At 42.3% G+C, this 118,596-nt stretch overlaps 2 protein-coding genes and 1 pseudogene across 5 annotated transcripts; 1 reads left to right on the forward strand and 2 right to left on the reverse strand.

Moving 5' to 3' along the window:
• Positions 1-671: 671 nt before the first annotated feature.
• LOC136172956 (5-hydroxytryptamine receptor 3C-like) lies at positions 672-4,841 on the reverse strand (annotated as a pseudogene).
• Positions 4,842-21,083: 16,242 nt separating this feature from the next.
• On the reverse strand, positions 21,084-38,365 carry LOC136173648 (5-hydroxytryptamine receptor 3C-like). Its single transcript, XM_065943408.1, has 10 exons — positions 38,292-38,365; positions 26,149-26,295; positions 24,634-24,800; positions 24,218-24,262; positions 23,642-23,751; positions 23,219-23,388; positions 22,878-23,035; positions 21,852-22,056; positions 21,443-21,646; positions 21,084-21,313 (listed from the first exon to the last, which is right to left on the reverse strand). Exons 2-10 carry the CDS (start codon positions 26,213-26,215, stop codon positions 21,084-21,086), a joined length of 1,356 nt encoding a protein of 451 aa, XP_065799480.1. The 5' UTR covers positions 26,216-26,295; positions 38,292-38,365.
• A 117-nt stretch (positions 38,366-38,482) lies between these two features.
• Positions 38,483-116,639, forward strand: ABCC5 (ATP binding cassette subfamily C member 5). Of its 4 annotated transcripts, none has more exons than XM_065943404.1 (30): positions 38,483-38,624; positions 41,524-41,700; positions 58,678-58,835; positions 59,638-59,793; positions 60,426-60,573; positions 65,417-65,650; positions 65,801-65,974; positions 66,762-66,909; positions 70,330-70,478; positions 70,879-70,986; positions 75,143-75,499; positions 79,846-79,917; positions 82,025-82,149; positions 82,270-82,342; positions 83,939-84,142; positions 84,993-85,136; positions 86,051-86,153; positions 89,533-89,717; positions 90,114-90,260; positions 90,532-90,661; positions 92,133-92,286; positions 92,378-92,506; positions 94,234-94,420; positions 96,109-96,198; positions 98,366-98,555; positions 103,451-103,610; positions 111,099-111,177; positions 112,239-112,352; positions 113,943-114,107; positions 115,180-116,639. In XM_065943404.1, the coding sequence occupies exons 2-30, from the start codon at positions 41,572-41,574 to the stop codon at positions 115,279-115,281; spliced, it is 4,314 nt and encodes a 1,437-aa protein (XP_065799476.1). In that variant the 5' UTR covers positions 38,483-38,624; positions 41,524-41,571; the 3' UTR covers positions 115,282-116,639. The 4 variants fall into 4 exon arrangements, with proteins under 4 accessions (XP_065799476.1, XP_065799479.1, XP_065799477.1 ...); XM_065943405.1 differs by lacking the exon at positions 38,483-38,624 and adding an exon at positions 40,511-40,647; XM_065943406.1 differs by lacking the exons at positions 38,483-38,624; positions 41,524-41,700; positions 58,678-58,835; ... (4 more) ...; positions 66,762-66,909; positions 70,330-70,478 and having other exon boundaries at positions 70,902-70,986; positions 75,028-75,499.
• The last annotated feature ends 1,957 nt before the right edge of the window (positions 116,640-118,596 follow it).

The raw sequence follows: 118,596 nt of genomic DNA on the forward strand, positions 1-118,596 counted from the left end.
CAAGAGTAATCATATTTTATTAGCTATAATATTTTTGTAAATTTAAGCCATGATATTCTTAAAAGCAAAAACTAAAATACAGCAAATAAAGGTATATGAGATCCAGAGGCATCACATCACAGATGTAAATGAATATATACAACTTGACAGTTATAAACTTAACAACAGCCTGTTTGTTGGCCAATGTCTGGCTCAGGTTTCTCTTTTCCCTAACATATCATGGATATTCATTTTGTGTGCAGAGTAACTTTTTTTTTTTAAACCTACTTGGTAGGGCTGTGTTGTTTTAGGAATTTAGAGGGGATATGGTAGTCACTGGGCTTCCCTGATGGCTCCAACGGTAAAGAACCTGCTCGCAATGCAGGAGATGCTGAAGACTTGGGTTTGATCCTGGGGTCAGGAAGATCGCCTGGAGGAGGAAATGGCAACCCACTCCAGTATTCTTGCCTGGAGAATCCCATGGACGGAGGAGCCTCGTGGGCTACAGTCCATGGTGTTGCAAAGAGTTGGATACGACTGAAGCGACTGAACATATGCATATGCATGGTAGTCATTGCAGGTAAGTGGTTAAGACTAGGAAGGGGCCTGTGTCTGGCTGGCCCTAAGACCGTGAGAAACTTCATGCTATGGTTCGTAGGGAGAAGTGGATATGGATGTCATGCCTTGGTGTTTCAGAGGACGATCACTGTAGTGATGGGGTGGCCATGAAGAGCAGGTAGAGACAAAAGAGCAGGGTGTCCATCATGTGGCTTAACTGCACCCACAGGCTGACCAAGTGCTGCTTCTGAGTCTTGTTTTCCTGCTAGGTCCTTGCTGACTGAGGCTACCCATTTAGCTCTCTCTCTGGGACCTGGCATCTTCCCCACAAACTCCATGGGCTCTTTCACACCTACGGAGAGACAGAGACTCAGCTGTGGGCCACCAAGGTCACCTGGGGGGTTGTGGGGAAGGAGGCAGGAGCAGAAAAGCAGAGGTGATAGAGGAGGAAGCGTGGGCAGTGCTGACTTCCCTCACCAGGCAGGTGGGCAAGGCCTGTGTTTCCCTTCTGGTGCACAGCGGGCCAGCATGTCCTTGGGCTAGTGCAGTGTAGAAGCAGGAAATGGAGCCAGCGAGGCATGGGTGGGGGCTGGGTGGTGGCCAGGTGCAGCAGGTAGGAGATGAAGATGGCCTCCAACAGGCTGAGCACCATCAGGGACAGACACAGGGCAAAGTAGACACCAGGAGGGAAGCTGGGCTTGCCTGAGGGCCAGAGGCACCAGCCAGGACTTCATTCCTCTCTTCCAATCCCACCCTGGGAAGCACAGCCTCTTTTGCCCAATATATTTCCCTTTCCTGGGCCAGTTCAGCCAGTCCCTCCCACCCCTCTCTGCTCAAGAGCTGAAGGGGCCATACTGATGAGGGGGGTGCCACTGGCGGGGAGTAAGTCTTTAATCATAAGCAGGAGGACGTTGTAACCCAGCAGAAGAGTTATCTTGAATGAGGCAAGGTTCTTATTTCCTGCTGTCAGGTAAAAGCTGAGGGCATCAATGGTGACCAGGAGCTACTGGACACCAGGAGGTTTAAGATGAAGAGGCTGGGCCTGCACCTGTTGGCCACCTGGTGGAAAGGAGTGTGGAGAATGTGACAAATAACTGACGCCAGAGGGCTCAACTCTCTATTGAGAGTTGATTATTCATTCTTTGCTGATGTCCAGTTAGGCTGGTCGTGGGTCGACCTCTCTGGGTAATAGATGCATTGACTTGTGCCCTCTTCAGAAGTGCCACCAATTTCATTGTCTAATTTCTCCTTATGTCCCACTTGCTCGGAACACAACTATAGACTTTTGTGGGCAAGTGGCCCTGTGGACCATCGGACAGGACCATCCATTTTTATAAAAGTCCAGCTGCTCCTCCTGTCTGCAGAGCAGATGCCTTGGGGATCCTTCTTGAGGGCAGTTAGGATAGAGAGTGGAAGAGGAGCAGGTGCTCAACTCCCTAGAACTATTTTTACATCCTAAAGGGCTTTAGCTTAAGAGGAAAATCAAGAGCAGCTCAGAAGTTAAATAGGGGCCCCTGGAGTTACGTAGGAAATGATTTGGTCATATAGGTTGCTATCCATCAACATCTTTGGGGTGGCCTTGGTGGTGTTCAGAAACCCCCACTCCACCTGGGTCTGAGTGACATTTCAAGGTATATCTGTTTTCACCCACAACTCCTTGTCCAGGAGCATGTTGTCCACTGCAAGTAGGCCAGGGTAGTTCAGTCCAGAGTGTCCTCAAGTCTCCTGCCCACAAGATTCAATTCCTCCCCTACTGATCTTCTTCCACAGATTCTCCTCTCTGTCCTTTTAAAGTAGGCATCTAGGTTTCCTCAGAAGTGGGTCATAGGACCAGCAATTCATATACATGTGGGTTGCAGCATTAAGAGGTTTTTTTTTTTTTTGGTTGTTAGAGTCAGAGTTATGGGAAGATTAGTTATGACTCAAACATGAGTCAAGAATTTTTGGGGGGACTTCCCTGGTGGTCCAGTGGTTAAGAATCTGCCTGCCAGTGCAGGGTACACAAGTTCGATCCCTGGTGTCCCCTGCATTGGCTAAGGGGAACTAAGATCCCACATGCCTTGGGGCAACTAAACCTGTACCACAACTACTGAAGCCCATGTACCCTAGAGCCCATGCTCCACAACTAGAGTAACCCCCACTCTGCCACTAGAGAGAGAGCCTGCATGCAGCAATGAAGACCCAGTGCAGCCAAAAATAAATTAATAGAATAAATAAATAAAAAGAATTTTTGGAGTCTTTCCTATTTTTCTTCTCAATTCCCCAATCTATATGTTGTTTCAGTGGAATAAATCTTGAATAGCTCAGTATTTTTATATTTACATGCATGCCCCCTTATAATGATTTATTTATCTGATTCTGCCATAGGACACCTGGTAGCTTCAGTTACATTAATTACTGGTTAAAGTGTATCGGCTGTTAATGTTAACAGGCTTGAGCTAAAAATTATACATGGCAGCATGTCAGGGTCAGGTTAGACTCATTTGGTGGAAGGGGTATCTAAGATAAAGCAGTAGTTTTTGTTTATTTTTTAAAACTTTATTGAGGAATTAAAGCAGTAGTTCTTAACCCTGTCTGCACATTAGCATCACCTGGGGAGATAGAAAGAAATCACAGTAGTAGTAGAACCCCATTTGGAACAACTAATTTGGAATTTCTGGGGTAATGCATAGTTATTGGTATTTTTTAAAAGCTTCAGTGGGCAGACAGAGTTGAGAAGCACTGATCTAAAACCTTCCTAAATAATATCTGCATCACTGAAATATCTTCCTCTGAACCTTAAATGGCTACCACAATGTGTCTCATTCACCTGTGTAGAGGAGGGAACTGAAGGTGAGCGTGAAGTTCTGTTGGTCAAAAGGAAAGTAGGGATGTCTGGGTTATAGGTGCTGGTCACCTTCATTGGCCTGTGGTACTATAATTTGACCTTGGCTGCTGACATATGTAGTGAGACCTGGAGGTACCTGATCCACATCCACACTGCTTGTGAGAGGCAGAGAGAGATAGGTGCTGTGGGTGCCTTCATCAGCTTTTGTCTCCCTCCCTTCCCAGGTCTTCTCCTACCATGATCACTGTTGGGGCTATTTCTCTAAGGTCACTCTCTCTTTTCACTTCTGCTCATAGTGTTTTGTGAGAGTCAACTCATTGAGACTGTGCTCTGATCTGAATCTGCTGGTGTCCCTGTGCCCTGCGCTGACCCTTAGTTGCTCTTTTCAGATGGGCTCCATGCTGGCTTTCCCTGACCCAGATATGCACAATTCCATGATGGTGATATCTGGAAGCCACAGGTTCTCAGCTGATACAGTGAGTCTATTGTTGCTGATGCACTCTACTGGGTTCTAGCTAATGAAAAACTTGTCCCGCATCTACAGCCAGGGCAGTAGAAGCAGAGGTGAGTGATGGTGGAGCCACTCCAGCCTCTTCCTTTCTTCTTCTCTTTCTTTTTGTCCATACTAAATGGCAGGTGAAACTTTCCCATACCAGGGATCAAATCCGTGTCCCCTGCAGTGGAAGCACAGTCTTAGCCACTGGATCACCAGGGAAGTGGTATTTAAACTCTGATCCTCTTATTCCCACTGGGGTCCCTAATGACCACACCCTATCTCCCCTACTTTATTAGCCAAGTATCATTGACAAAGTACCCCTTAATGGCCTTTTCTCTAGGCAGACATTAAATACAGCCTAAAACCACTTGGACCCAGGGTTGCACCAGTGCTTTGGTCTGCAAACCGCTTGACCATTTTCTTGGGTTACCAGTTCTACCTTTCCAAGCTGCCCAGTGAGATTTGTGTCCCCTGGACCAGTTCTGGATGGACTTATTTGGTCCAAGAAAAATTTGTACATTGGATAGAGGTCTGGAAAACCTTTAAGTCACTCCTCAAATTTAAACTTATAATTGGTAGTGGGAAAGGGGGGAGAGTTGATCTGCTTTACCATAGTAATCCACAGGATTGATGTCAGAAGCTGGAGCTCTGCATCCTGGTAAAGAAATTCCCATCCAGGCTTATTAGTGCAAAAAGATTTGACCTATGCCCACTACATATTCTTATAAATATTTACTAATTTATTGGAGCAGGCATCATTTTAGATGCTTATCTGTCTTTTCCTTATTGTCTCCCCTTGTATCTAGGAACAATTTATGTTTGTTGTTTTTTTTTTTAAAGAAAGTTCTTAATTTTTTTTTTTATTCTTTCAGTTGGAGGATAACTGCTTTACAATATTGTGTTAGTTTCTGCCATACATCAACATAACTCTTCCACATATGTCCCCTCCCTCTTGAACCTCCTTCTCACCTCCCGCCACATATCGCGCCTCTAGGTTGTCACAGAGCTTTGGGTTTGAGTCCCTGTATCATATAGCGTATTCCCACTGGCTATCTGTTTTACACATGGTAATGTATATGTTTCAGTATTACTCTCTCAATTCATCCTTTCCTGTCCTTTCCCCACTATGTCCAAAAGTCTGTTCTCTATGTCTGCTTCTCCTTTGCTGCTCTGCAAATAGTTTCATCAGTACCATCTTTCTAGATTCCATGTATATGTGTTAATATATTATATTTGTTTTTCTCTTTCTGACTTATTTCACTCTGTATAATAAGCTCTTGGTTTGTCTGCCTCATTAGAATGGACTCAAATGCATTCCTTTTTATGACTGAATAATATTCCATTGTATATATGTACAACAACTTCTTTATGCATTCATCTGTTGATGGACATCTATGTTGCTTCCATCTCCTAGCTATTGTAAATAGAGCTGCAATGAACATCAATTCAGGTTTTAATTGACATAGAGATCACTTCTTTCTGGAACCTTCCAGAAAGGTCAGGACTCAAGAATAAATCCTTCCTAAAAAAATGTCATTGCAGCCTTCTTCTCTGTGTTGCCCCATCCCATAGGAAAACCTTCTAATTGGTCCAGAATCTATTCAGAGTACCTATTGTTCACCACTAGACCAATACAATGCTGGGCTGAGAGGGCAGAGGATTCTTATCCCCTGTTAGAAGCAACAGAAAGTGGGGACCAGGTCTCACCATTTCCAGGATGGCAGACAGGTGAAAGAGATGTTGATGTGAGTGGGAATGCTGATATTGGTAGCTGGACAGAAGACCTTTAAGTCAAACAATGCTTGGAAGGCAGCAGGATCTACCCCATGCTGGTCAAATCCTGAGCAATTGATGGTGAAAATGTTGCCTCTTCCTGTAGCAAGCAGAAACCCTGTGAGAGAGAGCCTCTATTACTAGGATGGGAACCTCTCTGCAGAGAGAGAAAAAAGAGGACTCATGGGGAAGAATGGGTGAGCCCTCCTCCTTGTTGGGCCAAGACTTCTTAAGGCCAAAATCCTTCCTGCCAGGGCCGAGAGGATGGACTGGTCTGATAGGCAAATGGTGGAAATGGATGTGGTGAGCTGAGTCAGTACCTATTCTCATTCTCATCGTTCATCCTCATGCAAAATCTGCCCAAATCTGTATGCAAACTCATCCTTGATGTAATGGCAGTCACTTCAAGAAGGCCTGTGGTGCCTTCATTTAAGTCTTTTGGATCTACTTACTAGCACCACCCAGCACTGCCCTTGAACTTGTAGTCAAGGTCACTTATAAATGTGCTCTAATGATTTCTCATCCTCATTTTCAGGGACTTTGTTTACCTAAGACAGAGTTGATTTATCAAGAAGATAAGATAGATAAACAACTGCCCTACTTACTAGGCAGATATGAGAAACATGAAGTAGGTATTCTCAATGTGTGGTTATTTTGGTGCTTTAGCTTATTTTGCCCTTCTCAGATTTAGTGATCTCAGATAGCTTAGAACTTATTTCCAACACTAGGATCATTAGGCCATATCACTCAGCTCACCACATCACATAGTAAGCCCTATGTGGATCTTTGCTCTTGGCCATAGCCAGGGAGCTATTTGGGTAGTAGTACCTGAGCAGAATCTTTTCTCCATTTCCTTTTTTTTTTTTGGTCTTTTTTTCCTGCCTTCTCCTCTCTCTCTTCATCTCTTCCCATAATATTTAAGGTACGTACCCAGACTGGGAACAAATACATCCCCGCGGAGGCAAAGTATCTGCTTTCTTCTACCTCAGATTGATTCCTACCCTCCCTTGGTATTTTACTTTCTCTTTCAGGGCTACTCTTTTCATAGACATCACATCAAAGGAGGTAGGGAGGTTAGGATGAAAGTGTGGTGGAAAGGGCACTGGAGGACAAGAAAAGGCAGATTTGGAAAGTGGTGAAATGAGATCCCTATGCAGGCAGGAAGTGAGGAGAGCTCCGTATCCTGAACAGTGGAATGTCTTTCTGTCACCAAAAGGAAATCAAGACACTGACATTATGGAAGAAACACTTAACTTGTTAATTCTAATGTCCTTCACATGCTGGAAGAAAGTTCCTAGATAACCTTCAGAACCACACTCTGGTCTTCTCTGTTCTTGCCTCATCTTACCTTGAAGCAGAAGGCTGACAGTGAGACAGAGGAGTAATCCCCTGACAGTGGGTCACCCTCCTTCCATCCTCTTCTTTTGGACTCTTCTCTGGGTTCCTGATTTTAATACTGCTCATGACAGCTGACCACATCCTGGTGAAAGGCTATGGCCAGAGAGGTCACAGCAGTGTCCTGCTTTGCCCCTGTCCATGAATGCCTTCTGGGCTCCAGACAGGGAGGAAGTTGGGCCAAGACTAAGGGAAAATTATCCTGTTTGGCAGCTCTGTGCTGAGATCAATAACAAAATAACTCACTTTAATGAGAAAGTGTGGACTGGCAAAATAAGAATTATTACTTTTCTAAAGCCAGGGAATCTGCAGATTTGGAAAGGTGACAATATTTAGTGATTTGGTTACATATTAATTAAGAATAATTGCAAATACCAAATTATAAATCTTTATTCATAGCTTCATTATCTATTGTTTATATTTTTCCAACATCCCCTAGCTAGATTTCCTTTTTCCAGTCTTTCTGCCTCCCTGATGCGTTCTCCCCCACACTAATGTTTTCTATACAAGTTTTACTCTATGTATTGATTCCATGATAATAGATGTCACAAGACTAAGTTAACAGATCTGTTTTTAGCATTTTTGTGTTGTCAATAGTGATATACATTACCATAAGCTAGTAATCTCAGCTACCATCAATATTAATAGCCTGTGTCAATGTTATGTCTTATGTCACATCTCTATAAAAAACACAATCTAACCAAATGAGTGAATTGGAACATTGTTATATTAAGTATCTTAAGTCACATTTCCAGAAAGACTTGAAAATGTTTTGTTGCAGAAGGGATGAAGAGTCAGATCTAGAATACAAAAGAAATTTTGTTCAGTATGTAAGATCATGACAGCCCAAAATAGAAACCGCTAAGGAAGGCCTGAATGACTTGGGGGCCCAAAGCGGGAAAGTATAGAACTGAAGGCTGCAATGTCTTTTGTTTAAAGTTTGAAATGTCTGTAGTCTTTCAGCCCTACCAGTCTTAACAGAAGCAATAAGTCATTGCTTCCCTTCTTTGGAAGCTTGGCCAAGGGATTGGGCCATCATGTCATGTAGGACCAAGGTACTACTGTGTCTGTATTTACATGGACACACCTGTGGGGTGCTGGACTCCTGGACTGGCCAAGAGTGAAGGGCTGTCAAGGGACACTTGAGTTCCACAGGTAGGCTACACTCCCAGGCCCTGGATCTAGGAAAGGAGGGTTAAGGATCTAGGAAAGGAAGGTTAAGGATCTAGGAAAGGAGCAAGCCTTGCTGCAAATGGCTGAAGATAGTTGATATATACCTTGTTTTTAATAAAGTTGACTGAAAAATGGGACCTAAGTTCTTATTGGACTCAGAAGTAGACATAGCTGTCAGGAGATAGAGGTGATAGAGGCAGGAGAAATAAAGCACTGAGGCACAGGCTTGCTTCTGACCTAGAGAATCAGTTTCAACTCTGGGATCTGGAAATCTCAGGGGCTGTTATTGTTCCTGCTGCTGCTGTTGCTGCAGGTGATCATTAACATATTGAGTACTTTATTGTATGCCAGGCATTGTATTCAGTTCAGTTCAGTTCAGTTCAGTTCAGTTCAGTTCGGCTCTGCGACCCCATGAATCGCAGCACACCAGACCTCCCTGTCCATCACCAACTCCTGGAATTTACTCAACTCATGTCCATCGAGTCAGTGATGCCATCCAGCCATCTCATCCCCTGTCGTCCCCTTCTCCTCCTGCCCCCAATCCCTCCCAACATCAGGGTCTTTTCCAATGAATCAACTCTTTGCATGAGGTGGCCAAAGTATTGGAGTTTCAGCTTCAGCATCAGTCCTTCCAATGAACACCCAGGACTTATCTCCTTCAGGATGGACTGGTTGGATCTCATTGCAGTCCAAGGGACTCTCAAGAATCTTCTCCAACACCACAGTTCAAAAGCATCAATTTTTCGGCGCTCAGCTTTCTTCACAGTCCAACTCTCACATCCATACATGACCACTGGAAAAACCATAGCCTTGGCCAGACGGACCAGACTGCATTGTATTAGGTTGATGCAAATATAATGGTGGTTTTGGACCGTTAATTTTAAATCATTATAACTAGGCTCAAACACATCTTTATTAATCGTTAGGAACCATTACAATCAACACATTTTTGCCAATGAGAAATGTTTGCTTATTCCTGTAGAATAAAAATCCATGTTTCTGGATTTGACGAACTCTTGGAAAGCATTTTCTGCCTCCTACTGGCTATGGAAGTGTTTTCCTTGCAAAAAGTGGTCAAGATGCTTGAAGATGTGGTAATTGGTTGGCAAGAGGTCAGGTGAATATGGTGGATGAGGCAAAACTTTGTAGCCCAATTCACTCAACTTTTCAAATGTTGGTTGTGCAACGTGCAGTTGGGCATTATTGTGGAGAATTGGGCCCTTTCTGTTGACCAATGCTGGCTGCAGGTGTTGCAGTTTTCGGTGCATTTCATTGATTTGCTGAGCATACTTCTCAGATGTAATGGTTTCACCAGGATTCAGAAAGTTGTAGTGGATCAGACCAGCAGCAGACCACGAAACAGTGACCATGACCCTTTTGTTGGTGCAAGTTTGGCTTTGGGAATTGTTTTGGAGCTTCTTCTCAGTCCAGTCACTGAGTTCATCATTGCCAGCTGTCATGTAAAATCCACTTTTCATTGCATATCACAGTCCGATCGAGAAATGGTTCATTGTTGTTACGTACAATAAGAGAAGACAACACTTCAAAATGACAATTGTTTTGATTTTCAGTCAGCTCATGAGACACCCACTTATCAAGTTTTTTACCTTTCCAATTTGCTTCAAACGCCGAATGACCATAGAATGGTCAATGTGGAGTTTTTCGGCAACTTTTGTGTTTCATTTCTTTATGTGTAAGAGGATCAAGTTTGATGATCCTCTCAGTTGGTTGTTGTCAACCTCCAGTGGCCGGTCACTGTGCTCCTTGTCTTCAAGGCTCTGGTCTTCCTTGCAAAACTTCTTGAACCACCACTGCACTATATGTTCGTTAGCAGTTCCTGGGCCAAATGCATTGCTGATGTTGTAAGTTGTCTCTGTTGCTTCACAACCTGTTTTGAACTCAAATAAGAAAATCACTCAAATTTGCTTTTAGTCTAATGTCATTTCCCTAGTCTAAAATAAATATTAAATAAACAGTAAGTAATAAGTCATTAGCAAGAAACATAAAGTGAGAAATGCACATTAAAATGATGTATAACATAGCCACATATATTTAAGAATGTATTCCAGTATCAAACAGCAAAGTTCAACAATGCAAAACCGCAATTATTTTGCGCCAATATGTCTAATTTTATATCATCCCCCAACATTCCTACAGTGCAGATACTGGATAGGAGTATGTGAAAAAAAAGAAATGGAGTCAAGTAAATAGAGAGATGGCAATGGGATCTTGTATTTTCTGATCATATTTTAGAACATAATAAACACACTTGAAGAAAATCCATTGATCATCTTTTATAAAAATACCTAAAATTATGAACTAGAGAACATTTGCAAATAAAGCAATAAAAATGATAGTACTTAAAATAAACAGGGTTTCAGGTTTTCTAGTGCTTATGGTTTAAAACAAGCCATATAAGAATCACATAGTTTTTCATCATGAACATTGGGTCTCTTTCTACCTTCAGAATTTTTTATGTGTAAAATGTGCTTTTCCCATTGGCCAGTCCTCCATCTCAGACAAATTATTTAAGCACCTGGAATTCTTGTCTAGGAGGCATACTGGCTTAGGTTAGCTCTCAGAGTTCATGGTAGCACGGAGTTCCTTTTTACCAAGGTGGTTCAGATAACCCTTCTGCATATGCCTGCCTCCTCCTTCCCTTCTCCAGTAGACTCTCAGATGGGGGAAGGTAGCCATATTTAAACAGAACTTCAGTAGCTAGATTGTCATTTTCTGAGGCCATTAGAAATAGCTGTCTCCAACATTCTCTGGAATACCCTGGGAAGTCTCTAAGACTCCCATTTTAACTCTGATACATGTCTCTCCTAAGCCAAGCTGTGGGCTTTGATGGTCACTCATGACTAGGAGATGGTTCAGAAACTCTTAGCTAATTCAGGGGTCATTGTGGGAGGGTGAGGACTTCCTCCACTCTCAGCTTTCTCGGGCATCTTTGGAGTCTCCATTTTGGGTTCAGTATCTTTAGAATTCTTGGGCACTCAGCCATGGCCCCTAAAAAAAGAGGCCCTGAATTTGGGTGTTAGCTGCTTCCTTGGACAAGTCTGGGGCCAGTTAGGATTCCTGTTTAGGGTGTAGTTATGGATCTATTGGAGGATACCATCAACTTAAGGTGTGGGTGTTTCTAGAAATCCTTGTATTTACCTGGGGTTTCCTAAACTTGAGTTGCAGCTTAGCAATGGGCATCCTCACCTGGAAAAGCATTTTTGTCATCCTCTACCTGCCTCTTGTTTGGAGGATGGCCTCATGCAGCACAAGCCAGCCTTCAAGAGGATAGAATGCCAAGGTGAAGAATCTCTCTGGAAACTGTATGGTACCATCAAAGCCCCCAGGCTTCGCACCTAGTGGCATCACTCCTAGTTTGGCTTTTTCTAAATTATCCTTAACTGTGTAGGCTGTGTAATTTGAAATGCAGAACTGACCATATCTTTCTTATACTTGAAATCTTTCAGTGTCTCCCATTTTCTGTAGCAGTTATGTTAAGATTGCTGAGTCTGAAAATTTGTATTTTCAACAAGTTTCCCAGGTGCTGCTGCAGCTACTCCTCCTGGGAACACACTTAGAAAACTGACCTATAGGATGAAATCTCCCTCCTTAGCATGATGTAAAGAACTCCCTGACTTGGATCCCACCTATCTTTCCATCATGTTGCCTTGGATTTTATGTTACAAAAGACTTGTTCTTATCTTCAATATGTATCAGAATTACTTAATGTGCTTTACCCTTACCACTCTGGCCCTAAATCAGAATCATAGCCCCAAATCAGAGTTGCAGGTGGTAGTGCTCAGGAATTGACATTTTAAACTAGATCCACAACTGATTCTGATGCAGGTGGATCTTGGACTACACATGGAAAAACACTGCATCCTAAATAGCACCCCACCACTCAGTATGTGATTTTACTCTTCCACATTCCCTTGACCTAAAGTACACCTTCTACTATTGAACTCTGATCCTACTAATAAACTCTTAAAGATTCAGCTCAATTCAAGCATCCAGTCTTCAGTGAAGCCTGTCTCAATGTCTCTTCCTTTCTCTCTTCTTGTCAGTTAAACACACACATACAGATGCACACACACACATGTGTACATGTGCTCCTGAATACTGTTGTGACTCTTAAACTGGAAACATTTCCTTACATGTATGTCTCTCCTCCTGCTCTGTAACCTCATGGAGAGAAGGAAACATTGTTTTGGCCCCCCAGTATGTAACATGTAGTAGTAAGTAGTCAGTAAATGCTTTTTAAATTGAAATTTAGCTGATTTACAATATTATACTAGTTTCAGTTGTACAGCATAGTAATTCAATATTTTGACAGATTATACTCCATTTAAACATTATAAAATATTGACTATATTCCCTGTGCTGTGCAGTATATCCTTGTTGCTTATTTATTTTATACATGATAGTTTGTACTTCTGAACCCCCTACTCCTATCTGGCCCCTCCCCACTTTCCTCTCCCCACTGGCAACTACTAGTGTGTTTTCCACATCTGTGAGTCTGTTTCTGTTTTGTTACATTCATTTTTTTATTTTTTAGGTTTCACATGTAAACAATAACATGCAGTATTTGTCTTTGTCTATCTGATGTGTTTCACTAAATATAATGCCCTCTAGGTCCATTCATGTTGTTGCATATGGCATAATTTCATTCTTTTTTTTAGCTGAGTAGTATTCCATTACATATATTATTATATGGTATATTATATAGTATTATAGTAGTATTCCATCATATATCTATACCTATCTCACATCTTCTTTATTCATTCCTCTGTTGATGCACATTTACATTACTTTATGTCTTAGCTATTGTAAGTAACATTGCAGTGAACATTGGGGCTCATGAATAATTTCAAATTAATGTTTTCATTTTCTTCAGATATATACCTGGGAGTGGAATTTCTGGATCGTATGGTGGTACTATTCTTAATTTTTTGATGAATCTCCATACTGTCTTCCATAGTGTCTGCACCAATTTACATTCCCACAACAATGTAGGAGGGTTCTCTTTTCTCCACATCCTCACCAACATTCATTATTTGTAGACTTTTTGGTGATAGCCATTCTGATAGTGTGAGGTGATATTTCACTGTGGTTTTGATTTGCGTTTCTCTGATGATTAATGATAAAGGTTTAATATCCTAAATATTTAAACAACACATACAGTTCAGTTCAGTTACTCAGCTGTGTCTTTGCAACCCCCTGGACTGCAGCACATCAGGCCTCCCTGCCCATCACCAACTCCCTGAGTTTACTCAAACTCCTGTCCATTGAGTTGGTGATGCCATCCAACCATCTCATCCTCTGTTGTCCCCTTCTCCGCCTGCCTTCAATCTTTCCCAGCATCAGGGTCTTTTCCAGTAAGTCAGCTCTTTGCATCAGGTGGCCAAAGGATTGGAGTTTCAGCTTCAGCATCAGTCCTTCCAATGAATATTCAGGACTGATTTCCTTTAGAATGGACTGGTTGGATCTCCTTGCAGTCCAAGGGACTCTCAAGAGTCTTCTCCAACACCATAGTTCAAAAGCATCAATTCTTCAGCACTTAGCTTTCTTTATAGTCCAACTCTCACACTCATATGTGACCACTGGAAAAACCATAGCTTTGACTAGATGGACCTTTGTTGACAAAGTAATGTGTTTTAATGTGCTGTCTAGATTGGTCATAACTTTCCTTCCAAGGAGCAAGCATCTTTTAATTTCATGGCTGTAGTCACCATCTGCAGTGGTTTTTGGAGCCCCCCAAAATAAAGTCTGCCACAGTTTCCACTGTTTCTCCATCTATTTGCCATGAAGTGATGGGACCAGATGCTATGGTCTTAGTTTTCTGAATGCTGAGCTTTAAGGCAACTTTTTCACGCTCCTCTTTCACTTTCATCAACAGGCTCTTTCGTTCTTCTTCACTTTCTGCCATAAGGGTGGTGTCATCTGCATATCTGAGGTTATTGATATTTCACCTGGCAGTCTTGATTTCAGCTTGTGCTTCATCCAGCCCAGCATTTCTCATGATGTACTCTGCATATAAGTTAAATAAGCAGGGTGACGATATACAGCCTTGATGTACTCCTTTCCCAATTTGGAACCAGTCTGTTGTTCCATGTCCAGTTCTAACTGTTGCTTCCTGACCTGCATACAGATTTCTCAAGAGGCAGGTCAGGTGGTCTGGTATTCCCATCTTGTGAAGAATTTTCCACAGTTTGTTGTGATCCACACAGTCAAAGGCTTTGGCATAGTCAGTAAAGCAGAAGTAGATGTTTTTCTGGAACTCTCCTGCTTTTTTGATGATCCAGTGGGTGTTGGCAGTTTGATCTCTGGTAACTTTTCTAAAACCAACTTGAACATCTGGAAGTTCATGGTTCACATATTGTTGAAGCCTGACTTGGAGAATTTTGAGCATTACTTTGTTAGCCTGTGAGATGAATGCAATTGTGTGGTAGTTTGAGCATTCTTTGGTATTGCCTTTTGTTAGGAACTGGAATGAAAACTGGCCTTTTCCAGTCCTGTGGCCACTGCTGAATTTTCCAAATTTGCTGGCATAATGAATGCAGCACTTTCACAGCATCATCTTTTAGGATTTGAAATAGCTCAACTGGAATTCTGTCACCTCCACTAGCTTTGTTCGTAGTGATGCTTTCTAAGACCCGCTTGACTTCACATTCCAGGAAGTCTGGCTCTAGGTGAATGATCACACCATCATGATTATCTGGGTCGTGAAGATCTTTTTGTATAGTTCTTCTGTGTATTCTTGGCACCTCTTCTTAATATCGCCTGCTTCGGTTGGGTTCATACCATTTCTGTCCTTTATTGAGCCCATCTTTGCATGAAATGTTCCTTTGGTATCTCTAATTTTCTTGAAAATATCTCTATAGTCTTTCCAATTCTATTGTTTTCCTCTATTTCTTTGCACTGATCACTGAGGAAGGCTTTCTTATCTCTCCTTGCTATTCTTTGGAACTCAGAATTCAAATGGGTATATCAACTCATACAACTCAATAAAAAAAAAAAAAAAAAAAAAAAAACCCAAACAACCTGATTTAAAAATGGACAGAAGACCTGAATAGACATTTTTCCAAGGAAGATATACAGATGGCTAATAGGCATGAAAAGATATTCAATAAATGTGAGTTAACTATCTGGCCTGTCAGTGCCCAATGATTGGGGACAGAGACATAGGCACCTTTGGCAGATGTAAGAAAGGTGTTTGGGATCCTCATGGGAGTCCTGAGGCTATATCAGAGAAGTTACCTACTATTCCCATGATGTGGCTGAGGAGGGGGCCTCCACCTTGGGTGCAGTTTGGTGGAGCTGGGGGTTGGCAGAACACCCAAGGAGAAGGAAATCGCAGCAGTCTGCAGCAGGTAGGCTCCAACGGGCTGGAGCCAGGGCCTGGCCTTTTATTTCTGACTGCCCCCTCTAAGTTTCTAATGATAGCCACACTCAGAATGGCCTAGCTGGAGCTACCATTTATTGAGTTTGTGCTATGTGCCCTATAATGTGTTATGTACTTTACTTAGTGTTCATATCCTCACAACTGCTTTGAGAGTTTAGCACTATTGCTCCCAATTTTACAGATTAAAAAACTGAAATACAGAGAGGTAAAAAAGTCTAAATCTTGCTCAGTGTCCATCTAAGTGAAAATCAGTGGAATCCAGATTCACACCCAGATCAGTCTTGTTCCATTGTTCTTTCCTTATTCTTTTCGTTACTCCATAGCTGGGAAGTCTCATAGACTAGATTATTAGGCCCCTTGGTTTTCACATATGAAATCACTTGGCCTAGACAATGTTTGGCTCCAAAGGCAAACAGTAGGGACAGGAGCTGTCGTTTTGCAAGTCATATACCAACACCTTTGTTAGTCATTCAGTCATGTCCAACTCTTTGTGACACCATGGACTATAGCTCACCAGGCTCCTCTGTCCATGGAATTCTCCAGGCAAAAATACTGGAGTGACTAGCCATTTCCTTCTCCAGGGTATCTTCCCAACCCAGGGAATGAACCTGGGTCTCCTACATTACAGGCAGATTCTTTACTGTCTGTGCCACCAGGGAAGCCCTACCAGCATCTTTAACCTTAGCATATTCTAAGGGGGATCATGCTGCATGGCCCTCTGATGGCCCCATTCATCTGGGACCCTGAGAGACCAGATTTGGGATTATAACTATAACCTGGAAAGAGCAGAATTATCTGGTAGGAGGGGGAGTGTGGGCCATAGTTTTGCAGCCCGGATGGATGGTAATCACATATAGAGGCCATTGGCCAGGACTAAGGATCCAGGAGTATGGAGGCAAAACATCCAAACTGCAGGGTGAGTCACTAGCTGAAGTCAGGTTGGCTATGATGCCTGGAATAGAAAAAGGGAGGGTTCTGGGACTCCTCAGAGGCAACTGGGAAAAGAGCCCAGGAAGACTACTCACCTGTGGCTGCCACTTTACCGGCCTGAACTCTCTTGAAATGTGATAACCCATATTTATCACTTCATATTTCTCCACTTCATTTTTCTCATCTGAAAAATGCGGGAGTTGTGCTTGAAAGTCTACAATTCTTTTTGTCTAATGTCTCCTACCTTGAAGTTGATTTTGCACTCTAGGTGTCAGTCTGCAGGATGAAAGGATGCTCTCTAGTATCACATTAGACTTTATAGCTTCTATAAGCCTATACATGCTTTTTTTAAATCCATATTTTAAAAATAATTTAATCTGTTATTGGCTCAATTTCACAAATGAAGACATTTAAACTTGGAATACTAAGCCACTTGTGCACATAATGAAATCAGATTAGAACCCTGGGCTGCCAGATTCCAAAGTCTCTATGCTATATTATCTTTTTCCCTACTATATAGAAGAGCCGGTGCCAATGAATGATCAAATAAGAGAGTTTATCAAAGGGAGAATCACAAATTGGAGAGGAGGGAAAGGATAGGCTTGAAATGAAGTATGTGACTTCATATCCTAGAATGGGTCTTCAGGAAGAAGAGAGAGAGACAAAGACAGTAATGAGATAATACACTTGAATATTGGGTTAATATGGAACCAAAAAAATGTGGGAAACATGGTGAAATACTGCTTATAATGGTTTAGAGAAAAAGAAAGTGAAAAAAAATATGTGCATGACCCACAAGGTAGCAGATGTGTGGACAGGTGAGGAGTTGTTGGCAGAAATAGGCCTTCAAATGCAAGGTGACCCAGGCAGGATCAGTTGTCTGTCAGCAGGTTTTCCTATAGAGGTCATAAACTATCTTTCAAAGCCTTTCAGAGTTGCCCATAACAAGAGAAAAGTCATTAACCCAAAGTGTGCTTATCATATGATTCTGTTATTGATGGTACAGAGAAACAGCTACCACATTTGTTAATGTTCTGGGAGCTCTGTGATCTCAGAGGTTCTGTCTGATTATCCATTGTGTGTTAAGATCATGTGTTCAGATTTTGATTTTGAAAAAAATAAAATCACTATAATTACATCATACCTTCTCTTACTGAAAGGAGATATAACATCTTAATCCATATGTCAAAAAAGATAAAATGCATATTTTCTATTCAAATGGGACATAAAGTTATGTAAGGGAAAAATTGTGAAGAAAATAAGTAGAGGAATATGTACCATGAAGATAGGTGGAAAAAACAAAATGATACAAGTGGATCTGATGTAATTTCTGAATCTCTTGAAATCTGGGTAAGTGAGCTACTCTACAAAGCCAAGTATGAGTCTCTAGGTGAGGGCACTCTCTCAGGATAGGGCACAAGAGTGGAACATCCCAAAGTATCTGGTAATAGACATCAGCAGCAAAAAGCTAAATCTGTAGAGAATACAAAGGGAAGAGGGATTGCTCAGATCAGATTTGGGGAAATGTGTGCTCCAGAAAGTAGCAGAGGAAGTACAGATAGTTAACATAGATGTTATGTGGGTGGGGGAGGGAGGGGTAAGGAGTCGAAAAGACAGAGGGAGGGAGTAAAAGGAAATTGAAAAGCAAGTTTTTCTTAGGGACCCTTATCAGGGACTTCCTCTTCCTGGTTTTTAAAAATACTTATTTTATTCATTATTTATTTGGCTGCACCGGGTCTTCATTGAGGCACGTGGGATCTTTCAGTTGCATCATGTGAGTTCTTAGTCACTGGATCACAGGGAAGCCCCGCTCTTCCTATTTTAATTCTCCTACAGTGTTAGCTGATGAAGACTTTCAGTTGGTTGAAGTCTCAACACGAGACTCTTAGAGAACCTGTCTAGTTTCATCAGTCTGGAGGGCTGTGTGGCAGAGGCTCAATCCCAGGTCTCTAGCTAGCTGCCTCTGTTCACACTGCAGCTCTGTCACCTGCCTAGCCATGGGAACTTGGGAGATAGTGGCCATTACTGCACTTCTCTGTACTTCGTCTTCTCATTTATCTTATCTCATTTATTTGAATATATAAAATGGGGATAGTAATACAAAACTAGGTTTTAGTTTTAAAACCTAAAGAGTTTTGAAAACCAAATTATTTTTTATAAATCATTTGGTGGCAAAAGCTGACCTGAACTGATGTGGGGCTGTCCTTAATTTCATTTTTGCTACCAACTGTGAATAGTCATAAATTTCACTGCAGAAATATTGTGTTTGACTAGAGCTACTCCATACCTGACTTGGGGTGTTTGTTAGTAATTTATATAGTACATGCATAATTGTTACCTTTTAAAAGTCTGAAAAATTTCACACATGGCTCCAAGATATTTGTGGATCTATAGTTCCTACTTCACAGGTTTACTGTAAGGATTAAATGTGCTTCTTCATATAAAGCACCTAGAAAAAGTGCCTGTCACAAATTAATCTCAGTAACTGTTGGCTGTTATTACTATACTGTATACTTTTTAAAGCCCCACTTTGTTGAAAGCTGTGAGTTGAGAAACTGCCAAAATAATAACAGCCAAGCAAATTTATTTAGATGAATGTCAGGGCTCCTGATTTAAGCTTAGCTAGATCTTCCACATGCCTGGAGGGCTGGTAATGGTGAAGGGAGTGTTTGACAAGGTTCTAGAAACTGAAGAGTAAGGAAATGGTAGAGAAGGGGCCAAAATCTATTACAAGGAATTAAAATATGAACTAACCTCCTAAAACCAGTTATCCTGGATTTAAGCTTCTGCAATTAATAATGTGCCAGAACCAGGCAGCCCCTGAAAAAGACCTTCATGAAATTAAACAAAGAAACAAACAAACAAGGCAGAGAAAATTAAAAGCAGAGTTAAGAGACACAAATTTAACTGAAAGACCAGGAGTCTGAATGAAAGGAGCCATTCAGGGTATAGCAGGGTGTTTCTGCCTGCATACGCCCTGATTCCCATGAATTTCAACCTGAGTTCCAGCAGAAGGGGACTGCAGGGAAAGAGCATTTTATAGCTGCTCCTGGTGACTCAGTATCCAGTTGGGAACATCTGAACTGTGGATTCAGCCTTTCAGTGGCCTAGGCTCCAGAGGGCAGAAGCTCGTGCAGCGTACACTGGGGTAGGACCTTAGGCCCAAACCACCAGTAGTATTTCTGGTGGACACTGGCAGTTTTTGCCACCCTTTGGGCATCTACGGTGACCAAAGGAAGCCACAAGAGGCTTCCTGTTTGAGGAAGAGCAGTGGAGAGGAAGAATCAGGGAAATATAGTTTAGTGAACAATATTGTGACTCTCTTTTTTTCCCAGCCTATGACCTGGGAAATTTAGGGTTCAGATAGAAGGCAGTAGAATAAACTAAAGAAAAGAAATGCCTGCTAAAAATGAAAGATTGTGTTCAAGTTGTAATTAAGTTGCTCCCAAATCTGTGCTTTTCTGAACCTGCTGTTCAGCAAATCATACCACAGCTCTGGAGTACAGCGATACAGTGGGGTCTCCACTTCCCCTAAGAAACTATTGGAGGGGACTTCCCAGGTGATCCAGTGGCTGAGACTCTGCACTCCCTGGTCAGGGAACTAGATCCCACATACCATAACTAAGAGTTTGCATGCTGTAACTAAAAGGCCTGCCGCAGGCAAATAATAATGTTTCCAAAAAAAAAAAAAAAAAAAGCTATTGGAAATAATGGGCCAAGACACAAAGACTTTCAAAATGATAAGGCAAGTGCTTGGAAGGGAAATTTTCCAGTTCATTTGAGGTCATTTGTGTTACTCCCAAATAAAGCAGATGCCATTTTCAGATGTGCTCTCCTTGGCCCAGTGTTCTTTTCTTAGCATGATTAAGGACAGATCAACTCTAATTGCAATACCGGCGGTTAGCAGAATTTGGGATTATGTTAACACTCTTAGTCCTTAATGATGAATGAGTCATATGTCAGGCTGTGACAAAAGGCTTCGCTCTTTAAACAAGGGCTGCCTGGTTCTGGCACATTATTAATTGCAGAAGCTTAAATCCAGGATAACTGGTTTTAGGAGGTTAGTTCATATTTTAATTCCTTGTAATAGATTTTGGCCCCTTCTCTACCATTTCCTTGCTTTCATATGTTATCTAATAGAGTTGGGGGGAAAAAGATCCTTCTTTAGTAGTGAGAAGTTTCTACAAGAAGTCTCTCAACCTCACGGTTTTCAAACTATAATATAATGCAGAGAAGAGCCAACACTTTCTGCAAATGGGGTTTATTGGAGGAAATTCGATCAACGAAGTATTCTAAGAACTTGAATCCTAAGGAGCCAGAAAGGCAGGACTCACCGGAGGGCTGAGGGTAGCTGATGGCATGCCAGAGCAAGGACTTGACTTGGGAGAGCTTAGGAAACCATCCAGATCTGGTCTGAAACTGCAGAGGAACTGGGATGAAAACAAGGTGGTTGCCAGAGCTGTAAGGTGGGATTTGGGCAGGGATGAGAGCCTGGCTGGTTTCAGGGGGTGAGAGAAGCTCTGGCCTGGAACTTGCAGGTAGGTATCTGCCTAGGTGTTCCAGAGGATAATGACTGTGACAACGGAGGTGGCCATGAAGAGCAGGTAGAGACGGAAAAGCAGGGTGTCCATCATGTGGCTTAACCACACCCACAGGTGGACCAAGTGCTGCTTCTGAGCTTTGTCTTCCTGCTGGTTCCTTGCTGACGCAGGGCACCCATTTAGCTCTGTCTCTCTGGGACCTGGCACCTTCCCCACCAACTCCATGGACTCCTTCACACCTGTGGAGAGACAGACTCAGCTGTGGGCCACAAAGGTCAGCTGGGGAGTTATGTGGGGAGGGAAGGAGGTGGGAGCAGGGAAGCAGAGGTGATAGAAGAGGAAGCCTGGGCAGTGCTGACTTCCCTCACCAGGCAGGTGAGTAAGGTCCACATTTCCCTTCCAAGGCACAGCGGGGCAGCATGTCCTTGGACTGGTGCAGTGTAGAAGCAGGGAGTGGAGCCAACAAGGCATGGGTGGGGGCTGGGTGGTGGCCAGGTGCAGCAGGAAGGAGATGAAGATGGTCTCCAGCAGGCTGAGCACCATCAGGGACAGACACAGGGCAAAGTAGACACCTGGAGGGAAGTTGAGCCTGCTTGAGGGCCAGAGGCACCAGCCAGGACTTCTTTTTTTCTCTTTTCCCAGAAAAGAGGCCCTTTGCCACTGAAGAGGCCCTTTACCACTGAAGAGGCCTTTTCACTCTGACCTGTTTCGTTGGTCTGTTCCCCCATGCCATGCCCCACCCTACTTTTCTTCTCCTAAAGGTGGGAGGGGCCATACTTATGAGGGAGGTGCTACTGGAGGGGAGTAAGTCATTCATCATGAGCAGGAAGACGTTGTAGCCCAACAAGAGTGTCATCTTGAATGAGGCACGGTTCTTGCTTTCTGCTGGCAGGTAGAAGCTGAGGGCATCGATGGTGACCAGAAAGCTGCTGGGCACCAGGAGGTTTATGACGTAGAGGGTGGGCCTGCGCCTGATGGCCACCTGGTGGGAGGGGGAGAGGGAGGCAATTGAGGAGAAGGCTGGGAGGCTGCCAATCCAGGTAAGAGCAAGAATTTAGATTTGTCCCAGGGCAAACTTTCTAGTAAGGAAGCATTACCTCAAGTCTCTTTCTCTGTCCTCCCTCTCCAGTAAAGTCATCTTAATCACCAGTGTCTTTCCGTGGTTTAATTCTACCATGCTGCTTACCATTGAAACATATTTCATTCCTTCTTGGCCCATGTGTCAATTTTCTCTACCTAATTTTTTAATTCCTACCAATGTGCTCTCAGCAGAATTGAGGGACCAAATTCTTAGGTATTGTGTGCATTGTATTTCTGCTTGCTTTAGTCATCAAGGTATAATCTCTAGTGCCTTTGCTGGTGGACGTTTAAAACCAGTGGGAGAGAAAGCAAGACAGAGCAGTCATTTTGGGATCACCAGGATTTGGAATCATAATATCCCTAAGACAGCGTTTCATAACTTTTCCACCACCTCTTTTTAAAAATAGATATAAAAATTCCTGTCCTCCCAAAAGTTCTGATAGCCCTGGCAGCTGGTGAGGGAGTGGGGGACATGGAGTGGAGGTTCATGCTCACTGTAAATCACTGCTGTGGGAGCTTTGTTCCTTCCTCAGGGAGGATCCATTCAATCAACATTTCCTGAGTGCCAGGTACCGTTTTAGGTACGGAAGATTTTTCAGTGAAAAGAGTGATAGCAACCTCTGCCTCCATGGAGCATGTTTTCTTGTGGAAGGGCTTATATTCTGGTGGAGGACATGAGCTATACATCTAGAAGAAGATCGCACCCAGGGCCCTTGAACTCACAAAGAAGACGATTTGGTCATAGTCATTGGTGCCCACAGTCATCTTCGTCATTTGATGGATACCCTGAAGTACCCACTCCCCCTTGTTCCAAACGATGTTCTGTGATGTTTCCAAAATATCCCGCACATCCTGCTCCATGCCCAGGACCATCTTTTCCACTGCAAAGGAGACCCAGGCAATTCATCACCCCCTAAGCCTCCTAACCCCTTTGCCCAGACTGTTGGATTCCTTACCACTTAGCTTCCACACCCCTTCCAGTGAGATTCACTCACTGTTCCAAGCTTTCTGTCCTCTTCTTCTCAAACCCTTTCTTTCTCTTTCAGCATGTGATTCTCACTCACCTGTGTAGACGAAGGACCTGAAGGTGAGGGTGCAGTTCTGTTCATCGAAGGGGAAATAGAAGATGTCCAGGTTGCAGATGCTGGTTACCCGCATTGGCTTACTGTATTTGATGTGACCATTACTGTTGACATAAGCCATGAGACCTGGCGGGGTCTGATCTGTATCCATGCTGAGTGTGAAAAGGACAGAGAGGTAAAAGCTGTGGGCTTCGCATCAGACCTGGCCCTCATCCTCTCCCAGGTTGCCCATTTCTGTGCTCCAGCCCCACTCACCTGACCTCCCCCTTCTACCTATGTCTGTGTTCTGGGGGTTTCAGATGCCACTCCTTTCTGGTTGAATCTGTGCTTGGCCCCCATTGGTGACATCATGATCTTCCCTGGAAATATGGTCTCCTCCTTGCTCTTTTCAGCCCTGACACTCACAGCTCCTCAATGAAGATATCTGGAAGCCACAGGTTCTCAGTTGCCATGCCCAGCTTCCTGATGCCCCCACATTCCTCTGGGTTCCAGGTGATGAACGGATTGTACCAGATCTGGAGAACACCATGGTATGGGACAAACAGGGGATGGGAACTGGTTTTAGTTTTTCTCTGTCTCTTGCACTTTACATTCCTTTCTTAACTCATTTCTTTGCTCTCCCACTGCCCCTCTGATGACAACTGTCACACTGTCACTGACAAACTTGTACTGCTTTCACTTCTCCCTTAGTGCTCTCTGGGGAGACCTTGAGCTTGACTTTGGATTCCCTGGGATGGAGCCACTAAAATATTGGCTTCTGTGATCTTGGTTTATGCCACTTGCTTCCTGAGCCCTGTCTCTGCCCTCCTTTAAACTGGCAGAATAAATCAGAAAGTTTTATATTTTCATTATTGGTCTGGCTCTGTTTCACTTTTTTAATTTGTGGATATTCTCAGCTTTATCCATTTTAATCCTCAAAGTTGGACCTCACAGTAGAAAAAGGGAGGTACCATAGCAAAGGGGAAACTGAGTCTCTCATACCATATTTAGCCACAGGAATGATGTCATCAATTGAAGTTGTGCATCCTGGAAAAACAGTTTTCATCCGAGATCATTAACTTTATGAAGTGAAATCCAGTGACACCACCCACCTCTTAATCATTTCCAAGGCAGTTCTGTGTGGCAATTATGATTTTTAATCATAAACCACTAAAAAATGTAGGTCATATAATCCAGGGTACATGAGAAATGCAAGTGAAAACACCAGTATGAGAATAGTCCATTGGGATTATGTTTCTTGTGGTGTATCCCCCCAAAGGGAGAGCTTTTATCTGCATTATATCATTGTAGCATTCTCTGTCATGCCTCCCTATCCCATAGAGCTCTTAACTTACAAAATCCAGTCAGTGCACCCACTGCTCGTCACTAGACCATTACAGAGGTGGGTCAGGACTTACTACTTCCAGGATGGCAGACAGAGTGAAGGAGATGTTAACACGAATGGGGATGCTGACATTGGTGGCTGGACGGAAGGCCTTTCTGGCAAACGCTGCTTGGAAGGCAGCAGGATCCACCCCATGCTGGTCAAAGCCTGAGCAATTGATGGTGAATGTATCTCCTCTCCCTGGAGAGAGCACAGACTGTGAGAAGAGTGCCAGGGCTGGGGTTTGGGGAATGTCACTGCACAAAGAGACAACAGGGGTTATGGAAGAAGCAGGTAGACTCCTACTGCTTGGACCAGACAGTGTGGGCTAGGCTGGACTGGTAGGCAAATGGTGGAAGTTGATAAGGTGAGCTGAGTCAGAGCCCCATTCTCAATCCCATTCTCTCTCTCTCTCCATGCAAAACTTGTCTACATGTGTATGCAAACTCAGCCCTGAGCACCACTTTTTACTGTCCTGCTATGTTCTTAACAATCTCACCACAAACCTCTGTCCTTGAGCCATTTGTGTGAATGTCACTGACAAATTTTGCAATCACAGTTCTCCTCCTCACTATATGAACAGGGCATAGATGGTCATGAATTAATAGTGAGGAAAATAATCAGGTGGGTAATGAGAAATCCATCCTTGGGACCTTAAGGAAGGAACTCAGTTTTCAATTTAATGGTTATATGTCTTTGTGTTGTGCTATGATTGTTCTCTTCTAAAACTTAGGACTCATCACCACTGAGACTATCTTATAAACAGTTCCTTGATACACCTCTTATACCGAACCCTTTTCTAAACATACTTTGTGGGGCAGGAGCAGAGAATGTATGTGGTAGCATCTCCTAGTGGAGTCTGTTTTTGTCTCTCTCTAATTTTGTGCTATACCTCATTGCTTAATCTCAATAATGAACAAGAAATTACTCTAAGACTGGGAAGTTGTACTGAAAAGTCACAACAGAACTTTTTATCTACCTCAATTCCCTTGGCATCTTTCCTTTTCATTTGCTTAAGAGAAATAAGGCTTCCCCAGTGGCTCAGCAGTAAAGAATCTACCTGCCAATGCAGGAGATCTGGGCACTTAGGTCTGATCCCTGGGTCGGGAAGATCCCCTGGAGAAGTGAATGGCAACCCACTCCAGTATTCCTGCCTAGAGAATCCCACAGACGGAGAAACCTGGTGGGCTACAGCCCGTGGGGTCACAAAAGAGCTGAACACAACTGAGGGGCTAAACAACAACAGCAAAGAGAAATAAGAGAGAATTTTCTTCTTTCAACAACAGTTGATACCCAGAAACCGTGGGGGTAGATTATATGCCTGAAAAGAGAATGACATGGAGAAAGGAAAGAGGAGGGAAGTGGAGAAATAACCTAAGGGAAGAGTTAGGACCCTAGAAAGTGCTATACCAAACTGTCAGTGTCATGAATTTCCATTTTTTCCAAAATGAACACCCATTTGTTATCTAGAAATAAAAAGAATTAGCCTGGTTTCTCTGTTCCCCAGACTTTATATGGATGCTGTGCTCTTGTTCTTGTCCCATCTTACCTTGAAGCAGCAGGTAGAGGATGAGGCAGAGGAGGAATCCTTCCCCATGGAGCCAACCTTGTTCCATCTTCCTCTCCTTGGATCTTCTCTGGGGACTTAGTGATGATGTTGATCTTTAAAGACCATAGGCCACACCTCATGCCCTAGCTTTGAATAATTCAGGTGTCAGGTGTCAATAGCCATCTCTCTAACAAACACCCCCCTCCCCCACCTTGCCCAGTGACAACAGAATCTCATAGAGGACTACCCTACCCAGTACCCTAACTAGACCTGAACCTGGTCTCCAAAAGTCATCTGACAAACCAGTTTGGAGAGGAGGAAGAAAAAATATTTGGTCAGTGGAGCAGTGCTAATGGCCTCCTCATACTTTAGAATCCCTCTGGCATATAGGGCACCATAGGAAAGGCACAGAATGCCTGCTGTTTCCTTCAAGTAGCACATACACTTGTTTTAACCCTGCTGTCATCGTTGCAAAAAAAACGGCGGGGGGCATCTTCTTTTTTATAATCAACTTCAGACTCAGAGGTTTTATATATGACTTCTGTACTGGCAAGTCTTAACTTTTGACTTTTTGAGTGTGTCAAAAGCAGTTTGTACTGGAGGAGGAGTGGGTGGAGGGGAGATGGCAGGGTTTTCAGCAGAAGTTGATTTGTAAGGTCATGACCAATCTATCTGCAAATTCATGTTGCTTTTGGCCCCGCTGGGGTTTTTAGGAAATTTGTTAGTTGTCAACATTTTAAAAATTGGGAGATTTCATGTAAAAACTGTGATTCTGGCTTCATTTGAAAAATAAGATCAAGCAATACTGGGCTCACATTTTTACTTTATACAATGCTTTCTGCCAGAGTTGCGAAGTGGTTAACCCTTTGGATGAAGAATATTCTCTCTAGATCATCACTGTGTCTGTCACCAACTAGTGTCTTATTCCTGACCAGCTCCCCTCACTTATGTTACCTGCTTGGCCTCAATAGGTGTTCAAGTTTGCCTTTGAGTGTTAGGATTAATTTTCTGGTTTGATTCTTAAAGAGCCTTAGGAAGTAATTTCAAAATACCATGCCAAGCCAAGGTGATCACAGTCTTGTCAGATTGCTAAGTCACTTCAGTCGTGTCCGACTCTGTGTGACCCCATCCCTGGGATTCTCCAGGCAAGAACATTGGAGTGGGTTGCCATTTCCTTCTCCAATGCATAAAAGTGAAAAGTGACAGTGAAGTCGCTCAGTCATGTCTGACTCTTCGAAATCCCATGGACTGCAGCCTACCAGGCTCCTCTGTCCATGGGATTTTCCAGGCAAGAGTACTGGAGTGGGGTGCCATTGCCTTCTCCGCTTGTCAGATTAAGAATGCGCAAATATTTGGTTCCTGGTGGAAGCCAGACATATGGGTACATGGACCAAAGTCATCAGTGGTTTCACCTGTTTTATTCTAGAGTAATTTCTGCTAGGGAAGGCTCTAGGGAGTGTCTTCAGCAGCTAGGAGAACCAAGGGAGACATTGCTCGGGAAGAAACTTTTCAGGCTAGTTAGTGTGAGATAGTAAGAAAGGTCTAAGACCAAATACTATTAGAATCATGTCACCCTCCTGTCTACGGTTGAGAGGATAAAACCTGTCATGCAGGAGTTTTATGTGGCTGGAGATAATATGTGTACACTGCCTGTCCCATCCTAACCAGCTAATGAATTGGAGCAGCAATAAACAGTGAAAGTGGCAGTAAGAGCAGTTGTTATTATTATCCTCAACGTCTTAAGATTATTCAGGTTGCTTCAGCCTGCATGGAATTTTCTGGACTTAAAATGTCTGAGTTGACTGAATCAACCCCAGTTCCCATGAGCAGAAGAGTGTTTCCTCTCAGCTTCACTCAGCTGCATGCTGACAAGGACAATCCCTCCGTTCTCCTCAGCGTCACGCTTCATCTTTTGAGACTTCTTTCCCCTTTAGGAAGTTTATTTACTTGTTTTTTCTTTTTTTAAAAAGATGACTTTGGACCATCATTTCTCAAAGCATTTTCTGCAGAACTCTAGTTCTATGGGGTGTTCAATGCTTTTCTGAAAAATTATTTTTTATTGTTCAAATAACTCTGAATTAAACAAGGAGAATCAGGTCTTATTACTGTAGGATTTCTCAGAGTATTTAACTAAAATGTTAACGTGACTTGAAAATATCATGTATATGATTTCCCACATGTAGTTAACTTTTGGAAATTTCTTTTTCTCAGACTATCTTCAGGACTAGTACTCCATGAATATTTTTGGGAAACACTGCTTTAGGTAAATAGAGTAAATCTAGAAGAAAGAAAACTTGAAAAAAATTTGTCTTAGACTTCCTGAAAATAGAATGTAGAATGCTGCAGCATAGGTAAAAATCAAGAAATTAAAAAAACAAATGAGGTAAGTGGTTTTTTTTTTTTTTGGATAAGTATTTTAAACCTGAAGTTTGATTAGAACCATGAGAACCCATAAACAAATAGAAGATAAAAGAAGTATCAATTTCAAGCTGTTTCTGAATCCCTGAGCAATATAAACTTTGACTGCCTCAAGGAGGAATTTCATTTTCTTTCTTTTTCTTCAGATCAATGGCCTACCAGCCGGAAGCCATGTGTCATCCACCTAGATCTAATTTTAGGATGAGAATTTAAAAACATGCTTTGGTATTGTTACCTCTCAAATATACTCAGAAAAAAGCATTTTAGGAGCTGAAGGGCTGTGTTGGTTTTTCTCATTGGTTGTCTTGCAATCAATAATGTGTATAATTTATGCTTTAGGAGTACATATTTTCCCTTGTGGAATTCAATAAGTGAATTATTTTGAATGAAAAATAAACACAGCCTGCATCAGTTTAAAATTTTCCTGACATTCATGCCAGAAAGGTTATTACCAAGGTAGACCAAAGTTATTTATCACTTCGTCTGATCAAAAGCCCATATTTATAAAACATCACACCTGAGAAGCTTTTTGGAATGACTAGGAGTGACCATTCTTCCAGTCTGCCTAGGCCGGTCTTAGTAAGAAAGCTCCATTGTAGCTTTACTATTGGTTCTGGCTTCTCTGGCTTAGTGGGACCCTGTTGCCTCTCATTTGTGACCTAACGGGTTTCCAGTCCAATACTTCATGATGTAGGAGAATCCCTCATGCATATATTATGGTTAGAGATGTTAGATATACTGAATCCTTTTATTGACTTGAGTAAATAATCCTTACTTGTCATTCTGGGAGGAGTAAAATTCTAAGACCTGTAAAATCCTAAACTGTGATGTTGGTTATTTTAACTGTAGATTTATGTGGATGTTCTGGGTGGTGGCAACAGCTAGAGTAAAGACATGGAAGCTACAATGTTGACAGGACCTCAGATTTGAATAGAAGAGTGACGGGAAATGAAGCTGTGGTATTATGTGGCGTCAGATCACAGAAGGTCTAGTATACCAAGCTAAAGTTGGGTAAAATTCCATAGCCCAGGACTTCCCAAACTTGAATAAGGTTCAAATCTCTTTTAAGGGAAATAATTCTCTTAAACCCCTGATATTGACTTCAATTATTTATATTGTAATATTACTTAATATGTATGTTCATAAAACCATGTATAATGTCCTTATGCTCATAGTTCTTATACCACTATAAAATTAAAATAAATTTATAAATTACTACATACAAGACTACAGAATCAACACAACACTAATTTAATGAGGTAGGTAATATTGTTTTATTAATATTGGATAATTTCTATCATTTTTTCCCTCTTAATAATAAAGAGCTAGTTTTTAGAATACCTGTCTGTTATTTTGTTGAGCCAGTTTGATAATTCATCTCAGTATAGTAGTTCTTAAACCTTTTTTTTTAAAAGTAATCATTCATTTCATTCTAACTACTCCCCCTAATTGGGAAGTTATTACTGCAAAGGTGGGAAGTGTGTAATTCTTTCCTACATAAAGTGAATATGTGAGTTATCATAACATGCCTATACTGCTATATACTGTGTGAACACTCAGCTTCTCCCACGCAGTTCTCTATTAAAAATTCTGTGAAACCTTTGTCTGTAAAACATGTTATGATGTCATTTGGCTTTCATTCAGTATTGTTTACATTTTAAATCCTCTTCTCTTCTTTCCTAATTTGCCTGAGACCATTAAAGGCACATTAGTCTGTTGTACTGTATTGTCTCCATGATCATGATGTTAAATAAAAGATTCTGTTTATTAACTAATCTTTAAATATATTTATATTTGACTGCACCAGGTCTTATGTTAGTTGCAGGATGCAGCATCCTTGATCTTTGTTGTGGCATGTGGGATCTTTAGTTGTGACATGTAGGATCTAGTTCCCTGACCAAGGATTGAACCTGGGCTCCCTGCATTGGGAGTTCAGAGTCTTAGCCACTGGACCACCAGGGAAGTCCTAACTAATTTTTTTTAAATCTTACTCCATGAAAATTGCAAAATTGATCTGCAAATGAGAAATTTTGTTTTATAATTGGCAGAAGAATTCAACACGAGTGCCACAGCAGCTGTGAGGTGATCACTCTTGACATTAGCTCTCGACAAGCTAGCTAGAGGAGAGTGTCGCGGGATTGCTGCCATAGAGCATTCTGTGTCACTGAATGGCACTACCATCCATCAAGTTCTGCAACCAGAAACCGAGGTGTTACCCATGACACCTCTTTTTCTCATCCTACTGTATCTAATCCATCAAAAAGGTTTGTCAATTTTACCTCTTAAATTTTTCTCAAGAGTCTGTCCACTTCTCTCCATCTTTTCCACCACAATTCTAGTCCAAACCACCGTCCTGGATGAGAACAGCCACTCCTAGTTAGAAACTTATCTTCCATTCTAAGCTATCTCTAATTCTTCCTCCAGTTTGCTGGCCTCAGAGACATTTTCAAAATGTAAATTTGATTTCTCAACCCTTAACCTATTCACTTTTTAAAACCTTGCAATGGTTGGCTTCTGCTGTTACTCTAAAGACCTTTAGCATGGTCTACCTCTGGAGACCTTCCCTTCCTTCTCCCACCACCTGGCCTTTGTTAAAATTCCCTCTGCTTGGAGTGCTGTCTTCTCTGCCCCCTTCCATCATCTTCACTACTAGCTCCTACTACTTCACTAATAGCTCCCACTATCCTTCAGATGTAACATGAACCTTTCTTTTCCAGTACACAGCACAGTTACAGTTTAAATTTGGATTGATGTTTATCCGGGACTCTAAACCAATGAGGTCAGGAAGCTTGTCTATTTTGCTTCCATTGTATTTCCATCAAATATTGAATAAATAAGTAGACTGGGTACATTACATAATATAAATATATTTAAAGATGCATACAACTCTGCATTGCAACATAGATTCTCTAGCCCCTTGCATGAAGGTTGGAGAGTATCATTCCCTGAAACACTTCAAAACACAAATACACTTTGAGGAGGGGATGCTTTGCAATTAATACCATGTAAATAAGTTACGTTTTTGGCCCAGACTATCCTTGGACAAGCCGAGGTAGTTGGTACCTTAGTGTATTGAGGCTTTGATCCAGGGTTGAATAGTATTCATCTATGTGTTTTTTTTTTTAAACCTACGTAAACAAACCAACATATTAAAGTATTTCAGGGAGATTTTTTGAAGTTTTTTATTTTATATGAAGGTATCAGCTATGCACCTTTTGGGTACTACAATGTTTTAAGCAGGGTCAGAAGTATGAGTATGCCTTGGAGAGGTGGTTTGAGGTGTGTTGAGAAAAAAGTTTTCTTCTCTCACTGGATGGCCAGAGGTGCTTAAAGAATTCTCAATAGATATATGTTTATACATCTATAACTTTATCTATATTTATATATCTATACATATACAAACCCTCAATATTTTTCTGATAAACTGCATGTATCCTTATCGAGAGGAGAAATGATTTTTTCTATGATATTAAAACTTTTTATTATGACATACTTTACAGATTACCAAAAAGTACAGCAAATGACTTTTGCTGTACCTGTGTACCCACTGTGAAGCTTTGTTAAATTTTAACATTTATAAATCGTTTTTTAAAGTTGATACATAGTTGATTTACAATGTTGTGTTAGTTTCTGGTGTACAGCAAAGTGATTCAACCATATTTTATATATATATATTTACAAATATATATGTGTTCTTTTTCAGATTCCTTTCTATTATAGGTTATTATAAAATATTGAATATAGTTGCCTGGGCTTCCCTGGTGGCTCAGGGATAAGGAAGGAATCTTGGCTAGTAAGATTGGTTGGTAAGGAATCTGCCTGCAAGGCAGGAGACCCATTCAATCCCTGCACTGGGAAGATTCCCTGAAGAAGGGAATGGCTACCCACTCCAGTATTCTTGTCTGGAGAATCCATGAACTGAGGAACCTGGCGGGCTACAGTCCATAGAGTCACAAAGAGTCAGACATGACTGAAGTGATTGAGCAAGCAGTACTCATTGTTGCCTGTGCTATACAATAGGTCCTTATTGCTTACCTGTTTTATATATATTAATTTGTATCTGTTAATCTCAAACTCCTAATTGTTTAGGAGTTAATCCTTCCCCCAACCTTTCCCCTTTGGTAATCATAAATTTGTTTTCTATGTCTGTGAGGCTGATTCTGTTTTGTAAATAAGTTCATTTGTATCATTTTTTAAGATTCCACATATCAGTGATATCATATGGCATTGGTCTTTCTCTTACTTACTTCACTTAGTATGATAGTCTCTAGGTCCATCCAAGTCATTTCTTGAAGAAATAAAATATTACAGGACAGATGAAGCCCCTTGTATATCTACCCTCTCTGTTCTCTTCCCCCTCCCGCCAACACCAGACGTAATTGTACCTCGAATCTGTTGTTTTTCCTGCTGAAGCCTGGCTTTACATTTTTAAATACACATCTTCATCTATAAACAACATATATTTTTACATGTTTACAAAATTAATAGAAATTAATTAAATTAATTAAGGATGAGATGGTTAGTTAGCATCACTGACTCAATGGACTTGATTTCAAGCAAACTCCAGGAGATGATGGAGGACAGAGGAGCCTGGTGGAGAAGGAAATGGCAACCCACTCCAGTATTCTTGCCTGGAAAAGTCCATGAACAGAGGAGCCTGGCGGGCTGCAGTCCATGGGGTTTACATGACTGAGCATGTGTGCAAGAGGGTGGAGGGAGATGGGTTGGTAGCAATAAAGTGGTAGAACTAAAAAAAAAAAAAAGAAAAACAAAGAGGAGCCTGGTGTGCTGCAGCCCATGGGGTCACAAAGAGTTGGACACAACTTAGCAACTGAACAACACAACAGCGATGAATACAAATGAGGTCATACAATTTGAGTCTTTTTGTAACTTAATTTTGTTTATTCATTTCTGGCTGTGCTGGGTCTTTGTTGCTGCTCGGGCTTTTCTCTAGTTGTGGTGAGCGAGGGCTACTCTCCAGCTGTGGTGCATGGGCTTCTTGTTGCGGTAGCTTCTCCTGCTGTGGAGCACGGGCTCTAGGGTGTGTGAACTTCAGAAGTCCGTGGCAGGTGGGTCAGTACTTGTTGCTCCCGAGCTCTAGAGCACAGGCTCAATAGTTGTGGTACACTGACTTTGTTGCTCCACCTCATGTGGGATCTTCCCAGACCAATAACTGAACCTATGTCTTATGCATTGGCAGGCAGATTGTTTACCACTGAGCCATCAGGGAAACCCTTTGTAACTTATTTTTGCTTAACATTGTTTTTGAGGTCTATACATATTGATAACATTTTAACTATTGTTCTTTAACTGTTGTATAATAGCCTATTGTACAAATATCATAATCTTGTTCTCTTGTTAATGAAATTTAGATTCTTTTCTCTATTACAGAAAATGCACAAGGAACATACCTCCTTGTGCACATGTGTGAGAGACCCTTTAGGGCAGTTTTTCTCAGATGCTAGTATTAAGTCATAATGCCCTAAGGTATTCACTGTGTATAAGGAATTAACTTCTAGGCATTTAGAATGAGTGTGCTGTGCTGTGCATAGTTGCTCAGTTGTGTCCAACTCTTTGTGACCCCATGAACTGTAGCCCACCAGGCTCCTCCGTCCATGGAGATTCTCCAGGTAAGCATACTGGAGTGGGTTGCCATGGCCTCCTCCAGGGGAATCTTCCCAACCCAGGGATCCAACCCAGGTCTCCTACATTGCAAGAGGATTCTTTACCATTTGAGCCACCAGGGAAGCCCAGAATGAGTTTAACGCCCAGAATGAGTTTAACTATGTGTTATCCTTGGGAGAATTGAGAAAATAGTCACTCAAATAATTTTGTGTAAGGTTTGATTCATTTGCAGCAGCTCTGATTGAGAATGGCTACTGTAGAGTGTATATGTAGAAGTAGAATAGCTAGGTTCAGGACAGGCGTATGTGATAGAACATTAGCTTTCACCAACATCTGTTCTTTCCTTCTTCCATTGTGACAGAATTGTAGGTGGCTCCTAGCTGTCTCATTGAGAACTGCATTTTCTGGCTTCCTTCTCAGTTAGATGCAACCTTATGACTAAATTGTTACCAATAGACTGTGAGTGGAAATGTTGCTTCTTGGCTGATGCCTTAAGGCCAAGTCACACCTCCTCCACACTCCATTTTTCCTTCCCTCCACTTGGGTGACTGGTGGTGGCAATTAGAGCAACTTTGGAAGCCACATGTTGAACTTGACAGAGTTCGCCCTGGGTCTCCACCTGAGTGCCAAGACCACAACTACACTACTGATCTGGTATACTCACTCACCTGGGACTTTCATGCCGGAGCAAAATAAACTTCTTGACTACAAGACACTGAATTGTAGGGTTTACTTGGGATCTTTTTCATACTGTTCATGGGGTTCTCAAGGCAACAACACTGAAGTGGTTTGCCATTCCCTTCTCATTTCAGACGCTAGCAAAATAATGCTCAAAATTCCCCAAGCCAGGCTTCAGCAGTACACGAACTGTGAATTTCCAGATGTTCAAGCTGGATTTAGAAAAGGCAGAGGAGCCAGAGATCAAATTTCCAACATTGGTTGGATCATAGAAAAAGCAAGAGAGTTCCAGGAAAACAGCTGCCTCTGCTTTATTGACTATGCCAAAGCCTTTGACTGAGTGGATCACAACAAATTGTGGAAAATTCTTGAAGAGTTGGGAATACCAGACCACCTTACCTCCCTCCTGAGAAATCCGTATGCAGGTCAAGAAGCAATAACTAGAACCGGACATGGAACAACAGACTGGCTCCAAACTGGGGAAGGAGTACATAAGGCTGTACATTGTTACCCTGCTTATTTAACTTATATGCAGAGTATATCACACAAAATGCCGGGCTGGATGAAGCACAAGCTGGAATCAAGATTGCCGGGAGAAATATCAAAAGCCTCAGATATGCAGATGACACCACACTTATGGCAGAAAGCAAAGAAGAACTAAAGAGCCTTTCCATGAAAGTGAAAGAGAAGAGTGAAAAAACTGACTTAAAACTTAGTATTCGAAAAAATAAGATCATGGCATCTGGTCCCATCACTTCATGGCAAACAGATGGGGAAACAATGGAAACAGTGAGAGACTTTATTTTGGGGGGCTCCAAAATCACTGTAGATGGTGACTGCAGCCATGATATTAAAAGATGCTTGCTCCTTGGAAGAAAAGCTATGACCAATCTAGACAGCATATTAAAAAGCAGACATTACTTTACCATTACATAAAGGTCCATCTAGTCAAAGCTATGATTTTTCCAGTAGTCATGTATGGATGTGAGAGTTGGACCACAAGAAAGCTGAGCACTGAAGAACTGATGCTTTTGAACTGTGGCATTGGAGAAGACTCTTGAGAGTCCCTTGGACTGCAAGGAGATCCAACCAGTCCATCCGAAAGGAAATCAGTCCTGAATATTCATTGGAAAGACTGATGCTGAAACTGAAACTCCAATAATTTGGCCACCTGAGGTGAAGAACCGACTCATTGGAAAAGCCCCTGATGCTGGGGAAAGACTGAAGGCAGGAGGAGAAGGGGACAACAGAGGATAAGATGGTTGGATGGCATCACCGACTTGATGGACATAGGTTAGAGCAAGCTCTGGGAGTTGGTGATGGACAGGGAAACCTGGTGTGCTGCAGTCCTGGGGTCGCAAAGAGCCGGACCCAATTAGCGACTGAACTGAACTGACTTGGGGTCTAACAGTACAGTTCATTTCCAACCTATTAATTTGGCCAACTGTAATGTGGTTCTATCAGTCAATACTCTACCAGCAATGTGTGAAGCATCCTGTCTCTCTAGATCCTGAAAACACATTATTGTCAGATTTTTATGTTTCCCTATTAGGTGGGCATAAAATGGTATCTTGTTGCTAAGTTAATTTCCATTTCCCTGATTATTAGTAAGATTGGGTGTCTTTTCCCCTGGGCCCTGGTGTGCTCGAGACCTTGTATGTGCCCCCCAAGGGTGAAGTTTCTGTATTCCCCAGTCCTGTGGAATTCCTGCAATCAAACCCTGATGTTCTTCAAAGCCAGATTCTCTGGGGGTATCCTCCTCCTGTTGTCAGACCCTCTGGCTGGGAAGACTACGGTGGGGCTCAGAGCTCTCACTCCTGTGGCAAAACTTATGTGGTATAATTGTTTTCCAGTTTGTGGGTTGTCCACCCAGGAGGTATGGGATTTTATTTTATTGTGATTTTGTCCCTCCTACCATCTCTTTATGCTTTCTTCTTTGCCTTTGGATATTGGGTATCTTTTTTGGTAGGTTCCAGTGTTTTTTTGTTGATGGTTGTTCAGCAGTTGGTTGTAATTTTGGTGTTTACATAAGACAAGTGAGCTCAAGGCCTTGTACTCCACCATCTTGAGCTTATCTCCCTGGGTCTGTTTTCATATTTGAGTGACTGCTTGAGTTTCCTTTTCCGTGAACTGTCTATTCACATCATTTGCCGATTCTTCTATTCAGTTATTTAGCATTTCTTATTGAGTTGTAGGAATTATTTGTATTAAAAACTTTGTCAGTTATAACTTGTGGTTTATCTTTTTACTTTATGGCATCTGATATAGAAGCTGAAATTTTAATATGATAAAAATTAATCAAACTTTATTTTATTAATTTATTTTTGTATCTTATTTAAGAAGTTCACAAGGATATTTCACATTTTCTTCTAAATGTTTGAAGGTTTTCCCTTTCAGTTGGGACTTTGATCTATGTGGTATGAAGCTATAATCCCTGAGTTCTAAGAAATACAGATAACCAATTGTTACAGCATTATCCGTAGTCTTTTCTTTCTTTCTCTACTGATTTGTAATGTTTTCTTTGTTACAGATCAGGTTTACATGTATGCATGTGTCTATTTCTAGACTGTTTATTGCATTGGTTTATTAATCCATTTTTGGGCAAAACACTGTATTAATTACTTCAGCTTTATTGTACATTGGTGTGCATTTTGTTTGTTTTTTTGCTGTGGTTCAAGTCACTTGTTTGTTTGTTTTTTGCTGTGGTTTAAGTCACTTGGGATCTCAGATCTTAGTTCCCCCACCAGGGATTGAAGTTTCGTTGTGACCTTGTCAGTGAAAGTGGGGCATCCTAACAGCTGGACTGGTGTTTCAATCCCTACATTGGTGTTTCATACTAGCTAAAGGTATAAAGATAGAGGAGTCATTTTACCTTCCATTTAAAAGAAAATCTTTGAAATGGATAATCATAATACCTATACATTGGGTTGACACAGAGATTTAAAAAACAAGTATGTAAAACACAAGATACGAGGTAGGCACTAAACACTAGTTATTTATGTTATGATCATCTTGAAGGTACAGATGAACACAAAGAGAAATAAAGTGATCGATCTATTTGGAAACCTCAGTTTGATTTATAAAAAGAAAGGGATGAATTGGCATGTCGTTTATACAGCTCTTGCTACTCTAAAAACTGTCATCCTGGCGTTTATTTTCCAGAACGTGGGCAGCACAACAACATGTGATGGATAGTGGGATTAAAGTGAGAAAGGTGATAGAGCAGAGTCGTGAGCACGCAGTGGTAAAACGTTAAGGGCCACACAGATAAGATTAGGGGCCGGCTGGTCTCCTATAGGCTACGATGACCTTCACAGTGTTTTCCGGTGCATAAACGGCCAAGCATCGCCGTGACCGCCCTGCCTACAAACACTGGGCAGCCAGCCCATAGAGGGCTCCTGTCAACCCTCCCGACCACTCACTGGAACACAGGGCCTTGGAGAAGATTCCAGACAGGATCGCAGAAGCTCTGGGGAGGATGGTGCAGAGCCTGGAGCGCAATGGAAGGGAGGAGCGGCCTGCACCTCCTCCAGGGCTTCTACAGTGCTTCTGGGAAATATAGTTCTTAGCTGCGAAAGGAGCCTGGGGCTCCAGGAAGCGGGACTACAATTCCCTTCAGTCTTGGAAATTCTTTGTGCAGCACGCCTGCGCATTCTGGCGGCCAATGCCGCTATAAAGGCTTGTTTTGCTCCGGGGGCTAATGCTCCGGAGCGTGGTCGAGTGGCCGGCGCGGCCGTCCTGGAGCTGGGGCACAGGTAGGTGTCGGTGACTGCCGCACCCCTTCCTTCTCCCTCGGGTTGTCGCGGGGGCCATCCCCACTCAGTGTGTTTCGGCCCAGGGTGGGGGGCTGCGATCGAGGATGCGAGCTGTCCGCGGGAAGTCGGAGAACTGAGAAAAGCGGCCTGGCCTTCTTCTAGTCTCCCGCCGCCTCATTTTCGGGACGAGACCCGGAGGGTTGGCGGTGAGGTCTTCGGAAGGCAGGTAGGGTGGGATGAGCGATCGGGGTGCCGGCTACATTCCCGGCTAACGCCACCAGGTGGTGCTACGCCCGCGGCCCGTGGGTGTGGGTCGCTATCGCCTTTCCAGGCCAGAATTGGCCGTGGGAACGCCCTAAGGCCAGGGCATCCTAGGGGATGCTGGCCTGAGAGAAACACCCCCCTTCAAGGTTGTAGAGAGGCGATTTGGGGCACACCCGCTTAAGCCGCACAAAAAGGACTGAGCAGCCAGCGACCTCAGAAGTCATCGTCTCGTTTTGGCTACTGGGTAGATGGAGGTTCGTGACAGAAGCACGCACAGGAAACCCTTGGCAGAGTCCGGAATGGAATCCAGATCTCTTGACAGTCATTAGTGCCCTTTCCGTTTCCACCGAGCAGAGCTGCGTGGGGCTTTGTATTTATCACATAGGGGTCATTCGGTTTCTGCACAGACATGGGGGAGGCAGGAGGCAGTGGACACAGAAAGGACTGGCAAAGTTTCAGAAGGTTTTGAAGGAGAAGATGGATAGGTCATTCTGGAGTCTCCAGGGTGAGTCAGTGAAAGGTGCGGTATGCTGGAGACAAGAAGTAGATTTCAGGGAGGTGGTAAGTACATACCCGTCTAGCTTCAGGTATTTTTGTGTGGCTGCAGGGCCTGGAACCACATTCCTGAGGTGCTGGAAACCTAAGGAATATTGCAATGAAGGCAGTTTGGGAACACCAGTCTGGCTGCTTCCAGTCCTTGTAATCCTATGCAAGCTCCTCCCCCCAGGCAGTTTTGACTGCATCATTGTGCAGAAGGTCTACACTTAGCACTGAAGGGGAGTCTTGGTTAAAAAAAAAGTTGCTGACCAAGAGACCTCTGTGTGGAGCAACTCGATGGGTTCTCTCCCTTTGATTATTCTGCTAAGTGTCATTGTACAGCTCTGACTCAGAAATAAATGAAAATCCCTTCCCTTTCTTCTCTCTTAGAAAAGACTTTTAAATAACTTTTGGGGGGAACAGATAGAAGAAAAGAGAGAAATACAAATAGTACCCTCCCCTCCACCCCCAAACTCTGGCCTAGTGATCTTTCCTTAATTGTTTTCTTCAGATTTGGGCCTTGTTTGTTTCTCAGATCTATTGGACTTCCTAGCTCTTGGCTGGCCTTCCTGATACACGGAAGATGGAATTCTCCTTATGTTCAAGGCCAGGAGATAGTAGCTTTGTTCCTGCACAAGGCCTGCCTACTTTCATTGCTCTACCTCTTGGCCCAGGAAATGAAAGCAGCAGGAGTGTTAGAGGGAATGGAAAATTGCTCCCCACACCTTTCCAACCTAGAATAGCCTGGGACAAAGTGATCGAAAGAAGCTGAGGTTACATGAATTCTTAGGCAATTGAAGTGATCCTTGTGGTCTTCCTGATGTGGCATTTGGCATTCTTAGTGAGTTTCTATGGCCTCCTTCCTTTCAAACTTGCTCCCCTCCTCTTGCCTTTTTTCAAAGCAGGACTGATCTTTTCTGCTTTCCAGATAATTGGCTAGGTTGAGGAAACTTTGGTGGGGAGGGTTGGACTTCAGTGATCCCTGTAACAAGCAGGATTATTCTGATCTGCAGCTGCATCCTGACACTGGGGACACTGGCAGATGCCAGGTCTGTTTATAGTTTAGGCTTAATGAGGTCTCAGTGACGTGATTGCTGCGCTCCTGGTTGTAAGCCGGTGTTCTTTATGGTGCAGTTTGTCATTGGACAAGGTGACTTTTTTCTTTGAAAGATAAGTAGTTTAGCAATATCAACTCAGGGTACTGGAGCCAGACCTCTGAAAGGTAAGAAGTCAAGCTTTCTTTTGTGCTGGAAACAAGTCTCTATGGTAGAGATTTAGTCCTTTTTATTTAGAGGATTTGTAAGTGTTCTTGTTTTCTGATACCTTAAAAAATGAATTGTAGCTGTCAGAATTATGTCCGCAATGTTGTACTTTTCATTCTCAGTGATAGATAGGAATTTATGGAATTCAAAAGGCAACACAGCTACAATTTAATTTCTAGTGAGGCTGTTATAAAAAGTGTTTTCCCAGCTTGTATCTGGGAACCTTTGACCAGCTTAGGGTGGAGGAAATGTTTTAGAGAGGGTATGTATGTGTTTTACTTTTTCTAAAGTAATCAGAATTGATACCGGGTATTGATTAGAGTTAATCAGGCTAACTGGGGTTTAGAACAGTGTTTCAGGTAGATACTAGATAAGACTTAGTAGAACAGGGTGGGAAATTTGTTTTTGCTATTGTTTTTTTATAACAGCTTTGTTGAGATATTTGTATACTATGAAATTCACCTGAGTGTAGAGCTTGGTGTTTGGTTAGTATATTAACAGAATTGTGCAATCATCACCACTAGCTAATTTTAGGACACTGTCTGTAATCCAAGGGGAATTTGTTTTTAAAATTCAGGTGTAAAATTTTTTTGGAACAAACTTAAATTGTTTCTGGAAAACCTTTTTTTAAAGACTTATCTAAATGCTCTATGCATTGCAATTGAACTTAGTTGAGAAAAAGAAAATAGTACTTGAAAGATGTTTGAGAATTTATTTTTATAGATATAATGACAGAAAACTTTAATGCTTTTGTCTCTTTCTCCCTGTTTTAAAGTACGTTTACTTATTAAGTGCAATTTAGGAAATACCTGTCCTTGATGCATTTTTAATTCCAGGAATTCTCAAGTGGAACCAAGAGTCTGTAAGCCCTCCATTCAGAGAAGATGAAGGACATTGACATAGGAAAAGAATACATCATCCCCAGCCCTGGTTATAGAAATGTGCGGGAAAGAACCAGCAATTCAGGGCAGCACCGAGACCGTGAGGACTCCAAGTACAAGAGAACTCAACCGGTCAGTGTTGCCCTGCTCGATTCCCTCTCCTTCTCTGCTTGCTGTGCTAGACCGTACCTTCTTTCTTCACACAATGCATAACTGAAAAGAAGTTTCTTTTTCTTTACTGACTTTAGGTCACTGTTAAAAATTTATGGTTATTTGTGAAAGAGAAGAGGTTGGCTCTCAACCTGTCATCTGTTTTTCCCCGTTGAGTTCTCCCCTGAAAAGGTGTTGCTTGAGAGAAGACAGTTTATGCAGGGTTGGGGAGGGGAAGGGCTGGGCAGGGAGCAGTGGGAATAGGAACCATTACACTTCATTCTTGTACTTATAATTGTTTCCTCCCTCTGCCTCTGTTGTCTGCTTTTAAAAGGTGACTGGAGATTCTCATTCAGATTTCAGAGCGTAAGTGGAACAATTTTAGATTGATGGAGGATAGTCAGTTGAAATTTTCAAGAAAACCTATGAGTGTAAAGGAGTCTTTAGTGAATAATTTCCTCCAAGGGGAATAATGAATATGCATTTTAATCTGGAAGAAACATCTTCGTCTGGGGAAAAATTCTTGAATTGCAGAAGTGATAAGAAAGAATGGGTAGGAAGTTGAGGTTTGTGTTCATGTATTTGTTCTGTGAAAATTGGAGCAAGATATGGCTCTACAGATGACACTGGAGTTTCATTAGCCTGACCTTACTTGTCCCTCTTGGCTACGTGAGAGCTGTTGCCTTATTAATCAACATTTTCTCACTGATGGGTATTTTCTGTTTTGATGGTCTGTGATACAATTCTTTCCTTTTCAAGCTTAACTTTGGAGAAACATAGATTCACTGTTCAGTTCAGTTCAGTCTAATTGCTCAGTCGTGTCCGACTCTTTGTGACCCCATGAATCGCAGCATGCCAGGCCTCCCTGTGCATCACAAACTCCCAGAGTTTACTCAAACTCATGTCCATCGAGTTAATGATGCCATCCAGCCATCTCATCCTCTGTCGTCCCCTTCTCTTCCTGCCCTCAATCCCTCCCAACATCAGGGTCTTTTCCAATGAGTCAACTCTTCACATGAGGTGACCAAAGTATTGGAGTTTCAGCTTCAGCATCAGTCCTTCCAATGAACACCCAGGACTGATCTCCTTTAGGATAGACTGGTTGGATCTCCTTGCAGTCCAAGGGACTCTCAAGAGTCTTCTCCAACACCATGGTTCAAAAACATCAATTCTTCGGCGCTCAGCTTTCTTCAGAGTCCAACTCTCACATCCATACATGACCACTGGAAAAACCATAGCCTTGACTAGACAGATCTTTAGATTCACTGTAATTAGTGTCAAATCCTTAAGGTCCCAGTTCTGTACTGTTTCTGTGTCCTTTTGTCCAGAATTTATGTTAAAACAATTACTGACTATCTTTTGAATGCTTGACATTTAGTACAGCACTTATACTGGAAAAAGTCACAGGGGTACATTGGAGCAGGGCTTTGAAGGATGATGAAGTGGGGATGCTGTCAAGCTGTTAAGTCATCTGTGCCTTAGTGGCTTAGGAATTAAAATAGTATCAATGGTAGAACCTAACTCATGAGATGCCTTGAGTATTAAATGAGGTAATGCATATAAAATGCTTAGAATGGTGCCTGCCACATTGCCTGTGCTCAAAGAATATTAGCTCTTAGAGCTAGTAGTCTAGGGCATAAGCGGTATGTGAGAAAGTTCTACATGCCATGCTAAGGAATCTTTTACTATGGGCATAGGGGAACTACTGGAAATTATTGAAAGGGTTTTTTTCTCTTAACTTTTTTATTTGGAGATGACTCCAAACAACAACTCCACATGCAGTTGTAAAAATAATACAGAGAGATCCCATACATACTTTATCTGGCTTCTCCCAGTGGTAACTTTTTGCTCCCTTTAGTATAAAATCACGACAGGATATTGATTGACATGGATAACATGCAACCACTTTTTTAAGACTTTACCAGTTTCATGCGTACTTATTTGTGTGTGTTCTATGCAGTTTTCTCACAAGTAGATTCATATGACCACCATCACAGTCAAGATACAAATCAGCTCCACCAAAAGGATGTCTTGTGCTCCCCTTTTAGAGCCGAAACCTCCTCCCTTGCCCTCTCCCCCAGTCTTTGGCAACCACTCATCTGTTTTCCATCTCTGTAATTTTGTCATTTTAAGAAAGCTGTACCTATGGGACTATATAGTATGTAACCTTTTGACATTGAATTTTCTCACTCGGTGTTATTCCCTTGAGATCCATCTAATTTGTTGTGTATCAATTATATTTTCCATGTTATAGATAGACTACAGTTTGTTTAACCATTCATCTGTTAAAGGAAATGTGGGTTATTTCTAGTTCGTAGCTATTATAAACAAAGCTGCTCTGAACATTTGTGTATAGGATTTTTTGTGAATAAACCTCCCATTTCTCTGGGTAAATTCCAGGAATGTAATTGCTGGGTCATATGGTAAGTGCGTGTTTAGTTTTATCAGAAACATCAATACTCTTTTTCCAGAGTGACTGTTTAATTTTACATTCCCACCAGCAGTGTGTGAGTCATCCAGTTTCTCTGCATTCTTGCCAGTATTTGATGTTATTAATTTAATTTTAGCCATTCTGATAGGTATGTCTGATATCTCATTGTAATTTTACTTTGCATGACCTAATAGCTAATGCAGTTGCGCTGAAATTTTTAAGACTTTGTTTTTATCTTAGGAAGATTAATTTTGAGGCAGTATATGAAAAATGTGTATGAGTTCACCTGTGCCAGCCCAGGTGAAAGAGGCCAGGGGTCTGGATCCAAGTCTAATAGTGAAGATGGAGGAGAGGGGAGAGACTTAGGGGTATTTCTGGAAGGAGGGAGGGAGACATTGGAGTTCCTGTGGTAAGGATTTAAAACTATTGATGGGCTTATGGGGAGAGAAAGAAGGAGAAGGAGGTGAGCATGAGTTTACTTTTGAACATGTGGAATCTGAGGTACATCCAGATGAGGTGATCAGTAGATAGCGTAGAGATAAGGAATGGAGCTGGGACAGGTTTTGGAATCATTAGTGCATCCATGTAGATGAAGCCTTAGTGAGCAAGCTTGCCCATGCCTCGCTTGCCCATGCCTCAAACAGGAAGAGATGGAACCTGGAAAGATAGAGCGTGGTCCTGTGAAATTTCTGAGGACAGAGGCCCTGTTCATTTGGTTAGAGCAGAACTGACATTAGGGTGTGCAGTGGCAACAGCAAACTTTTCCTCTGCGGGTAGAGAAGAGTTGGAGGTAGAGTCACTGTTGTGCCTTTTGTCCTCTAAATTATTAAGTCAGGCACCAGACAGAAAGTTTCATTCATGTGACTGAGCCTCATTTTGAAGAAACAGGAGGCTGATACCAACCACTTTTGTGAGATCTCAGGAGTCCACATGAATTTAATTTTCATTATCCTTTGATGCTTCCTAAACTTTTAAATATGAGTACTGTTTTCCTGTTTGTTTGTTTGTTTTTTTTACCATATCCTGTAGCCTCTGAACTTTTTTTTAACTTCAACTATTTCTTTTAATCAACTTTTTTCTTTTTGCTCAGCCTTGACCTAAGGAATAGAATTATAGGTTTATATAACGTATTTTTTATACATGTTAAAAGGCATATATAATGATCAAGTGTTTTTAAAAATTCACATATCACCTAGAATGTTCTTACATATTATCTATCAAAACTCCAGATTTCATAGATGCAAATACATCTTGAACTTGTCTCGTATGTTAGCAGTTTGCTAATAGGAAAAAAGCAAAATGACAAATTTCTGGCTCGGCGATGGTATAAAAATGGACAATTTAAGTATCTGGGAAGTGGAATGACTGTAAAAGCATACCATTTACCTTTTTAAAGAATGTAAGTAGATAATTGGGTAGAGATTACAGTTTTGTGTCTTATGATCATAGCCATTGTTTCTGTATTAGTTGGTAGAGATGAAATCTGGGACAAGACCTCCCAGATGCCAGCTCTGCCTGTTATCCTTCAGAAATGAAAAACGGTACCTCCCAAAGTAACAAAAGATAAGGATACATTTGTGGCTTTTAATTGGAAAACAAGGTTTTATCCACCATCATTAGCCTTTGATAGGTTTAGTTTAACATGGACACATGAAACTGTCAGAAGTCAGAAGTAAAGCACCAAGTATTAAATGCATTTTAAACAAGTTGGTGATTTTTTTTTTTTTTCCTGTCAGCAAAGTTGCAGGGTATGTAGTTTGCCCCTTTCCTAATATTGTGACCAAATCTTTTGGAATACTCTTTGGGAAAATTGCTCTAATCATTCACACCTTCAGATATTTGTATCACATCTGCTTAGAGCTAGTTAAAATAATGCATTTTCACACCTTCCTTTTGTTCAAGACTATTGAGGTAAAGCTTGTGGCCACACACAACTTGATGATTTGCAGATATCCTTTAATCCTGAAGTGCTAATAGGGGTGCCTTCTGGTGCTGTTAGTTCTTTGAGCCTAAGTACTAATCTTGGCTGGTGTTAGGCTGGCGTTATTTCAACTAACGTGAAGATTTATGTCCAGACCACTCCTTAATTAACACTGTTCCCGTGTCTGAGGCGTGACTGTCTGAGCATAGCTCCTTTTCTTATAATTGCATTCAGATGGGTACATATTATCAGCATATGTTGATCACATAACTCTACCAACTCTGGTTGGTTTGTTTTAAGAAGTGATGTATATTCTTTTTTTTTAAATTTAGCAAACATATGAGCATTCTCCAAAATGTACAAATGTACACACAGCCCTGAATGAAGTGTTCTGGTGCACATGATGATAAATTGAGGCTGGCCCTGCCTGCCCTCCCTAGAAGCTTCAACTCATGGTCATGTATGTAGATTACTAAAATTTAGATGCTGTGGAAATTAACAAGAAGAGAAGAATTCTTCAGTCTCTGAGATCAGGGAAGACTTCAGGAGGAGGTAGCATTTGGTTGGAGACTTGAAGAATAGGTAGAATTTGGAGAAATGAAGAACATGCCTGGTGGAAGAAAGAGCTATGGGTAGGTCAACCAAAGAAACTGTTGGCTTTGAGCATGAAGTGTGAAGAATAGATATAAAAGGCTAGATCATGAGTTTCAGATCATGTGTGTGTGTGTGTGTGTGTGTGTGTGTGTGTGTTTGCTAAATCTGCAGTTTATTTTGATAGGTTTTTTTTTTCTCATTTTAAAAAAGGCAAGTGGGGTTTTTTGTTTGTTTTTCAAACTTTTAATTTTATATTGGAGCATAGCTGATTAATAATGTTATGATAGTTTCAGGTGGACAGCAAGATGATGGTGTGTGTTCTTGAATAACAGGCCAAGGGGTTGGTATTTTAGTTGCTTTAAATTAAAATTGAAGCAAAAACAAGACAAAGCTCTGTGATGCTTTTATAAGCTTTTTGTGTGTGTATGTGTGTGTGATGGTTCTTTGTTTTCTTGCTGTGCTCAGGCTAAAGCCATGGGTGACTGTTTTTTCCCTAGCATGTCTAATCTAACTAAGAAAAGAGGAAACATGCAAAATAAGGAGAAGTCAACTAAAGTTCATGTGCCTTTACTACCCCTTACTCTTTTTGTTCCTTCTCTCAAGTGTACCACTAGTGGAATTTGCTTTCTACCCAGGTTAGAATATTCTGCCTCTAGGCAAAGTAACAGAGCAAGTATTCACAGAGTCCAGTGACCTTTACCAAGTGTCTCCTTTAGTTCTGTGTCCGGCTGACACTTTAGCCTTGGTTGGAGTATTTGTGATTAGTGAGTGGAAGAAATATTTGGGTGAGCTCAAGTTATATGCTAGAGACAAGGATGTGAATAATAATCTCTTACCAAGAAATAGGATTCTAGGATCTGTTATTATGAAAGAATTGTGGTCTCTTAAAATGTGCAAATTATGGAAGATTACAGGAAAAAATAAAATCACCCTTAACACCTCTCCCTAGGGACAACTATTGTTGCCATAAAATAGTTTTGTTTAGTACTTTAACAGAATTTGACTCTGAAAGCTCTTCTTTATGGATGAAGGGTATGTGAATTTTTCTATGCCCTTGTGTTTTCAGCATCAAAAATATTACCTGAGTCTCCTTGTTGTTAGGAAGGAGAGCGGGGTGAAGGAGATTAGTATTTGCAGTCTCTGCATTATTTTTCTCTTGATTGGCACTCAGTGACTCAGCACATTTTCTGGACAGTCAGTAATAGGATGAGTAAGAACACCTGCCTCCCTGCCCCCCTTTCCCTGAAGGCATCTATAAAGCTTTATAGAGCTTAGTACGGTATGATATGGTCTCTGGCCTGGTGCCAGATGTTGGTCTCCAATAGCAGCCTGGAGCTCTCTGGTGGAGATGACAACAGCGCTGCCATTGGTGCAGAGCCCAGGTGGCTTTCCTGCATGGTGACTGAGTCTAGAGCCCACAGGTCTGAGGTTGGCCTGCTGCCTTGATCATGAGCTCTTTTATGCCATCTGCAGCACGGCTGCTGCTTCTTAGCTAGGAAATGCTGCTTAAGGGAAATAAATATAGCTTGTTGGCACGAGTTAAAGGAGCTTTCTGTCAAAAGAGAAGAAAAGTATTGGAACTACCAACGTATTTTTCAAGCAATTTTAAATACTCAAGCCTTTATTTTGTTAAAATCTATAACTTGTAAGTGACAAATGGTTAATGAAAAATTTTTCAATGAAACCTGGGTTTTGCTTTGAGGTAGCCTTGTACTGGGGCTTCCCAGGTGATGTGTTGGTAAAGAAACTCGCCTGCCAGTGAAGGAGATGCAAGAGACATGCGTTCGATCCCTGGTTTGGGAAGATACCCTGGAGAAAGAAATGGCAACCTGCTCCAGTGTTATTGCCTGGAAAATTCCATGGACAGAAGAGCCTAACAGGCTACAGTCCATGGGGTCACAAAGAGTCAAATGCAACTGAGCATGCATACGTAGGCTTGTGCTAATGCTTTCTAAAATGTCTCACCATTCTGTCCCTCACTTTCTCTTAATCAAAAATAAAAAAGGCCCATGCCAGGAACAGGGAACAGGGCCTCTGTAAGTCTCTGCAATAGTTGAACTTCTCAGTATCAAAGTTACAGACTAATGTGAAGTTAATTTGGTGCACAGAAGTCCACTAATTAGTAGAATTAATCTTATTAAGTCTACCCCTTCCCTCCTTACCCCCCTTTTCGTGAGTTAACCTATTTAGATAATTAGATGCCATATTTTTTTAATTATTTAAGATTATTTTCTGAATTAGCTGTTCAAAGAATCAACTGTTATTAGATATCAAATGACAACTTCTGTTGACTAAAGCAGGTATGATGTTAAGCAGTTACTTAGTTTCCTTAAATGTTGTAGTCTCTCAGTGGAAAAATGGGCAAACTGCCCAAATATTCACCTTTACTTTTGTCAACGCTTCCAGCCTGCTCTGCAGTACAGGTCACATAATGGACCCACTAATGTCTTATTTTAGGCATTTAACACAGTCACACACAGTACTGGGAGCTGAAGGGAGTTTCATTGACAAATTATATTTTGACTTTTTTTTTTTTTTTAAGCTAAAGCCTGAAAGTCTTCAAGGGATTTTGTCAAATGTAAAATACCAACATTTTACTATCTACATTGGTGGTTCTCAGTTGAGGCTGCATGTTAAAATCACTTGAAGAATGTTAAAAAAAAAAAAAAAGATACTAACACTCCAGACAAATTAAACCAGTCTGGGGTCATGCTCAGGCAATCAGTGCTTTTCAAAGCTGCCCTGGTGATCCTGTGTCACCAGCGCCGAGAACCTCTTCCCTAGATCTCATGCGCTCGTCTCTTCTATCCCCATCAACCAGTGAGGCTCCAAGTGTTTCCCTTTTCTTCTCCTTCCAAGATTTATTTTCAGTTTATCCTTTGAAACCTTATCATTGTAATACCAAAGTTAATCTCATCCCCTGATGTAATAGGAACTTGGGAAAAGTTTCTTGGAATTTAGCTTATGAAACAATTGAAAACCCTCTAGTTTTTCTCCTGATTCTGGGGTAATGCTAGATTATGAGGTGTGGGAAAATACCTGTTTTACCGTGATGGTAATAAGGTATATCCACTGGCTTTACGTGTTTACACTTGCAGGTTGTATTAATAGCAGATCTTGGACATTAGGGTAACGCAGCCTAGTTACAAATGAGTGAGCTGGGGTACAAATTAATCCATAGCCACTGAGCAATAAGGCTGAGGTTAGCAGGTTCCCCAACTCTGACTAGTGAGGCATTTCTACTATATTTTGCTTCCTGTGAAGGGTACGTTCTGAAATTTTGCTGTCTCTCTAGGCTGAAGTGGCCACTGTCTGGAATGTCTTAAGGGAAATGCTTGAGATGATCAGGATCTTGTTAGTAATGCATTGGAATAAGAAAGTGCTGAGAATTGGGGGAATTGTCCTTTGCAGTGTTAACTTATTGAGGAGAGGGAGGATGGGGAAGCCTGAAGTCAGGTGTTCTTGGAAGGGCATCAACTTTTTTCATTTCTTTTTAAATTTAAAATAAAATGTAATTTTCTCTTTAATTTTTAACATTTTGAGTCTCTTTGAAAACTGTATCTTTGTAACAGCTTCCCTTAAAAGTTTGTCTTTCTAAATGTTTATGGTAAAGGCAGCTGCAGGAGTGGGACACCTACAGTAAAGCTTTTACTTGAGCCAGAAGAGTTTGTAAGAAGAGGCTATCCATTCTGTAATTTTGTTAATATCTTGTGAATTGAGGAGAAGAAGAATATGCTCTAGGCTGTTGAGGCAAGTCCATTCTGATTGTGCCCTGAGGGTGACTTTTTTTGTGGGGCAGGTCAGACAGGTGTATTGTAACCTTTAATCTCCTTGGAAGCTGAGAGGTGCACCTAGTTGGTTCCTCAGTCCCTGGGCTTTGGAAGGATACCCTGCTGTTGTCTGCTGTCAGGAAGGGATTGTTCAGCCTGAGGAATGATCATCGGGCCCATGGTGTCTTGTCCCAGGGGCCTCCAGGCAGGCGGAAGCCCCAGGTTGCCCTGTCAGCAGACATTCCACTCTGGCAGCCTGTTAAAATGAGATGGACAAACTAGATTAGCAGAAGCCCTGTGGTGTGACAGTGAGCCTGTTATCACAGCCCTGGGGATGGTCTTGGAGCACAGAGGAGGAGAGCCCCTGTGCAAGTATCTCTGTTTGCTTATGGATCAATCGAAAGTTCCTTGCTTTCCTCACCAGATGGGCATATGAATGGCTCTGTTTCCCTGACCTTTATTCGAACGGTGGCTGAATCTAAATTTCACTGTCCCCTTTCGGTTCCCCAGCGTCCTTACCCTGCTTCACCTCAGAGTCTCCTAGCCAAAGTCCTCAGGAAGATAAAAACAGCAGCAGTAATTTCTTTGTTGAATGTTTTCTCAACTCCTGGATCAAGCTGTATTTTTTCCCTTTGGAATGAATCAGCTGCTGTGGACACCTTCTGTAGCCGCATCCTCTGTCCATGGAGAGCCCTTCAATCTGCAGAGCTCCTTAGGAGAAATACAGAAAAATGAGTGCATCTCGGGAGAAGCCTTAAGAAATTACTTCTAAAATTGACTTAAAGCATTGTAATGTAAAAAACAAATAGCCCCATAAAACACATTTCCCTAGGTCAGCATACACCAAATACTAGCATGTGAGCTAAATTTAGCTCTCTTGGACTACCTTAGCACTACTGACATTTGGGAGCTAAATCCTTTGTTGTGGGAGCCTGTCCTGTGCATGGTTGGCTGTTTGGCAGCATCCCTGGCCTCTACTCACGGAATGCACAGTTGTGACCAAAATGTCTGCAAACATTACCAGATGTCTCCCAGGCAAGCAAAAATTATCTTCAGTTGAAGGCTACTAGGCTATGCTATCCAACACTGTAGCCACCAGCCACAGGTAGCTGTTGAGCCTTGGAAATGTGGAAAGTCCGAATTGAGATCTGCCATATAGAACAGACGCACCAGGTGTCAAAGACTTAGAACCAAAAAAGAATATAAAATATCTCATAATTTTTTATCGATTACATGTTTAAAAAATAATGTTTCGTATATTTTCGGTTAAAGTATATTCTTATGGTTAATTTCACCTGTTTCTTTTCCCTTTTTAGTGTGGCTACTAAAAGCATTTAAATTACATTTATTAAATGTAATTATAAAATTATTAAATTACAATATTGTAATTATTGTAATTTATTGTACAATATTGTAATTATTAAATTACAATATATTGTGTCATATTTTTTTCTGTTGGACAACATTGCACTGGAGTGTCAAATCTACCGTGGTTTAACCATTAATCTTCTATTAGGCATATAGTTCCCTGTATACCATTGGTTTTAAATTATGTCTTTTCTTGGGAAGAATTTCCTATCTACAGTAATATTATGGAGACAAAGCATGTATAAGGTGTTGCATATGACCAGTTAGTTTTCCTGACTACCTGCCAGCCACACACTAAAAATCCAGTCAAGGCTCAAATGTGTGTTTTTCTTATGTTTCCTTCTTTGTTCACTTGGATTTTATCTCTATTTCTACTGATATTAAGGTATATATAATTGTATCTTAAATTTTAATTTTAATTTCTTACTTGGTGACATTGAATTTAGAGGCTGAGAGATGGACACTTTTGAATCAATTTAGTAGATTATTCTGGATTTTGAACTTTTATGAATACTAGACTATAACCTGCATGAAAGCAGTGATTTTGAGGTGTGAGTCTATTTTTTCACTCCTGTTTCCCCTGCACCCAGAGCTGTGCCTGGTATGTTGTAGGTCCCTCAATAAATACTGAATGAATGGGTAAAACATGTTTTTCAGTAAAAGCTGGCTGTTCAAAATATTATGGTAGTTACCTGGTCACTTTTTTAGCTGTATTCTCCTTTTTCTTGATGCTAATTTCATTACACAGAAAGTTTTCCTTTTTATATTCAAACCATCCATTTTGCCTTCGGTAAGTTTCTGACTTTGGAGGAAGATGGAGACTATTTTCCTTCCTTCATTGTGCTAAAATGATATTTAATTCTCTTCTGTTTATCTCACCATTTTAATGTAACTTTGAGGGCTAATCCCAGATGAATTAATGTATGATATGAAACATGAATCTCAGTTCATCTCCAGTCTGTTTTTTATTTGCCCCAGTGATATCCACTGAATCACATTTCCCTACCCTGTCATATTATTTATGTCTTCATATAGCAAGCCTATATAGCTTGAATATATTGAGTCATTTTTCTTGGTTCATTTCCATTTTTAATCCAGTCAGTCTCAGAATGTTGATAACTTGCTTTACAGAATGTTAATATAGTAGAATATATTTGTTTTTACTTTAAATAGACATTATTTTCCCCTCAACTTGCTTGGCCAGGTAAACTTCTTGGGAAGCCTGGAAAGAAAGAGAAGTTAGGCATCCAGCCAGACACAATTAGACATTGGTGACATCTTTGCAGTTACTAGCAGGGTGATATAAATATGCTTTTACTTTATTTTAAAATATCAGTCTGTAATGTATTCATCTGTTAGCATCTACTCATCTTTGGTTGAAAAATAACCAGGAAGTGCACTTCTGCAATTAAGTAAATTCATCTGTTTATAGTCTAGTGTTCTATTGTGTATTTGTGACTTTGACTTTGGAAACTACCATTTGCTTATAATGAGGTTAGTTTGGAGGGTCAGAGTTTATTTTAATCTGATACTCACCCTGGGGAAGAAAGGAGAGCTGGCAAAAAAAAAAAAAAGAAAGGAGAGCTGGCTGTCTGTAAAGACACATCTGAGGTCATCTTGTACAGTAATGATTTATTTGCTTGTTTTTTCTTTGAAAGGCACATAGCTTAGTAATTAAGAGCCTTAACTCTAGAACCTGGATTCAATCTCTGCTTTTTAAAGATCTCTTAAAAAAAAAATAATAATAATAAATAAATAAATAAAGATCTCTTCAAGTCTCTGCTGTTACTTCACAGTTTCCTCAGCTGTAAGACAGGGGAATAAGAGTGTCTACCCCAAAGGGTAATTGTGAGAATTATAAGAAGTTAGCATCTGTAAAACATTTAAAACAGTGCCTGGCACACAGTAAATGCTATATTGGTTTGTTATAAGTTCTTTTGTCCACATTTTCCCATCACCTTCAAGTAAGAGGTTTTCTTTTGCAGATATATGCTAATCATGAGCTCTGACTGCAAAGAAGATTGTCCTAACTTCCTTTATTTCTTGCTAATGTCCCAGAGTAGGTGGGACAGAGGCAGCCTTGGATCAACAAAATAGAACTGAAAGTACTAAAGCTAATAGAAGTTCTCTTTTGCAGTAACACTGGAATACACATTTTATAATGAGTAATGAAGCAAACTGGATATACGTCTAGTTGCTAGGAGCTATACTTTTTAATCCTGTAATCCCACTGGTGGAATTTATCCTAAATAATCCAGAAAGAGAAAAATAAACTATAATTGTTTATTACACTCTTAATAATATGCAAAACAGTAGAGAAACTAAACAGAAGTGGATTGGTTAAGAAGATGTCTTCGTGGTATATCACGTAGCTTTAAATGATGATAATGCAGACTGCGGAGCAATATTGAGATATTCTAGTTGACATTTGAATAATAGATGCCAGGCCCTATATCGAGTCAGGGTCCAGGGATGCAAACAAGAGTTAGTCAGCTTGCCCTCCAGGAGCTCTTCTCCTGCCAGACGCATCCCACTGCAGTGGTGCAGTACAGAGAAGACATAAGAAGGAGGAAATGAATTCCCTAATCTTGAAACAATTAGGGAAAGCTAAAGGAAAGAGCAATGGTTGAGATAGTCTGTAAGATTTATCAGGTGGATCGGTTGGTGTGTAATTAATATATATTAAATGTTTGTTTAATACTTACACCCAGTATTTTGCTAAACACTTTTCATTATCCCATTCATTCTTCTCATCACCTTGTGGTCTTCCCTGGTGCCTCAGCTGGTTGCAATGCGGAAGACCTGTGCTCAGTCACTGAGTTGGGAAGATCCCGTGGAGAAGGGGAAGTATACCCACTCCAGTATTCTGGCCTGGAGAATTCCATGGACTGTATAGTCCGTGGGGTTGCAGAGTCAGACACGACTAAGTGTCTTTCACTTTAATTCATTCTTCTCAACACTTTGTGGTAGGTGCATGTACCATTGTAAAAATGAGTAAGTTGTAGCTTAAAGTGACTAGGTAATATGCAGAAAGTTGGTGGCAGAATCAGCCTGTGAGCCGATATCCTATCTTCTAAAATCCATGTACAGGGCCTTCTCTGGTGGCACAGTGGATAAGAATCCACCTGCCAATGCAGGGGGCATGGGTTCAGTCCCTGGTTCAAGAAGAGTCCCATGCCATGGAACAACTAAGCCCACGCGCTCTAGGCCCCTCAAGCCACAACTCCTGAGCCTGTGTGCTGCAACTACTGAAGCTTGCACGCCCTAGAGTCTCTACTCCGCAACAGGAGAAGCCACCGCAATGAGAAGCCCTTGTACTGCAATGGAGAGTAGCCCCTGCTCACAGCAACTAGAGTAGCCCCCGCATGCAGCAGTGAAGACCCAGCATAGCCAAAAATAAATATATAAAGTATAAAAATAATAAAATCCATATGCAAAACCAGTATACTTCACAGAGGCCTCCAACTATGGGAAAATTCCACAGTGGCCTAAGGAGTATAAATACTTTAAGATCATAGAGAGTATAGCTTTATTGGAGTAAGGAGGTTTCCCTTGATTTTCTTGATAGTGTTATTTTATCATTCAAGAGTTCTTGCCAGGAGCTAAACACCTGCTGCTTTAGAGAGTCCTGTCTTTGAAGGAGCTGGGGGCAAGTATGGAGCAGGACTTAAAACAGGATTCTGCATGGATCCTATTATCTCCAACAAATACTTCACTGTTGTCATTTAGGCAGTGAGTAGGATATGGCAACAAGATTGACAGTTTGAGAAGCAGTTTAGGAAAGAATAGCAAAAATATGATGTGACTTATTAAGTGGGTTGCTTAGAATGAAAACTTTTAATTGTCTTAGATCAACAATATAGACTTTTCCATACCCTTACGGTGGCCTTCCCTACTCCATGGGTTATTATTATATGAAAATATGAGAATTAATCCAGCCACTTTTTCAACTACTTTTATGGGAGTTTTTCTTTGTCAGGATAAAATTATACCGAATGCCTTGTTCGAAGATCAAAAACAGTACGAGAGCCCTCAGTCTCTGATATGTCACAGCCTTTTTCTCATGCTGGTATAGCACTCATGATATGCCTGGGGGAGTGAAACCTTGCCTGCCTGCTCTATCTGAGTCCTTTTAGAGAACCTTTGAATTTCGCATTCTCCACTGTGGGAAGTAACTACCCAGAAGGTGGTAGAACATTACATCATGCATATAGTCAAAGGAACAAAACTCATGCATTAAGATTGATTTTGTTTGTTGTTGTCATTAAGTCCATTCACTTTTCTATTCATAGGTTTTGATGAAACCAGGCATTTTAGAAATAAATAAAATGAAATCAGTATACACTAAAGATAGAAATTGGAATACTTGTATTCCCAGTATCTGGGACAGCTTTGTGTATAGGTGCTCTGTAAGTTATTTGTTGAAAGAATAAATGAAATAAGATGTGAAGATTTTAGTTTTCTCTTAATGCTACTATGCCACTCTTACATAAGAATGCTAATGGATGGCATATCAAGTTTTCATTTTTTAAAAAAACATAAGCTTTGATACTTCTTTCTTTCTTTATTTATTGGTCATGCCATGTGGCATGCAGGATCTTAGTTCCGCCACCAGGGACCAAACTTGTGCCCCCTGCAGTGGAAGCTCAGAGTCCTAACCACTGGACAGCCAGGAAATTCCTCCCAAGTTTTCCTTTTCTGATGCCATACTATCCAAAGATGTTTATAAAACTCTCCTAACTCTTGAACTTGGTTCTCCTGGAAAGACAAAAGATCTAGAACAGCTAAACCAGTTCTGTAAAGGAAGAATAATAAAGTTGGAGATTGCACACTGTGCTATTTTAAGACTTACTAAATAGCTGCCTCTTAATATTTGAGTTGCTTCTCTTCTGTGTGTGAAAGAGGTAGTGTGTGAAAATAGAGACTCCACTTTGTGTAAGCCCCAGTGTGTCCGGTGCTACACCACTTAACTTTTTCTTGATCTGGGAGTCTATTCTTTCTTGCTAGTTCATAATAATTGCTAGAAATATTTGTGAGAGTGTCAGAAAAGGATAAGGTTCTTATAATCCTTTCATGAGGAAAAGAATGGTTCTGCTTCTGTAACAGTAACTGCGGAAGTTACTTTGAGTTGATAAACAACAAGGTCCTATGGTATAGGACAGGGAACTATATTCAATATCCTGTGATAAACCATAATGGAAAAGAATATGAGGAAGAATATGTGTGTGTGACCCTGTGATCCCACTGTGTATGGGGATCTGTGACTCTATGATCCATGGCATATATCTGGGGAACAACATGATTGCAAAAGATACATGCACCCCAGTGTTCATTGTAGCACTGTTTACAAAAGCTAAGATATGAAAGCAACCTAAATGTCCATTGACAGGGGAATGGATAAAGAAAATGTGGTACATATATACAATAAAATATTACTCAGCCATTGAAAAGAATAAAATAGTGCCATTTGCAGCAACATGGATGGACCTAGAGTTTATCATACTGAATGAATTAAGTCAGACTGAGAAGGAGAAATATCATATGACATCCCTTATATGTGGAATTTAAAAAGGAATGATACAAATGAACTTATGAAACGGAAACAGACTCACAGACCTCCAGAATGAGCTTATGGTTGCTGGTGGGGGAAGAGGTAGTTAGGGAGTTTGAGATAGACATGTACACGCTGCTAAATGAATAATGAATGGGGACCTTCTGTATAGCACATGGAACTCTGCTCAATGTTTAATGTGGCAGCCTGGATGGGAGAGGAGCTTGGGGGAGAATGGATACATGTATATATATGTCTGAGTCCCTTCTCTACTCACCTGAAATGATCACAACATTGTTTGTTAATCAGCTATATACCCCAATACTAAAGTTCTTAAAAAAGAATGTGTATGCATAACTGAATCATTTTGCTCTAGTGTAAAAACCAATGCAATATTATAAACCAACTACACTTCAATAAAATAAAAATTTTTAAAAAGTAATTTTGGGTTACTTTTAGAATAAACGGGCATAGGAGTATCCAGATTTTTGGCGCACCCTCTTCTGCCATAGTCAGACTTTGAATTACGTGCATTTTTATTAACATGATTAATTGGTATTTGTAAACTTTGTAGTAAATATGTGTAACTTTGTATTTCTACCCATGAGACCCTCTGCTTGTGGAAGTCTGGATAGGAGCTCTTTAGCTGGGCAGCCAGGGTGAGAGCCCCAGTTCTGCACTCCTTGTTGCTAACAAGAGAGAGAAGGGGGAGGGATGTGTGCGTTCTGGCTTTTTCTGCCTGACAGAGCTGTTAATGGCAGGAGGTGTTGATTTTAAGTTTCTGTCATAGAAAATAGGCAATAGAATTTGCAGTTAGTAGTGAAGTAATTGACTCTCAGTCTATATTGGGAAATGAAAGATAAAACATTTTGGTGATAAAGATATAACTTTTAAGACATACAACACAATGAGTGAATCCTAATATAAACTGTGGATTTCAGTTAGTGATAACATATTGGTATTGAGCCATCACTTGTGACAAATGTAATGCACTCATGCAAGATGTTAATTATGGAGGAGAAGGAGGTAGGTGAGGAGGTCTATGGGAGCTCTATACTTTCTGCTCAGTTTTTCTGAAAGTGCTAAAAAAATAAATAATAATAAATGAAGTCTCTTAGTGTAGAAGTTTTAAGTATCCAGTTGAATGTTCCTTAGTGAGTTTGTATCACACAAGTGAGTGTTTAACCTCCTGATCCTTGGGATTTCCTGGGTGAGATGAATCAGCTTTGCAGTTTGAGCTGTTGTGTCAAGTAGATTTGGCCCTCTCTATCTCTCTCATGTTCATTAACTGTGCTTTGCTTTTTCTCCCTCTCTGTTGAAACAGTTGGATTGCCAGGATGCCTTGGAAACAGCAGCCCGAGCGGAAGGCCTTTCCCTGGACCCCTCCATGCATTCTCAGCTCAGAATCCTGGATGAGGAACATCCCAAGGGAAAGTACCATCATAGCTTAAGTGTTCTGAAGCCCATCCGGACCACTTCCAAGTAAGAGGTTCTGCTAGTTAATGGCTTGTCTGTGAAGCACCAGAAAAATTTGGGCTAAGATTATTTGGGGACACTTGAGTTTAGTCATCAGTTTCAGTTCAGTCGCTCAGTCATGTCCAACCTTTTGTGACCCCATGGACTGCAGCACGCCAGGCTTCCCTGTCCATCACCAACTCCCAGAGCTTATTTAAACTCATGTCCATCGAGTCAGTGATGCCATCTAACCATCTCATCATCTGTTGCCCCTTCTCCTCCTGCCTTCAGTCTTTCCCAGCCTCAGGATCTTTTCCAGTGAGTCAGTTCTTTACATCAGGTGGCCAAAGTATCGGAGCTTCAGCTTCAGCATCAGTCCTTCTAATGAATATTGAGGGTTAATTTCCTTTAGGATTGAGTGGTTGGATCTCCTTGCAGTCCAAGGGACTCTCAAGAGTCTTCTCCAACACCACAGTTCAAAACCATCAGTTCTTCGGTGCTCAGCTTTCTTTATATTCCAACTCTCATATCCATACATGACTACTGGAAAAACCAAAGCTTTGACTAGACGGACCTTTGTTGGCAAAGTAATGTCTCTACTTTTTAATATGCTACCTAGATTGATCATAGCTTTTCTTCCAAGGAGCAAGCATCCTTTAATTTCATGGCTGCAGTCACCAACTGCAGTGATTTTGGAACCCCAAAAATAAAATCTCTCACTGTTTCCATTGTCAAGAGTGCTGTATACTAACTAAACAGCATATTTTAAGTGTTGGTTAGCCTCTCCATGTGTGTTAACAATTTTGTGCTTTGGGTTTTCTCTCCTCAGACACCAGCACCCAGTGGACAATGCTGGGCTCTTCTCCTGTATGACTTTTTCTTGGCTTTCTCCTCTGGCTCGCAAAGCCCACAAGAAGGGGGAGCTCTTGATGGAGGATGTGTGGTCTTTGTCCAAGTATGAGTCTTCCGAGGTGAATTGCAGAAGGTAGGCGTCTCTGGTCCACCCTTGTCTCCCACAGACTGGATATGTAGGGCCTGAGCTAGGAGTGTGGGTCTGGCAGTTCCAAGTTCAGAACTCTGAGTCCTTTTAGGATTTGAGCCGTGCTAAAGAAGGGGGGTAGCCTGGGGGTGACTTTCTCTTTGCTCTTCTGCTTTATCTCCTATTTTACCTTGAATCCTGTTTTAACTACGGGCTTTCTCTCTCTCTCTCAGCCCCGCTTCTCTTCCTGAGTCTGCAGGGAGATTATGTTGCTGCCTTGTGACAGAGTACATTTTTGTGGTAGCCGATTGTCATGATTAAAATCTAGTTTACAACTTTATACTTTACCAGAGGATCCTTCAGCAAGGGTTGGGGACCCTTGAGAAAGACAGATTCTATTCAGGGATAATTTTTGTGGGTGGAAGGAAAGACTTTGGTTCTCAACATTTTCTGAATCCTGAGAGGCTGCCTATACAGGGTAAATATGTGGTTATCAGGAAGGGTCTTTTTTCCCCAGAAGGTGAAGACTCTGTACATAACTTTAAAGGAGAGACTGGTGTGAGTGATGGCAGCAGGGAGGCTGGGGTGTGCATATTCCCTGGGAAGATGTGTAACGGAGGACATGTGCCCTTGTTAAGACTAGAGAGACTGTGGCAAGAAGAGCTGAATGAAGTTGGGCCCGACGCTGCTTCCCTCCGGAGGGTTGTGTGGACCTTCTGCCGTACCAGGCTCATCCTCTCCATCGTGTGCCTGATGATCACGCAGCTGGCAGGCTTCAGTGGACCAGTAAGTCCTAACCATCCTTTCTGACAGTCTCCAGGGGCCCGGCCATGGCCAGCTCTAACATTCTTATTCTGTTTCAGGGATTGTGCTCACCTTTGGGCTAGTTAGCAACCTTAGAGATGCCTCCAGTTCTGTTGCAACAGGGAATGACTGATATTGGGTGAATAGTGGTTTGTGACAACTGGAAGGATGAGGGGGCTGTGTTACCACAGAAGAAGTGGAACTGGCTTGCTTCCCTGGGGTGGGGGTGAAGCTGAGTGATTCCATTTTTGCACAGGACCACGCTGCCGTGCTGCGTGTTGACGTGAAACAATAGTCCTGGTTTGGGCAGTGTGTCTTGCTGTGCTGTGAGTGGCATTGTGTGGTGTAGGCTGTTGAGTTGGTGCTGGTGACACAGTGAAGATCTGGGGGCAGAGTTGTCACATGTTTGCCGGTTCTGTGGCAAAGGAGCCCTCAAGAAGCTGGAGGACTGTTGAGATTTTTAAAGTCTAACCTGAAGTCCATTTTCAGTTTTGGTTTATAGTGTAAACTGTGTGGCAGGTGTTGGGGTGGCAGCCCTGGTTTTCCTAGTGTTGCTGAAGCAGAGTAGGGGAGAAGAGTGACCATCACACTGTTTTCTGGACACTGTTTCTTACACCCACTGTGCTGCCCTTACACTTGAGACTTTGATTAAATCTATTTTCTACATATTTGCCTTGAGGCATCGGAGCAGTAGTACTCCTTATTCTGTGCATTTTCCGTGTGTGGGTAAGCTGGAGGTTCATGGTTTTGGTAAGTATGGGCCTAAGATGCATGGTAATTAGGTAAAACTAATTTGCAGTTTTTCTGTTATGTTCTTTTTTTGTTGTTGTTTGTTCATTTGTTTTTGTTTTTAATGTTTGATGCCTTTAAAAAGTTTTTGATCTCTTTTCTGAAGCAGAGAACACTTCTTTTCTGGTATTGGGTTTCTTATTAATTGACCTTAAACTAACACACTTTGGTATAAGTTTTTAAGTAAGAGGGACCATGTAACTGAATATCATGTCACTGACCAAAATGGCAAACGTTTTCATAGGACCAGCTTCCCCCAAGAAGAGCTTCTGTCATTGTTTCACTACAGGGCTGGTGGCTGCTCTGATCTTTCGAAGAATTCTTTCAGCTGGGTAGCATGGTATACAGGCTTCCTTGATTCTGTTTGGTCAATGCTAGAATTTCATTGGCTCTCCCACCTCCCCCCCAAAATTCCATATTGTTGGGATTTTAATTTTTCACTTGGGATAAAAAGTTACTTACGCTTGTTCAGCTTGGGGGCCTTACAGTCACTCCCTTGAGCACCTGCGTATTCTTTCACCTCTCTTTTAAGGCACCGTGCACTGGATTACTAATCTAATTACTAAGCGTCTTCAATGCCAGGGAGAGCTGAGAGCCTTCCTTTAATAGGAAAACAGCAGCACGCTTTTCCTTTTCTTCACTCTCTTTAAGAAGAGCCCCTTAAGGCCTGTGTTATTTCAGAAGACTTTTCCCCTGGAATGATCAAGAAAGCAGTGGTTCCATCCATAGTCTCTCACTGACAAAAAAAGATTTCAGATTGTAAGCAATGGAAACTTCTGTTTTTTAGAGCTCCAGTTCCAACAAATTTCTTTTTAATTGGAAATTGAAGAATTGGGTTTGAGATTACTATTAGCAGTGAGCATACCTTCCATCTGTGGATTTAAATCCTCTGGAAGAATATCCATTTTAGATTTTTTGTACATTTTCTAATATGGCAGGACTTTCAAACTGTCTTCATCTGTTCTTACAGAAATCTATGTAAGAACTGAGTCCCCAGATACCCTATATATATATATATTTTTTTTTTTTTCTTTTTTCTTTTTTAAATCTCCCCTCCAGCCTCACTAAACCTTGGTAGCCATATGCAGAGCTAATGAAACACAATCAAGTGACTGTGTGTTGTTTCATTTTTTTAACTGCTGGCTGGCCAGGGCTGGACATTAATAATCAAGAGGGGTTTCAGTCACACCAGTGGACCAGCACTCTGCACATGGCATCTAAGGGTCACCATAGTGTTAATGGGGAACCAAAATCTATAAGGGTATGATCCTGACCTCTGATGAGTGGCCAAATTGCTAAACTTGCAAGATGATTTGTGGCCTTCTTGGATTAAAAGTTTTAAAAGACCAGGCCTGACTTATGATTTGTATGTAAAGAATTAGCATCCGCCCTGTAGATCTGCAAGAGAAGGCTTCCTCCTGCAGTGCAATCTCTTGGTGAATGCTAACTCTGCTCATGGGCCTTTGCGGGAAAGGACAGTGAAAAGCCTCTAGAGAGGTAAGTTTCCCGCCCTTCCAGCCTCTCTCCAGCTGCAGCTTGCTTGGTGCTGTCAGGATCTGGATTTGGGGGGAGTGTCTCTGTAGTGGAACCAGTGACAGAAGCTGTTCTTTAGAATTTTCAGGATGGCTGTATTCTGCGGTCAGAATGAGAGAGTCAAGCTGGGCAGAATCTCTCGCCAAGAGTTCAGGTAAGGTAATGTTTATTCACTGGGAATGGACAGCCAGATAGCTATGCTGACAATCTCGAGTTTTCTCCCAGTTTGTTTAAATTTAAATGATAAATTTGTAAGCTTTTAAGATGAAATTTTGGTTGGTTTTTTCATGAGAACCTTTTTATTTCCTTTGTTCCATACAAAATGGTTTGAAATGTAATTGTTTTTTAAAAACGCTGTGTGTGTTGAAAATTCTTTAATCTGCTGTTTCCTCTTTTCCCTCCCCTTTGAAAGTTTTATATAGTGTAAGCATTCATTTTGTCTTTTACCTTCCCCCTTCTCCTCCCCTCTGGGAGGTCCTAATGCTATTGCCTGGTGCTGAAAAGCGGCACAATAAAGGTTTGGGAAGGAAGGAACCCCAAACTACAACCTGCTGTCCTTTCACGCCTTCCTTTGGAGACGGCTCCGTCAGTGCCGAGGTGTGTGAGAAAATGCTCTACCGCACCGCCATCTTACTGAGTTGCTTCACGTGAGGAAAATGGGGTTCTGACCCTGCCACTCAGTGACTCAGTTCCACATTTCGGATTGCATACTGGAAAAAGAAGCCAACCTTCTTGCTAGTAAACCAGCAAACCAGCTGTGTGCAGTGGTGACCCAAGCAGTGGATATAAAACCTAAAAATTCAAGGGAGGGGAGAGATGGGATACACAGTTCTTGGCATCTGAAATCTCCTATTTACTTGATCAGGTTGTTTACTGAGACTTGACGGAAATCTGATTGGTGGGGATCTCTTAGGATCTAGTCAACGTCTGGTATTAATTTCCTCTTAGGAAAAAAAAAAAGAAATACCGATTCATCCAGAGAAAGTCTGGGTTCTGGAATTCAGCATTAGCTGCTTCAGGACGATTGCGTCTGGCCTCCATTTTTGGTCTGTCCGCCAAGCGCTGGTTTCCAGCTTCAGTACTCTTTAAAGGCTATAAGGATTGGGGTAGATGGTGGATGGGTTTCTCCTTAATTTTGTTTTCTTCCTTTAGGGAGGGGGATTGGTTTGGCTTTCCTTTTGCTATGGTTTGTTTTGTTTCATTTTTGGCAAGATCGACTTTAGCTTTAAGGACTCGAAAAGACTCTGAAGGATGCCACCCGTTTTTCCTTGAGGCCTAGATTTTTGTATTCCGTCCTGAGCAGAGGTCACTCATCACGGCCTAGTGACCCAATACGCCAGTGATTTTAAGCAAGAGTCACCCCTTTGGGGAGTTTTCAGTTTTGTTTTGTTTTTTAACTCTCTTTCCTTAGCAGCGAGGTCTTTATTCCTGGAGAATCTCCTCTATTGCAAACTCACTGCAACTTCAGGAGCCCTAACCAATTAAGTGCTGTCAGCTTGATGCGCTCCTCCGGACTCTGGAAACAGATCTCGGTTCAATGCTGTATTTCCACTGTGTGTAGTTAAAAAGCAACAGTCGCAGCCAGATGACCTGTTGGCTGGCTAGCCCTGTATAACTCAACTCTGTATGTTCCCATGTATGTTACCGCAATGCTCCTCCTGTTGTACAGTGTCTGTGAGATGCTCTTTGAAGATGGTACTTTTTTTTTTTTCATTTTCAATAAAAGTACATGACCTCCCACTTCCTGGTATTTAATCCTGTTGCTGAATGTGCCTTGTGTGAGTGTGTGCTCCGGCGTTGCAGGACCTCAGAGCTGGAGGTGGCACTCGGTGGTTCTGGGGGCTGCTGCCTTCCCTCCCTGCAGGTGGTGTTAGACATGTGCTACCTGAGGTAACATGTTTTTGTTTTTGGGAGGGAGTGGGGCATGGGGGAGGGCCCGTGGGAGGGGCTCTGGATTGTGGCTAGTCTGCTTTATTTGCTCTCTTCTGTACTATTAAACTGCTGATGTTTATTTTCAGGAATGTTTTGCAAATGCACTTCTCACTCTTCCCCAGTCCAACTGTAGGTACACTGTTCCTTTTTATCAAATAAGCACGTTTGAAACGATCCAAAAAAAAAGAAAGGTCTTAATTTCATGTAAAGAAATGTATCATTGTGTGGAGATACTGGAATAAGGTCAACTATATACTTTTTAATGACCAGTGTGTTGAGAATGAATTTCAGCTCATGGACAGGTTTATGTTACATTAGAAAGAGTATCAGTTTTGATGGTATCCTAAAGGAAGAAAAGTTTCAAATTAGACCTGCCTCCTGCAAAATGCCCTGCATAAATTGCCGAGGGTGGGCCGTCAGTAGTAATTGGTCCTCCAAGAAGGTCTTTCTCCGCTTAGGCACTTGTCACTGTACAGTGAAGATGCCTTCTCTTTCTAACTTAACATAAAACTGTGCTGTGGTGTGTGGGTGCGGTGGAGATGCTGACGGCGGTGTGTGTTTCTCCCTGTAGGCCTTCGTGGTGAAACACCTCCTGGAGTACACCCAGGACACAGAGTCTAACCTCCAGTACAGCTTGCTGCTAGTCCTGGGCCTCCTCCTAACAGAAACCGTGCGTTCTTGGTCACTTGCACTGACGTGGGCGTTGAATTACCGAACTGGGGTACGCTTGCGGGGAGCCATCCTAACCATGGCATTTAAGAAGATCCTTAAGCTGAAGAACATTAAGGAGAAGTCTGTGGGTGAGGTAAGTGAGGGGTGGTGGCTTCAGGGCAGAGAGAGAGCTCGAAACCTGGGCTTTTACCTTCCCTTGAGTCCCTGCTCTGTCCTTTACCTTCCTGCTGAGCCAGCATCTGTGTCCTTGCAGTGTCCACTCACTGCTGTTTGTATCTCGTAGCTCATCAACCTGTGCTCAAACGACGGACAGAGGATGTTCGAGGCAGCTGCTGTTGGCAGCTTGCTGGCTGGAGGACCTGTTATTGCCATCTTGGGCATGGTTTATAATGTAATTATTCTGGGACCAACAGGCTTCCTGGGATCAGCTGTTTTTATCCTCTTTTATCCTGCAATGGTGAGTAAGCCTTTTTACTGTATTTTGGCAGCTTCTCCTCAGATGAATTACTTCTGTTGGGCTTTATATAGTTGATACCACTGAGGTATCACATCTTTGATTGGAAAGTTCCTTTAAGCAGGTACCTGGTTTGGAAGTGTCTGGAAAGAGTTAAACAGTGTACACTCCATACAGGCAGAATTTTGACTTCAGAGGAAGTCAGACATCATTAGAATAAAGGCAGTAGCTCCTACCTGAGATTTAAAAAGAGAGTGTGAGTGAGGAGAAGGTCAGCAGGTGAACTCTGCCCCCAGGTAATACAGGAATAGTTGAGTCACTCCATTTCAAGCTGATGCTAACTGATATAGCTCTCCTGCTTTCTTTTGGTTTCATTGATAGCCGTGATTGCTCTGAGAGCAAATATTTGCCTTAACTTTCTTCCAAAGGGATGAGTCAAGTACTATTATCATTTAAGAGACCATTTTTATTAAAACACAGTACAGAGACTCCCCTGGTGATCCAGTAGCTAAGACTCTGTGCTCCCAGTGCAGGGGGCCCAGGTTCAATTCCTGGTTAGGGCACTTGATCCCACATGCCACAACTAAGGATTCCACATGCCACAAGTAAGACTCAGTGCAGCCAAATAAGTAAATAAACAGTAAAAATATTAAATTTTTTTAAAAAGGCAGTATAACTACAGGATGCTCACTTTTATAATAATCTTAAGTGGGTTTACTTCCCAGAAAGAGTAGACAGTTCTTAATTCTGAATAAGCTCAGATTTGGCATGACGTTGCTTTTCCTTTCAGATGTTTGTATCACGGATCACTGCATATTTCAGGAGAAAATGTGTGACCATCACGGATGACCGTGTCCAGAAGATGAATGAAGTCCTCACCTACATTAAATTTATTAAAATGTATGCCTGGGTCAAAGCATTCTCTCAGAGTGTACAAAGTGAGTTTAAAGACTTGATATATGTATATTGGCTTCTTTGCTTTCTGAGCACATTAGCTACTGGGAATTCTAGTCTCATAGGATCAAAATATCGTATGTTCTTAAAATATCCTATGAGCATTATGTTGATAGGGATCTTAGAGACTGGCACTCATGATCTCTCCTCATAAATGAGGAAACTGAGACCTGACTTGTCCCAAGATAACTCATCTGGTTATGAGTTTTTGATTCAGTTTCAAAGCCCCCTATCTATACTGTCACCCTGCCTGTGATTTTCAGGTCTGGCCATGAGGCTGTCCCAGAAAACAATAGCAAGTGTCTGCTGAGAGCTCTACTTCTACCCCCCGCCTCCCTACTCTGGGAATGTGTGTAATACGAGTAGGCAGGTGTAAGAACCTGGGGGTGGTGCTGGGAGAGGAGCTGGGCCGGTCTTCAGGAGAGCTGGACTCTGGGCCTCACTCTTCCACTCACTCACAGTAGTTTTTAAGTTTGGTTTCTTTTCAAATAATTGATTTGTGTTGAGTCACAAGGTTTTCAGTGCCTGACCCTACTCTGATCCATAAATTCAGTGCAGACGTAAGCATGTTGTATGTAAATGCCACAAAGTTTGGAGGAATAATTAACACCTTAGCTGGGCATTCCTAAAGATCTTAACAAAAGTTGAAATCTTGGGCCTTAAAAAGTGAAATTTAAGAAAAAATATATTTAAAGGCACTTTAGAGTTCAAATGAGAAAACATAGTTACAGTTAAACTTAATTTAAATATAATAGAAATGCCTGTTCGTCAACCATAATCTCATAGTGAGCTAACCTGAATATGTTCCAATTAAAAAGCTGGTGCAATTTTGGGTTCAATAGAAGAAATACAGCATTCAGATTAAGGAAACTGTTTTATTTTCAGTGCTTGATTTGTTGAGTGAACCTTCAGGGACACTCCATAAACTTTAATTATGAGTGGTCATCAGAAGGAAGTGACCACTCAGAAGTTCCAGCAATGGATTGGGCCCCTTCTTTAACTAGTGAGTTTGTTGGCAATAGAATGTAACAATTGGATGCTAACAAGATGTCTGCCAAGCCTGTTGTTGGCAGGGTCACCACTGATGTTCCCTTCTGGCTCTCAAATTCTGATTTTCTCAGTTTTCTAATCTTCTTTCTGAGATTCCACTCATCCTTCAGCTCCTGACTTTGGTATCTTTACCTGTGTGTATTAGCTTGAAACGGAGAAGGCAATGGCACCCCACTCCAGTACTCTTGCCTGGAAAATCCCATGGACGGAGGAGCCTGGTAGGCTGCAGTCCATGGGATCACAGAGTCAGACATGACTGAGTGACTTCACTTTCACTTTTCACTTTTATGCATTGGAGAAGGAAATGGCAACCCACTCCAGTGTTCTTGCCTGGAGAATCCCAGGGATGGTGTCGCACAGAGTTGGACACGACTGAAGTGACTTAGTAGTAGCAGTAGCATTAGCTTGAAAAGAGCATTCTTGCTCATTACTGACTTGGGTAAGTTTTGTGATAAATGTTAAAGCAATGAAATGAAATCTTTAATAGTATGGCTTGAGAGCTGGCTCTTAATATATTTCTTAGTGTTTGGGACAGTGGTAATACTTTTAAGGTCAGTGTGTAGCCTCTCACAAGAATTGCTTTTGTGTTTGAAAATGTTTTGAAAATACTTCACTGCTTAATTGTCATACTTCCTACTCTGTGTTCTTTTGTACTCCATGATTCAGTTCAGTTCAGTTCAGTCGCTCAGTCGTGTCCAACTCTTTGTGACCCCATGAACCGCAGCACACCCGGCCTCCCTGTCCATCACCAACTCCCGGAGTCAACCCAAACCCATGTCCATTGAGTTTATGATGCCATCCAACCATCTCATCCTCTGTCGTCCCCTTCTCCTCCTGCACTCAATCCCTCCCAGCATCAGGGTCTTTTCCAGTGAATCAGCTCTTCGCATCAGGTGGCCAAAGTATTGGAGTTTCAGCTTCAGCATTAGTCCTTCCAATGAACAGTCAGGACTGATCTCCTTTAGGATGGACTGATTGGATCTCCTTGCAGTCCAAGGGACTCTCAAGAGTCTTCTCCAACACCATAGTTCAAAAGCATCAATTCTTCTGCGCTCAGCCCTCTTTATAGTCCAACTCTCACATCCATGCATGACCACTGGAAAAACCATAGCCTTAACTAGACGGACCTTTGTTGGCAAAGTAATGTCTCTGCTTTTTAATATGCTGTCTAGGTTGGTCATAACTTTCCTTCCAAAGAGTAAGCGTCTTTTAATTTCATGGCTGCAATCACCATCTGCAGTGATTTTGGAGCCCAGAAAAATAAAGTCAGCCACTGTTTCCACTGTTTCCCCGTCTATCTGCCTTGAAGTGATGGGACCAGATGCATGATCTTAGTTTTCTGAATGTTGAGCTTTAAGCCAACTTTTTCACTCTCCTCTTTCACTTTAATCAAGAGGCTCTTTAGTTTTTCTTCACTTTCTGCCATAAGGGTAGTGTCATCTGCATATCTGAGGTTATTGATATTTCTCCCGGCAATCTTGATTCCGGCTTGTGCTTCCTCCAGCCCAGCGTGTCTCATGATGTACTGCATATAAGTTAAATAAGCAGGGTGACAATATACAGCCTTGACATACTCCTATTCCTATTTGGAAGCAGTCTGTTGTTCCATGTCCAGTTTTAACTGTTGCTTCCTGACCTGCATACAGGTTTCTCAAGAGGCAGGTCAGGTGATCTGGTACGCCCATCTCTTTCAGAATTTTCCACAGTTTATTGTGATCCACACAGTCAAAGGCTTTGGCATAGTTACTCTGTTAATAAAGTTATTAGTTTTGTAGATATTTAAGAAAAGTCATTCTGCTTACAAAAATTGTATTTTATCTCATTAATCTTCTTTCAGTCATCCTTACTGCTTTTTTTGTGTGAAAGCCTCTTTCCTAACCCCAATATACAGTAGGCACCCTAGTAAATCTTAGTTCCTTTTTAATTCTCCATTATTGTTGTATAGTCTTTGCTATAAGTACTTAAGCTAGAAATAATCAACAACCAGGTAAGCAAACAAAAATGCCAATAACAAACATGATTAATGTGTTCATTCCTTCTAAACATAAGAAATTTGCAAAAGGAATCAGAGTAAGGCAGAAAATGATTATTGTACTGAGAAGTAATGACTTTTCTGTTAGACTCATTCCTATGACTTGATCCATTTCAAACCTCAGGCTTGCATACCAGCTTTCATGATCAAATTATAATTGATGGTCATATTGACCTAGTTTTTTGCATCATAAATGTTACAGAGTCATTTTAAAACCCATGGTGGCCAAAGACCTACCAAGTCGTGTTTGGTGACAGATAAGCGGTATCCCATGGTTTCTTTCGACTTGCTTTTTAGAAACTGGCTTGCTTTTTTTCCTTAGAAATCCGAGAGGATGAACGTCGGATGTTGGAAAAAGCTGGGTACTTTCAGAGCATCACTGTCGGTGTGGCTCCTATTGTGATGGTGATTGCCAGCGTGGTGACCTTTTCTGTTCACATGACCCTTGGCTTTGATCTAACAGCAGCACAGGTCAGTAAGCTCGGAGACATTTTAGAAACACCACACGTAGAGATGCTCTGGTCCTCTTATTGCTAGATTTAGATTTTTCACTCATGCATTTAATCCAAGTGGAAGAATGGAGGTTTAGCCCCAGTGCACAGATAGTGTACGGCTTGTTTTTAGTCAACTCAGCTTTGGGTTTATTTCTGAAATACAGATCATCAATTGATTTAGATTCACTGAGAATTTTAACTGGAGGTTGCATAAAATTTCTATCTTTAAAAAAATATATTGGAAATATATCTGACTCATACCAACATTTGTCAGTCAAGCTGTAGCCCTCTTTAAACATGAGGGGAAATTGATGATGTTGTGTTATTTAGCCACAGAGCCTCATCAGGCTCAATTTCTCCTCTTTTCCTATTTTCAGGCTTTCACAGTAGTAACTGTCTTCAATTCTATGACTTTTGCTTTGAAAGTTACACCGTTTTCAGTAAAGTCCCTCTCAGAAGCATCTGTGGCTGTTGACAGATTTAAGGTAAGTGGCTCCCTTTACCCCTCCATGTCAGGAGCTGTCCATTGCAAAACTAACTGCTGCCTTTATTCCAGTGGGCCACATGGGCTGGCTACACTTGACGTTTTTCACCTTTAGCCTTTTGGCAAGTTGCTAAGAAAGAAGTCAGTGAAAAACTCAGAGGGCCTGTCCATAGAAATACAACTTTTTACCTTTTATAGACAGCCTGTGTAGTTCTCGGCTCCCAAAATTTTGGTGTTCCCCTTCAGAGCTAGTTCCTTTTGCCTGCACTTAACATGGATATTTGTTATAATTTACTGGGCCTTTAAGTGATTCAAACCTAGGCAATTAGAATGATAAGGAGACTGTCAGCTTTTTCTCACCTTGATCTACATCTACCTTTACCAAAATGCTGCTGGTCATAAACTCTTTTTAATTCTTTTCTCTGTCCTGTATATTGGTCATTCATGGTACAGGAAATGCAATGACATGGGAATAGTATAAAGCTAGACCATACTGAGAAGTGAAGTAAGGATTTTTTTTTCCTTGCAAAGGATTAGTTGATCATGCCTTGGCTGTGTTCTTTGTGCTTTCAGAATAACACAAGTACATGATACAAGAAGTAGATCTATTTGGGAGGGTGGAGGGAGGTAGATATTTGGAAGTGGTTAATCATTAAAAAAACGAAAACAAAAAGAAACAGCACCTGTGTGGCTGGACTCCCAGCTGTTGGCAAAGTGGCTGTTGACAAAGCCACTGCTGAGAGTAGCTCTGCTAATTCTTCTTGGCTGCTGAGAGCAATACAAAAGTAAGGTTCTCAGGCTTGTTGGTCAAGAAAGGTAGTCCTCAAGAATGTGCCCCCTAGGCCCAACCCTCCATCACCCCAACGTGTTTGCTAGAAGGCCAAATTCCAGAGCCACATGAAAAGAAATGACTTAATCGTAATCAGAGCTTTATTTTGCAGAACCCACAATATCTAGCTTTGACGAAGGCAGATTTTTTTTAATTGAAAAAAATCTTAATTGGATTTATTCAGTGATTCATGAATTGGGCAGCATGCAATCTAGTAAAGAGAAAGAGCTCTGAGGAGCTATACAGAATGAAAGGATTTACAGGCTGAAGGGACCAGGAACAAGGATGTTATCCTAGGCAGAAAACTGCATTGGTTATTGCAAGGTTACTTTTCTTTAGGGGATAATAGGGGTCTCTCAGGCAGGTTTCCTAGCTAGTGCTGATCAGGTGATTCCTGATTGACTTGTTTAATATTCCATTCCTGGGAGAGCTGAAACTGTAGTTAAGTCCTAGCTTGGGGCTTAACATCAGTGACTCTATTTGAGGCCTGTTGTTTTTAACAGCCCATAGGAAGCAGACCAGAATTGATCCTAAATGGATCAATTTCTTCCTAAAACAACACAGCACTTTTTATAGGATTCAAAACCAGGACCTAGAGTCTCATAATGTAATATTCAAAATACCCAGGATACAATCCAAAATTTCTCTATATACAAAGAACCAAGAAAGTTGAAAACACCGAGATGACCCAAATGTTGTAATTATCAGAAAAAGACCTTAGAAATGAAAAGATAGTCTCAGCAGGGAAATAGAAGAGCTAGAAACTAACCAAATAAAAACTTTTACACTAAGAAAATATATTAATCAAGATTTGAAAATATATTGAATGGCCTTAACTTAAAGATAAATCAGTTGAAATGATCTGTAATAATCAGAGTGTTAACCTCTAAGGCAGATGTTTTGACTATTAATTAGTCCCCTGTTTGTTTCTCAGTCTTCGTTAGTGAATGGCTTTGGTGACATTTTGGATGAAGGGATGGGAATTTATAGTGTAGATTTGTTCACTCCTATTGGAGAAGGAAATGGCAACCCACTCCGTATTCTTGCCTGGAGAATCCCATGGACAGAGGAGCCTGGTAGGCTACAGTCCACGGGGTCACAAAGAGTCGGACACAACTGAGCGACTTCACTTTCAATTGTTTCTCGAGACCTCTCTATTCACTTACTAGTGAGAACTTGTATTAGCAGATGGCTTTTCACGCTATAGATCATTCCTTTACACAGGAAGTTTCAGAGTTAATAATAGAAGCAAAACCACCCACAGCTCTCCTACATACCCCCTGAGAATGAGTCGCATTCTGGCTAGTTCCTTTTGTCAATCTTCTCCTCCTCCCCCGCCTCTACTTCTAAGAGTATGATAACTTATAGAAAGGCAATGAGAAGCCAGCTTATAACTTTTCTGATAAGACAGTCACCACTATAGTGTTGCCAGGTTTAGCTAATAAAAACACTAGACACCCAGTTAACAACTGCATGAGATGTACTTAGACTAGAAGATTAGTCATTGTTTATCCTGAATCAGAATTTAGCTAGGTGTCCTGTATTTTATCTGGGAACTCTATGAGTAGTCCCCTCTTCTGCTCAACAGATACATTCCAATTTGATTGTTTCAGTGACTGAGAATAGTGTTTGGATGGTTGTTGTCGTCCTCTGGTGAAGCTAAGGTTTATGGTTTATGTACCTCTAAGATTCTTGGCTGGCAGGTGCAAATCCACGTAGATATGAATTCAGGTGCGTGAGGCTCTTGTGTGCCTCAGTGTGTCGGGACAGAGTGACTGAGGCTGAAGTCCTCCTGGGAGGAGTACGCGGCTGTGGGGAGCTTGTGGGAAGGGAAAATGTGGAAAACTTGCACACACAAGCTGTGCAAGTCAGAGGCACTCGCCTAGTTTTTATAGTACATGAGCCCTAAGAGATCCTTTTAGTAACTCTTGAGGTGAGAGAAATGACGGGAATTCTGTCAGCATGTGGTTCAGTCTGTGAAGGTGGACAGAATATTTGGCATGTTATTCTCAGTGCAGTCTTCTCAGGAAGGCTCTGAACAAATGAAACCAATGACTTCAGAAAACTAAACTTTAAACTACTTTTTTTTTAAAGGTTGACCAGGAGCGAAGATTATCCAGATTTAGAAACATGACCCTTCTAGGAAGATGGAGGATTAGGAGTAGGTAGGGGATGTGGCAGTTTAGGAGTGAAAAGACCAAGTTTAGGAGTTTAGGATTTAGGAAAAGGGGCTTGCTCTCAGGCAAGGGAATTATGTTGTACACTTAATAGCACCTGCAAACTTTAAAGGGCTTTTAAAGTAGTTAGGGATTCTTGGTAACGAAGTGACTAAGGAAAGAGTCCTGCCACTAAAAGTTATCTTTTTTCTAAAGACTTTCTAATGTTTAAAAAAAAATTGTTTAATCATATTGGGAATCCAACTGGTATAGCATCCTATAGAGAGGACCACTTAGTTAAGTGAGGTGTCAGAAGTGGGTTCAAAGTCATGGGCACATGTTGGTTCTGGGCAGAGGTTTATTATGGTCAGTGTTTCCAATGTAATTTCCAAAACATTTAGCTTTTCAAGCATTCCTCTTTTCTTCCCCTGACATGCTTCAGTGGGGTTGGGGAATGGGTGGGAGGGAAGAGTCTTGCTTTCTTCTCAATGATGTGTCTGAGGGAGATATCCTTCCCTTTCATGCAAGCCCTTTGTTTGAATTCTCACAAGTTCCAACGTAGGACTTGTTGGTGAGAAGATGTACTCTGTTGTCGATCAAACCTTAGGTGCTCCTTTCTAACTGGAGAGAGCTAGGCCTGGCCATCAGCTCAGTTCAGCCTATCCTTATGCCATATGCCATGTGAGGCATAGGTGCCTCATATGTACGTGAGGAAAGTGCCCAGGCTTGGGGGCCCTGCAGGAGTGGTCTGGATGGCAGAGTGATGAGGGTCAGGGCAGGAGAGCAGTGTGCCCTTTGGTTTTCCTGCTTACATTTTACTACCTACTACTCAGCAGCTCCTGAATGAGAACAGAGGGCTGCAGACCAGTTAGTTAAATATCCCCTGGTCCTCTTGAGAGTGGTGGAAAAGGAAAGAAGAGTTTAGCGTGTAGCTGGTAGCATAGAGTGTGGGCCGACTGAGGAGGCCCCTGTCCCTCCTGAGGGTGTCCCCACATTCCCGTGACTCTCCATGGGCCTGAGGCTGGGCTACACTAATGAGCTACCTTTTGCCCTTCAGCTTCCTTCCACTGTATAGCCTGATGTGTTTTGCTACGTGAGTGTACGCCCTAGGCTTGTCTCCCTGGTCTTGATCCAGTGTCTCATCTTTGCACCTCTCTCACAACTCCTATCAGAGTTTGTTTCTAATGGAAGAGGTTCACATGATAAAGAAAAAACCAGCCAGCCCTCACCTCACGATAGAGATGAAAAATGCCACCTTGGCATGGGACTCCTCCCACTCCAGTATCCAGAACTCACCCAAGCTGACCCCCAAAACGAAAAAAGACAAGAGGGCTGCCAGGGGCAAGAAAGAGAAGGTGAGGCAGCTGCAGCGCACTGAGCACCAGGCGGTGCTGGCCGAGCAGAAGGGCCACCTCCTCCTGGACAGTGACGAGCGGCCCAGCCCTGAGGAGGACGAGGGCAAGCACATCCACCTGGGGAGCCTCCGCCTGCAGAGGACGCTCTACAACATCGACCTGGAGATCGAAGAGGTAACCGCCTCCCGGGTGTCCTCCGGGGAGGGGGGCTGCTGCCGGTCCTCTCAGCAAAGTGCTTCGTGGCTGGGAGTGATGGCTGGGAGTGGCTCTTTGCACCAAAGAGCCAACCTGGCCAGGTCTACGCTAGAAGGGATTCTTAGGAATTTAACAATAGAAATGAATAACAATAGAAATAAATTATAGAAATGCTCTCATGAGATACTCATTTTGTAAACAAGGAAATGAAGCATTCAGGCGGGTTTTCCACAGTCTTGCCCTGAGGAAATTTGGTTGTTATAGTTGTATATGAGCTATAATAATGATTTCTGATTATAACTCTGTGTGAGCTGCTCATTAGTACTGGGCTATGCATAGCACAGAACCTGGCATATAATAGGTACTCCCAGTGATGCTGTCATCAGCAATTCTATTGTAACTTTATTTTTTAATGAAAGTAAAGGCCATTATGGTATATGATGTTACAGCCCAGGACTAGAGTGGCTCAGAAGTCTCCCTATAGGGAGTGACTACGAGACACTCCAGCTTCAAGGCTTAACCTACAGAATATGACTGGGGGCCAGCAGCGTGTTGAGGGCTGCAGCATCCAGAAAATCCCAGGGGTATATATATCTGCTCACTCCACAGTCATTTGTCATTAAACTTTTTATTTTGTATTGGGGTACAGCCAATTAACAATGTTGTGATAGTTTCAGGTGAACAGCAAAGGGACTCAGCCATACATATACATGTATCCATTCTCCCCCAAACTCCCCTCCTATCCAAGCTGCCACATAACATTGAGCAGAGTTCCTTGGGCTATACAGTAGGTCCTTGTTGGTTATCCATTTTAAGTACAGCAGTGTGTACATGTCCATCCCAAACTCCTAACTATCCTTTCCCCCCACCCTTTCCCCGGGGTGATCATAAATTTGTTCTCTAAGTCTCTGTAGCCATTTTGAGTGCCATCTGTCTGTCAGGCACTGTTTTAGAGCAACAGAAACCAAAATCCCTGCCCTCTTGGATTTTGTCTTCTTCTGAGCAAAGGCAGATGGTAAACAGGTAAAGGGGCTACAAAGAAAAGGGGATGAAGGACTTGATGGACAGAGAGCAGGTGTCACTGCAGTTTAAATAGACTACTTAAGGGAAGGCCTCAAACTAAGATTCTGCATGCCTCAGGATACAGCCAAAAAGAAAGTAATAACAGGCATGATGCTTTTTTTTTTTAAACAAATTGAAGGCTTCTGGCAACCCTGTATCAAGTAAGCCTGTAGACATTTTTTTCCAACAGCATTTGCTTACTTCATATTTCTATTATGTTTTGGTAATTCTAGAAATATTTCAAACCCTCCATCAGAGAAGATTACGACTCATTGAAGACTCAGATGATAGTTAGCATTCTTTAGCAATAAAGTGTTTTTAAATTAAAATAGATACCATGTTGTTTCTTAGACATAATGTAATTGCACACTATATAGGCTAAAGTATAAAGTAAACATAACTAATACAAACACTGGGAAACCAAAACACTTGTGTGAATGACTTTATTGCAATATTTGCTTTACTGCAGTAGTCTGGAACCAGACCTGCAGTATGTGCAAGGTATGCCTGTGTTTGAGCAAAGACTTGAAGGAATGAGCCATGAGAATACATGGGGGAAGAAGAGCACTCAGGCAGCGGGAACAGAGCACAAAATCCCCGAGTGTGTTAATTGTGCTTTTCACAGGAGCAGAGTGAGCGTGGGAGAGAGGGGAGGGTGCTGAAAGCAGAGAGGATTGGTGTGCCAGAGCCTTCGTCATGACTTCTACTTTACTCTGAATGGATAGAAAAGCCACTAGAGGGACTGGAGAAGAAGAGTGATGTGATCTGACTTACAGATGCAGAGAATCATTCTAGCTTCTGGATTCAGAAGAGTGTAAGAGAACAGGGAGTGAAGCCAGGAGAACCAAGGAAAAGCATTAGAGTTTTCTGGACCAAGGTGGAGGCGACAGAGGTGGTAAAGAATGTTCATCTGCCTTACTGGGAGTGGTCTTCAGGGATTCTGATGTGGTGTGAGGCATGTTGTTGTTGTCCAGTCTCCCAGTTGTGTCTGACTCTTTGCGACCCTGTGGACTGCAGCACGCCAGGCCTTCCTGTCCCTCACCATCTCCCGGGGTTTGCCCAAGTTCATGTTCATCGCATTGGTGATGCCATCCAGCCATCTCATTCTCTGACACCCTCTTCTTCTGTCTGCAATCTTTCCCAGCATCAGGGACTTTTCCAGTGAGTCATCTGTTTGCTTCAGATGACCAAAATACTGGAGTTTCAGCTTCAGTCCTTCCAGTGAATATTCAGGGTTGATCTCCTTTAAGACTGATCTGGTTTGTTCTCCTTGCTATCCAAGGGACTTTCAGGAGTCTTCTGCAGCACCATAGTTCGAAGGCATCAGTTCTTTGGCATTCTGCCTTCTTTACAGTTATAAGCTGGAATCAAAACAGGCAGGAGAAACATCAACAACCTCAGATATGCAGATGATACCACTCTAATGGCAGAAAGCGAAGAGGAACTAAAGAACCTCTTGGTAAGGGTGAAGGAGGAGAGTTAAAGAGCCTGCTTAACACTAAATATTAAAAAAACTAAGATCATAGCATCCACCCCCATTACCGCATGGCAAATAGAAGCGGAAAAGGTGAAAGTAGTGACCAATTTCTTCTTCTTGGGCTCCAAAATCATTGTGGAAGGTGACTGCAGCCATCAAATCAGAAGACAATTGCTTCTTGGCAGGAAAGCAATGACAAACCTAGACAGTGTGTTGAAAAACTGAGACATCACGCTGTCGATAAAGGTATAGTCAAGGCTATGGTCGTCCCAGTGGTCACATACAGTTGTGAGAGCTGGACTGTATAGTGAGGCATGTTACACAGATCCAGAGCTGTACTAAAGGGAAACAAAAAGCTCCTAGCTGTTGGAAGTTACAGGCAAGAGGGAGATGGATGAGACCACATGAAACAACTAGCATGGCTCATCATTGGAGGGCGTGCAAGTCAGTTTTTTTTACTTCAGTTAACTTTTAACAGCAGGCTTCTTATTTAATAACAGTTAACTTGAGACAACTCTATTACATTGCTAATCAACTCTATTAGAGGATTATTTCTTGTAATCAGATAAATTTTACTCTTTTCCTTTCTATCTGTTGACCCTCCTTCTGCCCTTTACAGTCCACGTTCACATGACAGACCTTTAGCTATTATTCCCCCAGCCCCTCTCTTTAGGGAAGAGGAGGGAAGTTAACAGTTGCCTAATGTTTTCTGTGTCCCGGGCACTTGCTTCACTGTTGACCTCTTCTTTAGCCACCATTTAGTCATCAGAACAGAGTTTTCTTTGTGTTAACCTGACTGACCAGAGCAGAGTCTAAGCCTGTGACTTGGTCTCTTTATAACCACTGGTTAGTAATCTCTCAGCCCCCTGGACCATGTCAAAAACTTTGTCAAGAATACTTTTATAAGACCTGTCTGCCTCCAGAATCCGTGTTCTTTCCACAACACCACTCTCCATCCCCTTCCTCCATGCCAGGCTTAAGGCGATAGAGTGTTGCTTAACAAGTGGCCCTGTTAAAATCATCTGTCTGTTCTTGAAAACAGTCAATACTGCTCATGGAGAACTCATCATTTTGCCTGGGGATATTCAGTTAATCACAGGCTTGGTTTTCTACTTTCATGTGGGATTGATGGTAAAAGTATGCCCTCAGATTCTTGGAAATATTTGTAGAAAAATGGAAACAGGGACTTCTCTGGTGGTCTGGTGGCTAAGCCTCTGTGCTCCCAATGCACAGGTTCGACCCCTGGCCAGGGAACTAGATCCCACATACTGCAACTAAGACCCAGTGCAGCCAAATAAAAATAATTATTTAAAAAATAAAAATGGAAACAATAGTGCACATTGCACATAGTTTTTATTCAAAATGATTTTAGACCCTGAGGAAAAAAATCATATAAAATGAAAATAAAATGATTTTTAAGAGTCCTGTCCTCTCTTTCAAAGCCATCAATAAAAACAAACAAGTTATCAAAAAGCATGGGTTGCCAACAAAGTGGAAAAGGTTTAGCCCTTTCTAAAAGTTACGTGGGACACCTTAATGCCTGTGGCATATATAAATTTTCTAAAAGACTTACACATCTATTACCTCAGTGCATCCCCACAGAAACCCTATGACGTGGGTGGCTGATGAGGGAGAAAAGAGGTAAGTGACTTGCTAGATCCTCAGGATGACAATCCCCATAGTGATGGACTGTCACTAATGTTTTTGTTCTCAAAGAAATCCAAAGTCCTTGACATGAATGGTCAGTATCCTTTAGTGACCTTCCTCTCTCATGTGCTTTGTCCAGGGTAAACTGGTTGGAATCTGTGGCAGTGTGGGAAGTGGAAAAACTTCTCTCATTTCATCCATTTTAGGCCAGGTAAGATTTTGTTGTTGTCTTGGGCATTTTCTGCTTCTTTCTCTGGATTCTGCTTAGCAAGAGTCTCAGGAAAAATAGGCTTATTTCCTGAAGAGAGTCAGGAAATGTGGAAACAAAAGGACCCTTGGTCTGTTATCATGCTCCTGCCACTCCCGGCCTCCACCCCCCACCCACTCCTACCCCTTAACAACAGCATTGTATCTGGGATGTGGTTCAGTGGACGCCTGGACCCATTGATACCCAGCTGGAGTCACTTGTTCCTTGTGCCTTCTTTTATTCAGCACGTATTTACTGAGTGCCACAGGTGTGCCAGACAGTGTGTTGGGGAATGTCAGAGGTCAGAGACTGACAAACTGCAGACTGCCAACAAATGGACCAGCCTCACCAACCTCCCTGTCAGAAAGAGGGCCTTCAGGATTTGATCTAGAAACAAAGACCTACTCCATTTTCAAGCTAACCATTGAAAGAATTATGCCCTCAAGGAGTTCATGGTTTGGTTGGGGTGCTAGGCCTTCTAGACATACTAGCACAGTCCAAGGCAGTGAGTGAATAGTGCTCAGAGGGCCCAGAAGAGGGCTGTCAGCATTTCGAGTGGGGATCATCCAGCTAAGACAGATTATCTTCTACTATGTTTTAGAAACCAAATAATCAGAAGAATAAAGCAAAACCCCATATGCTTCTATACTTGGGTTAAATGAGCTCGGCTTAGGTGGTTGAGATGAGGATAAAGGTAAGATTATTCCTGCTGATGGATAAGGTCCTCTGAGTCATTTATCCATGTTGAGGAAATTAATAGGAGAAGGGATTGGGGAAGATTTTCATGTAGCATCCAGTCTATGGGTTATTTTGTCTTGTTTGGCGTCATTGTCACAGTTGGTGGAGCAAAGGTGTTCAGGGTGGTCTGAGGAAAGCTGCATCTAAATCATCGGGAGGGACAGCTCCCCACCCCTACCCCTTCTGCCTTGTGAGACTGTGCAGTGGTTGGGCTCAGCCACTGGTGTTTGCTAAGAGCCAAAAACCTCCTACATAATTTCTGATCATCAGCCAGATTTCAGAGCCAGTGATGAGAGACACAGGTGGACTGAAAGGGAGGGCTGGTGGGCAGCAGTTAAATTGAAAACTGAGTGGGTCTTTGCTTCTGGATCAAATCCTGACAGAGAGGCAGGGGCTACTTGTCAACCCTGCTTCTTTAGAGTTTAACTCCTTATGGGTGGTCTGCATTGTGGCGTGTTTGTACTGTAGCAGCTGGAAGAGCTGGATTTCCACAGAAGACCCTCCAGGTTTCTGAACACTCTGAATGCATTATCTGTGACAGTGCTTACCTGTTTGTGGGCAGTTGGCAGTATGTTACAGTCTTATGTGTGTCCGCTGTGCGTTACTGTGTTTGAGAGGACAAGCTTGTATGTGCAGATTGGTTAATGAAACCGTTTCAAGCTATAGCATTCGTAATCCAAGATAAGCATCTACTGTTAGTCCCTTCGAAAGGAAACCTGAAAGAGTAAAATGAGTAAATTGATTCATGTCAATCTCTGCAACTAAAAACATAATTCAAAGCACACAACTTATCGTGTAATCTCTTCACATTGGAGTGGAGGGTCTGTCACCATTATGTGAATACTCTATAATGCTAATTGATGTCTAACTGGAATTTTTTTCCGCCTCTGGTCCTCATTTTACAAAAGCAGCTGAACTAGCCAACAGGCTGGATTAATTCTGTAGATGAGTTGGCCTGCCCTCATCTTGAGGCAGGGACTAGCTCTAAATCTTTGCAGCATCCTCCCCAGGGGAATTCTGTAAGGGCCTTCTGCTTGAGTTCCTTTAATTAGAACAGTTTGCAGTTAGGAAGAAAGGATGATAAAGTAGCTTATGAGTTGCTGAATGAAATATTCATTCATTCAAGTCATGGGTTATGCTGGGCTCCCATCACACATAAGCAAGGAGAACTTTGATTTTCTTGACTGCTGTGGAACAAAGGTGAGAGCTGGATTTGGGTTCCAAAAGCATCCAAGGAAACTGACTAGACTTTCAACTCCCTTGTGGAACGTGGTGGGTTCTGTTGACTCAGGCTTTGTATTGTGATGCCATTGGATGGTGTCTGTTTCCCTAGATGACACTTCTAGAGGGCAGCATTGCAGTCAATGGAACGTTCGCTTACGTGGCCCAGCAGGCCTGGATCCTCAATGCCACTCTGAGAGACAACATCCTCTTTGGGAAGGAATTTGATGAAGAAAGGCAAGGAATGTTTGGTTTCTGTCATGCTTTCCTCTTGGCCGTGTGAGACGCAAGGCAGCCCACGTCAGCAGGCTCTACCCCAACCATGCCCCTGACTCTGGGTCTTCTTGTGTCCCTCAGATACAACTCTGTGCTGAACTGCTGCTGCCTGAGGCCTGACCTGGCCATCCTTCCCCACAGTGACCTGACAGAGGTACAGGCCTTCTGCCCCTGGTGGGCCAGGGTATTTAGCGGAGAGGATTCTGGTATTTGGGGGGCAGAGCTGTACCAGAACTGCCTCCTAGGCATGCAACTTAAATTGTGGGAGAAGAACTTTCACAGGAGTTTTGCTTTCATTGGGACTTTATGTTAGGGACACATTTGTTCCTTAGGGCAGGGATTGCAACATTGCCTGTTTTAAGCACATAAATTTCATGTGTTGTGAATTTTAAACAAAATCCCATTGTTGGTTCACAGTTCATATTTTCTGCACTATTCATATTTAAAACCATTACTCAATCATATGCCTGTTGAGATTCCTTGAACTTTCTTCTGCCAACCTCTTTTTACTCATGTAACTCTCTAGAGAGCTGACTCCCTCTAGAAAGAAAGAGGCCTTAACATAAAGCTGCCTTTCTTTGCTTCTCTGCCCTTGAGTAGTTCCCTGAGGCTTGTCTTTGGAACTGGCTCTCCATGTTAATGCTCATCTTCCATGACCTGCCCTTGAGGTCTCTGGGGCTGACTTTTATTCAGTTGACTTCTGTTTAAGCCCTCAAACCAGATTGGAGTGGTTTGATTAATTTATTGGCTCTCAGATCCCGGTCCCCTGATTAGCAGCACATCAACAACATCACTGCAGACTCTCAGCCCCACCAGAGACCTACTGAATCATGACTCGAGAGATGGGGCCCCCTCAGTCCATTTTAACAAGCCCTGCAGATAATTCTTATATATGCTCTTATTTGAAAACCTCTGAATTGAATTTTTTTTAAGGACAAGATTAAAAAAAAAAAAGAACCAGTTACTGTTTGACAATCGATTTTTTTTCACTTAGTAACATTTATTAAGTGCTTGTTATATGCCAGCTGCCTGTGCAGAAGCTTCTGGGGGCACTGGGAATATAAAAGAAAAGGACAATAATCTGTATCCTCAGCAAGCTTACAATTGGGAAAGACATACTGACAAATAGGCACAAACTAAGGTGATTGAAAGAGTTGCCTTTCTTTTGGGTGTTAGTGGAGAAGGGGAGGGTAGGCTTCACAGAGGAGAGGATGCCAGAACTGAGCAGACAAGTACAGGAGAAGGCATGACAGTAGTCAGGCGTGTTCATAATAGACACACAGTTTAACTGAGCTGACACACCTGCTCAGATCCCAGGGTACAGAAGGGGCATTGACAGTGGAGGCTAAGAGTTGCTGGAAAGCCAGTTGGTAAAGGGCCTGCTTTGTCTGCCGTATCTGGGGGCTTAGATTCTGTCCTTTAGGACTAAGCAAGATGGTCAGCTTTGTGTTTTGGAAAAGTCATTCTGCCCATGGAGAATGGATTGTAATGGGGCATCCAGAGGATGTGGTAAGGCTCAGACACAGGGTTGGTTAGTAACCAGATAGTTGTGGGAGAGGAGGAGGCAATTTGGGCTGATACCCCCAGTTCTGGTGTGGGCCCTAGAAGATGCAGTGGCATTCCATCCAGGTGGGGAAACGAAGAGAAGGAGCTGGTTTGGGTAGAAGAGAGGAGAAGTGACTGAGGCAACCAGTGAGTGTCGTTCTGGACTTGAACTGGAGACTTTCTTGTGCTTTCTGGACTCCTGTAGATTGGTGAGCGAGGAGCCAACCTCAGTGGCGGGCAACGCCAGAGGATCAGCCTTGCCCGGGCCTTGTATAGTGACCGAGACATCTATATCCTGGACGACCCCCTCAGTGCCTTAGATGCCCATGTGGGCAATCACATCTTCAACAGTGCTATCCAGAAGCATCTCAAGTCCAAGACGGTTCTGTTCATTACCCACCAGTTACAGGTATGTGCTTCCTTCCCCAGGCTACCCACCTTGACTTGGGCAGTCAGAAACAGGGAGGCGGGCTTGGTCCAGGTACCTTCATGGGGTTCCTTGAAGTCCCTGGAATCATGGTGTTCCCTTCCTCAGCAAATAGCCTCCTGGCTCATTGTACCAATAAAGCTTGTTGTACCAGATGGCCATCTGAATCAGAGATCCTTGGAGCAGGTTAGCTTCTGCATATAAACCAGTAAGTAAAAGGGCTAAGAGGAATAGGCTGAAAATGGAGTCTGGGTAAGAGATAGTTTGGAAAGCATTGTGTTAACATCTTTATGTGAGTGGGTACTGTTTAGGGAAAACAAGCTCTTCTCCCTCTGCCATTCCATAACAAGCAGCCACTTCAGAGAGCAGCTCAAGGAGGTTGCCATGTGCTTTGCATATGTTGTCAAGTTTAGGGGGCTAACCCCCCATTCTGCCACAGAAAGTCTAATTATGTGTACTTCTGCGTGTAGTAAAGGGATATAAAGTTTAATATAAGACTGTGTGGCTTCATCAGCAGATTTATATCAAAAACTGGAGAACCTGCTTTTTGAACTACATCATGAGACAGGATAAACTAAAGCAGGAGTTCTCAGTCTTAGCTTTCTGTTGTGGGGGCCTGTCCTGTGCATCCCTGGCATCTATCCAACAGATGGCAGTAGTACCCCTCAACCCCCAGCCCTCAAATTGTAACAATCAAAAATGTCTCCAGATATTGCCAAGTGTCCCCTAGGGGGACATCTCCAGGTGAGACCTGCTGAAGTAAGGTGTAGGCGTTTGGATGTATTTGCACAAATAATCAACCACACTACATTGTCCCTGTCTTTGTCTCCAGTACCTGGCTGACTGTGATGAAGTGATCTTCATGAAAGAGGGCTGTATTACAGAAAGAGGCACTCATGAGGAATTGATGAATCTGAATGGTGATTATGCTACTATTTTTAATAACCTGTTGCTTGGAGAGACACCCCCAGTTGAGGTAAGATTCGCGTGGTGTGTGTGTGTGTCTTTCTAGTGAGATACAGTTATTACCATAGTGAATGATGGAGAAATCTCTGCCGAACTCATTGTCTGTGTCTTGCTGGCAGGGGCCCTGTTTTCCAATGACCAGACTATTATGCTTTAGTCCACACACTGGTTCTGTTCTAGGAGGGCAGGACTGTGGGACTAGAGAACCAAGGTCTTCTGTCGCTGAGAATTCACCAGTAAGGCAATGACAAGAAGGGTGTGGGCTCATTGTGTGCTATTGCTCAGTCATATCTTAATTTCTTAAACTCCATTAAATCCTAACCAGAGTATTGTGAAAGCCCCTTTCTTAATAATCAGATGATGGGAGGGGGGATCGGGATGGGGAATACATGTAACTCCATGGCTGATTCATGTCAATGTATGACAAAACCCACTGCAATGTTGTGAGGTAATTAGCCTCCAACTAATAAAAATAAATGGAAAAAAAATCAGATGAATAACATGGCAGGGAAGAGACTTTAAATCCTGCATACATTTGAAAATTATCCATGGTGTCTTGGCTGCCAACTCGGCACTCATTAACTAGCACTGACTGTGTCCCAATTACTGGTTTACGCACTTTATAGATGTCATCCAGTGATACTTTGCACAAGTTAGAGTGGATAAGAATAGCATAAAGTCTGCTGTGTTTGGAATTTAGGTCTTTAGTGACTTTGGGGAGAGCAGGGTCTATGGAATGGTCAGAACCCAGACCTCAAAGATATCAGGACTTGGGGAAGTACATAAGTTAACTTTTAAGAAGTTGGACGTGTCTCTCTTCAGTAAGAGCAGCAACTCCATGGTTGATTTGCTAATGTGTCCTTTGGACATTTATCTGAATGGCCATATCATGATAACCAGAGACACTTTTTTTTTTTTCATTAGATTAATTCAAAAAAGGAAACCAGTGGTTCACAGAAGAAAACACAAGAGAAGGGTCCTAAAACAGGATCAGTAAAGAAGGAGAAAGCAGTGAAGCCAGAGGAAGGTAATGAACCTTTTTGAGAATTGACATTAACATTTTTGCTTTTGTTTTGTTTTGGCATTTTATTTGCATATATGTACTACATCCCTAGAAAAAGGATCTCATGGTTTTCCCTCTAGTGTGTTTTCACACACTTGCTTTTTCATGGTCTGTAATGCCAGATGAGATTGTCAGTACGATGAAAATGATGGGATGGGGGCTCCCGTTTTACCACATATTTGAGTTGCCTATCATATCTGGGGCTGATCCCTCCTCACTTGTTTAACCTGCCCATGAGGTTCACAGCAATTTTCCCAGCCCTGTGATCATCAGTTAAATTTGCCATTATAATCACACTTCACCATCAAGTCAAAACCCTGATGATGACTGTGGCACATGGACTATTAAGACCCTGGTGCTTGCCTCTCTTTTTGGCTTTGATGATGCTCTTGAGGTCATCAGCCAGCCAGGGCGTTCGTGAGGGCCAGCATGGCAGTGCAGAAAGATGATGTAAAGTGTGTCATTAAAGTTTATCAGAAATTATGCAATGTAGCAATTCATCCTGCCTGATAATCATTGTCTGTTGTGGAACACCTGGCCTTATATTTCTAGAATAACGAGATTCTTATATGGTTATTGGGAGACCATGAGGCAACTTCTGTTTGCTCAAACAGACCAAGGCAATAAAAATGACCTTTACTCCTATGCCTTTTTTTGCTATGCAGAGTGGAGTGAGGTGTAGGTAGTCATAGCTGAGTCATCTTGACTAAGCAAAAATTGAATCATGGGTAGAAGTATACCTTTCTTTCCCGTGATTCATCTCTGCTCTTTAAAAGTCATGCCAACCAAAGCAAAGGCATGCCAGCTCTAAGAATGCCCACATCCTCAGTTAACCCCCCTCTGCCCCCTCCTTTGATACAACGATCACTCCTTGGCTTGTCCCAAGCAGGCAGCAGCAGAGCTATGGTGAAGAGTTAACAGCCAAGATTTTTCCTACTTGATTTTCCTACCCAGACTCCTTGGTCCTATTTTTTAAACTCTTCATTTTATCAACCAAAACAAATCTTGAGAGTTGGAGAAGCTGTTTGCAATACCTTAGGCATTATCACTTTTGTAAATAATAAATAGAAATGCATTCCTGTTTTAAAGTTATTTCTTTTATCTTCTCACCTGACATGTTGAATTCAGGACTTTTTTTCTGGTTTGCCATGTTGTTTTCATTTCCTTGGTCTTAAAACTGCAGCAGACATTGGGTGTTAGGAGTTCACCATACTGATTCTTTTCTTTCTTTCAATAAGCCCTGTATGAGCTCTTGAATTCAGGTGTAACTGGAGATACCTTAACTCTCACAAAGCAAACACAGCACAGAAGGCTGAGACATCTGTCAATTCCTGCCACAGGCAGTAGGAAAAAACAGAATGTCTTTAGGGGACATGTGACCTAGAGACTGTTTAGGTAAAGTGCTGAGGCCTGTGTGGCTTGTTCCAAGATAATTACATAGCATGTGTGATAAAGAGGCAGAGGCTTCCCATGGGGCTTTCTCTGTATTCTCTTGTCAACATCAATCTCCCAGGAGTCCCTAGGAAATGTCCTTAAATGTTTTTTCTCCTCCAATAGCCAATCACCCCATCCATCTGAATTTACTTCCTGAATACTCCATCCGCATGGCCACAACCCTGGTTTTCAGTCAGTCAGTTCAGTCACTCAGTGATGTCCGACTCTTTGTGATCCCATGGTCTGCAGCACGCCAGGGATCCCTGTCCATCACCAACTCCTGGAACTTGCTCAAACTCATGTCCATCGAGTTAGTGATGCCACCCAACTATCTCATCCTCTGTCATCTCCTTCTCCTCCTGCCTTCAGTCTTTCCCAGTGTCAGGGTCTTTTCCAATGAGTCCGTTCTTCACATCAGGTGCCAAAGTATTGGAGCTTCAGCTTTAGCATCAGTCCTTCCAATGAGTATTCAGGACTGATTTCCTTTAGGATTGAGTGGTTTGATCTCCTTACTGTCCAGGGGACTCTCAAGAGTCTTCTCCAATACCACAGTTCAAAGGCATCAATTCTTCGGCGCTCAACTTTCTTTATGGTCCAACTGTCATGTTCATACATGACTGCTAGAAAAACTGTAGCTTTGACTAGACAGACCTTTGTCAGCAGAGTAATGTCTCTGCTTTTTAATATGCTGTCTAGGTTGGTCATAGCTTTGCTTTCAAAGAGCAAGCATCTTAATTTCAGGGCTGCAGTCACCGTCTGCAGTGATTTTGGAGCCCAAGAAAACAGCCCTGGTTCTGGCCTTTATCATCTCCCACTGAGACTGTTACAGTTGCCTCCTTTTAAATCTGTCCTCCACGTGAACAACTAGGAGATCTAGTTAAAAACAGGAGACCAGCCAACTGCCTGGGGCCTGAGGCCTTTCAGTGGCTTCCTAGTTTCAAAGCAGCATTTTTAAAATCTTTTTCCTGATGTGGCACACATAGAAAATCCATTCTTTGTCTGAGATGCTGGGACACATGAAAGAGACTGTATGAGGTGGCTGATCTGGCCATCCCAGGCCCATCTCCTGCAGTAGGGCTGGGAGTTAAATCTCTACACCCCCTGTAGCCCATTCCCTTGAGAATTTCTTGCCTGAAGGATAATGTTCAAATGCCTTTATCCTCTGACAATAGCCTGCTTAATCAGCCTTATCTCCTGCCACTCCTTAGGCACTCAGAATGTTCTAGCCTGCTGAATTGGATATCTGTGTGTATTCAGATTTCTTGTTTCCTCATAACTACACCCATCATTTACCTACACCCATCATTTCCCCACCTGGCTGATTCTGACTTACCTTTCAATATGGGGATTTTCCCTAGCAGTCCAGTGGGTAGGACTCCACGCTTTCATTGAGGAGGGTGCAGGTTCAATCCCTGATCAGGGAACTAAAATCCGAGTCATGCTGTGCAGCTAGAGAAAAAAAAAAAAAGACACAATATGGACTACATAGAAAGTCTCACTTGGAACTTCCCTACTAAACCCCTCACAGCTCCCCCAAGTGGGTTAGGTACACTTCCTGAATGTTTCCATGCTGCCTTGCAAGTATTCCAGCACTGGAGTTAGCACATTTTATTATAATTTTGTACTTATTTACCTATTTGTGGATAGTCTGAGCCAGATCTCCTGGCAGGGACCAGGTCTTAATCCTCTTTGCCTCTCCAGGGCTTATTCCTGGGCCTGGTTCATAGTAGGTGCCTAATAGATAGATTATTAAATGGATAAATGAATGCTCCTTGAAAGGGGGAAATAATTCCAACCTAGAACTCTGTGAAACTGTAGGCTCTCTTTGGTTCTACTCTTCTACAGGTGACTTCATTTTAGAGAAGCAGCTTTTACTTTCTGAATTCATGTTTCTCTTTTCCTCACCTAGGGCAGCTCGTGCAAATGGAAGAGAAGGGGCAGGGTTCTGTGCCCTGGTCAGTGTATGGTGTCTACATCCAGGCTGCTGGGGGCCCTTTGGCGTTCCTGGTCATTCTGTCCCTTTTCATGCTGAATGTGGGCAGCACCGCTTTCAGCAACTGGTGGTTGAGTTACTGGATCAAGCAAGGAAGTGGGGTAAGAGTCCTCATTGATGGGAAAATTATACGTCTAATAATATGGCCATCTCTCCATATTTCCTGGCTCTTCTTAGGGAAAGTGCTCTAGATTTCTGTTAAAGGAGGTAATTAACAAAGATTACCCAGGATTAAAGAGATGAGTCCCTAATGTAACCTCACCAGGTAGTTGCTCCCTGACCAACTCACGGAGCAGTAGCGCTTACCAGGTGCACACCTATAGGCTGTCTGTTGTCATTAGAGAAGAGAGGGGGAACAGGCAAAGCCTGCCTTGCGTTTGTCTCCACCAGCTCCCAGAGTTTGTATCCTGTACCCTGCCTGAGCCAAGAGTGGCCCTGACAAGGGCTTCTTGGATGTCCCTGAGGGTCTTGCCTCACAGAACCTTGCTTCCAAACAGAACACCACGGTGACTCAAGAAAACAGGACGTCTGTGAGCAACAGCATGAAGGACAATCCTCTCATGCACTACTATGCCAGCATCTACGCCCTCTCCATGGCAGTCATGCTGATCCTGAAAGCCATTCGCGGAGTGGTCTTCGTCAAGGTATGCACTGGGGCCTCTGCTCCTCTTCTCGCCGGTGACTATGTGGTCAGGCTTCTGCCTGGCACCTCTTGGGTTTATTCTGAGTTGGGGAGCTCCTCTGAAGCAGGATGCCTCTTGCCAAAGTGACCTGCATCCTGTCAGCCTCAGCCCTTTCCGGTTAGCCACCTCCTTCCTCCACAGCCACTTGCCCTTCTCTGGCTTTAGACCTGTGGAATAGTTACTGAGCCTGCTGAGTCCTGGGTCTCTGATCGCTCTGTACTTTGCTCCTCAGGGCACATTGCGAGCCTCCTCCCGGCTCCATGATGAGCTTTTCCGAAGAATCCTTCGAAGCCCTATGAAGTTTTTTGACACTACCCCCACGGGAAGAATTCTCAACAGGTTTTCCAAAGACATGGATGAAGGTATTTCTCACTGCTTCTCTCTGTGGTACTCCAGAGCATGAACCACCCAGCACAGTGGCTGCAGTATTTGCATCAGGAACATGTTAGCTTGGGTATTTTCTCCATGTTGCAGTTTCTCTTTAGGCTAAGGACCTATCTAATTTTTCATCTTTCATGTGAGCTCTTATTTGATCTTATTTAACCTTAAAACCAGTTCAGAGGGCTGAGCATAAAGGCTTTGGACAGGGTATCTGAGAGTCCAAAAGGCATATTTACCTGTGGGTGGTGTGTAGGTTCCTGGACACCTACAATCTCTTGACGAGTTTGTCAGATACTGATTGCTTCTTGGGCTGTGCCAGCACCAGAACTTAAATACACTTGACCCTTGAACAACAAGTTGGTTGAGTCTGAGGATATGAAACTGTGGATGAGGAACCACATCTATGGAGAGCCGACTGTAGATTACATGCAGATTTTTGACTGCATGGGGGGTCTGTGTCTCTAACCCCCATGGTCAGCTGTACTCCCATAGCCCATATTAATAGTGATGCTACCTGACATTTTTTGAGGGCTTACTGTGTTACGAGCAGTTTTACATGCACTATCCTAGCCATCATAGCAGCCCTGTGAGGTATGGGTATCATTTTACCCACTGAGCATGGGAAAGCTGATGTCTAGAAAGGTTGACTTGCTCAAGATTGCACAACTATTAAATAGCAAGCTGGGAATTGAGCTCAGATCTTTTTGACCCCAGAATGAATATTGTTAACTACTTACTATGCTGCCTCCATAGAAGGAGTTTGTTTCCGGTGTTGATAGGCCAATGTATAGCTATGGCCAGAGGTAACAAGAGATCAAAACCATCACTGATACACAAAACAATGATACATATGTGTGTGACATGATCACATTTGTATTAAACTCACATATGCACAGATGAATAGAAAAGAGACTGAAGAAAATCAGTGGTATCAACATGTCTCAGATTTGTATGAAAATAGGTGGGGGGAGATGTCCTAAATAGGCGAAGAAAATGTTTACTCTTAGAGGTTCTATACTCTCAGTTTTTGTGTATGTTTAAAATTTTTGTGTATGTTTAAAATTTTCCATGAAAATTTTCTTAAATGTTAGCAGCAGTTCATTCATATTGGTAAGAATAAGACTATGTTTATTTAACTTTTTACATATTTATTTTCCAAATATTTTATAGCAAACATATATTACTTTGCAAAATGGAAGAAATGTTTAAGGGGGTTGGGCAGCACAGTGATCCAAAAAGAGGGCACAGGTGAGAAAGATCGCTTAAATGCTCTTGGGACAAGAAAAATTAGAGCAACTACATTACCAGATTTTTCTTTGATCAGACTGTTTAAAAGACAAAAAAATCACAAATTTCAGGTATGGCTTTTTGGGAGCCTCTTTTTGTTTTTTAAAAATTCTGGCTGTTTGTGGATCCCAGCATCTGACACGTGTTCCTTTACCATTTCCCCAGTCGACGTGCGCCTGCCGTTCCAGGCCGAGATGTTCATTCAGAACGTCATCTTGGTGTTCTTCTGTGTTGGAATGATTGCGGGAGTTTTCCCGTGGTTCCTCGTGGCAGTGGGGCCCCTTGTCATCCTCTTTTCAATTCTGCACATTGTCTCCAGGTAAACAGGAAGTCTTTGTGTCTTTCAGTACAAAGGGTGAAGCCAGAGTTGCCTGTCCACCCCTCTGACACAGAACTCTTTCTATCTCCAGGGTCCTGATCCGAGAACTAAAGCGTCTGGATAATATCACACAGTCACCTTTCCTTTCCCACATCACATCCAGCATACAGGGCCTTGCCACCATCCACGCCTACAACAAAGGGCAGGAATTTCTACACAGGTTAGTTCTGTGGGGGCCAGAGAGCTCATCAGGGAGCCAGCATCTCAGCATTTAATGAGAGTTTAAGAAGCCTTTCAAAGTCAGAATTGGGGATTATAAAGCTCATTACTAACAGTATTAGTGATTTAATGATCTCTGCTGATTAAGATTCACTTGCTTGGTGGAACTCCCTTCTGAGAAAATGGGAAGACAAAAACAGATTTGAAGTCTTTATTAGCTTTCGGTTCTGGATGGCTATATTTGATAGAGTTTTGCTCCTTTTTTTTTTCTTGAAAAAGTAAGATATTCATAGACAATAGATTGACATTTTATTTAGCTGTTAATATTGTTTGTGTGAGAAATTTCTGTACTTATATAGTCATTGTGGAGATTTATGTTAACTAGAGGTTGAACTAGACTAAATGTCCTTCAGTAGAAGACTGGTTAAATAGGCTGTGGTGTCCCCGTATAATGGAATATTGTGTGACCCCTAAAAAGAATGAGACTGCTTCCTAGGTACTGATGTGGAATGATTTCCAAGTTAAATTAGATGAAAGAGCAAGATACAGATGTGCATGTATAGTTTGCTCCCTTTAAATATGTGTCTGTAACATTTAAAATATCTGAAAGAACACACAGGAAACTAATAGCTGCCACTGGACAGTAGAAGTGAATAGCTGGAGGAGGGCAGGAGAAAGACTGACTTTTCGTGGTAAAACCTTTTGTACCTTGTGAATGTTCTGTCTTATAGAGTATGTAGTTCATTCTAAAAATTAAGTAATTAACATTAAAAAGTAACTCTAGCATAGGAAGGTTTGGTTAAATAATTCTGAAAAATGTATCCTAACCTCAAGCAAAAATAAAGGAAAATATGTTGACTGTGTACATGTGTAGGTATGTACCCACATAAACAGGAGGGCATTGGAAAAAATACTGGGAGGAAATGCAGCAGAATATGGATTCTAGTTTTAGCTGAGTGGTGAGAGTACTGGAATTTTACATTTCCTTTTTTTTTTATTGTGTTTCCTAAATTTTCTCTAAAGTGCACATATCTTCTTATAAGGAGGAAAGAGATTTTCTTTAAGACAAAGTATCTTTGCCTACCCAGGCCTCCCACTCTGGAGTTCTAGTTTTGTGTGACCCCAGACCCTCAGGTGGGGTGAGAGCTGCTCTCTAGGACCCCGGATGACAGAGGGTCTCCCTCCTGCAGTGACAAAGGTTGTCTCAGTCCTTCTGTTCTGGTTTAACTCACTCACTGCTTCTGGTGCTTTGCTCCATGGCCTTGGGAAACCAGTCTGTCAGCAGACCATTTCCACGTTCTCGTATTCAGTCCAAGAGTCTTTTTCCTGCTGTTGTGCCAATTCTCCAGTTTGCATTTGTAACCTCTCTTTCCTCAAGAAAATGACCGCTGACCTAAAACAATTCTCTAAAGCTTAAACAGCCTCTTTATTTGGTCTTCTTCCCTTCTGCTTTCCCTGTGCTGTTGAAGTAGATATGTTTTTCCTAGTATCTTGAATATGTTTCTTTCAAAGGGTAAAACTAGAAACCCCCCATGTCTTCCTGTGTGTGGAGCCTGGAATACTCTGCACTCCTTAAGTTTCCATATCACTCTCCTGGTTACAAGCAGTAGTGGTGTTATACTTTAGTATTAGCCCTCTACCCAGAACTCACCAGTGCTTTCGCATCCTCCATGACTAGGGTTGTGTGGCACTTTATTTACTTTATTAGGTGTTCTGTCTTCCTCACAGGTACCAGGAGCTACTGGATAACAACCAGAGCCCTTTCTTCCTGTTCACTTGTGCGATGCGGTGGCTGGCAGTGCGGCTGGACCTCATCAGCATTGCCCTGATCACCACCACTGGGCTGATGATTGTTCTCATGCACGGGCAGATTCCCCCGGCCTACGCAGGGCTTGCCATCTCCTATGCTGTGCAGGTTAGTCTTTGGGATGAGGGCACTGTCTTTCTCATACGTTGGCCTAGGAGAGGCCTGGCAGGTGGCTCTACCCTAAGCTATTGTTTTACCTTTGGCTCCTAGAGCTTCTCCCCATCTGCTTTGGCAGTAGCACTGTGGACTGGTACACAGTCAGCCCTCCACATCCCTGAGTTCTGCATCCGTAGAGTCAACCAACTGCAGATCAAAGATTTTTGGGAGGGGAAATTCCAGACAATTCCGAAAACTGAATTTACTATAGATGTACAACTATTTATGTAGCACTCTGTATTTATAGCTATTTACCAAGTCTTTACATTGCATTAGGTATTATAAGTAATCTAGAGATGACTTAAAGGATACAGGAGGATGTCTGTAGGTTGTAGGCAATTACTAGTCCATTTTATATAAGGGACTTGAGCATCCTTGGATTTTTGACAGAATCCTGAAACCAATTCCCCACGAATGCTAAAGGTTGACTTTATGGGAATAAAGGGATTTAACTCTGTTGCATGTGTTTATGAAGTAGGTGCTGTTTTTTCTTAAATAAACAGATTTTGAAAATTGTTTTTTAATTGTAGGTTTGTATCTTCACTACTCTTTCTTCTCTGGCCTCTTCCTAGTCTTCTAAGAAATACATATCCTCAGTCTACTACTTATGTGTGTTTTATTTTCAGGCCCCAAATTTTCCCAATACTGTTACATACATAAACATTTTTAGTTCCTAGGGATGGTTGAAGATCTTCAAATAGCTCAAAGAACAACTGGGAACTTAGCACTGACTAGATAGTTAAAGATGATAAAGAATTGTTACTAACTTTTTCCAGATGTGGCAATGGTTTTCAAGGAGACTTTATATTTTAGAGAGATAGAAGCTGAAGTATTTGTGGATAAGACTTAGGCTATATGAGATTTGATTCCAGATATATGAAAGGATGGGGTGGTATGGATGAAACAATGCTGGTTGTAAGTTGGTAATTTTTTTAAGGTGAATGTCTGATATGTGGGAGCCCGTTATACTGTCCTCTCTATTCTTGTATATGTTTGACATTTTTCTATATTGGAAAGATAAAAATAAGTGGCCAGAGGAAACCTAAGAAGAGATCTATATCTTTACAGATACTCAAAGGGATTTGTCCATATCTTGCAGACTTAACTTGATTCTTGAAGGGCTGGAGTTGAGGGGTGGGAGAAATCTGTGTTATATATACTCTGTTTCAGAGTACTCAGTCTGGGGTACACAGACTGGGGCTCTGCGTTCAGTTTTGGCCCAGCCTCGTTTCTCTTGACCTTCCTGGAAGCATTTTCACTGCTGCTCACAGGTTGATACAGTCTCCATTTATTGTGGCTGCTATATCCAGGTATAGGTACAATTATGAAGCCCAGAAGTTATTCAGCTACAGCTGAATTTCGGGAAATGTAAAAACAGACAGAAAGCCTTTAGGTATAGAAAAGTTAGTGCCAGTACTGTAGTGCCACCTGGATTCACTGAGAGTTGCAGTTGACTGGGGACTATTAGGCATTGTCTTAAACACTTAAAGAATGATCTGGTCCCTAAAGCCAGCTACTGTCTATCTACAGTTAGTTCTCACAATTGAGTTGTGATCCCTTAGATGAAGGAGGTTTGCTGGCATCCCCTTGGTGTATATTAATAATAAATTCTCTCTTGGATTGTTGTTTTCCATGATCAGTTGACAGGGCTGTTCCAGTTTACTGTCAGACTGGCATCGGAGACAGAAGCTCGCTTCACCTCAGTGGAGAGGATCAACCACTATATCAAGGTCAGGCTCCTACCGGCCTTCTGCTGCAATCTGACTTTTCATGCAGCAGTTTTACCCTTTTACTGCCTGGAATGAATGTCCCAGGAAGATGCTTGTTTTCTCTGCCTCATCTTGTCCCACAGGAGAGGCAGCAATCTCTCCAGTATGCATGGAATGCAAAAGAGAATATCATAAGATTTTCTAAGTATATTTGTGAATTGTGTCTGATACAGAGCTCACATTCATCAGCTAATTTCCAAAGTGTTCCTAACCTCATTAATTCAGTTAAGCAGACTAATGTAATATTTTCCTTATACTATTTAAAACCAGCTGTTATTTCAAGTCTTAGTCTAGTTCATTTGGTTCTTAACCAGGGATGGCCATCAGAATCTCATACGGAACTTGAGGCAAAGACTAACATGGGCCTCATCTCTAAAGATTCTGATACAATAGGTTTGGGATAGAACCCAGACTTCTGGAGTTTCAAAGGCTCCATGCCTAATTCCATACTGTGTTCACAGTTCAGAAACCAATTAACTGTATTGGTACTGAGATGATCCAGCTCTTCCCACCTTCCCCCAGGAACCCCTGTAATCCTGCAGTGGGACAGTATCTTCCTCCTAGTTCAAACTCTGAAAACAATTTTCTGTAGAGAGAAGCAGAGTCCTGAGTAGTTAACATTCTCACGTTGAACTCATTTCTCAGGAGTTACCTATTTTGCAAATTGCCCAGAGACTTTATCTTCATTCATATCATTATTTACATGGGCAGAATACATTTCAACTTCCAACTATAATGTTGACTTAGAAACACTGTTTTGAAGAACTACCCTTTCACTGAGAACTAATATGTTATGTAACTGCCTTTTCTAGCAGAGACATGTCCCACTGATTTGTTTTGGCAATGAAACTGATCAGTTGTAGAATATTTCTTAAACTTATAAATGATTATTATCAGAAAGAATGGCAGATAGCTAACTGATCAGTTCAGTTCAGTTCAGTCGCTCAGTCGTGTCTGACTCTGCGACCCTGTGAATCACAGCATGCCAGGCCTCCCTGTCCATCACCAACTCCTAGAGTTTATTCAAACTCATGTCCATTGAGTCAGTGATGCCATCCAGCTATCTCATCCTCTGTCGTCCTCTTCTCCTCCTGCCCCCAATCCCTCCCAGCATCAGGGTCTTTTCCAATGAGTCAACTCATCTCATGAGGTGGCCAAAGTATTGGAGTTTCAGCTATCTGATAAACCTGCTAATAGCCGTTTATGTTTATACATGAGCCTCTTGACTGGGTGCTCTGGTCTGTGGGCAGTTTGTGAGTGTTACATGTTGTGTTTGATTTAGTATCACTATTGGTGTGGGTCTCTTGCTGGAAAGGTCAGGGTGATGGTCAGCCATGGTACAGAGCGTACTTTGCACAAATCAATACATTCCTGAGAACTGGTTCCCTGCTACCCATCCACAACCTTGAAGCCTGTCCCAACACAAAGCTTTAGACTTGAGTCCCTATCCCAACCCACCAGAGCACTGCATTCTTTGACCTTTACTTCCCTGTGAGGCTATAGGCTCCATGACTAATCACCAGAGAGTTTTAAAAACATGGGGAGATGTGACTATAGATGACCAAAATTACCCAGTAATTATTATTAAACCCAGCATTTTTAAGCTGGAATGGATTTCTAAAATCATCTAATCCTGTCCCTAGAGTTTACAGATGAGAAATTAAGACAAAGATTGAAGAATTGGTGTATCCAGTTCACACAGCTATTAGTGGTAGAGTTGGGATTAGTGTCTGAGTCTCCTGGTTTAACTGAGATGGCTTAGGATGCTGGGCTCTCATTAAATGTTCCATGAATGCTAGTTTTGCTCCTTTGGGTTTAGGCCATTGGTTTTCAAATGATGGAACCCTGTTTCAAGGGGAATGTTTTCAAAGAATTCCACTAAAATCTGCTGTGGCTGAAGAGGGATAGAAGGCCATTGTAAACTGCCAAGGGTAGAGGCAATTGTTCTCTGTCTCTCTCTAGTTTATTGGTGATGAGTGTTTACTGCCAGGGACTCTTTCACAGCAAGGAAACAGGGCAGCAGCTGTCTCTGTTGTTGCTATGGGTATCCTGGTCTTACTTCTGTGACAGCCTTGCAGCTACCCTAGAATCTGTGGTCAGTCTGAACTGGCCTTTTCTGTCTCCCCAGACTCTATCTTTGGAAGCACCTGCCAGAATTAAGAATAAGGCTCCCTCCCCTGACTGGCCCCAGGAAGGAGAGATCACCTTTGAGAATGCAGAGATGAGGTACCAAGAAAATCTTCCTCTGGTCTTGAAGAAAGTGTCCTTCACCATCAAACCCAAGGAGAAGATTGGCATCGTGGGTCGAACAGGATCAGGTAAGGATCACCTCTCTGAAGAAACGTTTAAATCAACCAGAGTCAAGTTTAAGGCCCATGATTTGCTGTTTATTGAGTATCACTCTATCTCTTCAAACCAGATTCCTGTTAGATGTGTAATTAGCATCTCAGGTCTCTGAAACCACTTTTTGAAGTTTATTTTCAACACTGCTTCAAAACATTTAATATTTTTTTCTAATCATCAAAGTATACATTCTCAATGCAGAGCACTTGAAACGTGTCAGTTCAGTTCAGTTCAGTTGCTCAGTCATGTTCGACATTTTGCAGCCCCATGGACTGCATCACACCAGGCCTCCTTGTCCATCGCCAGGTCCCAGAGCTTGTTCAAACTCATGTCCATCGAGTCAGTGATGCCATCCAACCATCTCATTCTCTGTCATCCCCTTCTCCTCCTGCCTTCAATCTTTCCTAGCATCAGGGTCTTTTCCAGTGAGTCAGTTCTTCACCTCAGGTGGTCAAAGTATTGGGGCTTCAGCTTCAACATCAGTCCTTTCAATGAATATTCAGGACTGATTTCCTTTAGGATTGACTGTTTGATCTCTTTGCAGTCCAAGAGACTCTCAAGAGTCTTCTCCAATACCACAGTTCAAAAGCATCAATTCTTTGGTACTCATCTTTCTTGTGGTCCAACTCTCATATCTCATCTCCATCCATGACTACTAGAAAAACCATAGCTTTGACAAGACGGACCTTTGTTGGCAAAGTAATGTTTCTGCTTTTCAATATGCTGTCCAGGTTTCTCATAGATTTTCTTCCAAGGAGCAAGCGTCTTAATTTCATGTCTGCAGTCACCATCTGCAGAGATTTTGGAGCCCAAGAAAATAAAGTCTGTTACTGCTTCCATTCTTTCCCCATCTATGTGCCATGAAGCTATGGGCCCAGATGCCATGATCATAATTTTTTGAATGTTGAGTTTTAAACCAGCTTTTTCACTCTCCTCTTTCACTTTCATCAAGAGGCTCTTCAGTTCCTCTTCACTTTCTGCCATAAGGGTGGTGTCATCTGCATATCTGAGGTTATTGATATTTCTCCTGGCAATCTTGATTCCAGCTTGTGCTTCATCCAGCCCAGCATTTTGCATTATGTACTCTGCATATAAGTTAAATAAGCAGAGTGACAGTATACAGCCTTGATGCACTCTTTCCTAATTTGGAACCAGTCGGTTGTTCCACGTCCAGTTCTAACTGTTGCTTCTTGACCTGCATACAGATTTCTCAGGAGGCAGGTCAGGTGGTCTGGTATTTCCATCTCTTGAAGAATTTTCCACATTTTGTTGTGATCCACACAGTTAAAGGCTTTGGCATAGTCAATAAAGCAGAAGTAGATATATTTCTGGAAACATATAGCAAAGTACAAAAGGTGAAAGGTACCCATTACTCCACTACCTAGAGATAATTAACTACTAGTATTTTGGTGGATATCTTATTAGGCTATCAACAAATGTATTTTACAAAAATGTGGTACTTTTACACACACTGTTTCATGGCCTATTTATAAAATTACTACATATTTTCCATGTCAATTAATATTCTATGACATGCTTTCTATGTAATATGACATAAAATTCTGTTTTATGGATGTACCATAATTTATATTAACCCAGATCCAATTGAAGGGCAGTGAGTTGTTGTCAATTTTTCGCTTTTAAGAATAGCACCACAGTAACATCCTTATTTCTATGAAGTCAAAATATACAAAAAGCTTAAGGTCTTTGTAATGTGTTACAAGTATAGTCTCATATTTATTAGAAGGCAACATAGCTCTAAATAAGGAATCTATGTTCCTTTGAAGATGGAAATTAAAAAAAAAGACAAATTGTTTTCTTGATCTGACATCAGTTGTAAATAAATAGAGAATAGGCCATCATTTTAGGCATTTTAGTTCCCTACTATTCTTAGAAGTGTGTTTCTTTCTCTCTTTCTTTCCTGAATAACATTTCAAGATTGAGTCTTGTCTTCTTTCACTAACCTGTTCACCCTTGTGTAAGAGTTTTCTCTGAGTCACTTCTCTTGAGCCAGAAAGCTCAAGATTGCTTTCTGATTGCTCTGCTCCCTTGGCATCAAAACTCCTTTAGCTTTTTTTTCCTAAAAAGTTAAAAAAAAGTCTTTTCTAGCCAATTTACTTTAAAGAATGTGGTAAGCAGAAAAGAAAAGGCTATTTCCTGCTCCCTCATTGAAGGCATTATTTCATGTCAAAACAAGATACGGCCTCTAGGTTTTTACACTGGAGAGAGAATGTCCAGCCATGAGGGTGACTGTACCCATGGCTCTTACTTCGCCCTCTCCCACAGATTCCCTCTGCTGCATTGGCCCCCTAGGGGTGCACTGCTCCCCTGAAACCTCTGGCCTCCCTTCTTGTGATGTCTTTTTAATACAGTAAGACAGATCAGCATTTTTGCCAAGACTTTATTAAAGTATAAGCAGATGAGAAATAAACAAAAATAAAATAATTCTAAATAGCCTGACTTACAAAGTCTAAACTATAATCCTAATGAGGTTCTTTTAAGACTGTGACATAGGTCCTGAATCTCTGCCGTGGTTATAACCACTGTGAGGACATCATTGCTTTTTTTACCAGCACATTCCATCTGTGCAAAGGTAGTCTAGATTCAGATCTTTTGTTAAAACAGAACAACTTAACCTATTTATTTGAGCACCATTCCTTCCTTTGAGCACCATTTATTTGAGCATCTTAAATCTTGAACCACTGCCTTGGCACTGAAGGGGGCCCTTCACCTCCTCCCTTCTACCTGGGTAAAAGACCACTAGCCAGATCCCCCAGTCCTGAAAAAGCTACTCCCAGGAGGAAAGGCTCCTTGAGAACTGTTCTGCTACATGGACTCAGGTTTCCCAACTTGCAGATGGACATGAAGATCCCTGCCATAGGGAGATGGACAGTCAGGGTTCCCAGAGATTGTTTGACAGGGGTCTGATCTAGACATCAGGTCTGGGGCTACAGACACTGGGGCAAAACAGATATTTGTATCCTCACTGACCTCTCAGGAGACAGTCAGGAGGCTGCCATGAGAAGTCTTTCAGAACATGGAGGCAGAGCAGGGAAGGAGGGTCTAGAACCAGAAAACTAGGACTTCACTGGCAGTCCAGTGGTTAAGACTCTGGCTTCCAATGCAGGGGGTATAGGTTTGATCCCTGATCGGGGAGCTAAGATCCTGTATGCCTCAGGGTATGGCCAAAAAATTTAAAAAAAAAATTTTTTTTAAGTTAATAAATAGATAAATAAATCAAAATAGTTTAAAAAAGGTTTTCTGTTGTTTTTTTTGTTTGTTTGTTTTTTTAAAGACAACCAGGAAAACTGCTCAAACAGCTAAAAACCCATAGTTCTGCATCTAAATTGTGGGTCTGACTTGCAGAAAGATAGGACTATGTCGAACTTTTTTTTTTTTTTTTTATGGGGGAAGAGCACTGAGCTTTTTAAATATATGTGTAAATATTTAACAAAGTAGTTTCAGTTCTCAGAATCTGTTTCAAGAAAATTTTCTGAGGTAGGAGCAGTCTGAGTGATGACAAGGTTACCATTGCATTATTCTGCTGCTGCTGTTTGGTCACTAAGTCATGTCCGACTCTTTGCAACCCCATGGTCTGTAGCCTGCCAGGTTCCTCTGTCCATAGGATTTGCCCAGCAAGAATACTGGAGTGGGTTGTCATTTCATTCTCCAGGGGATTTTCCTGACCCAGGGATCAAACTTGGCAGGCAGATTCTTTACCACTGAGCCACTTAGGAAGCCCTATAGCATTATTCTAGTAAGTTTTAATTAAACTACATGTGCAATGTTAGAGGACTGGTTAAATAAGAGTACAGCCACATAGTGGAAATTATTGCAGCCACCAAAACTTTTATCTCAAAAAGGTAGTAATATAATTGAGTGCTTGCTATGTAATTTTAAGTGGAAAAGATAATTACAATATTTCTCTGGTATCATCTCAACTCTTAAGGAAACAAGCTAAAAGGAAATGTGCCTCCCCCACCAAAAAAAAAAGCAGGACTTTCCTGGTGGTGCAGTGGCTGCTACTCTGTACTCCTAGTGCAGGCAGGGGTCCTGGGTCTAATCCCTGGTCAAGGAACTAGACTCCACATGCAGCAACTTAAAAAAAAGATCCCACAACTAAGACCCACTGTAGCCAAATAAATAAATAGATATGTACATACATAATTTTTTTTTAAGGCAGTAGTGAGATTATGGGAAATTGATGTTAGCTGCTTGAATTATTTATATCGTTTTTTAAATGACGAGTCAATTATGAAAGGCTATTATGCCTATCACTGTGATCCTGAACTTGCTATTTTATCTCCCAGACCTGCTTTTCTACATTTTCCTATCATGGTAGAGAATCTACAGTCACTCATTTTCTCAAATCCAAAACTCCTTTCCTGGTGTGTTTAGCCTAGAACTTCTCCCTTCCCTAGCTTCGTGGCAGTAAAAGGCCTTGTCCTGTTTTTCTCTGCTGAGGTAAGGGGACAGAAGAGGGATAACAGCTTGTCCTCTGACTTGCCTCAAGCTCCTAACTCTTGGTTCTTGCCTGAGAAGCATTAAACCCTGTGTATCTGTGCCTAAGGTGAAAAGGAGAAGTTTTTCCATTTTACTCTCAGGATAGTGTAACAGTCCCTCCCACTCCTTCTCAGGCTGCAGTATGTTGTATAAGTGTATATGCTTGGTAGCTCCAGAGAGTTCCTGGTTTTTTGTTTTTGTTTTTCTGGCTATCACTTTCTACATTATCTGAGTTATCTACATTATCCATCGAAATAATGATTGAATAGAAATAGAAAATTAGATGATGTTGCTCTGAGAAGAAGCCAGTTTTGTCTTCCCAGAATTTGCCAATCGAATGACTCTAGCCTGTCTTCTGACTCATCAGGGAAGTCCTCTCTGGGCATGGCCCTCTTCCGCCTGGTGGAGTTGTGTGGAGGCTGCATCAAGATTGATGGAGTGAGAATCAGTGACATTGGCCTTGCTGACCTCCGGAGCAAGCTCTCCATTATTCCCCAGGAGCCGGTGCTGTTCAGCGGTACTGTCAGGTGAGACCTCAGCACCAGGCGCTTCGTGCCGTGTTGCAGGCCAGGTGAGCGGGATAGAGCCCCACCGGGGACTGAGATCTAGTGGCCTCTGGTGCGGCACTTTCCCAACACCATGCACTCCCTGTTGCAGGAAGAGCAGTTCCACAGTACGAGTCACCTCATTAATTAAGCAGGACCCCAGGGCCCTGCAGGGGTGGTAAGAAGACAGAGAGATCTGGACTCTCTGTCTTCAGACAAGTTACTTAGCCACTCCTAAGCTTGTTTCCTCCTCCATGAAATGGGGATGTTACTAACATCTGTTGTTGTGATGATTGAATGAATTTGTACAGAGTTTATAGAAGTGTGGAGGCTGGCAGAGGGTGAGCATTCTGTGCATGGAAGCAGCTACCATCATGCCTCGCTGTCCTCTCTCCTAGGGACACTCAAGAGCTGCAGTTCTCTCGATGGTTTTCAGGCATTATTACTACTCATGGTTTCTCATTTTCTAGTATCTTCCGCAGACTTTTGGTTCTTGCTCTGGAATGATGCCCCTCTCTGAAATCTGCTAGATTGCCAAAGAAAACATTTCTTCTCTTGACCTGTTATAACAGTAACTAATAAGGAAATACGTTTAACCCCAGTGTCTTTTCCTGTACTTTATCAGGCGAGCCTGAAGCTTTTGCCTCCTAAAAACAGTGGGTTTCCATAATTTGTGTCCATTTCTATTTAAGTTGACTCTCTAAATAAAAATAGCTTCAACCATATAGTTGACCTAGATAGCATTTCTTTTTTTAAAATCACTGTAAAAATGATATTGCCATTTCCTCTTTACTTTGTAGCAGTTTCCAAGAAAGGGTACCAATTTAATTTCAATTTCAAATAACCACAGTGTTCAGAATTGTCTTTAAAACAGACTTGTCCCCCCATCCCCTACCACTTTTAGAAATGGCATTTGAACTCACTGATTTGAGGAGGTTTGGTAGATAAACTGAATTCTTACCTACATTTATGTGGGGTCAGTACTCTTGGATGTGTTTATTTGGACATTTCTCTAAAACACTAGTGAATTTGTATAGTACGAACTGGCTCTGTTGATGATGATAAGTGAAAGTGTTAGTCACTCAGTCATGTCTGACTCTTTGCAACCCCATGGACTTCTTCAGGCAAGGATACTGAATTGGGTTGCCATTCCCTTCTCCAGGGGATCTTTCCCACCCAGGGATTGAACCCTGGTCTCCCAAATTGCAGGTAGTTTTGATGATGATAAATCGTTTCATTTGGGTAAGTAAATAATGAGGTCAAACAAACAGCATCAAAGAGAATTAGAATTTATTGAAGACTTAAGTCTAAAGAAATTGAGAGATATTACCAAATCTGCTCTTCCTTCCTGTAAATCTCTCTATTTTTAGGTGCCACGGGAATGCCTTTGAGAATAAAATTGGCCTAATGATTTTTGGCTCAGGACAAAAAAAACATATTTTAAAATCACCATTTAGAAGAGAACTAGAAAGTAAGACATGTTATAGACTTCCCATGAATATGCTGCTACCAAGAAGTATCAGTGCTCATTTCACATTTTTACAGTACTTCATTTAGGTCTGTGACTCAGCTTCTGGAGTTAACGGTTAAGAATTGACCTGCTGGCTGCTATTTGTGGAACATTGTGGAAGCACAGCCTTTGTTAGAGTTGGGGGCGTTTGTTATCAGCTCCAGAGATGTGTTGCCACCTGATGGACAGGCTCAGTGGCTGGGGTGCAGCTGCCTGTGTTTTTAGTCATTGAGCTTGGAGCACTGTTTAGTCAGTCAGCTGTGCAAACCTAGGAAATCATATAAGTTTCATTTTCTGCTCGCTGGAATTTTGACTTTAAGTCAGTGGTAGACACTGAGGACAAATTCAATCCCAGACATTCTACCTTTCTTTTATCCTCTCAAGTTTCTCATAGAATCCAAAGAATATCCAGCGTTTGGTATTCTTTTGCTGTTCTTAGAAAATTAGAAGACCTGTAATGAGTTTCCCAAGGCAAGAGCAAACTAGATCATCTGCTCCCTCAGCTGCCTCCTAGAGACTCCAAATTTGGGAACTGTATCTCCACCGCCATTAACCAGCATTGGGGGTGGGTACATCTCCTGAAGATTCCAGTTTGCAGTTAAAGTGTAAAATATAAAAAACCAAAGATGAAAATACACTTTGGGCAACATAGGACTCCAGGACTTCTGACTGTTAAAAATAACCTTCATTATCAGATTTTCTTTCTGTCCATCCACCCAGCTAAGTACTTGATGCAGTGGATACATAACTTTGCTTGCTTTCATTTTTGTGGGTCAGACCAGGACCATCTGGCCACTGTAATGAGGATGTGTTTTTGTTTTTTTCATTCTTGATTGAGTTCCCTGTTGAGATCAGTCTGATCTGCCTTAATGTGTAGGTATACCACCTGCTGGGGCTTCCCCAATGGCTCAAGCAGTAAAGAATCCGCCTGCAATGCAGGAGACAAAGGTTCAATCCCTGGGTAGGAAAGATCCCCTGGAGAAGGAAATGGCAACCCATTCCAGTATTCTTACCTGGAGAATACCATGGACAGAGGAGCCTGGCGGGCCATAGTCCATGGGGTGGCAGAGAGTCAGAAATGACTGAGAGACTAAACAACAACACCTGCTGGTGCACGTAAATATTCCCTATATATCTGGAACCCGTGGCTTAGTCTTGGGGGCTCCTTCGGCTGGTGTGATGGGCCTGGGCGAGGTTGAAGGTCAAGCCCATCCACGTGTCTGCTGAGTCTGATGGGGCAGCTGCTCAGTGAGCAGGGTCCGCACTCTGGTTTGCTTCCTGCTTGTCTAGTAGACATATCTGATGAATTTACTGGATGTGTTTGTGTGCTAGGAATGCTGGAGCAGTGTACCACAAACTGGGTAGTTTAAAACCACAGAACCTGACTCTCACAGTTCTGGGGCTAGAAGGATGACATCAATTGTCATCAGGGCCGTACTCTGAAGCCTGTAGGGTCCTTCCTTGCCTCCACTACATTTCAGTGGTTTGCCAACAATCTCTGGTGTGCTTGGCTTGTAGATTCATCATTCCAGTCTTTGCCTTTGTTGTCACATGGGTCCTCTCCCTGTCTCTGTCTTTATGTAGCCCTCTCTCTTCTAAGGACATCAGTCCTAGATTGAGAGTCTATCCTACTTTACTACTCCAGGCTGACCTCATCTCACCTAATACCATCTACACTGATTTATTTCCAGATAAAATCACATTCTTAGGTACTGAGGATTAAATTTCAGCATATCTTTTTGGGGGATACTCTTCAACCCATGATGCTAGGCATCAATGTACAATATTAACATTTCTTTGGGACTTCCCTGGCAGTCCTGTGGTTAGGACTCCTCACTGTCTGTGCCGAGGGCCCCAGTTCGATCCCTGGCTTGGGAAACCCCACAAGCCTCACAGCGAAAAGAGAGAGAGAATACTTCCTACACTAATTCTAGAGAAACTATCTGCACATTCCTTTCCTGGAAACCAATATTATGGACCCTTCAATCTTGAACATATATTTATTGAGGTCTTAAAGGACTCAACTCAGCAGAATTGGGAAGAATCTAAACAAGTGGTAAAATCTAAAGCCTAAAATTATGCAGTCCTTCAGGAAGATATAGAGAAAGGGAAGATTTGAGCAGTAGGTGACGGACCAAACCAGAAATCCAAAAAGTGAGGTGTCAAACCATCGGTGGCAGTTTATCAAGTTATTGGTGCTGGGAATTCCAGCCTTAGGTAAACACAAATTTTCTACAGGCAAACAAATCACAGTAGTAGAGACTGGGCAGTGTTCTGAGACCCAAAAGGCAGATATTCATATTCAGGGAGCTTGGAGATAAAACCAGGGCAAGGTGGGGCCTCAAACCTTAGGAGCCTGAGCAGGCTGTCAGGCTAGACCTGGGTACATGGAGACACAATAGGAATTGACCTAGCAGAGCTGGCTAACAGGTAGATTCTAACTCAAGAAGAGGTTCTGCTGGCTCTAAATGGGAACTACAGTCAGAGCAGGAGCCAGATCCAAAGCAACCGGGTGCTAAACCACAGACCCTATTGCCTGAGGAAGAGTTGACTCTCTGTAATGGGCATAGGCCACTCTTCAACATGCAGTCCTGTGGGGCAGGTGTATAGAGAACACAGTGCAGGGTGAGGAGCAGGAGACCAGGCAAAGCATGGTGTTTGATCAGGTGCTTTAAACATAACCCCTGTTTAAATCCAATCATGAGTTCCCATGGGAGTAGGTACCCCTTCTAGGATGATGAGGACTTCTGGACCACCACAAAAGTCCTGGAACTTTGTTTTGTGGGTTTAAGTCTTTATTGAATTTGTTACCATATTGCTTCTGTTTTGTGTTTGTTTGTTTGTTTTTTTGGCTGTGAGGCATGCGGGATCTATGCCCTCTGCGTTGGAAGGCAAAATCTTAACCACTGGACCACCAGGGAAGTGTCCCTTGTTTTGTTTTAAAAAAGAGCTCTGAGCGTTTTGGTTCAAAACTAAGAACCCTACTATGATCCCCAGGGTTAAGAATTCTGCTATAAAAGTATGAGGAAGTCCATGTTAGACTACACAAATAGGAGAGAGAATATTTTATTATGAAAACTTGCATTGCTATCTGGATAAATGTCTCTCAGAGCATTGTCTTGCTAATCTTGCCTCATGGGAATTCCCACCAGTCTGTTTTGAATCAGGGGGAAATGATTAACCTTTTATCCCCCAGTCTTGGGATGGAGAACACGTGTTTGAGTCTCTCCCTGATCTGTGGTATATCAGTACAAAGTTCCCCTAAAAAGGGGATTGGAAAGGAGAGCCATAGACACAGATTTCATCAACCCCAATGCATGTGCAGACTCCAGAGTGTTAGAGGGACAGGGACAATCAGGTGCTTTCAGCATCTTTCAGTTTTGTCTTTTTTATTAGAAATGGGTGAGATTCTACTTTGACTTAGCCTGTGGTCTGCCATTTCAGTTTTAGGTTATCAACAAATTGGACCACCTTCTTTAACTGAGGGGGTTCTTCCTGGATGACATGCCTGCAGAGATCAGCCTTCCCCATCTAGACTTGCCATGGGTAGGACTTCATTGGAACTATTTCAGATCCTGGTGTTCAGGATCATGGGATTATTGTGTCCACTTGGGAAATGTGCTGAATATAAGAGTCAAAACCACCAAACAGTGTAACCAGGCATTTAAAGTGACCATGTCCCTGGTCAGTTTAATAGCTACCAGCTATCAAATGTCTACCATGTTCCAGGTGCTGTATCTACACATCTCTAATATTCACAGCAACCTACCAGGTCATGTCATGTCACTTTCTCCCCATTGGATAGGTGAGGAGACTGAGGAGTGACTTGTCCAAGGTCATGCAGATGGTAAGAGGCAGAGTAGGGATCAAGCCCAGTTGGCTCTTACTCTTACAAAAAATATTAGACAGTATACCTGAGCTACAACAGTGAATAAGATCCAGACAGGGATTCTAATCCAATGGAGGAACGAGACAAATGAAACAGTGACGTGTGCCATCATAAGGGTGAGCAGGGGGAACCCCCAATCCAGGCCTGAAGGGCCAGAAGACACGTCCTGAAGACACCAGCTAAGTTGAGAGCTGAAGGTTGAAAAATAATCATAGGCCAGGAACAGGAACAATGTAATAATAATGCAGTAATAGTAGCTCTCACATACACACTGCCAGGGCTGCAGCAGGTGCTTCTGTAAGTGCTTTACATACATGAATTGTAGTTCCCACAATTGCGTTTTGAGGAGGTGCTCTTTTCTTTTTTTGGTTGCACTGGGTCTTCATTGCTGCACATGGGCTTTCTCTAGTTGCAGAGAGTGGGGGCTAGTATTTGTTTAGGTGTGCAGGCTTCTCATTATAGTGGCTTCTCTTGTTGCAAAGCACAGGCTGTAGGTGCACAGGTTACAGTAGTTGCAGCACTTGGACTCAGTGATTGTTGCGTATAGGCTTAGTTGCTCTGAGGCATGTGGAATCTTCCCAGACCAGGGATCGAACCCATGTCCCTCTTGGCAGACAGATTCTTATCTACTGTGCCACCAGCGAAGTCCAAAGAGCTGCTCTTTTATCCCTGTCTTACACTTAAGGAAACTGAGGTATAGAGAAGTTAGGCTAACTTGGCCAGTGTCACACAGTTGTCACTGATAGAAGCTGTGAAGGAATCTAGCAGTCTGGCTCCAGAGTCCTTGCTTTTTACCAGTGCCTCTCACGTCAGAAGGTGGGGAGTGATCTCGTGTTCTAAGTGGTAGGAAGCACATGTGTGACGGGACACGAGAGAGTGGGACTGTTTAGTGAGTCTCCCAGGAGTCCAGAGATGGCATGTACCAGCCCACACTCTCCTCTCGGGTAGAATTCTTCAGTAATGACCTGCTTGTGTTTGCATGCCCTGGATTAGTCACCCCAGACATGGAGACGAGTGTGGATCAGAGCTAGAGTTCTCCCAAAGGTTTTTCTATTTCCCACACCTCAAGTGTAATTTATGAGCAAAGCAAATTATGCTTAATATCTCTAAGATTACTGGACCCACAAATGTGATGTTTAGATTGAGACCAGACACCCAAAATTAATTCTACAGCCCACCTTCCACCCAATATCTGTTTCTTCCCACCTGTTCACCTCATCCTCCACGACAAAGAGCTTCTTCTCCTGTCTTTAACACTTTAAGAGCTATCTAGTCCTGTTGTTTTGGTGTCAATCTTAATGTCCTTGAAGTGGATACTGTTGGTACATTAAGCAAGAACCGTTCCCAAACTGGGTTTTGGTGCCAGTGAAATCCTTCCTCTTGAGCCCCTCTCTGCTCAGCTTTGTTCCTTGTTCTCCTGCAGGATCGGCTCTTTTCCTGGTCAGCTAGCTATTGAGACCCCTGCCCAGTGACAGGGCTCTCACCCTGGTGCAGCAAGAAGAGAGAGGGCATTTCTCCGAGTTTATACATATAAAAGATGTATTTTAATATGCATATGCGTAGAAAGAAATCTAGAAAGATATATGCCAAAATACTAACAGTGTTTGTTTAAAGGGTCTGATAAGTGATTGAACATATATTGATTTTAGGGAACTCTCAGGTGGTCCAGTGGTTAATACTCTGCACTTTCGGTGCAGGGGACATGGGTTTGATCCCTGGTCAGGGGATTAAGATCCCACATGCTAAGATCCTATATACATATATATATATATATATATATATATATATATATATATATATATGGGTTGTTGTTTTTTTACTTTTTATGTCTATTTCTTAATTTTTCTATAAATAACTTGTATCATTTACATAATAATAATAATGCAGTTTTGTAAAGAAGAAAGGGAGGCTCATTCCTGTGACAGGCAGGTGGCAGCACTCCCATCTCAGCCTCCACCTGTGGCTGTCAGGGTCTGAGCCCCACTGTTTAAACCTTTACCACAGTCAGCCTGTGCAGGGTGGTTGCTTATGTTTTGGATCCCTGAGAAATTCCTGTTATGTTTCTCATTAGATCAAATTTGGATCCCTTCAACCAGTACACTGAAGACCAGATCTGGGATGCCCTAGAAAGGACACACATGAAAGAATGTGTAAGTAAAGAACTGAGGGAGAACTTTGCTAGAATTTCAAGGGTGGAAACTTGGTGATGCCATGGTCATTTCCCAGCGAGCTCTGGCTGCCTCTGTCCAGCTGGGCCTTTCCTGCCACCTCCAGGATGTCTGTGGAGGAGCACTTCAGAGCAGGGCTTCCCAGACATTTCACAATGGGTATAAAAGTCGGTATTTCCCTATCCTCACTTCCCCTCTCTTATTCCCTCCCATGGTCATATTTCCCTTTTTATTGTATCATCCACTGATTGAGAAGATATTAATGACAACCACTCAGAGTTCAGTAATGCTTTTAAATCAAGTTCTATTTTATTAATCATAACAGTACAACATCCTTTTGAAGCATGTATATATGTGCAAAAGATTTATCACTTCTTGAGTCCACAGAAAGCATGCAATATGCATATGAACCTCTCAGAGTAACTCAGCAGGCCCCCTCCAGGGGCCCCGAACTAAGATTAGCCCTGGCCTGGAGTGGGGTCTCTTGTGCTCCTGCACACCAGCCCAGGATCTCCTGCCCACCAGCCCAGGATCTCCTGCCCAAATTCAACTAAGTCAGCTCTGCCTTCATGACCTTTCTATTGGGCTTCTTCAAACAATTTCATTTGAAGAACAGGTTCTATAGTTTATAGGAAGAAAAGTTTGACAGCCATGGGTCTACAGCTTTGGCCTTCAGAAAGAGTGTAGTTTTATTTACCCCATCTCTCATTGCATGACCATATTTTCAGGACCAAAAATGACAGGATTTCAGGACATAAAAATATTGGAATTTCTGGGACATTTTGATGACATGAAAGTAATAGATAGTTTAGTTGAAATATGGAATGGCTTAGAAAATGTGGTCCTGCTACATGATCATCGCACCTGTATGTTCTTTCTAGGTCAGCCAGATTCTTGGCTAATGATTCTTTCATCTGTTTAAGAATAATTTATTTTTGCCACTGGGTTTCTAACAAAATTTAGCTTTGTTTTCTTTCTTTCAAAATTTAGGGTTTTTTTTTTTTTTCTTTAACCCTTCTAATCTCTATTTCCTTTCTCCCTAGATTGCTCAGCTACCTCTGAAACTTGAATCTGAAGTGATGGAGAATGGGGATAACTTCTCAGTGGGGGAACGGCAGCTCATGTGCATAGCTAGAGCCTTACTCCGTCACTGTAAGGTAAGGCAGTCTGGTGGGTGGCCGAGGAGGGGGTCAGCAGAAGCACAGGAAGATGGAGGAATAGCCATTGCCTGTGGCATAAGGTCCAAAGGCATTCTTGTCTCTGAGCCCAGTGGCACTTTTTTTTTTCTTGGTTGCACTGAATCTTTGTCGCTGGGCTTGGGTGTGGGCTTCTCATTGTGGTGGCTTAAAACTCAACATTCAAAAAACTAAGCTCATGGCATCTGGCCCCATCACTTCATGGAAAATAGATGGGGAAACGATGGAAACAGTGACAGACTTTATTTTCTTGGGCTACAAAATCACTGCAGATGGTGACTGCAGTCATGAAGTTAAAAGACGCCTGCTCCTTGGAAAGAAAGCTATGACAAACCTAGACAGCATATTAAAAAACAGAGACATCACTTTGCCGACAAAGGTCCGTCTAGTCAAAGCTATGGTTTTTCTAGTAGTCATGTATGGATGTGAGAGTTGGACCATAAAGAAGGCTGAGCACTGAAGAATTGATGCTTTTGAACTGTGGTGTTGGAGAAGACTCTTGAGAGTCCCTTGGGCCGCAAGGAGATCTAACCAGTCCATCCTAAAGGAAATCAGTCCTGAATATTCATTGGAAGGACTGATGCCGAAGCTGAAGCTCCAGTACTTTGGCCACCTGATATGAAGAACTGACTCATTGAAAAAGACCCTGATGCTGGGAAAGATTGAAGGCAGGAGGAGAAGAGGACAACAGAGGATGAGATGGTTGGATGGCATCACTGACTCAATGGACATGAGTTTGAGCAAGCTTCGAGAGTTGGTGATGGACAGGGAAGTCTGGCGTGCTGCAGTACATGGAGTTGCAGAGAGAAGGACATGACTGAGTGATTGAACAACAACCCTATTGAGCTGGGACTCCAGGGCTCACAGGCTTCAGTAGTTGCAGCTCCTGGGCTCTAGAGCACAAGCTCAATAGTTGTGGCACTTGGGCTTAGTTGCTGTGTGGCATCTTCCTGGACCAGGGATTGAACCCATGTCTGCTGTGTTGGCAGGTGGATTCTTTACAACTGAGCCACCAGGGAAGTCACTCAGTGGCACTTTTTTTAAGAGAATGACGAGAGATGTTTAACCTTGACACAATTTGGGTATATGGATATTTCGTTTGCTTTTTTGTTTTTATTTTTAATGGCCTCGAGCCTTCAGTTTCCAGGGGCACCTTGTTTCTGTCCTGTGAGTAGTTGTAGTATTGGAAGCCATAGACATAAGAGATTTTAAAACTGTAAGACATGTCCAGATCATCAGATACAGTTCCCTCATGATAAAACTGGAAAAGGGAAGTTCAGAAAAATCACTGTTCAGAGTCACAGAGCAAGTGAGGCAAGTAGTTTGTTAGATCAGTATTTCCTGTATTTGTGGAAATCAAGGCAAACATATAAATTTGAAGTTATATCAGTTCTAAACAAAACAGTATTTTTAAATTTGTGTGTACCTATTTAGAAAAAAACAATGTATGATATAAAATTCAAATCCTAAAACACATTTTGGTGAAACCTAGATTAACTAGAACGCTTAAGGAATTGGTTGGATCCCTCTTTCTCCTCTCTTCCCCGGCAGATTCTGATTCTAGATGAAGCCACAGCTGCCATGGACACCGAGACAGACTTACTGATCCAAGAGACCATCCGAGAAGCGTTCGCTGACTGCACCATGCTGACGATTGCCCATCGCCTACACACAGTCCTAGGCTCTGATAGGATTATGGTGCTGGCCCAGGGGCAGGTACTGAGCCCCCAAGGGATCTTGGTTTGGCACGTGGCCTTGTATGGGAGGAGAACTGGCCCCTGGCAGGATTGGGCTGATGGCCCTGGTAGCATTCAGATAAGCAGCCATAGTGACTCCAGCCTGGTTCCTTTTGCATGGGATGCAGCCCTCCCAATCAAGAGATTGAGTCTGGAGCATGCCTGTTGGGTTCTCATTATGCTTTGCTACCCATTCTTTTGTTGCTTATCAACAGTAACACTTTGACTTAGGTCAGAGAGCACGTGTACCTTGTAGTTCAGTCACAGGGGTTTTCCAAAGCTGTTGAGACCAGCCACCACACGTCTGCTTTTTGCAGTCAGGTAGTGGTGCCAAATTTCTTGCTGCTCCCAGCTTTCCCACATACTGGCCCCCAGGCTTTTTCATTTCCTGCTATTTCCTTGCAGTGCTATTGGCTATAAACCACCTTGGGTCCCCTAAGCGTTCCCACCTCTGTGTTTACTCATACATTTCCATCTACCTAAAATGCCCTTTCCTCTGCTCGCTCTCCCATGTGGACCTGCTTAAACCCTGCCTATCCCATAAGAGAGCCAGTGTCTGCCTCCCCCCCTTACTGTACAGGGTGTCTGCTCTGGCACCCAACCTCATACCATCACATGGCCAGCCCCCAGGAAGACACTTTGTCCTATGCCTGTCTCTATTGGACAGGATAGCCTTTCCTAGGAGCATCACAGGAGATGTCCTGTTATCACTCCTTGGCCAGAGTCCAATCACATACCTTTGCCCTGCAGCAAGGGAGCCTGGGGGAGTGAGTATGTAGCCTCTGTCTGGGAGACAGGTTCTGCCAGCACACTGTTCTGTTTTCTACTGCAGTGTGATTTCTGGTGACTGCCTAGTAGTCCATCATGGGAATGGATAATTGACTGAGTTGAAGAGAGAGAACCCAGGTGGGCGTGGCAGAGCTAGCCAAATTGCCACCTTGATTCCATCTTCAGGGGGCTTGGGGCTTTTCCCCCCTTCCTGAGCAGTGGATCCTGTAAGACACCCCGAGTGTCCCCGAGTCACCTTCTGATGCTGTCTCCTTCCTCTACAGGTGGTGGAATTCGACACCCCATCGGTCCTTCTTTCCAACGACAGCTCCCGGTTCTACGCCATGTTTGCTGCTGCAGAGAACAAGATCGCCGTCAAGGGCTAACTCCCCCAGTACTGCCCACGTCTCTTTTCTTTGGAGCATTGCCATTCCCTGCCTGGGGCGGGCCCCTCACCGCATCCTCCTGCCGAAACCTTGCCTTTCCCGATTTTATCTTTCGCACAGCAGTTCAGGATTGGCTTGTGTGTTTCACTTTTAGGGAGAGTCCTATTTTGATTATTGTATTTATTCCATATTCATGTAAACAAAATTTAGTTTTCGTTCTTAATTGCACTCTAAAAGGTTCAGGGAACCGTTATTATATATGTATCAGAGGCCTATAATGAAGCTTTATACGTGTAGCTATATCTATATATAATTCTGTACATAGCCTATATTTCCAGTGAAAATGTAAGCTGTTTATTTTATATTAAAATAAGCACTGTGCTAAGAACAGTGCAGATTCCTTTCTATCATTTTTGTACAGTCTGCTGCACTAGAGGTCTGGTTTTGCTATTAGACTATAGGAAGGTAGTGTGCGTTCTTCCCCAGCTGGCTGTTTCACGGTGCCAGGATTTCTGGGTGTCCAAAAGGAAGGAGTGTAGCAGTAGCCGGCCCTCCAGCGGCCCCCCTGCTGCCTTCCCAGCAGCCACCCTGGGGTGGGGCAGAGCGGGGGCCACCGGAAGCCGCGCAGAGCACCGTGAATTCTCAGGGCTCCTGCTTTCTGTCCTGTTGTCACCTCACTGTTTCTGTTGGGAGAGCAGTGGGTCAAAGTCCCAGACCCCTCTCCTCCCTCCACCGGGAACGAGAATCACAGAACCTTCCTCGGCAAAGGGGGAGTGTCCCTCCTGCCTTCCTCTTTACTGCTGTTGCTTCTCAGCAAGCATTGAGTCTGCTCCAAGTGTCCCACTGCCTCAGGTTCCCAACGCTGGCCAACGCACAGAGCTCTCTGGCTCCTTGAAACCATTGGTTCCAAGCCCCGGAGCCCACTGCTGCTTGGCCCAATGGTCCTTCTTCATTTGCCTGGCCCCACACCCCCACAGTTCAGTGACAGGGTTCAGGATTTTGTGGGTCTGTTTTCCTTTCTTCCTGCGGTTGCCGCAGAGTCTCTTCCTCTCTCCAAAGTCCGCGACTTTAAGCAGCTCTTGCTAATCAGTGTCTCACACTGGTGTAGAAGTTTTTGTACTGTAAAGAGACCTACCTCAGGTTGCTGATTGCCGTGTGGTTTGGTGTGTTCCCGCCAACCTTGATTGTGCCGTGGGGCCAGTAGCTCAGGTGGGCGTGGTCACTGCTGTCATCTGTTGAATGGTCAGCATTGCATGTCGTGACCAACTAGACATTCTGTCGCCTTAGCATGTTTGCTGAACACCTTGTGGAAGCAAAAATCTGAAAAAGTGAATAAAATTATTTTGGATTTTCTAAAACTCTTGGTGTGGAAAATAATTCTCTGGGAGGGGAATAAGCTGTCTTTGAGTGGCTTTGGAGTCACGGAAACTTGGATCTGAATATCCAGCAGTGAAGTGACAGAGGGGAGGGACCAGTAGTGGAGCTGGTTGGTTGCACGGGATATGGAGTACACCTTGCCTTGATTCACTATGGTGGGCCAAAGTCCTTGCAGCCTGTGTCCTGGGCATGGTCACCAAATCAAGCTCCTGTGCTGCTAATAAGAGTTGGAAGTGGGAAGGGTTGTAGTGAGATCGATGGTTGTGGAGAAATATGTTTTAAATGAACAGTTTCTTGAGGGTTCTCAGCAATCCAAACAATGTAATTGCTCTTTCTGCCAATTCATTCAGATTAACTTATTGAGAATTAAGTGCCCATTCAGAAGGGTACTCATTCTAACATTTCTCAATATGTCATGTTGTATGCAGAAAGCTTTTAAACTATTTTGTATCAGTTCTGCTGAGTCATCAATAACCTCAGATATGCAGATAACACCACCTCTTATGGCAAAAAGCAAAGAGGAATTAAAGAGCCTCTTGAAAGTGAAAGAGGAGAGTGAAAAAGCTGGCTTAAAACTCAACATTCAAAAAATGAAGATCACGGCATTCGGTCCCATCACTTCATGGCAAATAGATGGGGAAACGATGAAAACAGTGACAGACTTTATTTTCTTGGGCTACAAAATCACTGCAGATGGTGAGTGCAGCCACAAAATTAAAAGATGCTTGCTCCTTGGGAAAAAAATCTTTAAGAAACCTAGACAGCATATAAAAAGCAGAGACATTACTTTGCCAACAAAGGTCCATCTTGTCAAAGCTATGGTTTTTCCAGGAGTCATGTATGGATGTAAGAGTTAGACCACAAGAAAGCTGAGCACTGAAGAATTAATGCTTTTGAACTGTGGTGTTGGAGAAGACTCTTGAGAGAGTCCTTTGGACTGCAAAGAGATCAAACCAGTCAGTCCTAAAGGAAATCAGTCCTGAATACTCATTGGAAAGACTGATGCTGAAGCTGAAGTTGCAATACTTTGGCCACCTGATGTGAAGAACTGACTCATTGGAAAAGACCCTGATGCTGGGAAAGATTGAAGGCAGGAGGAGAAGGGGATGACAGAGGATGAGATGGTTGGATGGCATCACTGACTTGATGGACATGAATTTGAGCAAGCTCTGGGAATTGGTGATGGACAGGAAAGTCTGGTGTGCTGTGATCCATGGGGTCACAAAGAGTCACACATGATTGAGCAACTGAACAGCCCCTAACCCAGGTCCTCAGCTCCTCAAGCTGGGATTACATTGGAAGAACCTCCCAAATATCTAACTACCTGCAGGATTTTCCTGATCCATCCTGACTTGTACTCTGACTCAATCTGTCACTGATGTTAATCACATGCTCACCTTTTCAGTCTAATTTCACACAGCTCCCCTGTTTCAAGCATACAATTTCCTTCATCTGTGTTCAATTTGGGTCTTTCAGGCTCTTCACAGCCACTCATGGGCATTATTGAGGTCTCCATCCATCCAACTGGCTCCATCTAAGTCACCTTCTGCATGTCCTTTCCCATTGCTCTTGTCTGCTGACTTTCATCTGGTGTGACAGGAATAACTGACTGCAGGCACTGGGAGGACCACCCATCACCTCCCATGGATGACCATAGGAACTTGGACATGCTGCTCTTCCTGCCTGAATCTCAGCTTCTTCCTCAGAAAAACTGGGAGCATAATGTCTATCTTATCTTCCAGGAAAAAACCATTGAGAAATGTTTTGCAAGCATACCACATTCTTTAGTTATCTCTGTGCTTGTGTCCACACCATAGAGACATATCCTCCATGATATCATGAACTCCGTGTTGCAAAGAGTCAGACATGACTGAGTGACTGAACTGAACTGCTGAGCCATCAGAAATCATAACTTAAACCCAGCCCTTTTTATAAACT

Source organism: Muntiacus reevesi, chromosome 8 (genome assembly GCF_963930625.1).
Source record: "Muntiacus reevesi chromosome 8, mMunRee1.1, whole genome shotgun sequence".
Lineage (NCBI taxonomy): Eukaryota > Metazoa > Chordata > Mammalia > Artiodactyla > Cervidae > Muntiacus > Muntiacus reevesi.

What these genes read in the sequence shown, in the direction of transcription:
- LOC136173648 (XM_065943408.1), bottom strand. Translation starts at nt 26,215, where the DNA reads ATGGAACAAGGTTGGCTCCATGGGGAAGGATTCCTCCTCTGCCTCATC. An exon ending in TGTCTGCCATCCTGGAAGTA is followed by an intron (nt 24,263 to 24,633) that starts GTAAGTCCTGAC and finishes CTGTTTTTCCAG; the next exon opens with GATGCACAACTTCAATTGAT. An exon ending in CAGTAGCACCTCCCTCATAA is followed by an intron (nt 21,647 to 21,851) that starts GTATGGCCCCTC and finishes ACTTCCCTCCAG; the next exon opens with GTGTCTACTTTGCCCTGTGT.
- ABCC5 (XM_065943404.1), top strand. Translation starts at nt 41,572, where the DNA reads ATGAAGGACATTGACATAGGAAAAGAATACATCATCCCCAGCCCTGGT. An exon ending in TGGCTGTTGACAGATTTAAG is followed by an intron (nt 70,987 to 75,142) that starts GTAAGTGGCTCC and finishes AACTCCTATCAG; the next exon opens with AGTTTGTTTCTAATGGAAGA. An exon ending in ATTCTGCACATTGTCTCCAG is followed by an intron (nt 92,287 to 92,377) that starts GTAAACAGGAAG and finishes TTCTATCTCCAG; the next exon opens with GGTCCTGATCCGAGAACTAA.